This window comes from Trichomycterus rosablanca, chromosome 6 (genome assembly GCF_030014385.1).
Source record: "Trichomycterus rosablanca isolate fTriRos1 chromosome 6, fTriRos1.hap1, whole genome shotgun sequence".
Taxonomy (NCBI): domain Eukaryota; kingdom Metazoa; phylum Chordata; class Actinopteri; order Siluriformes; family Trichomycteridae; genus Trichomycterus; species Trichomycterus rosablanca.
In genome coordinates this window covers 16,156,262-16,261,986 of record NC_085993.1, presented here as the reverse complement: position 1 = coordinate 16,261,986, position 105,725 = coordinate 16,156,262, and the positions used below count along the sequence as shown (strand labels likewise).

Genomic DNA, 105,725 nt, shown 5'->3' with positions numbered 1-105,725 from the left:
TCCACAGTATCTGAGTGAACTTATTAATCACTACAGCCCAGCGCGTCCACTTCGTTCACAAGATGCAGGGTTACTTATAGTTCCTAAAATTAAAAAGATCACGGCTGGTGGAAGAGCGTTTTCCTACAAAGCTCCACAACTCTGGAATAATCTTCCTGCCTCTATTCGGGATTCGGACACAGTCTCAATGTTTAAGTCTAGACTGAAAACATATTTATTTTCTCAGGCTTTTGATTAGTATAGACAAAGGCGCAGAGCTTGGGGGTTCTTGGTCATAGAAACTTGTGGTGATCAGGGATGTTGGGTTGCTGTCGTTCTGCCTCTCTTGTCCGATCACTCAGGTTTGGTGACGGTGGGGAGATGGGCGCTGATGTCCTGTGAAAGCCTTCATGACCTTGTTACCTGCTTGCTCTCCCTTTTAGTTATGCTGTAATAATTAGGGCTGCCGGAGTCTAAAACTCTCTGTAAAACTGTTTGTCAACTAGCATTGTACATTATTAACTACATTCTCTGTTGTTTTACCCCGAGGGCATTCTGATGGAAACCTGTTTACCCGCCGAGGTTAAGGATTGAAGTCGAGACTGCCGGGACAACGATGCTGCTCCTGTCAGATGTGACTGGTCTGGAGTAATTGCAACGACAAGAAATCACTACAGACTTTATTGAAGACTAGAGCGGATAACAACTCTATTATTATTTAATTGTTTATTTATCTATTTATTACCAGTTATGACTTTTAGATCATTTAATTCTGTGTTTGTATGATTTGTGTAAATCGTGTATTTATTTAAAGTATCCTCCAGGCCACCCATGAAGGATGGGCCCTGCTGAGTCTGGTTCCTCTCAAGGTTTCTTCCTGTAATTTTCAGGGAGTTTTTCCTTGCCACAGTTGCCCTCGGCTTGCTCAACAGGGGTTTTTGTATCTGTTGGTCCTGGATTTTGTAAAGTTGCTTTGAGACAATGTCTATTGTAAAAAGCGCTATATAAATAAAGTTGACTTGACTTGACTTGACTTGACTTTTTATAACTATAGTTTAGTCTTTATTCTTTATATTTAAGATTCTTATACATACATGTGTGTGTGTATACATACATAAAAATTTTTTGCTTCTATTCTTACTTATTGTATGTGTAAGCACCGTTGGATTGCTACTCAATTTCGTTGTACACTGTGCAATGACAATAAAGGCATCTTATCTTATTTTATTGTATCTTATTTTATCTTAATTTACTGTAGTGCTGTGTTAAAGTACCTGTACATTTACTGTAGTGCTGTAGTAAAGTACATTTACTGTAGCGGTAAAGTACATTTCTTTAAAAAGAACACTAGATGGCGATGTCTAAAAATCTGCAACACTAGCTTACAAACAACGGCCTTCATTTTTATGCCTTCGTTGGTTGTTTATACAGTACCGAGTGCTGTTGAAGCTGTGGATTAGTTTAACATTATTGTAGATTATATTCTGAATAAAGCAGTGAGAATCTGAGTTGCCAGGATGGGATGTGATGGTGGAACTATACCGAAAAGACACGAACTGGTTAAAGGACCAAAGAAAGTGGAAAAAGTAAGTGTGTAGCATTAGCTAAAGCTACTTAACGTTAGCTTGTTTGTGTATGTATGAAATTCCAGTAGTAATTATAATATTGATAACATAAATAGTAAAAGTGTAGTAATAGTGTTGATAAAACTAACAATAATTTTAATAAAAATAATACATGCATACATTAATACAATTAATAAATATATATATATATTTAGAATTTTTACTCTTATAATGTCTGAATTATTCCAACAGCTGATGTATTCTATGTGTGTGTATATTTTACACTTACATATATTCCTATTTAATTTGGCTCACTGAAAAAGCTTTGTTTAGGCTTGTTTACCAGCCTCTCTTTACTTTACAGACTGTGTCTTTATGATTGTCTATACAAATAATTACCACTGCAAAATAAAGGAGTTATATAGGCCACATTTATTGATACATGTCAGTTTTATGGATTATTGTGATCTTATTGTATCTTGATCACCACCCAGTCATTTACTAGCCAGTAGTGTGGGTTTGTACTGGAGTACAGCCTCTACAGAGGTAGAATTTCAGAAATGCAATTGCTGACTATCTTATCTGACCCTTCAAACAGTCGGTACTAATGTACAAGCCACTCAACAGTTTTTGGTTGCCCTGTCTGACTCTCATCTTTATGATATGCCGTACATTTTACACACTTCTTTACACTGATCAGCTATAACATTAAACCACCTTCTTGTTTCTGCACTCACTGTCCATTTTATCAGCTCCACTTACCATATAGAAGCACTTTGTAGTTCTACAATTACTGACTGTAGTCCATCTGTTTCTCTTCATACTTTTTAACCTTCTTTAACCCTGTTCTTCAATGGTCAGGACCCCCACAGGAAGCTGGTATTATTTGGGTGGTGGATCATTCTCAGCACTGCAGTGACACTGACATGGTGGTGGTGTGTTAGTGTGTGTTGTGCTGGTATGAGTGGATCAGACACAGCAGCACTGCTGGAGTTTTTAAATGCCGTGTCCACTCACTGTCCACTCTATTAGACACTCCTACCTAGTTGGTTTATCTTGTAGATGTAAAGTGAGAGACGACCGCTCATCTATTGCTGCTGTTTGAGTTGGTCATCTTCTAGACTTTCATCAGTGGTCACAGGACGCTGCCCATGGGCCGCCGTTGGCTGGATATTTTTGGTTGGTGGACTATTCTCAGCAGTGTTTAAAAACTCCAGCAGCGCTGCTGTGTCTGATCCACTCATACCAGCACAACACATTCTAACACAACACCACCATGTCAGTGTCACTGCAGTGCTGAGAATGATCCACCACCTAAATAATACCTGCTCTGTGGTGGTCCTGGGAGAGTCCCATTGAAGAACAACATGAAAGAGGGCTAACAAAGCATGCAGAGAAACAGATGACTACAGTCAGTAATTGTAGAACTACAAAGTGCTTCTATATGGTAAGTGGAGTTGATAAAATGAACATTGAGTGTAGAAACAAGGAGGTGGTTTTAATGTTATGGCTGATCGGTGTATGTATGAAGCCATGCAATTGTAGCACATTTGGTATTGTCCTATGGAAATAATTACGGACTTCTCAGGAAAAGAAGCTTTAATGGCTGCATATGTCTCTATAAAATCATAGTATCTGCTTTTGTGTCAATTATAGGTCCACACGTGCAGGTCACAGGTCACATGGGCAAGGATGCACCCCATGCCATTACAAATGTTGACAAATGATTTGCACTTTTTGCTAATAAGTCAGGATGGTCCATTTTCTTTTTGACACAGAGGTTGACATGTTTTTCCTGAAAATAAGCTAAATGTGGACTGTCTGACTGACCACAGCACATGTTTCAATTGTGTTTTGGTTTATCTGAGATGAGCCCAGGTCCTGACAATTTTCCATCTACTGCATAGAATTAATTGACCACATTCTCTATGGCTTCCCAACAAATCTAGCTAGTTATCTAACCTTGCACAGTTGGTATACAGTTTCAGTTTGTGTAAAATCACTGGTGTTTTTCAGGTGGACAGAAATGCTGAGCTGGCTGCCAAGTGGAAATACTGTGCTCTAAGCCAAGAGAAGCTGAGGCGTCCCATTGTGTCTTGTGAACTTGGCAGGTAACAGAACACATTTAATTGGTCTTTTATTTTAATCAGTATGTTTGGTCTGTTATAGACTTTTTACTATAACTTGGCAAAAATGATGGAATCACCATACTTGGGGGATTTTTTTAACAAGCTATGTTACTTTGTAGCAAGTAAACAAATCACAGCTTTGTTTAATTGTTTTATATTATTTAATTCATAGGTAAACTTTCTGGGTTTGTGATATTTACCACACACAAGTTAAACTGAATGATTTTAATAAATGTTAAGAAAAATAAAACACAAATGTAAATCTGTCTGCAGTTAGAAGGAACCTTAATGAGCTGTTTACAACAAGAGTCGTCAGTTAATACAATGAAAATTAGGGCTGGCTCGATACCACTTTTTTATGTCCGATACCGATACTGCAAACTGAGTATCTACCGATACCAATCCGATACCATCATTTCTCCTCTCAAACAACTAAGCAGTAATAATACATGTCTCAATGCACCATGGTTAAACTAGCTATCTAAATAACGATGCTCAGGCTGTGAAACAAATATTCTAAAGTAATAAATACAGAACCTACAACATCACACTTATGCAAAATTGCTGTTTTTATTAATTTATTAACTTTTACACACAGAACATTTAGCAGCATTTTTGGCTTGTTTAGCAAAAGTGTCCACAACTGGAAGATGTGAATGTCAGTCAAACGCAATGGACCAATTAGAACTGACGCAGAGTTGAGATTTTCTGTTAAAGTTGTGTCACTTTTTAATGTAAATTTTTGATTAAAAACCAAAGCGCACTTATTACAAAACCCTGCTGGATTTTGAAGAGGAAAACGGTGTAGTTTGTTTTATTTCATAACACTAATGGATTAATCGTTGTCTCCAAGCTGGGGCAAGATAGGTTCTTTATCTCAGGTGAGCGATATCATTTATAAAGCGATTATTATTGTGTTTAAACAGTGCTTTTAGATGTGGCAGTAAGAGATGATTTTTTCCTTCTGATATCCGATCCAGTGATTTGGGCCAATATCGGACCGATACCAAGTATCAGATCGGTGTCAGCCCTAATGAAAAGGATTATGAAACTCCTTCAAGAAGGAAATCCAGCATGGACTGCGGGAAAAGATGTTGTTCCCATTTAGCTATGTTTAACATTTGGTGCAAGATTAAACAAAATGGGAAGGTTATGGAAGGAAACTTACAGTAAACATTAAAGCGCCAGGACAGAAATCGCAAAGTGTGTGCAAACAATAGTCTTTGTTTGTAACAGAACTGTAAGAGCTAAATGAAAGGGGAGTTATATTTAGAAAAGCCTAAACGGAAAAATTGTCCATGCCTCAAAGAATTCAGGCAGTCAGAAGAGTACTAATTGTGCTTTTATTTGGTTGATGATACCATACATTTCAAGTGAATTTTTTATGATTTAAACCAATAATGTAGTTATTTACTATATATGTTTTAACTAGGTCAGAATGTTTAGCCATTAAACAAAATCAGTTTCTTGTCAAAGAGGGGCGGCATGGTGGCTAACTGGGTAGCACTGTCGCCTCACAGCCAGAAGGTCCTGGGTTCGATCCCCAGGTGGGGTGGTCCGGGTCCTTTCTGTGTGGAGTTTGTATGTTCTCCCCGTCTCTGCGTGGGTTTCCTCCGGGTGCTCCGGTTTCCTCCCACAGTCCGAAGACATGCAAGTGAGGTGAATTGGAGACTCTAAATTGTCCAAGAAAGTGTTTGATACACTATAACCTTGTGAACTGATGAAGCTTGTGTAATGAATAACTACCGTTCCTGTCATGAATGTAACCAAAGTGTGTAAAAACATGATGTTAAAATCCTAACAAACAAAGTATAATATGTTGTAAGCGCCCCCCCCCATGTGTGGTGATTCCACAGTTTTGGCCAGGGGTTGAACTACGCAGATGATTTGAGGTCACTGACTTAAATAGATTTTCTACTTTTGACAGGTTGTATAATAAAGATGCCGTCATCGAGTATTTGCTGGATAAATCAGCAGAAAGACCAAACGCTGACATCGTTGCACACATACGTGGCATCAAGGTAAGAACAAGTACAGAAAGGTCAGCCACTAGGTTGCATGCACACCCTATTCTGCAAAACCGGCTAGCACTGGTTGTGATGTTTTCCTATGTTGCTGCGCTACACTGATTCACTGCTCCGATTTTATAGCTGGTTGCTGCACTCAAATCGCCACCAATCACACAAATTGTTTATATGACTTAGTAAGAAGTGATACACAGACATGACAGGGAAAAACTGATTTTTACAGCATTGCAACTAGTAAGCTGGGAAACAGGGAGACCTGGTTTGCATTTAAATAGCAATCCCATGTTTACGAAGCCTGTAATCACTTGTTGTGGCTTCATAGCTCTTTAAAAAGATTTAATGTGCACTTTGAGAGGTGAAATGATGAAGTTTCATAAAACAAAGTTTGTTTATTTTTTATCATCTCATGTCTCAAAATGACAACGGTTGCCAGAGCAATCTTGTTTCAAACTAAAAATACATACATCGTCACACCGGATCTGTTCTACATCTCGGACTTAGCACAACTTTTACGCCGGATGCCCATCCTGACACAACCCTCCTAGGGCAGTTGTAGCCCAGTGGTTAAGATACTGGACTAACAATTGCCTGTTCAAGCCCCACCACTGCCAGGTTGCCACTGTTGAGCCCTTGAGCAAGGCCCTTAATCCTCAATTGCTTAGACTGTATACTGTCACAGTACTGTAAGTCACTTTGGATAAAAGCGTCTGCTAAATGCCGAAAATGTAATTTTATCCAGGCTTGGTACCGGCAATTGGAGCATCTCACATTGTCTATGCTGTTTAGACCAAACCCCCCCAACCACCATCAATGCATCAATGCCAACTGAAATTAGAACCTTGAATCTCAGCAGTAGTGGGTTAGCGTACTATACCAAGCACATACAAAGCTGCATGTAAATAAACTGCAGCAATACACAGCCAGCTTCACAGTGTCAAAATCATTTAAAACGATACATGTGAAATGCTTATCATGTCAGCTTAGGATGTAGTGAATCATACTGCTTTAAATGTTTGACCTTTTGAATCCTGCAATCTTGCCATGGTTTTACCTCTAATAATGATTTTGAACTGATGCTTTTTTTATTTAAAGGATGTAAAAGAGTTGAATCTGACAGATAACCCAGCCTGGGAAGGTGAGAGGAGGAACACTAAGGGTGACTGCTATGAGGACATACACTGTGCCATGTTTATCTGCCCTGTAGTCGGACTGGAGATGAATGGAAAGCACAAGTGAGAACATTTGTCTTTTCCTGGTATATTATCTAAATACATTGTTGTGTTTTAAGGTTATTATTATTATTAAATGCCGTCAAGTCGATTCAGACCCATGGCGATCGTATAGATGATGATTTTGCAGATCATGCAGTTTTCTGTTTGGGGCTTCAGGCTTCTTTATAGCTTATGCTTGGAAAAGTTAAAGGTAACAAAGAACAATTGTCTTGTTTGGTTGAGATAATACAGAGGACCAGATTCTTAAGGGAAGACGAATGTTGCAGTGTATATATTACTACTGCTACTTGATTATTTGCTACATGTCTGTGCTTAGCTTTTGTCTGTGTCAAATCATTTAAAAACGATTTTGAAAAAGTCACCAGCAAACTGGCTCAAAGTTCAATCTGATTTTTAACTTAAGAAGCAGTTTTGCCACATACTATGGGAATGCAGCCATTGAACGATAACAGAAAATGGTGTTAATTATTAGTTGTTTACAAATTTCAACCAAAAGGAACATATACTATGATTTCCCTTGTGTTTATTGTCTTTGTTGATTCTGACTAGGATTTTGAACAGCCAGTTAATCTGACAACTTATTGGTTTTATTATTTATTGGTATTTATGTAATATTGTGGTCTAAATGAACTCATGAGCATGTTTCCAGTACTTCTGTACAATCAAAAATAAAAATATAAAGTTTATTTGGCCTTTTTCAGCTGCTTTTTCAGCGGCATCCCAGTAAATACCAATACACAGGCATGCTAGACATGATTAAAAAGTGACTTTTCAGTTGTTTTTTGATCTTGAGAGAGAGATTATGTGTGTGTTGCACATTTAATCTTATTTAAGGTTTGATTCTTTTTTTTTTTACAAATACCTCTGAAGCTTGTTGCAATTGGACTGATTACATTTATTTAAATTGATATCAAATGCAACAGGGCGGCACTGTGGCTCGGTGGGTAGCACTGTCGCCTCACAGCGAAAAGATCCTGGGTTCGATTCCCAGGTGGAGCGGTTCGGGTCCTTTCTGTGTGGAGTTTGCATGGTCTCCCCATGTCTGTGTGGGTTTCCTCCGGAAGCTCCGGTTTTCTCCCATGGTCCAAAGACATGCGAGTGAGGTGAATTGCAGATACAAAATTGTCCATGACTGTGTTTAATATTAAAGTCTTGAACTGATGAATCTTGTGTAACATGTAATTACCTGTTGTTAAAGTCCTAATGAATAAATAATTCAAATGTAACTATTTATTTTGTATCAAATGTAATGATGTATGTATGTGTTATTTAACAGGTTTTGCTACCTGCTGACCTGTGGCTGCGTGTTCTCAGAGCGGGCTCTTAGGGAGGTCAAGACAGAGATCTGCCATAAGGTAAAAAGAACTAACAGTGACCTACTAAGCAAAGTGTTAACAAATCTGGAGGCTTCTTGTTGGGCTTCTTGTTGGGTGGCGTGGTGGTGCAGTGGGTGGTGATGTTGCCTCACTACAAGAAGGGCCTGGGTTCGATTTCCCCAGCCAGGCGGCAGGGGTCCTTTCTGTGTTAAGTTTCCCCTGTGAGCTCCAGTTTTCTTCCAAAAGTCCAAAGACATGCATTTAGGCTAATTAGAGCAGCTAGAAATTGTCGTGAGTGTGAGTGTGTGTGAATGACTGGTTGCTACACTTGGCTGTTAGTGAGCTGAAATTCAACTAGAATTGGAGCACACTGGGTCTTTATTTACAGATTACGTATCTGCCTGTTCTGCTCTTGAGTTACCTAGAGGATTTTCTGGGTTACTTTGGTAGAGCCAGTTAACTGTAGTGAAGATTTCCATGCAAAATTTTTTCAAGTATGTAAATAATCATATCCACAGAACAGGATCTTTATCTGATCTTTATCTGAAAGCTTGCAGCCATTGCAGCTTTGTGGATGAGAGAAAATGTCAGTGTTCTGGTTCTTTCTTAACGGTCATGGAACACTCTTCTGGTTGGTACACAAATTATACATGTATTAACTAGCTCACTGAGAAGCTGAATGCTCTAATGTGCTCACCCACTTGCTTGGACACCTAGTTAGGCTAAAAATAGATAGGTTGCCTGTATATTTTATGTGTGTGTGTGTGTCTGTTAGCAAATTAACTGTGCTAATGGACTAGTGTTTACTAGAAATGAATATAAGCTCCCACCAGGGTCACCTATGATTAGGGCCCTACTAAATGTTGCTTTCACTGACCTAATTTTAAAGAAAAGCGCTCCATTTCACGGCGGTCTTCCTCTGTGTCCACAGGATTGGTTGGGATTTTTCTAAAGTAATTCCCAATTAGTGTTTTTAGCTGCTTTACACTTCGACATCTTGGACATTTTGACTAACCGATTGTTAACTGAATTGCCGTAGGATTGATAGCAAATTGCATATTATGCAGTAAAAAGCTCATTTTGTGGTCAGTGACACGATTTCTATGGCCGTAAATTCGGTAAGACCTTAACCATGACAGAACACATTCGGTCAGTAATTGTACTCTCACATTTGGTGCTGTGCAACCACTGATGAACTGTTGTATGAGGTGCGCTATAAAATGATTGGTTTCCTACAGGTACATTTTCAACAGGCGAACAGCCATATAGCTTAGCCAATAGGACGTGCTAGATAAGGTATGCGGACCAGAATGATCTGCTGCATCAAGTTCTAATACTGGATCAGTTGAAAGGAAAAAAAAATTAGCAATGCTTTAAGTTGTAGCCTAGCAGTTAAGATACTGGCCTTGTAATCGCTGGTTCAAGCCCCACTACTGTCAGGTTGCCACTTTTGGGCCTTTGAGCAAGGCCCTTAATCCTCATTTGCTTAGATAATATATTGTACTGTACGCTGCTTTGGATAAAAGCATCTGCTATATGTCGGAAATGCAAATGCTTTCAGGCTGCTTGCATGTATGTATGTATGTACAACCCCAAATCAGAAAAAGTTGTAAAAAAAAACACATAATATTAAAAACACAGAGTTTCTTATATTTACTTTGACTTTTATTTGATTGCAGACAGGATGAACCTGAGATATTTCATGTTTTGTCTGCTCAGCTTCATTTCATTTATTAATAAACCTTTATTCCTGCATTTCAGGCCTGCAACACATTCCAAAAAAAGTTGGGATGGTAAAGCATTTACCACTTTGTAATGTTGCCATTCCTTTTCACCACACTTAAAAGACGTTTTGGCACAGAGGATACCAAGTGATATATGCAAATCCCTTTTAATCTTTCTTTGAGGTTCAATCATTTTCTCACACATTTGTTGATACACTGAAGATTCTCTGATCATCTTTGCTCATCAAAGACTCAGCCTCTCCTGGATGCTGCTTTTGTACCAAACCATGATTACAGTCACCTATTGACAACACCTTTAAAATCCCATTATTATTTAGTTTTTTCACCTCATTACTAGCCCTAAATTGCCTTTATCCCAACTTTTTTTGGAATGTGTTGCAGGCCTGAAATGCAGGAATGGATGTTTATTAATCAATGAAATAAAGTTCTGTACCATACCTAATGTTCTATTGTCCATTTTCAATTGCACAAGGGCGCTTGAGAAACTGTTTGCTGAAGGTGAGACTGCGATGGCATTCTCCACCAGACCCTGGGAGCAAATACAAGACGGCAACTTTTCTAAAGCCCTGTTTAATTTTTTAACGACACCTTTGTTATAAAATCTATTGCAGTTGGCTTTCAGATAGGCTTCTTGTATTGTCTCACTCCAGTGGCGAATCTGTTGCCCTGCATTCTTTCTTGATCTAAGATAATACAGACATAATCATTAAATTCCTTAATAATATGAGACTGAAAACATATATATGATACAAGACCAATAAAACTAGCAAAAAACACAGATTCATGTCATGAATATCATAAATGTGACAACATGGCATTATACAAACAAACAAACTTTCTTGCTCTAGCTTGGTCCGTGATCAAGCAGTCAATAATAATAATCCCAAAACTCTGCAAGCCTTTCCAAATTTCTTCTTGTGCTTTTTAAGTCAAGGATCGTGTGCAACATGGCTTGCTGTAACACTGGGTTTTTGTTTGTGGTCCAGATGAGATTGATAAGAGCTCTGGATGAAATTTTGGGCTTTTTCTCACAGCCCACAGTTTACTGCTGTTCCACAACTTTCAAACTTGTCTCTAGGGTGTCCCAGTGGTGTCTTTAGGAGTTTTCATTGTCTGGGAAATCATCTTATACCCAAATGGTGCAATAAAATGACCCCCTGTCTCAGCTTTTGAGACCTTCCTTAGTTTTCACCATGGTTGCAACACACCTCAAACAGTTAAATCTCTGGGTGGTGTTTATGTAACACACCACAGCTGAAGCAAATTAAGGGTGATTATTAAGTTCCCAATGGTTTAATTACGCTGTAATCTAACTTTAGGTCATACAGACTAGCAGTAGGTGTTAAGGACAGTAATAGCCTAGTGGATAGAGCTATGGTACAATTGCTGCCCCTGCACTCTGCCCCTGGCTGGCTGGGATATATATGTATATATATATATATATATATATATATATATATATATATATATATATATATATATATATATGCTGTATATATAATTATATATATATATATATATATATATATATATATATATATATATATATATATATGCTGTATATATAATTATATATATACAGTGTATATATATATATATATATATATATATATATATATATATATATATATATATATATATATATATATACAGTATATATATATATATATATATATACAGTGGGGCCAAAAAGTATTTAGTCAGCCACTGATTGTGCAGGTTCTCCTACTTAGAAAGATGAGAGAGGTCTGTAATTTTCATCATAGGTACACTTCAACTATGAGAGACAAAATGAGGAAAAAAAATCCAGGAAATCACATTGTAGGATTTTTAAAGAATTTATTTGTAAATTATGGTGGAAAATAAGTATTTGGTCAATAACAAAAGTTCAACTCAATACTTTGTAACATAACCTTTGTTGGCAATGACAGAGGTCAAACGTTTCCTGTAAGTCTTCACCAGGTTTGCACACACTGTAGCTGGTATTTTGGCCCATTCCTCCATGCAGATCTCCTCTGGAGCAGTGATGTTTTGGGGCTGTCGCTGGGCAACACAGACTTTCAACTCCCTCCACATATTGTCTATGGGGTTGAGGTCTGGAGACTGGCTAGGCCACTCCAGGACCTTGAAATGCTTTTTACGGAGCCACTCCTTCATTGCTCGAGCGGTGAGTTTGGGATCATTGTCATGCTGGAAGACCCAGCCACGTTCCATCTTCAATGCTCTCACTGATGGAAGGAGGTTTTGGCTTAAAATCTCACGATACATGACCTCGTTCATTCTTCCCTTAACACAGATCAGTCGCCCTGTCCCCTTTGCAGAAAAACAGCCCCAAAGCATGATGTTTCCACCCCTATGCTTCACAGTAGGTATGGTGTTCTTGGGTTCTTCTTCTTCCTCCAAACACGACGAGTTGAGTTTTTACCAAAAAGTTCCATTTTGGTTTCATCTGACCACATGATATTCTCCCAATCCTCTTCTGGATCATCCATATGCTCTCTGGCAAACTTCAGACGGGCCTGGACATGTACTGGCTTAAGCAGGGGGACACGCCTGGCACTGCAGGATTTGAGTCCCTCTCGGCGTAGTGTGTTACTGATGGTAGCTTTTGTTACTTTGGTCCCAGCTCTCTGCAGGTCATTCATCAGGTCCCTCCATGTAGTTCTGGGATTTTTGCTCATCGTTCTCATGATCATTTTGACCCCACGGGATGAGATCTTGACCCCAAGGGAGATTATCAATGGTCTTGTATGTTTTCCATATACAATATAGAAGCACTTTGTAGCTCTACAATTACTGACTGTAGTTCATCTATTTCTCTGCATGCTTTGTTAGCCCCCTTTCATGCTGCAGTGGTCAGGACCCCCACAGGACCACCACAGAGCAGGTATTATTTAGGTGGTGGATCATTCTCAGCACTGCAGTGACACTGACATGGTGGTGGTGTGTTAGTGTGTGTTGTGCTGGTATGAGTGGATCAGACACAGTAGCACTGATGGACTTTTTAAACACCTCACTGTCCCTGCTGGACTGAGAATAGTCCACCAACCAAAAATATATCCAGCCAACAACGCCCAGTGGGCAGTATCCTGTGATCAGTGTAAAAACAAAAAGGTGGTTTTAATGTTATGGCTGATTAGTGTATATGTGTATATATGACAAATAAAGGCATTTCATTTTTCCTAGATTATTCTGATCCTTAAGATCAACAATATTATGTAGGGTTCATAGGTCTAAAATACTACATTGTTCATTTTCTATTCTCATTTGCTTTATCATTCAACTTATAAGACGTCATTTAAAGCAAAATGTTCAATTTCATTGATTGCGGTTATAAATCTGCTAATGTAGATGAATTTCCTGAAAAGAAATATTAGCATTTGAGGATAAATGGCTTTTATCATAATGTATTGAAAAGTGGGCAAGTAACCAAAAGGACTAATGACTAACCTCCCTTGAAACAGTATTGTGTGTGTGTGTGTGTGTGTGTGTGTGTGTGTGTGTGTGTGTGTGTGTGTGTGTGTGTGTGTGTGTGTGTGTGTGTGTGTGTGTGTGTGTGTGTGTGTGTGCTTCTGTGAGAAGAATGTTTTGTTATAAGAATGCAGACTTCTTGAAATGATTAACATGAAGGTTGACTTGCTCTTGATAGAAAGTACATTAATGAGCAGACATGTTTTGAGATATTACAAACAACAGTCAGTGAACTCAATATTAAAAATAATAAAAACAATACATCGTTTCATATAAAATGTATATTTTATTACTTTGGAATTGTAATATGCAAAAAATAAACTTTTAAAAATATTAAATAAAGATATGTAAGAAACATTTAAACAAAGCTTTCTTGGAAAACATTGTCTGGTAGTTGGTATGCCCTAGGTTCTCAATAAAACACACTCAATAAGTTGCACAATAAAAATAAATAAATAAATAATAATAATAATAAAAACTAGCATTTTAAAAAGAACCTAGTATCTGAGGAACTTTGAAGGACCTTTCCTAGACTCTGCTAACACCTTATTTTAAGTCCTGTCTTCATTGATCAGATCACAATAAATTAATCACACAGTACAAATAAATAGCATAAAAAATCTTAAATAAATGTGGTGATGAGAGACATATTCGGATTTCAATTAATTACAGATTTAAACGGGATCTAATGTGTCTCAGAGGCACAACAGTCTAGCATTCTAGCTCAGTACAGCTGAGCTCTCCAGATCTTTGAGAATCCTTGATGGTGCCATCGACCCGGCCCAGTGCCCACACATAGCACTTTTGCATGTTGGTGCCAAAATCATGAAAGTTTCAAAGTTTTTACACAGCAAAATTGCAGGTTCTCAGCCAGAACAATCAGTGTCATTCTGGGACCATAATCTCACTGATCTGGAACCGGTGGACCTGTGACACAAGCAGATCCTAGCATCACTAAAGTAATGTTGTTTGCCCACTTTTCTGCCATTTACAACTAAAAGCAAGAGGACCACAGCATAAACAGCAGTAACGAATCATCAGTGGTCCACTGATGAAACAAAACGCTTGCGATATGGTCCTCTTGAAAAGAATTATAAATAGAAAAAGATGAACTAAGGAACAGTGCAGCCACATAGCCTGATGTGTAAGACCACATGTTATGAAACAGCCAACGCTGGCACATTGTGGTACATTTTGAATGGTATATTAATTTCTTCTTTTTTAAATCATTAGAAGCTGCCAGGGAGACTTTTTTTTTTTAGCATATTCTCTTCCTCCAAAAGCTGAGGCGCATGGCAGCAGAAGTGCAGAATGTAACGTAACTCGAGCGCTGTGGTAAACGTGCATGATACAGTTGCTAAATTCTGTGCATTTTAAAACAACACTATGACTCTGGTATGTGCAATATTAACTTTTGCTCTCTTCATTTAAACGTCAACTTTTAGCTCTTTGTAATAAATTGAGATAAATTACAGGCTATACTTCGGACCAGGGGTTTTCAACCTGGGCGCGAGTAATTATGAGATTTTTTTTTTGACTTCTAAATCTAAAGCAACTCATTTTTCACCCACGGCAATTAATTTTTCATTAGTTTCGCTGACCACGCACACACACACGTTTAATGTTATCTAGCTCAGTCTGAAAAAAGAACCGTTGGCTAGCCAAACTTAAAAACAGGGCTAACAGTGAAGATAAATCGGTGACAAAAACAATCACTGCTGATATAATACATGGGTGTGTGTGTCTTTAAGAAATTCAGATATGCTATAAGTGATTCAGCAGTCGATTCTTATGAAGCGAACCGTAAATGTCTCTTCTTAGTCATCTCTCCGTTTTTACTGTTATTAATGAATGTTGCGGTTTTAAATAAACACCAGCTACTGGAACATTTTGTGTGTCTCGCTTTTCTGAGAAGAGGCTTAATTAAACTTGCTGTTACCACAGAGCGGTAGCCAAATCAGACTCGTTCTGTCCGTGGAGCTAAAAGTTAGCTCCCCTTTGTTTTCCGTTAGTCAAAGCAGAGCATCCTGAACTAGCAAACTTACTAATTGATGTACTTTTGCCTCTGCTGGGCTCTTTGAAGTAACGTTTTCTGCTGACATTTACATCAAAAGCAAGTATGATTTATGACTAGATTTAACTGAAATTGAACCACAAATTTCTATAATGTGCTCACAGAATAGGTTTAGCCGTCGCATTGAATAAGATCGTGCTGTATTATCTTTTTGAAATAAATATTTCAATCGTATGTAAGATGTGTGCGACGGTAATTGTATTATTTTAGCTTGTCAAGAGCTTTCGCAATGATTTCTGTGCGAAGGTTGATAGGGTGGGGGGGCTTGTGTTGCGGGGGTTTGGGGGGTTAACCACAATTTTAAAGCAGAAAATGAATAATATCCAATGACTAACTCCATTCTGTAGACTCCTGCAGGTCTTTAGAATTGTAATGGAGGGATGGAAAAGCATTTTTGTGAAATATTTTGACTGTTGGGGTTTGGAAGAGTATAGCGGAGAGCGCTTTCAGTCCCAGTTCTTCCAAAGGTCTTGAACTGGTTGAAATATGGTGACTGCGTAGGACAGAACGTGGTTTGCATGTTCTTTGTTGAATCCTTAGGTGAACTTGGAGACTGTGTCAATCCCGATCAGATTAACTTTGTATTGATTTGCGGTGACCCTTTATTCTGAGTGGACCTACTCTATGTTTCCTCCTGTCACTTAGTTATATAGTAAATATGTATAAATATAAAACACTTTCTGTTTGCAATATGCCATGTAAACCATTAAACTAATAGTTTTAATGCAGGCTATTGATATGAAACACATATAAACTTGCATAGTGACCTTTAAATAGCTTCGGAGACACTGCTGATATTGACTTCTGTTGCAAGTTGCCATGATAATTGAATGGGCACTAGTGCTTGCAGTAGAACTTTGTGCCTGTGCCACTGCTCAATGCAGTCCAGAGCCTCAGGGAAAACAGTGCTGTCAAACTTATTAGCAAACATCGAATTCTTCAGGATTATCCAGGGTAAGTCCTCTATTCCGTAAACACAGATGTCCCTGACGTAGCTTCCTGTGAGGATAAGCATAGCGGTCTTGATTAGATCAGGAGCGTAAATGCTGTCTTTGGAATGCAAATCTTTGAGCTGATTGAACTCATGGAATGATTGACCAACGTGTTGTGCTGATTAATGAATTGTAGACATACCGTTACATCCTTGGTGTGATTTTCCGTCTTGATCTTTCCATTTAATGGCCCGTATGTCTCCCTCCCATCCACCATTTACTTTACTGCCTGGTGCGTCTGTGGAGATGTTAAACATGGATTTAGCTTGAAAGCTTAATAATTGATTACATTTTAACGCTTTACATATACTTTCTATTTTTTCACTCTGGTTTTGCCTGTATTAAAATGTTCTGTCTGCTCAGCTCTGCGTTTTCTACCACCTCTGATTTTTTTTGCAAATTCTGTGCATCGAGACCTCGAATGCTTATTTGAATAACCATAATTCACATTTCATAAGTAGCTTTTGCTTACCTTTCATGTGGTTAAGGGTTACCCAGTAGTGCTCGTCAGGGCTGTAGGTATCTTTAGACCATTCGAGCAGGTCTTTGGCCACTGTACTCTTGAGTACGTACTCCACGAATGCTCTTGTCAGAGTGTAGTAGGCTGTACCAAAGTAGAGCTGGAGGTTGTGTGGAGGAGAGCTCTTTTTGTTTCTTTGGCCCCTAGGGGCCACATACTGCCCTTTAACTTCTACATATTGTATTTGTGTCCGGTGTTGCATGTACTCTGGCTGCTTGACCCCTGGAGTCATATTCTTGTCTCTCCATTCTGCTGCTTGCATATACCGGACCAGCTCCAGGTTGCTTTTGATAGGGAAATCCTGGCCACACAGGTTTATCACCTTCCTCCATTTTACTGTTGACCTTACTAGGTCTTTCATGCAGTTGATGTCTGCTTTTAAGCGAGAAAAACCAGCATAGGTCACTGTCTCGCTAATCGAGGCAAGAAAGACATTGGGAAAACACTCAGCCAGGTGTTCAACACTTGCTTTATACTCTTCTGAAGCTTTGAAATCGACGTGAATGCAGTAAATGTTTTGCGGGGCGTACACGGCTCTCAGCAGACGCACAAACGTTTCTAGGTCTTTGTGAATGGTGATGATGAAGGCCAGAGGATAGTCTTCCTCTTCTTTGCTCAGAGGCGTCATGATAAAGTGAAGCTCGGACTGCATTCTGGAGCAGTTCAGTGGACCTTCCAAGAAGCTCACCTCTTGGCATTCTGTTCTTTGCCATCTCGTGTAAGGGAAGCTGGGGGGCAAAGCTTTGCAGTATTGAGGAAATGGGCGACATCTCAGTGCACGCTGCGGCACCTTGAGAGCATAGGATGGCTGGCCTTTGATATAGATGACTGAGCAAATGAAGATGCTGATTCCGAGACACAGGAGAAAACTACACTTGACACTCCCAATATGGAGCATAATCCAGCATCAGGAAGTTCAGACCATGTACAATCACCTGAGAGAAGAAACGACAAAACGTCAGGTCACCCAATTATGAAAATCAGTAATAATCCCTCAATGTACTCAAAGGCTGAATGTACTGTAAAGCCTCTATTATACATTTTCCAATGTTTTCACAGATCAATTTATTGTATTTCGTAAACAGTAGTGAGCTGAGTAGTGAGCTGCCTAAGTACTGTAGAGAGGATTCTAATAAGTCATTGACTTATAAGTCAGGTTATTTGAGCACACTACTTAGACAGCGATAACATCAGGTTTTGCTTGCTAAGCTAACACAGTTCAAACCAATGGAATGAGGTGGCACAACGCACTAGCATGTCAAAATAACATCTCCCTCCATGTACCGAAAACGGTTAAACTGTCCCTGACAAGCCCGAACTTGCAAATAAATACAGTTGTACAATCAATGATAACTTATTTACATTTGAAAATAAGTTCGCCATATTTGTTTTTTGTTTTTTTTGTGAGAAAAGTCGTGCCACACTGAATGCTGGGATTGCCTTCACCGCTAAGGAAGCATTGGATGCTCCCTCGTTCTCCACTCATAATACTGTCTAAATTTTAAGATACCTTACCAGGGAGGATATTAAGGCATCTAGGATTTTGAACAGCCTACTTCTCTGGAGCGTGCGTAGGATGACGTAAAATGCTATCTATGTAGAGAGCTCCCTAGGTTTTCGAACACACCCTTAGAATTTGATGCCTTCACAACACTCCAAAAAAAGGTTGGGACAGAGGCGTGTTTACCCCTGTATTTCATTACCTTTCTTTTTAATGGTTTGGGAACTGAGGACACTAACTGTTGCTGTTTTGCAAGTGGAATTGTTGTCCATTCTTGCTTGATACAAGACGTCAACTGCTTAACATTTCATGGTTGCCATTGACTCTTGATGCTGCACTATATATTTACAATAGAAGACAGATCTGGACTGCAGGAAGGCCTTTCAAGCACATGCACTTTGTGTGTACATAGGCACGCTGTTGTAGCACATACCGAAAGAGGCCTGTCATTGTCCTGCTGAAATAATCATGGACTTCCTGGGAAAAGACGCTGCTCTAATGGCATCACCTGTCTCTTTAAAATCCCAACATATGCATCTGTGTCAGTAGTACCTTCACACGTATGCAAGTCACCCATAGACCCATGCTATGGACACTGATGCACCACCCATATCATGACAGATGTTGGCGTTTGCACCTTTTACTGATAACAGTCTGGATGGCCCTTTTTCTTTTTGGCACAGAGAACTTTCCACTGTCTTTTGGACCAACTGATATGACCTCAGGCCTAGAGAACTTGGAGGTGTTTCTGCATAGAATCCATGTACTGAGTAATGTGCTCTCAGGTTGCATTTCTTGATGTAGCGGCGGACTGTGTTAAGTGACATTATTTTTCTAAAATACTCCTGAGCCCATGTGGCTATATTTATCACAGTAGCAGAACAGTTTCTACTGCAGTGCTGTCTAAGAACTCAAAGGTCACTTACATTTAACAGTGGTTTCTGGCTTTGCCCTAAGCAGACTGAGACCTCTCTAGATTCTCTGAATCTTTTTACAATATTATGAACAGAAGATGGTAAAAGACTAAATCATTTGCAATCTTGCATTGAAAAATGTTCTTTTTGAACTGATTGGTAATTCTCTCATTAGGTTTGGTACAAAGTTGTGAGCCACGACCCATCATTGTTGTACAGACTAATATTTTGGTGGATCCTCTTTTCATAAGCAATCATGATTCCCTCACCTGTTACCAGTTCACGTGCTTTATGTGGAGCACTAAGTTTTACTCTTATTTTGCCTCTTTCCCTACATTTTAGTGTGTTGCAGGCAAGGTACTAAATGTGTTTTAATTACAAAATACAAAGTTGATCAGTGAAATCACTGTAAATCATTTATTTCTGCTTTTATCGGTTAAATAAAGCAATAAAAATGTTTACAAAATTACATTATTTCAATAATAGGTCAGTTATCATTGACCTATAGGTCAATGTAAACATCCCAATCATGGCAAATTCAGATTTGTATCTATAATGTTGTTATTTTTGTCACCAAATGCAGCACATGTACAAATTGGATGCAGTGATTAATTCATTTTGTGCATTAAAGGTGTGAAAATCGATCATTAAATAAAAGGAACTGAAAGGACAGAATGGTTTACAGCTTACACATAATTACAAATGCCGGTGTCCAGTTTTGTTAAGTTGTATTTCCATTTGCATGTATGCTAACCACTTGACCACTGGTGACTTTTTTTGCATGTCAGTGCATTGGCCAGAGCGTATTAGCAGGCTCATAGCACACTGTGCAAGAATACTTTTGAACAACAATTACAATAAAACATGCATAAATATTTGCTTTAAACATTTGGATAATAAATAGTTAAAGTTTAATAAAGATGGGTGGTCAGTTGACACAGATGTCTAATTTGGCAATGCACTACCTGTTGAGTTTAAACTAGGGCTGTCGACGTTAACGCAATAATAACGCATTAACGCGATCTCAATTTAACGCGATTAAAAAAAAATTGTGCCGTTAACGCAAATTCTATTTGGCTCTGCGAGTCATCCGTAGTTCATGTTGAGACTTGACCGTGCACGGCATCTCTCATTAAGACAGCGTCTGACTGGTAGAACCAACGTTTTAACGTCGGACTTGCCACCGTTTGTTTCATTTGCGGTTTGTTAACATAATGTAACCGAGCGTCGTAGTGATGCACTCGCTTAATAAAGAAATAAATACACGCCATATTCACAAGTTGTGGGAGCATTTTACACTTTATTACTTTTTCTGTTACGGTACCGAATAGCGGACAGCTAGTCATCACGTTAGCCAAGCATGCTATTACATGAACTATGGAAGCCCCAAAGGGTCAAAACACACTCACTTTGTGTAGAAACGTCCATCAAACCATTGTCACCATACAACCACAGTAAAGTCTGTTACAATAACTACGCCTTATCCCACCTAAAGCACCGCTGATCTACAATGTTTGCTGATGGAGAAATTTTAACCTACAATCTGACATACAGTGTATCACAAAAGTGAGTACCCCCCTCACATTTCTGCAGATATTTAAGTATATCTTTTCATGGGACAACACTGACAAAATGACACTTTGACACAATGAAAAGTAGTCTGTGTGCAGCTTATATAACAGTGTAAATTTATTCTTCCCTCAAAATAACTCAATATACAGCCATTAATGTCTAAACCACCGGCAACAAAAGTGAGTACACCCCTTAGTGAAAGTTCCTGAAGTGTCAATATTTTGTGTGGCCACCATTATTTCCCAGAACTGCCTTAACTCTCCTGGGCATGGAGTTTACCAGAGCTTCACAGGTTGCCACTGGAATGCTTTTCCACTCCTCCATGACGACATCGCGGAGCTGGCGGATATTCGAGACTTTGCGCTCCTCCACCTTCCGCTTGAGGATGCCCCAAAGATGTTCTATTGGGTTTAGGTCTGGAGACATGCTTGGCCAGTCCATCACCTTTACCCTCAGCCTCTTCAATAAAGCAGTGGTCGTCTTAGAGGTGTGTTTGGGGTCATTATCATGCTGGAACACTGCCCTGCGACCCAGTTTCCGGAGGGAGGGGATCATGCTCTGCTTCAGTATTTCACAGTACATATTGGAGTTCATGTGTCCCTCAATGAAATGTAACTCCCCAACACCTGCTGCACTCATGCAGCCCCAGACCATGGCATTCCCACCACCATGCTTGACTGTAGGCATGACACACTTATCTTTGTACTCCTCACCTGATTGCCACCACACATGCTTGAGACCATCTGAACCAAACAAATTAATCTTGGTCTCATCAGACCATAGGACATGGTTCCAGTAATCCATGTCCTTTGTTGACATGTCTTCAGCAAACTGTTTGCGGGCTTTCTTGTGTAGAGACTTCAGAAGAGGCTTCCTTCTGCGGTGACAGCCATGCAGACCAATTTGATGTAGTGTGCGGCGTATGGTCTGAGCACTGACAGGCTGACCCCCCACCTTTTCAATCTCTGCAGCAATGCTGACAGCACTCCTGTGCCTATCTTTCAAAGACAGCAGTTGGATGTGACGCTGAGCACGTGCACTCAGCTTCTTTGGACGACCAACGCGAGGTCTGTTCTGAGTGGACCCTGCTCTTTTAAAACGCTGGATGATCTTGGCCACTGTGCTGCAGCTCAGTTTCAGGGTGTTGGCAATCTTCTTGTAGATTTGGCCATCTTCATGTAGTGCAACAATTCGTCTTTTAAGATCCTCAGAGAGTTCTTTGCCATGAGGTGCCATGTTGGAACTTTCAGTGACCAGTATGAGAGAGTGTGAGAGCTGTACTACTAAATTGAACACACATGCTCCCTATGCACACCTGAGACCTAGTAACACTAACAAATCACATGACATTTTGGAGGGAAAATGACAAGCAGTGCTCAATTTGGACATTTAGGGGTGTAGTCTCTTAGGGGTGTACTCACTTTTGTTGCCGGTGGTTTAGACATTAATGGCTGTATATTGAGTTATTTTGAGGGAAGAATAAATTTACACTGTTATATAAGCTGCACACAGACTACTTTTCATTGTGTCAAAGTGTCATTTTGTCAGGGTTGTCCCATGAAAAGATATACTTAAATATCTGCAGAAATGTGAGGGGTGTACTCACTTTTGTGATACACTGTATACATGAAGTCAAGGGTCTCTGCTGGATAGTATTACTGCCTAGTATGTGAGTGAATAAAACTCCCTTATAGTTTTCTATTGTCCCAGCAGTTTTTAACATAAGTACATTTAGCATAAAATGTGTTCACCATTTTAATTGTAACATTTCACTTAAAAATCCTTTTTTTTTTTTCTATAACATTTACACAGATTTTTTTTAATACGATTAATCGCGATTAACTATATGAAATTCTGAGATTAATCGCGATTAAAATTTTTAATCGTTTGACAGCCCTAGTTTAAACTGTTATCGAACTGGTCGGGTGGGCAACTGGCCCAATTGTGCTTGAGGGAGGGAGTTTGCCAGTCTTGTAACTGCTGCTGTAAATATAGCACCGGCACAAGAGATGGATGATTCACAGCAGTGTGTGACTTCATATGCGGTACTATTCTCGGTGAGGCTTCACCTCCAGAAGGTGAAAGGAGGTGTTGAGTGATTTCACATTTTGGAGGGAGCTTGTAAACATCCAGGGCAAGTGTGGTAGGATGCTACAATTGAAGAATTGGGTACAACCAGATTGGGAGGCAAAAGTGCAAAAATAGAAAAAAAAAAGGTGCATTTATTACTGCACTCAGTGCCGGTAGGGGTATCGGGTGTAAAAACTGTTACCAATTAGATCGTAATGTAGACCATAATAAGCAGCTGTGGTGACCCATACTACAGAAGCGGGCCGGGCGGCACGGTGGCTCAGTGGGTAGCACTGTCGCCTCACAGCAAGAATGTCCTGGGTTTGATCCCCAGGTGGGGCGGTCCCAGTCCTTTCTGTGTGGAGTTTGCATGTTCTCTCTGTGTCTGAGTGGGTTTCCGCCGGGAGCTCCGGTTTTCTCCCACAGTCCAAAGACATGCAAGTGAGGTGAATTGGAGATACAAAATTGTCCATGACTGTTTTATGTTAAAACTTGTGAACTGATGAACCTTGTGTAACGGATAACTACCGTTTCTGTCATTAATGTAACCAAAGTGTGTAAAACATGACAAAATAAAATCCTAATAAACAAACAAACAAACAAACAGAAGCGGGTCAAAGTGGGGGGAAATAATAATAATACTTGATTAGACTTGCAGCCTTGGTCTTATTTAAACTTGGATTTTTTTCTTTCAGACTCAAGCTTGACATGATGTTGTTTATTTATTTATGATAAAATTGGTATATATTGGTATATATTGGTATATATTACTGAATACAGTAAGACCACTAAGTAATCACCCAGTATGTGATTGTTAGCGTATGGTGTGCGTGACCCCGAGTGATTAGTGATTGATCATGCACTGTTCACTGTGTTTGAATCACAAGCTGACTTTTCACTAGTGATTGTTATATTGTGTGTAGGGAAATTACATGCACATTTTCTATACCAGGACATGTGCTAAAGATGTTTAATATACAGAAGCACTGTTCACTTGACTTCCTTCTAGAATTAGATTTTAAATAAGCAGCCTGAAAAAACACTGCCAGCCTACATCTGTTAACAGGTTTTAATAATTGTATTATTATTTTTTTTTACCTTTGCCGGTTATCAACCCTTTTGGCATCTTGCCTAATAATTCCATGCAAATAACAGACATGTTTTTTTTAGATAATCCGTTCGGCTTTTAAATAATTTTCATCCCTCTCATTTGCAAAAGGCTCATGTTTTATGACGATTGATGAGGTTTGTTTTTCTAACATTATTTGTTTTTACCATAGACAGGCCATTATCATCCATCCATCCATCCTTAGGGAGTTTTACTGCAGAACATTTAGCAAGTCTTAATAAACTCAGTATGTTTAATGTAAACATGCTCTACCCCTCTCATTTACTTATTTAGTTATTTTTTATTCACTGGCTGAAATGCTGAAATGAGATCAGAATGGAACTGTTGAGTAGACAGCATACATGCTACGTATGCTGTGATTTTTTTTTCCCCGCTTCCTTTCTGACAAAAATCTGACACACTTAATCATTTCAGATTTAGTTTACCCATTCATGTGACCTAAAATATGTGCAATTCAGCTGAATCATTTTGATTATGTCTTATAATTTGGGTTATAATTGTGGATGTGTCTGTGTTCAGAATTTACCAATCACATCCAAACTCATGTTAAATAGTAGTCAGTACCCGCCATCAGTTAAAGTGACTCAGTTTAACCCCATATACATTTTAGCTTTTCTAGTGGGATTTTCTGACATTTACTTAATGGCATCTTCCAGCAAAAGCCAGCCATGATCCACAGAAAGTTTACAAAATATCAAAGGGATCTCATGGTTGAAAGGTATCAGTCAGGGTGACCTAAAGAGGGCTGTGTACAGGAGATGCCTTCGCAACCTGACAAATTTGGTCCACAAGTCAAAATGTGTCATGCTGATTGACCCCTACACAAAAAAGAATGAATCCTGTTATGTATTAAAATGTGCTTCAACTAAGTATTTGTTTAGGGGTGTGAATTTTTATGAAACTGTATTAGGGTGTTGTTAATTGCTTTAATAAAATTAATCGAAAACGTAATTTTTTTTAACCAAGTTAAACTCATTTAATCATTTTGTTATTCAGCTTTGCTTGTGCTATTTTGAACATGCGTCGCTGTGATCAATTGGATTGCTTTATTATAGCAACATTGTGTTTATACTGCATGGGCGGCACGGTGGCTAAGTGAGTAGCACTGACGCCTCACAGCAAGAAGGTCCTGGGTTCGATCCCCAGGTGGGGCGGTCCGGGTCCTTTCTGTGTGAAGTTTGCATGTTCTCCTCGTGTTCGCGTGGGTTTCCTCCGGGTGCTCCGGTTTCCTCCCACAGTCCAAAAACATGCAAGTGAGGTAAATTGGAGACACTAAATTGTCCATGACTGTGTTTGATATAACCTTGTGAACTGATGAACCTTGTGTAATGAGTAACTTCCGTAACTGTCATGAATGTAACCAAAGTGTAAAACATGACGTTAAAATCCTAATAAACAAACAACAAACAAATACTGCATAGTAAAAAATGCGGGTCTTTTATCAGTTTGCGATTGTAAAGTATCTGTACCTGCTTCTGATAAATATTGTGAAATGGAAGGCATTTTAAATCATTCAATTTTCAAAAAGCGTAAGTAATCGTCTATAAACCAAAGTTATTTGTGTTCACTGCAAGAAAAAAAAAATACACTGATCAGCCATAACATTAAAACCACCTCCGTGTTTCTAAACTCACTGTCTATTTTATCAGCTCTACTTACCATATAGAAGCACTTTGTAGTTCTACAATTACTGACTGTAGTCCATCTATTTCTCTACATACTTTTGTAGACTGCTTTAACCCTGTTCTTCAGTGGTCAGGACGCCCACAGGACCACCACAGGGCAGGTATTATTTAGGCGGTGGATCATTCTCAGCACTGCAGTGACAATGGCATGGTGTTGGTGTGTTAGTGTGTGTTGTGCTGGTATGAGTGGATCAGACACAGCAGCGCTGCTGGAGTTTTTAAATACCATGTCCACTCACTGTCCACTCTATTAGACACTCCTACCTAGTTGGTCCACCTTGTAGATGTAAAGTCAGAGACGATCGCTCATCTATTGCTGCTGTTCGAGTTGGTCATCTTCTAGACCTTCATCAGTGGTCACAGGATGCTGCCTACAGGGCGCTGTCGGCTGGATATTTTTGGTTGGTGGACTATTCTCAGTCCAGCAGTGGCAGTAAGGTGTCTGATCCACTCATACCAGCACAACACACACTATCACACCACCACCATGTCAGTGTCACTGCAGTGCTGAGAATGATCCACCACCCAAATAATACCTGCTCTGTGGTGGTCCTGGGAGAGTCCTGACCATTGAAGAACAGCATGAAAGGGGGCTAACAAAGCATGCAGAGAAACAGATGGACTACAGTCAGTAATTGTAGAAGTACAAAGTGCTTCTATATGGTAAGTGGAGCTGATAAAATGGACAGTGAGTGTAGAAACAGGGTGGTGGTTTTAATGTTATGGCTGATCGGTGTATATATAATTTACATTTTCGGCATTTAGCAGATGCTTTTATCCAGAGCGACTTACAGTTGTGACCGTATACAGTCTAAGCAATTGAGGGTTAAGGGCCTTGCTCAAGGGCCCAACAGTGGCAACCTGGCAGTGGTGGGGCTTGAACCGGCAACATTCTAATTACTAATCCATTACCTTAACCACTAGATTAAGCTTCCTTCAATATTGCTTTAATATCATCTTCGGTTGAAGCATTTCTTTGTCTTGTTGAGCATTGACACACGCTACAGACTAATTCGTCAAAACATTCCGGACTAAAGTTAACCCGGAAAGCTTTATTTTAGAGGAATTTTCATGGAAAGCCCATGGACTGTAAACAGTGTGAGAAAATTACAATGCTGTTGGTAAACAGATCATGATTTGACTGTAGACCCGTTAACATGTTTAACGATGCGGGTCTTTGTGTAGTTTTGTTATATGTGTTGCATCTGGAAATGGTTCATATAAATTGCCTCCTCAAATGAGTATCACAGAGAACTTTTCAGAGTGCTATGAAACACAACAGGCACATGTTTAGAAATGAGTTGATCAAGCCACGTGAAAGTATTGAGTGGTGATTACTGGTTTTCTTGTGCCAGTGCTAACTATATGGGCATGACAGCGCACAAAATCAACCTGCTGTGGTAACGTGTCACTGGTCGTTGTGTGGCAGTTCATTTCAGACAGGTTGCTATAGCTTTAGTTCAGTTGCTACAGAGTGAAGATGACTACAAAACTTGATGGCTGCAGACAGCCATGACATTCAATCCCAGATTTAAGTAACTGTCAGTTATTTCTCCAGATGAATGACAGCTTGTTTGAGATGCCAGAATAAATGACTGATGGATTTCTTTTATTCTGGTACAGCACAGTCACCTGAACCCAACTGAGCAAAGCTGAACTTGCCTCTGGATTCTGGATGAAATGAAACGCCTGAAGTTGATCTTATCTACAAAGTTAATAAGATACAAGTGTGAGTCTGTCACCTAGCATTCTGCATCAGTGCTTGATTGGTGATTTACTAGCTTCACGTCATACTCGAAACTTCAACATTTAGCCGAACAGTTGTACTATAACCTGCCACTGCAGTAACTTGTGAGCACCTGTTTTACTTGCGGAGTTCAGAGTCGACAAGAAAAGATCCTCACTTTCCTGAACAGACTTGTCAGTTTGAATAATGTGGGGTAAAAAATAAATGACTTGGCAACTTTGTATAGATATTGACTTGCTTTCTAAAGGCTTTTATAAATTTATTATAGAGTGTTATCTAATTTTTAATTTTTATTTTTTCAATACAACTCTATATAGACACTGGCTATATAGGCACTAACTCGCAACAACTCTATATATTAAAAACTATATTAACAACTATATTGACACTGGCTACATTTCTAAAGGAAACTAAGCTTTTATAATTTTATTATATATATTATATAATATTTAATTTTCTAATATTTTTTTCAATACAACATTATATATACACTGGCTAAATAGGCACTGACTAGCAACAACTCTATATATTAATAACATCTCTATATTAACGACTATATCGACACTGCCGAGCTTTCTAAAGATAATTTAGCTTTTATAATTTTATTATAGAGTGTTATTTAATTTCTATTATTTCTTTCAATATAACTCTATATAGACACTGGCTAAATAGGCACCAACTAGCAACAACTCTATATATTAAAAACTCTATATTAACAACTATATTAACAACTGTGTTGACACTGGCTAGCTTTCTAAAGACAATTAAGCTTTTATAATGTTTTATAAAGTGTTATTTCATTTTCTATTATTTCTTTCAATACAACTCTATACAGACACTGGCTAAATAGGCACTAACTAGCAACAACTCTATATATTAACATCTTTATATTAACAACTCTATATTAACGACTATATAGACACAGACTACCTTTCTAAAGGTAACTAAGCTTTTATAATTTTATTATATAGTGTTATTTTCTGTTTTTTTTCAATATAACTCTATATAGACACTGGCTTAATAGGCACTAACTAGCAACAACTCTATATATTAAACTCTATATTAACAACTCTATATTAACGACTATATAGACACAGACTACCTTTCTAAAGGTAACTAAGCTTTTATAATTTTATTATAGTGTTATTTTCTGTTTTTTTTTCAATATAACTATATAGACACTGGCATAATAGGCACTAACTAGCAACAACTCTATATATTAACATCTTTATATTAACAACTCTATATTAACGACTATATAGACACAGACTACCTTTCTAAAGGTAACTAAGCTTTTATAATTTTATTATAGAGTGCTATTTTCTGTTTTTTTTTTAATATAACTCTATATAGACACTGGCTAAATAGGCACTAACTAGCAACAACTCTATATTAACAACTATATAGACACTGGCTACCTTTCTAAAGATAATTAAGCTTTTCTAATTTTATTATATCATGTTATAGAGTGTTATTTAATTTTCTATTATTTCTTTCAATACAACTCTATATAGACACTGGCTAAATAGGCACTAACTAGCAACAACTCTATATATTAACAACTCTATATTAACAACTATATTAACAACTATATAGACACTGGCTAGCTTTCTAAAGGTAATTTAGATTTTATAATTTAATTATTATAAATTATTAATTATTATTAATTATTATTATTATTATTTTTTACAATATGCATGCACTGAACTGTTCAGATTCATTATTTTTTTGCAGTTAGTGATTGATCCTAAATAATTTGGTTATTTAATCACTTCATATATGTGTAGTTAGTAAAAATTGTATAGCTGAGTGAGAACACCTCTTGTACATACACTCTTGTACAAACTCTTGAGGTTGTTGAGGTACCACCAGGGGTACACATTTTGTACCACTAGGTTTTTGTATTCTAATGTGAGAAATAGTATTTAAATAAGCTTAGCATACATAAACATACATCCCCCTTTGGGAACCACAATCACAACAAAAAAAAGCTATATTTTAATACTTCCAAGAGTGTAGCTTCATTTATTTTACTCATGCTGTGTAACAGGTGAGGGGGGGGAAAGTACATTTTGTCCTATCATTGTGATAAACATAAAATGTTGATGTTCTTGGTTTATAATACATCATTCCAAACTCCCACAGTAACTCTAGTCAGCACAATCAATGTTTTACTTAGTTCCCCCCCTCCGTAACGAGCACAAGCAAAAGCTAATACGTTAACCAGACAGTTCTCTTACCTTGCAGTCACAGCCAGTTCCAGTCCTTTTATCAAATAAGGTTAAACATTACGAAATGCTGCAGTCCCAGGAAGTCCACCTCGCTGTGACCTCAGCCAAAGACACACTGCGCCAGACAATGAAGTATCCTGCCTTTTGTGGTTAGGAGGCCGGAATAGTACGGCCTACAGTCACAGTGCTCTCAGATACCTGAGTGTATTACGCTCTTGTCGCTGCCACTGTGTAATCAGTGTGCTGCCTCTTTACAGTGGGGGTGGCTTCTCAGCTAGAGTCCCCATGCGATAGAGTAAAAGAGAGAGCACAAGCATAGAGACAGAGAAGCATTGCCTGCTTAGCAACTACTAGTCTGTCTCTTTCTCTTACTCTCCACCCCCCTTCCCATAAGACTCATTTGGATGCCCTCCCACCTGTTCTAGCTTTTTTTTTCACTGCCTTTTCATAGCTTTCTTTTGCCTTTTTCCTTTTTGTTTCCGGTTGATTCACTATCTGGTTTTGGTTTTATGTTTGCTAAAGTAAAAACTTTGGAGGGGTGGTTATGTTTAGGTGCTGCTCTGAGCCTCAGGGCCAGCCTGTTTGTGAGCTCTTTCTGGTCAGCTCTGGAGATTAATTCCCTTGTGTCGACCAGAATTGTGGATGTGTCACATTCGGACCACTGAGGGAGAGAATAATTACGCCAGATTTGCTGGGGAACGCGTTTGTGTTTTTACCTGACAACTAAGCAAAAAAAGGTCCGCAATGGGCATGTCTATGTCTGAACTGATCTCGTATTTGTTTACATAGTCTGGTATTTGAATAATGCATATATAATTTGGACAGAATGTAATCAAAAGTTTGCATACTCCTGGTCCAATTGAGTTGTTTATTTTATTGGTAAATATTTAGTAATATTAACAATTGTAAGCCAACAAAAATAAACATAGAGTCTGGATTCTACTGCATTTTCAGCCTCAGCCTTGTGCTTGGCATCCATGCTGGCATTTATCCACCACTCCTGCAGCCACTTGTTTCTATAAAGTGCACTGTAAAGGTCAATAGTACCGCTGAGACCAGAGTTTTAGTTATAGATTAATAAATAATGACCTAGCGAAATAGACTGCAGCATCACTCAAGGGCCCAATTAAAAGTAATAACTACTTATCACGGGCGCTCGGGTGGCGCAACGGTTTATTACGTTAGCCCACCACCGCTGGGACCCGGGTTCAGATCTCAAAGGTGCCATCGAACAGTCGGGCACCTACACAAATATGATTGGCTGTGTCTGAGCGGAGGGTGGCTGAAACCCTGCTATTGATTGGCACCCTGTCCAGCGTATTTTTGTCTTGCGCCAAGTGTTTTCAGGTGGAGCTGGGCTCACCACAGCCCTGACCAGATCTATCTATCTATCTATCTATCTATCTATCTATCTATCTATCTATCTATCTATCTATCTATCTATCTATCTATCTATCTATCTATCTATCTATCTATTTACCTATCTACCTACCTACCTACCTACCTACCTACCTACCTACCTACATACATAGATACTGTGCAAAAGTCTTGGGCCACCACTAGCTAGTTTTAGTCACATCCGTATTTATTTGTCAGTCTTATTTTATATGTAATAATAAAACAATTTTCTGAACAAAACGACCAACAGACAGAACTCAGTATTAAGTGAGACCTCTCTTGGCTTTTAAACATCTTGGAGAGACTGTTTAAGTTTTCTGAAGTAATCTGCTGGTATATTATACCAGGGTTCTTTCAGCACTTCTTTCAGTTCTTCTTTAGATTTAGTCTTCTATTTCCTTCTCTGTCCAGGTGATCCTATACTGAAACTACAGTATTCAGGTTCTTTGCTGGACTTTTTCTGCTCTCTTAAAGAAGTAACTCCGTTTTGTCATTGACCTTGCCTGACTCTTTACATTTCTTTATAACAGCTTGAATACAACATCTTGAGTATCCAGTTTGGGGGCCTTGCTGATTTAAAATTATGATTTTATGCCTGCCAGTTTCCTGGGATCTTTGGCATTTTGAATGGAATGATGTGATTGTAATTTGGTCTTAAACATACAGTGGTACCTTGAAACTCAACGTCAGTTGGCTCTGGGAGTGGCGTTGAGTTTAAAAGACTTTGAGTTTCCAGGTATTTTTTCCCGTAAGGATGTATGGAAAACCTGTTAATGCATTCCATGGTCCTGTGGACTTGCATATATTTTATGCTTATGTAAAATAATGGGGTTGTTTTTGACACTTATACACTGAAAGTAACACAAACACTGAAATAAAAAGCTGATTCTTGCAATTTCTTAGAACCTCGAGCTGTAACACAAGTTTAAAAGTGAAACACATAACATGTGGAGCTTTCAGAGTGGATTTGACAGTTATTTCACACAAATGCAGATTTGTCTCGTATGCACACTTTGATGACGTATTACCACACCGCTCAAGCCGAGTGCTGAACAAAGCGAATGTTCATTGTTAATTTGAAATTAAATAAATACATTTTTAATAAACAAACTGAACACGTTGAGTTTAAGGGAACAAATCTCTTGACGAAGGGTGTTGAGTTTCAAAGATTTTGAGTTTAGGGGACATTGAGTTACAAGGTACCACTGTAACAAGCTTAACAAGCTTCCAATGAGTTGAACCTGTACATCGTGTGTATGTAATGCACGTCTTACACAAATCTGGTGCATTAAACCTCTTTTCACTGCAGTTAGATATGAAATGGTAGAACATATACAGGTGTAAGCAATGACATTAAGTAGGTTTCCATTTAATTTAGGTTTAAGGAAGACAGGTTCCTGCTATTGCTCGTGCGTAAGGGGGTCACACTAAATACTTGCTACTTTCACTTAAGAAATATCAACCGCCTACGCCCGTTCCTCAGTGAATCAAGTACTGCCATTTTCGTCCATGCGCTGGTAACATCCCGAATTAACTACTGTAATTCAATCCTATTCGGCTTACTTCATAAATCATTACAAAAACTCCAACTAGTCCAAAACTCCGCTGCACGGATTATCTGTAGGTCACCCTCAACTAAACGCATCACTTCAGTTCTCAGAGAGCTTCATTGGCTCCCTGTAAATTATCGCATACACTTCAAGATCTTATTATTCACATTCAAAGCTCTACATGGTCTAGCACCCTCTTACATCTCCGATTTACTCCAGGTCTACAATCCCACCCGCACTCTTAGGCCTTCATTAGCCTTCCGGCTTTCTATTCCTTCTGTCCGCCTGTCGAATATGGGCGCGAGGGCTTTTAGCCACTCTGCCCCTTCTCTCTGGAACACCCTCCCAATCCATATCCGTACTATTGATTGTTTCTCTACTTTTAAATCCCAACTTAAAACTCACCTCTTCAAGCTAGCCTCCTACTAATCTTTCTAACTTGATTGGTACTACTACCCCCAATATTTGTTCAACAGTGATTACATTTGACTGTTTAGATTTTATTGTATTTATTTTTATTGATTTTTCTATTAGATTTTAATGGTTTATTGATCTGTTACTTTCTTGCTTTTGTAAGGTGTCCTTGAGTGTTTTGAAAGGTGCCATAAATAAAATGGATTATTGTTATTATTATTATTACTTTAGCCTATTACTTTATTAATTTGACCAGGGTTTGTATATCTTTTTTTTCATTTGTCTGTCATGAGAAAATGAATGAGGTCAGGCTTTGTTTGCCTTTTACTTTGTATGTCTTGAGGAAATAAATGAGGTTAGGGTTTGCACAGACAAAGCTCTTCATGTGAAATAAAAGACAGTTAGTGTAAATGTTTGCAAGATATGAATAAGGTCGTCTTGTAATATAGGGCAGCTGTAGCTTGGCGGTTAGGGTGCTGGACTAGTAGACAAAAGGTCGGTGGTTCAAGCCCCACCACTGCCAGGTTGCCACTGTTGGGCCCTTGAGCAAGGCCCTTAACCCTCAATTGCTTAGATTGTATACTGTCACAGTACTGTAAGTCGCTTTGGATAAAAGCGTCTGCTAAATGCTGAAAATGTAAATGTAATTTATTTATAGGAGTTGTAAGCTGCTTTAACAAACGGTGTACAAAAGAAAGAAGCCTCATCACGAAATGCCCCTTGTTTTAGTGCTGATTGAGTCAAATCTTGATTAAGGGGCACTGTGTGACCAACAAAGACTCACTTAAAGTCGCACTATGTAGTTTCAGACTTGCAGAGGTGTGAAATAACAAAACACTTTGTTATTGACCTTGAGAGGTAACTGATAGCTGTAAATGTTTGTGTTTTACTTTATGGTGTGCTGTGTGTCAAATCTGACTTCTGGCCAATGGTAGCTCTGCAGTCAATGTACTCAACTACTAATTAGAAGGTCAATGGTTCCACCTCACCGATGCCAGGTTGCCACTAATGATTCTGCTACGCAAAGCCCTTAATCTTTAATTGCTTGGATTGTATATGGTCAAAAATGTCAGTTGCTTTGGATAATGTCCCCATATTACTGTAAATCTAGGGTGGCACGGTGGCTCATGGGGTAGCAATGTCGCTTAACAGCAAGAAGGTCCTGGGTTTGATCCCCATGTGGGGCGGTCCGGGTCCTTTCTGTGTGGAGTTTGCATGTTCTCCCCGTGTCAAGTCAAGTGAAATTTATTTATATAGCGCTTTTTACAACAGACAAAGCAACTTTATAAAACCCAGGACCAACAGATAAAGAAAAAACCCTGTTGAGCAAGCCGAGGGCGACTGTGGCAAGGAAAAACTCCCTGAAAATTATTGGAAGAAACCTTGAGAGGAGCCCATCCTTCTTGGGTGGTTTGGAGGATACTTTAAATGAACAAGATTACACATCATACAAACACAAAATTAAATTAAACTAAAAGTTATAACTAGCAATAAATAAATAAATAAATAATAATGGAGTTATTATTCAGTCCAGTCTGTAATAAAGTCTGTAGTGAGTTCTTGATATTCTAGGTGCAAACACGACAGGTCCCGTCACATCCAGCAGGAGCAGCATTGTTGGCACGGCAGTCTCGACTTCATTCCTTAACCTCGGGCAGGTAAACAGGTTTCCATCAGAAGGACCTCGGGGTAAAACAACAGACCCGTGTCTGCGTGGGGTTTCCTCCCACAGTCCAAAGACATGCAAGTGAGGTAAATTAGAGATACAAAATTGTCCATGACTGTGTTCGATATAACCTTGACGTTAAACATGACGTTAAAATCCCAATAAACAAACAAACAATTACTGTAAATCTAAATGTAAATGACTTGGATGTAATGTTACTAAACCCAGGCATTGAGAATTCAGTAGTCAAATCTCTCTGTTATTATTAAAAAGGGATTGGCCGTGCCCTTGCAATTTTAAATGGAAATGTATGAACTCTGTTCTCTTTACTAGCTTCCTGTAGCTGCAGGCATTCAATTTAAAACACTGATGCTTGCCTACATAGCCAAAAATAGACCCCAAGTCTAATGAAACCCCGCTCTATAACATGCAACCTCCACCTTACTTGATCCTCCACCCAGAACTCGAGGAAGATGCATCAAAGCTCATCTCTGTACTGGCACCCAAGTAGTGGAACGAGCTTCCCTTATCTGTCCCAACATCTGAGTCTCTGTCACTGTCTTCAAAAGACGATTAAAAATGCATCTCTTTACTAAGCACTTAAGTTGACATGTACCTTCTAATGCTCTTACTTATTTCTTGCAATAAAAAATAAAATAAAACCTTTGGTTCTAACAGGGTTTCAGCAGATTTGTATTCTTGGACTGTTGACTACTTAAACTAGAGTTAGGTAATCTCACGGTTGGACTACTGCAACTCCCTCCTGGCAGGTGCTCCTGTGTCAGCTATTAAACCCTTGCAGCTCATCCGAAATGCAGCTGCTCGCCTGGTTTTTAACCAACCTAAACACTGCCACATCACCCCACTGCTGCGTTCTCTTCACTGGCTTCCTGTAGCTGCACTAATTCAGTTTAAAACTCTGATGCTCGCCTACAAAGCCAAAAACGGACCAGCCCCAAGCTACCTTCGTGGTCTAATCAAACCCCGCTCTGTACCTCACAACCTCCGAGCCACTAGTCTCGCCCTACTTGATCCTCCACCCAGGACTCGAGGAAGACCCACATCAAGGCTTTTCTCTGTACTTGCACCCAAGTGGTGTAACGAGCTTCCCCTGTCTGTTTGAGCATCTGAATCTCTTGCTGTCTTTAAAAAACGATTAAAAACCCACCTCTTTACTAAGCACTTAAGCTGATTTGTACTTACTTACTAATGCTCGTATTCATTTCTTGAAAAACAAACAAACAAAAAAAACTTTGATTCTAACAGTGTTTCAGCAGATTTGTGTTCTTGTACTGTTGTTTACTTAAACTAGAGTAATGAAATGTTTACTATGGAAGCACTTCTGTAAGTCGCTCTGGACAAGGGCATCTGCTAAATGCTGTAAATGTAAATGTAATGTTTACTATGGAAGCACTTTTGTAAGTCACTCTGGATAAGAGCGTCTGCTAAATGCCGAAAATCTACATGTAAGTTTTAAGTATCATTTATTTTCGTGCACTTTAAATTGAGTTTTGTGTCTGTGGAACGAAAGTAGCTACAAATTTAAATGCAATCAGAACAGTGGAAAAATACAAAAAAACAGTGCACAGTTTGCATTGAAATTAAATGCTGAATTCATGTCAGAATTAAACTCAAATCGGCTTAAAACGTGATCAACTCACAGCTGTATCACATTTCACTGTGTGCTGCTTTGAATGAGCATTGTATTTCAATTCCAGGCAGTGAAGTATTCATGCCACAATGACAAGCACTTACTGCCCAATCGTAATCCTCTACTGATTTTGGGGTGTGCTTAATGGGGCTGAACAGGCACAATCGGACACACTACCCCCTCTCACGTAATGCTTTCGCGTACTGTTCAGTATGGAAGTATGCCATTTTGGACGCAGCCAAAGACTTCACATAAGTACTAGGCACATTTTCGGAGCAAAAAGGGCAGTGGACAGGATGGGGAAAAAAATTTGTCGTTGGCCAGTACACGGTAGTGAGTAAAAGTAAAATAAGAAAAATAATATACAACATTTTTTGAAATATGTTTGTATAACAGCTATTACTAGGGATGTAATGATGCACCACAAGGCAGTTAAAAATTGGTGCACATGTGCCACGATTCGGATCGGTAACTCGTGTAAAATTAATTGATATTCACTTTAAACAGCAGAGGGCACTGGCGCTATTCACCTCGCCTGGTTTACGTCACTACACCGAGTTGTATGGGATTTTCCAGCCTAATTTATTTATGTGAGGATACTTTCTTTATTTGTATTATTCATTTATTTATATAATGTGGGGTTTGTTTTAAAATTTCATTTGTTTTTTTTTTTACACAAAAAGGGAAATGTGCAGCATTGTTTTGCATAGTTTGTACCTACCTCAGCAATAAAAGAACATTCATTATTTAGATAAATTGTATTTATTATTAGATTTTATTTTATTTTTAAAGAGAATTAATAAAAGGAAACTTTGTCATAATTTGTTTTCAATTCAATTTTGTTTTAAAAAATCCGGAAATTTTTTTTATCGTGAACCCAGTATCGTGAATCTTATCGCATCATGGGTGTAGAGTGTATCGTTACGTCCCTAGCTATTACATTAAAGAATAGTCTGCAAGTTATGATTCAGTCACTTGAGTGTGAGAGTACTAGTTGTAGTTGTATGTATTATTTGGAGATGTCAGAGTCCAGGAAACAAGACTGTCTCAGTTGTGTGTGTATGCTACAGAATAGCATGTTTATTGATAATGTATGCATCACTGGACAACAATGCAGTATGATGTATAAAAACACAAGAATACAATTAATAGAGATGCCAAGGCAATATGGCTCATCACTATCATGTTTTTACCAGTTAGTTCAGTTGAAAAAGACTCTGAAATGAGCTTATCAACTATTACTCGTTACCCATTTTTACCAAAAGCATTATCAACAACAGAAGTATGTAATAAACTTCTGTGGATATAAAGCAGAAGCTGATTTCAGACACACTTTAGATATTCTAAGCTTCTTTGATGAACAGGAGATAAAGATAGACGGGTGACGGTTTTAGTGTTGATTCTTCTTTCTGTCTAACACCTATATTAAGTGAGCATATTAAAATCAGTTTCAGCTAAACCATCAAACTTTCTGTTCCAGTTTTGTAATTCCCATTTATGAACTTTTTGCTGCCTACACGACTACAATCTGATTAAGGGGGCCTTATCAGACAGAAGTCCAATCTGTGACCTCCTAGCACACCACACAGAGCTGTTATGCATATGGAGAGCCACGCAAGGCTCCATGTGACAGTTTGAACACACTGCAGTGGTGTACTAGTGTGTTAGGCCAGGGTTTTTCAAATCTTGGGTTTCGACCCTTGGGTGGGACACAAACCCAAACATTTTCATTTCACCATGTATATAATGAAGGTTTTGAGTACTATAAAGTTTGCTTGGCCCCACAAAATGACACAATATATGATGGAATCAGTAAGTGTGAAACAGGTGCAATATATACAATGTTTATTATTAATATAATATTTAAGTATTATACAATGACCGTTAGCTCTCCCTTTAACAAATAAAACGACGTTAGCAGTCTCCCAGTCACCACTGATGATGTGCACAGTTATACCGTTATACTGAGGTATGACTCCACTGATTCTACAATTTGATCACAGGTCTGTAGTAGAAAAGTGGACGACTTTGTATATCTATGCATCCAGCTTGCTTCGGTGTGGACTTCTGTGGATATAAAGCAGAAGCTGATTTCAGACACACTGTAGATATTCTAAGCTTCTTTGATGTACAGGAGATAAAGATAGACGGAAGTACGGGTGACGGTTTTAGTGTTGATTCTTCTTTCTGTCTAACACCTATATTAAGTGGAAATAAGTCTATGGACTTTTTGTGTTATCCCTGACTGTTTCAGTTTTTTATAGGAGGTATTGTATCTATTTATAAAATATGAAATGGTTCAATAAAATCAAATCAAATCAAATCAAATCAAGTGAGCATATTAAAATCAGCCTCAGCTAAACCATCAAACTTTCTGTTCCAGTTTTGTAATTCCCATTTATGAACCTTTTGCTGCCTACACGACTACAATCTGATTAAGAAGGCCTAATCTGACATGAGTCCAATCTGTGACCTCCTAGCACACCACACAGAGCTGTTATGCATATGGAGAGCCACGCAAGGCTCCATGTGACTTGCTTCAGTGTTGTTGGTATAACATCAGTATAGAGCCGCTCAGGTGGCGCAGCGGTAAAAGGACACTCTGCAACCAGAGCTGGATTCTGAGTACATCGTATCGAATCCAGCTCTGCTTCACTGGTTCGAGGCTGAGTGGCTGTATGAGCAGCGATTGGCCGGTTGCTCAGTTGGGGGGTGGGACAAAGAACCCGATGTGGGTCTCTCTCTGTCAGAATGCGATTACGATCTCTGCCGGCTGATTAGAGGTGCCTGCAACGCTAGGTGGCGCCACACTCATCAATGTGTGGGTGGCAAAAATGCATCCGGCTGCTGCCCATGTTTCGGAGGGGATATGGGTTAGCTTCGATCTCTTCAGTCGGGGCAGGGTTTGGCATAGGCAGAGAGGAAGCACGATGCAAATTGAACAATTCGATGCGCTAAAGGGGGAGAAAAAGGGGAAAAATAAAAAATAAATAACATCAGTATAGCAATTAAACTGAGGTATTTTCGGCCCGGTAGTAACGTCACTTAACCATTAGCTTTTTTGTAACAATCGTGCCCTGACAAACCGTACAGTATATAGTGTTTTAATGTGTCAGAACAAAAACAACTTCTAAACTGCCGACACGGCTCATTTCTTTGCTGTTTTTGTTTATTTTTTCCCCCCATATCGAGAAAAGCTCTCTCATATGTTAACGCTGTTATGCTAACGGTACCTGGATAACAAGTGAGCTGAATCTAAGCGCTCCATAGTGCTTTTAGCAGCAAACATTATTGTATGATTTGCTGCCTATTGAAGCCTACAGTTGTTGTATTAACTATCCAAAAAATCCATACCGTATGAGGAATCAAAGCCAGTCTACTGAAAGTACCTACATACCACCCAGCGCTAATAATAATTAAATAAACAAATTCCTAACAGGCACATAAATACGAAATGAACTTGTACACGTACAGTGTATCACAAAAGTGAGTACACCCCTCACATTTCTGCAGATATTTAAGTATATCTTTTCATGGGACAACACTGACAAAATGACACTTTGACACAATGAAAAGTAGTCTGTGTGCAGCTTATATAACAGTGTAAATTTATTCTTCCCTCAAAATAACTCAATATACAGCCATTAATGTCTAAACCACCGGCAACAAAAGTGAGTACACCCCTTAGTGAAAGTTCCTGAAGTGTCAATATTTTGTGTGGCCACCATTATTTCCCTGAACTGCCTTAACTCTCCTGGGCATGGAGTTTACCAGAGCTTCACAGGTTGCCACTGGAATGCTTTTCCACTCCTCCATTCATTTTCATTTTCATTTTCAGCATTTAGCAGACGCTTTTATCCAAAGCGACTTACATGATGAGCCGAACACGATGAGCAATTGAGGGTTAAGGGCCTTGCTCAGGGACCCAACAGTGGCAACTTGGTGGTGGCGGGGCTTGAACCGTCAACCTTCTGTTTACTAGTCCAGTACCTTAACCACTGAGCTATCACTGCCCTCCATCACTGAGCTATCACTGCCCGTCATATCCTCCATGACGACATCACGGAGCTGGCGGATATTCGAGACTTTGCGCTCCTCCACCTTCCGCTTGAGGATGCCCCAAAGATGTTCTATTGGGTTTAGGTCTGGAGACATGCTTGGCCAGTCCATCACCTTTACCCTCAGTCTCTTCAATAAAGCAGTGGTCGTCTTAGAGGTGTGTTTGGGGTCATTATCATGCTGGAACACTGCCCTGCGACCCAGTTTCCAGAGGGAGGGGATCATGCTCTGCTTCAGTATTTCACAGTACATATTGGAGTTCATGTGTCCCTCAATGAAATGTAACTCCCCAACACCTGCTGCACTCATGCAACCCCAGACCATGGCATTCCCACCACCATGCTTGACTGTAGGCATGACACACTTATCTTTGTACTCCTCACCTGATTGCCGCCACACATGCTTGAGACCATCTGAACCAAACAAATTAATCTTGGTCTCATCAGACCATAGGACATGGTTCCAGTAATCCATGTCCTTTGTTGACATGTCTTCAGCAAACTGTTTGCAGGCTTTCTTGTGTAGAGACTTCAGAAGAGGCTTCCTTCTGGGGTGACAGCCATGCAGACCAATTTGATGTAGTGTGCGGCGTATGGTCTGAGCACTGACAGGCTGACCCCCCACCTTTTCAATCTCTGCAGCAATGCTGACAGCACTCCTGCGCCTATCTTTCAAAGACAGCAGTTGAATGTAACGCTGAGCATGTGCACTCAGCTTCTTTGGACGACCAACGCGAGGTCTGTTCTGAGTGGACCCTGCTCTTTTAAAACGCTGGATGATCTTGGCCACTGTGCTGCAGCTCAGTTTCAGGGTGTTGGCAATCTTCTTGTAGCCTTGGCCATCTTCATGTAGCGCAACAATTCGTCTTTTAAGATCCTCAGAGAGTTCTTTGCCATGAGGTGCCATGTTGGAACTTTCAGTGACCAGTATGAGAGAGTGTGAGAGCTGTACTACTAAATTGAACACACCTGCTCCCTATGCACACCTGAGACCTAGTAACACTAACAAATCACATGACATTTTGGAGGGAAAATGACAAGCAGTGCTCAATTTGGACATTTAGGGGTGTAGTCTCTTAGGGGTGTACTCACTTTTGTTGCCGGTGGTTTAGACATTAATGGCTGTATATTGAGTTATTTTGAGGGAAGAATAAATTTACACTGTTATATAAGCTGCACACAGACTACTTTTCATTGTGTCAAAGTGTCATTTTGTCAGTGTTGTCCCATGAAAAGATATACTTAAATATCTGCAGAAATGTGAGGGGTGTACTCACTTTTGTGATACACTGTACACCCACTTGTGAATGCTTTATGTTACATCTTGTAAACCACAGTTGGATGAGATTGCCACCATTATGTGTTTTGTTTTGATGCATTGTTTGTGTTGCCTGGGCTGCGGTGAACATCATGGACGAAATGTAGGTTGCTTGAAAAGCCCTGTGTTAGACCACTCTATCTCCCAAACCCCACTCTCAAGCTTTCAACACGTATATAAATATATACCACTAGAGGAGTTAGTAGATAAGGCGAAACAGGCTTGAATACAGTTACATATAGAGTTTTTATTTTGAAAGAATTTGCGAGTGGATGCTGTGGACTGAAAAATTGCTTTGTGTGTGTGCCCTCATCGATGAGCGATTGCTTAGTGTGCACTCCTGTTGTTAACATTTGAGTCATGAAGTGTGCACTAGACATTGTTTTTTGTTGTTGTTCAAAAGCCTGTATTGTGCGTCGGCTTTAGTGTGTCTCTGAGTGGAGCTAAATAGGTTACTGAACCCAGTGTTGCTCCGACAGGGGGTAAAATCTACATTTTGAATGCTAAACTAGGTGGTCATGGGCATGTAACTGTTCTATATTACTGCCATATTGCAACAACAAGCAAGGTAAACTCTGTGATGTATTTAACTTATGGTTCTGGTTAACTTATGATTCTGGTTAAGTCACTTGTGTTTTCATGGTTGGACTACTGCAACTCCCTCCTGGCAGGTGCTCCATTGTCCACTACTAAACCCTTGCAGCTCATTCAAAATGCAGCTGCTCGCCTGGTTTTTAACCAACCTAAACACTGCCACATCACCCCACTGCTGCGTTCTTTTCACTGGCTTCCTGTAGCTGCACTAATTCAGTTTAAAACACTGATGCTCGCCTACAAAGCCAAAAACGGACCAGCCCCAAGCTACCTTCGTGGTCTAATCAAACCCCACTCTGTACCTCACAACCTCCGAGGCACTAGTCTCGCTCTACTTGATCCTCCACCCAGGACTAAAGGAAGACAAGCATCAAGGCTCTTCTCTGTTCTAGCACCCAAATGGTGTAACGAGCTTCCCCTGTCTGTCCGAACATCTGCTGTTGCTGTCTTTAAAAAACGATTAAAAACCCACCTCTATACTAAGCACTTAAGCTCATTTGTACTTACTTACTTACTAACACACTTTTCCATTAAAAAAAAAAAAAAAAACACTTTGGTTCTAACAGGTTTTAGCAGATTTGTGTTCTTGTACTGTTGTTTACTTAAACTAGAGTAATGAAATGTTTACTATGGAAGCACTTCTGTAAGTCGCTCTGGATAAGAGCATCTGCCAAATGCCGAAAATGTAAATGTAACTTTTTTTTATAAGCTTGACAATAGGTGGATGTCTCATAGCACAAAGCACCATTGTTAATATGCTAATTTCACATTGTAACCTCAGTATGCAGTGGTTTCAAACCACACCACACCTGAGCACTTCACCTATCTAATAGTAGACTGTCGGAAGGGTCTGTCCAAAAACCTAGTGAGCTCTCTACATAGACGGCGTTTTACGTCATTCTACGGGCGCTCCCGAGAAGAAGGCTGTCCGAATTGTTAGATACCTTAAATGCTGCCTACTAAGGTGCCTTATTAGACAGACAGACAGACAGACAGACAGACAGACAGATAGATAACTTTGTAAATCCCATAGGGAGCTTTGGGCTATCAACCGGAAGATTGACGGTTCAAATCCAGGCTCTGCTATGCAGCCACTGTTGGGTCCTTGAGCAAGGCCCTTAACCCTGTCTGCTCTAGGGGTGCCGTACGATGGCTGACCCTGCGCTCTGACCCCAACTTCCTAACAAGCTGGGATTTGCGAAGAAAGAATTTCATTGTACTGTACACCTGTATATGTATATATGACAAATAAGGGATATCTTAATTAAATAAATAGAATAAAAATGTAGTATGTAATATAAAAACTTTAAAAGTAACTTGCCAGTAAATATTGTTAGATGAGATATGTAATATGTAATATACTAAACTGTTGTGAAGTGTTCATTGCAGTAAATATTAACAGATGTGTAGTATAGTCTTTATAAACAGAGTGCTAGATCATGCTCCATGAGTCTATCCTGATGGTAACTCATTTACATTTTCAGCATTTAGCAGACGCCTTTATCCAAAGCGACTTACGTTACAATTACAGTATACAGTCTGAGCAATTGAGGTTTAAGGGCCTTGCTCAAGGGCCCAACAGCAGAAACCTGGCAGTAGTGGGGCTTGAACTAGCGACCCTCTGATCACTGGTCCAGTACCTTAACCACTAGGCTACAGCTGGCCCTCAGTGTTCAATGTCGTCTCGAACTAGTGAAGTGTTACACAGCGTGATCACTGCTGGTACAAACGATCTTCTGTACCGTTCCTTGTTACAGCGGCGTTGGTGAGTCTGTTACGTTGGTATTAACTGCCTGAATAACCAGAGAGCATCTGATTCTTTCTCAGCGGTGAAATCAATCTCGGCACAAAAAAATGACAAATCTGGCGGACGAATGCAAATTGAAATCGATGAGAATTTATTTACAATTTAAAAGGTTGCACATTCAGGCTCGTCAGTGACCGTTTAACCGTATTCGGTACTTGGAGGTAGATGTTAGCTTGCATGCTAGCAAGTTGTGTCGCCTCAGCCCATTGATTTGAATAGCCTGAGGCTAACTGTGTTAGCTTAGTATTGAAAACTGCGGTAACGAAATCGCTGTCTAAGTAGTGTGTCAGAATAACCTGCCTAATAAGTTTGATGGGGTGGCATGGTGGCTCGGTGGGTAGCACTGTCACCTCACAGCAAGAAGGTCCTGGGTTTGATCCCCAGGTGGGGCGATCCGGGTCCTTTTTGTGTGGAGTTTGTATGTTCTCCCCGTGTCTGTGTGGGTAAATTGAGGTAAATTGTCCATGACTGTGTTTGACATTAAACTTGTAAACTGATGAATTTTGTGTTACCAGTATCTACCTGTCCTGTCATGAATATAACCAAGGTGTGTAAAACATGATGTTAAAATCCTAATAAATAAACAAATATAAGTCTGATGTCTTATTAGAATCCTCTCTGCCTGGGTAGGCAATAGACAGCAAGGCAGCTCACTAGGTTTTTGAAAAGACCCTAAGACTGCATCTTGCAGGTTGCATGTTTTGACCTGTTCCTAATGTTTTGCAGTGTGGCGATCCCTTCTGCGAAGATGACATAGTGGTGCTGAACGGGAGCAAAGAGGAGCAAGAGAAGTTGCAGAAGGCAATGGAGGAGAGGAGGGCCAAAGCTAAAACAGCAAAGGTCGAGCTCTTCCTGTCGATCTCATACACTTCCATTTCCATGAATACAGGATGTCATGTACACACCTCATATAGTATCGCACCGTCGCTCTGTACCACAGCGGCTTATACAAGTGTAGAATGTGGTTCGGATGATATTTGCTGTTTACATGCTTGAATACAATGTTTGATCTTTTTTCTTTTTTCAGAAGTCAAAGAAAAACAAGTGTGCTGAGACGGTTTCCAAACCAGAAACGAAAGGTACCGTGTACAAAGCGTTCAGTTTTTGGTACCAGCTTTTAAAAATTAACCAGACAGACACTAACAAAACCATGTCGCCAGTGAACTATAGGCAACATTTTCAGTGTTATTGGCTAGTTAAATGTTCTATAGGAACATCACGTATATATGTTAAACAATAAAATGGAATTACAAATACCACTTAGTTTTAAATAACTAGCAATATTATTTAACAAGCCACTCAGGTGGCGCAGTGGTAAATCACACTAGTTAACTGTCTGCAAGTTGGGCATCTACACAGACATAATTGGCCATGTCTGAGGGTGGGATGGCCGGACAGCCTAGCCATTTGAAGATGTGGATAAATATAAGGAGGGTTGCCTCAGAAAGGGCATCCAGCATAAAAACTGGGCCAATTAGGTATGCAGGCCAGATTGATCTGCTGTGCAGACCCCTAAATATCGGAGCAGAGGGAAGGGAAAAAAAATATAATAATAATAATGATATTAATAACAAACTCTTATGTAATTTTACATATTGCAGTTAGTGTTGCATTTTGTCTTGTTAAATTTGCTTATATTATCGGGATTAGCTAATAATGTAATAATTGTGACAGGCTCACTCAGAACCAGTAATGTTTAAAATGATTGTTTTGGACTGTGAATTACTCACTCTCTCACTCACTTTCTTAATCGCTTATCCAATTAGGGTCGTGGGGGGAGGGCGGTGCTGGAGCCTATGCCAGCTTTTAAATGGGCTTAAGGCACACAGTAACACCCTGGACGGGGCGCCAGTCTATCGCAGGGCAGGCACACATACACACACACACACACATACACACACCAATTCACCTATAGGACAATTCAGTATCTCCAGTTAACCTGACTGCATGTTTTTGGACTGTGGGAGGAAACCGGAGCTCCCAGAGGAAACCCACATGCAAACTCCGCATAAAAAGGACCCGGACCGCCCCGCCTGGGGATCGAACCCAGGACCTTCTTGCCGTGAGGCGACAGTGCTACCCACAGCAGTGTTGCCAACTTAGCTATATTTAGCGAGTTTTCAGACCCCTCTAGCTTTTTTTTTTTTTTTTTTTTAAAGCGACTAGCGACAAGTCTAGTGACTTTTTCTGGTGTTATCAGAGACCTTTGGGGACTCGGACATGAAAGCACTTATCGTTTTGCAGTTACTGTCCTCAACGAGCAGCGGGTGCTGGCGTGGGCCCCTCCCCCATCCCAAAGCACTCACAGGCGGTCAGTCTTACAACCCGTGTTTCCACCGGTTTACGCGCATTATTCAACGGTGGGCGTTACTTAAAGAAAGTAAAGAGTAGTGATGTGGAGTAATGCGGAGCGTGTAGATTATGTGTGAGCATTTGTGCTGTTGTTACAGATGTTCATTTTTATGCAAAAAGCATTGAATAACTATTGGTGATAAGAAGACGTAGACGTGTTTATTATAGTTGTTGTTTTCTTTAGTGCATCACGTGAGAATTGTTTTGGTCTTCGCTCTCACCGCGACCCTCGGCTCAAATAACCGATTTGCTCAGCTCTCCGCTTGAGCGATAAAACATCACAAAAGTTCCACGACATGAACATCCATTTATGTGAAATAACCATTAAATCCAGTCCAAAAGCTCCACATACAGTGGTGTTAAAAAAAATAGCAGTGATTTAAAAACAGCGAATAAAGCACAAAATCATTATAATAACTTTTATTTCCATAAATGCAAATGCACTGAAAATACTACACTTTCAATTCTAAATCAAAACATTAACAACATTTAGTCAGTTTGTGTTAATCCTTTACAGAAAGTTAAGAAAAATGAATATTAGGCTGTTCAAAAAAATAGCAGTGCCAGCATTTTTCTTTAAAAACTAAAAAAATTTATCTATAACATGAAAAAATGTTTGAGGTTTCACTTTACTTTAAATTACTGAACTAATATTCAGTGGCATAACAATTGTTTCCGAGATCTGTGTTGCATGGAGTCGACCAACTTCTGGCACCTCTGAACAGGTATTCCAGTCTAGGATGATTAGACGACATTCCACAGTTCTTCTGCAATTTTGGGTTTTGCCTCAAAAAAACGTGTTTCAGACGTCAGCGCACAAGTTCTCTCTGGGATTGAAGTCAGGGGATTGGGCTGGTCACTCTATTACCTCAATCTTGTTTGTCTGTAACCAAGATGTTTTGGGTCATTGTCATGTTGAAACACCCATTTTAAGGACATTTCTTCTTCAACATAGGGCAACATGATCTGCTCAAGTATTCTGATATATTCAAACTGATCCATGATCCCTCGTATGTGATAAATAGGCGTAACACCATGGTATGAAAAACATCCTCATATCATAGTTTTGTACCACCGTGCTTTACTGTCTTCACAGTGAACTTTGGCTTGAATTCAGTGCTCTAGGGTCGTCTGACATACTGTCTACAGCCACTAGACCCAAAAAGAACAATTTTGCTTTCACCAGTCCACAAAATGTTCAGCCATTTCTCTTTGGAGCAGTCAATGTGTTCCTTGGCAAATGTTAACCCATTCAGGACACGTCTTTTTCTTAACAATGGGACTTTGCAAGGAGTTCTTGCTGGTAAATTGGCTTCACTTAATCATCTTCTGTACTTACTGGTAACTTCACATGTTCCTTGATCTTTCTGGTGGTGATCATTGACTGAGTATTTGACCAAAACTGACACCCGTTCTTCTGCAGAATGAATGACTTCACCAATTGAACTCCTCACTGCTATTATTTTGAACAACCCCCTTTCAATCAATGCTTCGATTACTCAGAATGAGTGGGATGCATGTCCTAATTGTTGGGTTTGTTTTGTTGTCAATACTCTACTACACTTTCAAGTCAATTTTTTGCTATGTAGAAATATCACTTCTACTAAAAACAGTGATTTATCAGGTCAATGGTGTTGGACTGCTATTATTTTGAACACTACTGTACATCTGTGTTTAACTGTATTAACTTCTTGTGTGGTGGTTCTGTAGCTCTGGGTTTTGAAAATCAGCTTCTCGGGAGAATTTAAAAAAGCTTTATGTAAAAAAAAAAAAAAAAAAGCGCTTCTTGGAGTACTAAAAGTATCACACAGGGACACTAAATTTCTATCCGTTATTACTGGTTATAAGAGCTCTGTACTGGTTATAAGTGCTCTATTTGACCATTAATAAATTCATTGATCATTGTTTTAGTACAATAAGTCACGTTAAGCTTTATTTTTCATGTTAAGCGTTGTTTGTACTGTCTAGAGCACTTTTACCGCCTCATGTCACACAGTTCATTGCTTTAAAAATATCAAAATTTAATCAGATGAACTTTTAAAATATGAAAGAACAGCGCAAAAGCGGTTTCACAGCCTTTACACTGTGACACGCCCACAGATGACGTCACGGTCCGCGCTTATTGCTTATGCAAATTAGGTGATGACGTCATTTAGCGACTTCTAGCGACTTTTAGGACAGCCAATAGCTACTTTCCTTACTGAGGAGTTGGCAACACTGACCCACAGAGCCACCATGCCGCCCTGACTGTGAATTATTTAATGGTAAATATGATGTATGTATATTTTTTAATTCTTTTTTTTTTCCACCTCTTATAGAGTCTGAGCCTAAACTGCCATCAGCGAATGGAGAGAGCAGCAAAGACTCAGGTATATGCTTCATGTTTACTGTTCATTCATAGACCAGTTTTTTTTTTTATGTACATCAAACTAAACCAACGCACAATTCACACCAAGAATGAATCTTTACAAATGTATCTGGCGATCATGTCAGCATCCAGGTGGCAAGCCGTAGCTTAGTGGTTAAGGTGCTGGACTAGTAATCAGAGGGTCGCTGGTTCAAGCCCCACCACTGCCAGGTTGCTGCTTTTGGGCCCTTGAGCAAGGCTCTTAACCCTCAATGGCTCAGACTGTATACTGTCACTGTAATGTAAGTCGCTTTGGATAAAGGCGTCTGCTAAATGCGGAAAAGGTAAAGGTGAATCATCTGATGACATGTTTGTTTGCTTTGCTAAGTAATTAGTAATTGTGTGGCCTGAAACCTGTGACCCACACATTAATTGTACAACACTCATAGCAGGCCATAACTTGGGATTGATAATAATAATGAGATCTGTATATTTTGGCTCAATATTTCTGATCAATCAACATGGTACCAAAAAAAATTACGTGTGCATTAGAGTGCAAATCGTAATAATAATAATAATAATAATAATAATAATAAAAAAACTTGTTTTCAGAAAAATGTACAGACAAATGTAGAACAAATATTTTAGCTCACAGTGAAAACATTGCTTCAAGAGAGTAAACAAATCACAGATTTGTCTTCTTGTGGCGATTTACAAAAACTCCCAACTTTCCTGAAAATGGGGTTTGTAGAAAACGGTAATATCGACCTCAAACCTGTAGCTGTTTTTAAATTGAAGATGGAAAACCACTTTGGTTTTGTGTCTGTGACATTAAGACACGCGGTAAATTTTTTTCCCTGTAGCAGTGCCTCATTGCGTACACACTCACATGTGACAGGATGTGTCATCTTATCACTTAATTCTCAACAGTATTTTACATAGCGGGGAAATTTAACGACTATTTAGCCACTTGTTTTTAATAAGTTAGCTGGAAAAAAATAGTAATTCAAGCCACTCTGTGATTTCAACTACAACATTTTATCAAACTGATGTCATTTGAGCAGGTTTTAATGAGGTCAAAGAATCAGAAATGCTCATTAAATGAAATACTTGGAATAAAATGTATATTAACTATTTAGATTGACCAGTATGTCTGCATTAATTGTAAAGTTAATAGTTTTGCAGTCATACATCCAAAATTTCTGGTCTACCTAAAAAGTTGTTGTACATTTAATATATTTATACTAGAAATACACCGATCAGCCATAACATTAAAACCACCTCCTTGTTTCTACACTTACTGTCCATTTTATCAGCTGCTCTTACCATATAGAAGCACTTTGCAGTTCTACAATTACTGACTGTAGTCCATCTGTTTCTCTGCATGCTTTGTTAGCCCCCTTTCATGCTGTTTTTCAATGGTCAGGACTCTCCCAGGACAACCACAGAGTAGGTATTATTTAGGTGGTGGATCATTCTTAGCACTGCAGTGACACTGACACCATGTGGTGTGTTAGTGTGTGTTGTGCTGGTATGAGTGGATCAGACACAGCAGTGCTGATGGAGTTTTTAAACACCTTACTGTCACTGCTGGACTGAGGATAGTCCACCGACCAAAAATATATCCAGACAACAGCGCCCCGTGGGTAGCGTCCTGTGACCACTGATGAAGGTCTAGAACAGTGGTCAGCAACCTTTAACACCCAAAGAGCCATTTGGACCCGGTTTCCACGGAAAAGAAAACACTGGGAGCCGCAAATACTTTTTGACATCTAAAATGAAGATAACACTGTATATATTGTTTTTTACCTTTACGCTTTGTATAAACAACTATAGTGTGTTGCTCTTTCAAATGAATTAAAAAGCTGAACTTTAATTATCCATGTAGCAAACAAAAAATGCCGTGAGCCGTCATCCTTATATCGCCTTTGGGCTTTCGGAGCGTGTAGCGGAGCCTTGACCTGAATTAAAAAAATAAATTGGGAAAAAAAACACTATGCCACTAAACAATGAAAAATAAATATTTGCAAAATATCTGCATAAATATTTATTTTACCTGGTTAATGGGACTTCTGCTCCTGAACCTCTGCGCACAGCGTCTGCAAAACGGGGCTGTACGAAGTCACTTTTATCTTTAAATGCAAATAAATGAATCTGCCCAGGCATCATTAAATGTTCTATTTTCTTCAGATATTTTTCTTTTCTTACATTTCTCCATACTTGGCCTGCCTGGGGTTTAAAGTCTCGATAAATGCATGGCGTTTTGGTGGGTATAGCTACCTGAGAGTGTGACGGTTATTTTGAGCGACGAAAAATAATAAAATATAATTTTATTTTAATATTTAAGATCACAATAATCTTCCAATTTAGAACTACAATTTAAAAAAAGAACTAACACAAATAAAATACACTTCAATTAAATACTTATAATTTATTTTCCCAAGCCACGCGGAGCCACAGTATAAGGATTAATTTTTGGTTTATTTTGATCATGCACACTTAACAGCAAAAAATATGGAACAGATTAAAGCTGTGGGTTGTACATATTAAATATGAGTATTTATCTTCACAATTATCACATTTTGGTAATCATTGGGTAAAACAGGTCTTGAACTTTGTGGTTAATTAGCTTAATCCAGACATCCCAAGTCTCCCGGAAGTTCCGGGAGTCTCCCGCATATACATAGCGGCTCCCTGATGCTTACAAGTCAGATAAAATCTCCCGGAATCTAGAACGAGCGGCCAAGAGCGACACACACACGTGCACGCGTATTAAATCCGTTATCTGATATACAACAGTGTTAATTTTGACAGCAAATTTTGATTTAGTTTTAGTCATAGTCTTTTGACTAAAATGTAATTTAGTTTTAGTCATAATTTAGTCATCTGAATTGTTTTAGCTTTAGTCTAGTTTTAGTCGACTAATTATCATAAGAATATAGTCGACTAAATCTACAGTCGATTCAGTCGACTAAAATACATATTTGTTTGTTTATTAGGATTTAAACGTCATGTTTTTACACATTGGTTACATTCATGACAGGAACGGTAGTTACTCATTACACAAGATTATATCGAACACAGTCATGGACAAATTTAGTGTCTTCAATTCACCTCACTTGCACGTCTTTGGACTGTGGGAGGAAACCGGAGCACCCGAAGGAAACTCACACAGACACGGGGAGAACATGCAAACTCCACACAGAAAGGACCCGGACTGCCCCACCTGGGGTTCGAACCCAGGACCTTCTTGCTGTGAGGCGACAGCGCAACCCACTTAGCCACCATGCCACCCTAAAATACATATAAAGGGTGTCAAATGGAAATGCTTTTTTATCACTTCCCTTAAATTATTTGTCATTATATACACTTACACAAAATGAAACATTTTTAACCAGTTATGGAATGTTATTAATGTTTGAATGTGCAATACACACAAAACCAGATTTAACTTATTTCAAACATCTTTATTTACCTGACCTTGCTTATTGAGCATAACAATAACAAAATATTAATGACCAGTAGGCCTGCTCTGCCTGAAAAATATATGCATTGTTCATAACAAATTGCATATTACATTCTTTATAAAACTGGGTACCGTTAAAGCAGCAGTGACGTTATGTTGCCATTATACTGCCAGCGGTGCCAGATTTGTTGTGTTTTTACCCTAGATCGCCCCACATGGTTTACACATCGTCTTGTTTTTCACGATGTCAAATGAGAAATGTGTCCATATATATAGATTGGATGGCTACCCGGCTTGTCCCGCCCCTCTACATACGCTAAAGTAGTTATGATTGGATCTCTTTCTAACTTGTCCCTACCTTCCACAAAACTAAATCAGTTCTGATTGGATGTCGCCCCTGCCAAACATTTTCGTCTCGTTTTTATTCGTTGACGAAAGTGTCGATTCATTTCGTCATAGTTTTTATCTTTTTTTGTAGTTTTTATTTAGTCATCGTCTCGTTTTCGTCATGAAAAAAAGGTTCGTTGACGAAAACTATGACGAAAATCATTCGTCAACGAAATTAACACTGATATACAATCTAGTGCACTACAATTGTCCAATATACTGTCTAGTGCACTATGTAGGGAACATAAATCCGTTATCTGATATACAATTTAGTGCACTATGTAGGGAACATAATTAATTATGTAATACACTATCTAGTGCACTATGTAAGGAACACAAATCATCATCTAGTTATACTTTCTAGTGCACTATGTAGTGAACATGAATGCGTTATCTAATACACTATCTAGTGCACTATGTAGGGAACATAAATCAGTGATCTGATATACAATCTAGTGCACTATGTAGTGAACATGAATGCGTTATCTAATACACTATCTAGTGCACTGTGTAGGGAACATAAACCAATTGTCTAATTCACTATCTAGTGCACTATGTAGGGAACATAAATTCATATCTAAGATACTATCTAGTGCACTATGTAGGAAACATAAATTCATTATCTGATATACTGTACAATTTAGTGCACTATGTAGGAAACCTAAATCCGTTAACTAATATGCTACCTAAAGCATTATGTAAGAAACATAAGTCTATTATCTAGTACACTAACTAGTGCACTAAGTAAGTAACATAAATTATTTTCTAATATACAATCTAGTGCACTATGTATAAATCTATCTTTCACACTATCTAGTGCACTATGTAGTACACGTTAATGTGTTTGTGACATGAACAGTTAGTTTAGTAGCTCAGTTAGCAGCTCCTAAAAGTTCTGATATTACCCATATCCTTTTTTTTTTTTTTTTTTTTGGGTCCGGGGGTACCTCCCTGAAATTAGTTTGTGCAACTTGGGATGTCTGCTTAATCACACAATTAATTGTAATAATAATATTAATAATAATCGAAATTATGAAACAAGCATTGGTATATTACAAGTGAAACCTGCTTTTGCCAACATTAGAATCCCTCATGAGATTGAAGAACACAGAGCTAGAAGTCTAGTAGTTTCCCACAGCAAAGAATCTCTCCAGGTCTTTCAGTCTCAAGCAGGCCTCCAAGGGTTTTCAGCGGGGTTCTGTATCAAGGGACTGGAACATTCATTGCAGAAGCTTGATTCTGTACACATCTTTCCATTTTTGTTTGGGTTTGGATGTATGTTTTAAATCTTTGTCATTTTAAAAGGTCAAATCATGACCCAAATTAAGGTTCTTGGCAGTAGCTGTGAGATTTTCATTTCCAGTCTTTTGGTACTTCATACAGTTCAAGATGAATTCGAAACACGTTCCCAGGGCCTCTGGATCCTCCACTGTACTTGAAGATAAAATAACCTCCACTGTTGTCATGCCTTCTTTAAAGCCAAACCCACAGTTAGTGGGTTTAAAAAAAACAGCTTTATTTTTGTCTGATTTGACCATGGTTCCTGGTTCCACTCAGACTTAGTAGCATTTTCAAACAACAAGGTCTTGCTTCAGTTTTCTGCAAAATTGTGATTCTAGGAATAATCTGGATCTTTAACTGTAATGTGTGTGGGTGCCTTCTCTTGTATATCATTACAACTAGGGTCTCAGTGGGTAGCACTGTCGCCTCACAGCAATAAGGTCCTGGGTTCGATCCCCAGGTCCTTTCTGTGTGGAGTTTGTATGTTCTCTCCGTGTCTGTGTGGGTTTCCTCCGGGAGCTATGATTTCCTCCTACAGTCCAAAGACATGCAAGTGAGGTGAATCAGAGATACAAAATTGTCCATGACTGTGTTTAACATTAAACTTGTAAACTGATGAACCTTGTGTAACGAGTAGCTACCGTTTCTGTCATGAATGTAACCAAAGTGTAAAACGTGATGTTAAAATCCTAATTAATAAATAATAAATACAACAAGGGTTTCTCATGGTGTAGGTATTTTCATAGCCTGATTCAGAAACTGTCTGATTTTGTGTATTTTGTAATTTTCCTCATGTTGATTATTTAATAATCAACCTTAATTATACCTCAGGCAGTAATGCATAAGTTTGTAAGTAGTTTGTTTTATAGGCCACTGTTTTATTAAAATTATAGGGTACTTTAATGAAAGGTTTTGTATGACCATTTTGATCCATCCCTTCTATAACAAAACTGAAGCAATACATATAAATGAACATACATAGACAACAGACATAACTCCTCGAAGTCAAATGAAATAAGTAAATAAGACAGATCACAACCTTTTCTGCCATGAACATGGCCCAAAGGGCAGACATGGCGTTAAAAACTAAACACTAACTAACTAACTAACTAATCCATCCCTACTAAGGTGGCCAATAATTCTACAGCTAAGTTCATTTTAAAATCATGGCTTTTTTTAAACCAGAGGGTGACTTTATCAGGGGAGACTAATAACAGAGTCAGACTCTAAAGGAAAGACAATTTTGTGACAACAAAAAACATCTGGGCACTGAAATTAGTGCTTCTATTATTTTTTCTGCTAGTGGTTGAAGAAAAAAAAAAAAGAGATGTTAAAGGGTGAAACCTCACAGCAAGAAGGGCCTGGGTTCAGTTTCAGTCCTAGTGATCTTTCTGCATGGAGTTTGCACGTTCTTTCTGTGTTCATGGTTTTTTTTTGGGTGCTCTGGGCCAATTAGAGCTAGTAGAAATGGCTGTAAATAAAGTGAAGGTGTGTGTGTGCGCCATGTGATTCATTGGCGACCTGTCTGCGTTTTTCCTGACTCTCGCCCAGTGAATCGGACCCTGACCTGGAAAAAGGGGTGGAAGAACAGACAGTAAATTAATTAATATATGTTTTGTTAAACTTTAAGCAGTTTTACTTTTAAAATGTATTTGCACTGTGCAGCAAAACCAACATCATTATCCTGATCAGTATCATTGCAGGTCCATTCAAAATCCTGGGCTCAATACGCCCTACAGATTGCCAGTTTATCACAGGGCACCACTAATTTTTATTCACTTTTTTATTTATTTATTTATCATTTTTATTTATTTGTGTACATGTAAATGTCTGGCCAGGTTGATGGCTCTGCTGAGTTCAGAACTCGCGAGTTCGAGCACTCCACAGTGATGTGCTAGCACGTTAGACCGCTGCACCACCCAAGTGCCTTCATTTTGACCTTCACTGATGTACAAAATGCTAACACCTTGGAGTCATTTATACGATCTTGTGGACAATTTTAGGGTGAAAATATAAACATCAACCTACATAGATTTTTTTTTTTTGCCTCAGTATTAAAAACAATTGTACTAAAGCTTTTACTTTAATTCCACTTAGTATTTCTGTACTCATGTAGTTCTTTATCTTTTGAATAGCTCCAGGACCATCTGGCTCTTCTAAAACAGTGAAACCCAGTGCTGTGTCTGGGACTAAAAGATCCATCCAGAAAATGGAAGAGAAGTCCGAAGCCTACAAATCTCTCTTCACTTCTCACAGCTCTGCCAAGCGCACCAAAGACCAGATGTCCAACTGGGTCACCCACACCCCCTACCACTTCTGAGATCTACTTTTTTTAGGGTGGAGGAAGCGCCTTCTAGTGGTGAAGAACACTTTCTCTTCATTTTCTTACAGAGCTTTATTTCTTTTAAGCTCATTATTGGTTGCATTTTAAGCTTGTGTGTTAATGAATGTTTAATCTAATTAAGTAATTGGGTTTGTCATAATAATACATCCTTCCTCTAAAAATCTTTTTTGCAAAGCATTTTCCTTTGTTTTATTTCACTAGGTGCGATATTTGTCAGACAAAACCTGTAGCCTTAGTACATGTATCATTGACTTTATTATTTACCTTTTATTATGTTATTGTTACTGTATAATAAAACATCATGAGTGTTTAAATGTGTCAACTGTTCATTAATATTTTTCTGTTTATAGATACCAGTTTGCCTTGTTTAGTGAACTGTTCTATTTGGTTGTAGTTTGGTTTCAAAACTTTAAATTACCCTAAACATCAAGTAATAAAATAAGTATACTTTTTACCTACTTCTAATTGTATAGATTCTCCCATTCATTTATTTTTAATGGGTCAAATTAATAAATCTTCCAAGTGGCATTTTTGAGTTATTAGCATTTACATTGAAGGTAAATAGCAGATTTTGTTTATTATTTTCTCCCCAAATCACATGTGTATTTGGGACTCAACAATGGCAGCTAGGGTGGCACGGTGGCTAAGTGAATAGCACTGTCGCCTCACAGCAAGAAGGTCCTGGGTTCGATTCCCAGCTGGGGTGGTCCGTTTCCTTTCTGTGTGGAGTTTGCATGTTCTCCCTGTGTCTGTGGGTTTCCTCCGGGTGCTCCGATTTCCGTCCAAAGACATGCAATTAAGATAAATTGGAGACACTAAATGTGTCCATGACTGTGTTCGATATAACCTTGTGAACTGATGAATCTTGTGTAATGAGTAACTACCGTTACTGTCATGAATGTAATCAAAGTGTGAAACATGACGTTAAAATCCTAATAAACAAACAAACAGTGGTAGCTAGGCTGTGGTGGGACTGGACCCAGCAACTAGTAGTCCAGGTTCTTAAACTTTAAAAAATGTAAATAGGGCAATAAAGAAACTAATTAGCTTTTTACATGTGAACAACACTATTTCGGCTAATTATTTGTTAGTGTGTGCAAATATAAATTACATCAAATAATTGTTTAAAGTATTTGAAAAACCTTGCTGTTTCGGTCAAATAATACAATGTCATCAGCATTGCTAATGGTCTTTATACCAATCCTGAATAAAGCAGTGGTAAATCACGAAAATAAAATTTCTTTTCTAGTGGTGACCACTGTTCTATTGTTTTTTGTTTTTTTTCAGGCAATAAATTGTACAGATTATCCTGGTTTCCGAATTTTCTCATTGGCTGTCCCATTGTAATGATTGTGGCTCCATCCAGTGGGTGTAATCAGAGCTTACAACGTATCAAAGGAATCTTTGGCACAATAACCCCGAAAATAAGACAGTGTCTTATATAAATTTTTGCTCCCAAAGATGCGCTAGGACTTATTTTCAGGGGATGTCTTATTTTACCATGAAGAAGAATTCACATTTATTGTTGAACAAAAAAAATGAACATTTATTATATACTGTATATACAGTATATACAGGTATACTGTATATATACTATATATACTGAGCCACTTGTACAGCAGGGACGGTATTGCAGCTTCCGACCACCAGGGGGAGCACACTCGTACAGCACAGCAGGGACAGCGTACGGTCCAAACAAAAACTTTGCTAGGTCTTACTTTCGGGGGAGGCCTTATATTTAGCAATTCAGCAAAACCTCTACTAGGTCTTATTTTCAGGGGATGTCTTATTTTCGGGGAAACACGATAGTAATATAACCAAGAACTGGGTGTCCCTGCAAAATGTAAAAAGACATAAAGAAAACCAGTCTGGAAGGCAGCCAAGGGGCCTACAGCAACATTAATAGGGCTGCGGGAATTTCTGATTATTGGTTATGTACTACATTTGACAACAATTTCCCAAATTCTTCATATGTCTGGGCTGTGTGGTAGGATGGCAGGAAAAGAAATCCAAGCCTGGCTACATTTTGCAAAAATTGACATTAAGTCTTCCAAAAGCATGTGAGAAGTGTGTTATCGTCTGATGAGACCAAGACTTTTTGGCCATAATTCCGAAAGGTATGTTTGGAGCAAACACAACACTGCACATCACTAAAAGAACACTAAACCCACAGTGAAGTATGGTGGTGGCAGCATTATGCTTTGAGGATGTTTTTATCTTCAGCTGGAACTGGGGCTTTGGTCAAGGTGGAGAGACTTATATACAGTTCCAAAAATCAGTCAGTTGAGCACAAAACCTTCAGGCTTCTGCTAAAGACAATGACCCCGAGCATACCTCCACACCAACAAAAGAATGGCTTCACCTGAGGAGGATCAAAGTTTTGGAATAGCCCAGCCAGAGCCCAGACCTGAATGACTAATTGCTGTCATAAAATCAAAAGGTGCTTTAACAAAGTGTTAGTTTAAGGGTGTGCATATTTATGCCACCACAGTATTGTATTCATTTTATTACCCCCAATAAAAAAATACAAATAATATGAGTAAATAAATAAATAAATAAGGTTTGATTTTTTATTAAATTGCACAGATTATAGGGTTACATTCAAGATGGAAAAAGTTCTTGGTCTCATTTTTACATCACAATTTATATCCATCTACAATATTTGTATTGTATATCTCATTAACGTATACAAAGACTTTTTACTGACATGGATGTGTTCGAATTCATCAGAAAAAGAACAGATGCAGAAATCATAATTCCACAACTTTATGTCATACATGTCCCTTACAACTGTGCAAAGAACTTTTTGACCCAAGTCTTTTTGGATAGTAGAAGGATTTGGGAGTGTTTCCTATTTGATTATGTTTATACATATTCATGGATACTGATAGTTTAATGAGGATTTACTGTACATGTGACGTGTCTTATGCTATTCTTATGATTTAACATATTACTGTGGTGGCACAGTGGCTCGGGGGGTAGCACTGTCGCCTCACAGCAAGAAGGTCCTGGGTTTGATCCCCCAGGTGGGGCGGTCCGGGTCCTTTCTGTGTGGAGTTTGCATGTTCTCCCTGTGGGTTTCCTCTGGGAGCTCCGGTTTCCTCACACAGTCCAAAAACATGGTCAAGTTAATTGGAGACACTGAATTGCCCTATAGGAGTGTGAATTGACCCATCCAGGGTGTTACTGTGTGCCTTGAGCCCATTGAAAAGCTGGGATAGGAACATTCCCAGGTTAAGTTGACTAGATTTTTTCTTGTGTGTAGTTTGCATGTTCTCCCCGTGTCTGCCTGGGTTTCGTCCGGGAGTTCGGTTTCCTCTCACAGTCAGGTTAACTGGAGCTACTAAAACTGCCCTATAGGTACGAGTGTGTGTGTGTTTGCCCTGTGATGGACTGGTCACGTGTCCTTTCGGCCAGTGAATTGGACCCACCGCGACCTTGACCAGGATAAAGTGGTGGTAAAGCAGACATTAAATGAATAATGTTATAATTATGATTAAGTGTTATCGTGTATTTTGAAGGTTTAAAATGGCCAGTTTACGCAAACCCGTTTGTAACGTCCGAGTCTGTTTTTCTTCTTGCCCAACTGTAAGTAACCAGACGGTGGCAGCACAGTACTGAGTGTTAATAAGCTAGCATTACTGAGTCCTGTAACAGAACACCATCTCAACAACGACTTTAACCACATTTAGTGAATACTAAGTGTTGAAGCTACTATATGCTATCGTTTAACGGGTTTTTTGCCAGAATTTTATCAATTAAATTATCTAATGCTTACATTTTTGTTGTAGGTCTATCTCATGTTGATGTTTATGCTGAAACTACTTAGCTAAAACGTTTGGGCTTAGCTATAAACCTAATATTACAGAATTCATGTTTAACATGGTGAAAAATTAGAGGTTCCTTTTCAACAGTTAAAACTAAAGTAACAGCACAGTAACAAAAGTCTTCGTTAGACCGCAACATTTCCAATATTACTTCACCTGGGGGCTGATTATTGTTATTTTATGTTGTAAGCACCAGGCAATGATGATTAGCTGTTTTACCGTCGTGCAACTCAGTGTTAAGTTTTATTATGAGTCAGAACTTGGTAGAAATTGGTAAATACTTGGTATAAAAACCCTACCTTAATTCATACTTGTATAATTGTATAATCTTTATATATAAGAGTATATTTTGTAGACTTTGTATGTTATACTGTGTAGATGTCTAAATGTAAACTGTGAATACATAGGCTAGTACTCCATATATTTTAAATAGGCTATTTAATTCATTATTGACTCCAACTATTTGAGTTTAAATCTTCACTACAAGAATAAATACTTTAAAACCCACAATGTCACAATATTTGGCTATACATACGACTGTGTATGTCGATGATCAGTACACGTAGAATTTATGGATATTATAAATTATTAGTTAGTTAAAATTAGTTATTTTTATTTTTTATTATTTTTTATTTTCCTTATGTTATTTCTTTATGCTCCAAGCATATTAATGATTGTCGACGTCATCGCATTGATTATTGTTCTGCAACCTTACACAGTGACCGTCCAAAAACTTGATATTTATTATTCATTTTGCGATCTGCAATGTTCTTCTATTAATTAATCAAGTTAAAAACGAAATAAATGTACATTTTTGTCTAACATTACAAGAACATGTAAATAAAAACAGGTACATAGATAAATAGAAGATCGTTTCCTACCTTTAGTCACAAACTCTAGTTAACTAATGTTGAAAAATGTTGTTAAAGTTTGATTTCTTAATAAAGTCATGTGTTATCTATAACATTACATGTTTAAAATCATACTTTTACATTTATTACGTTCACAGATTTTATAGCTTTTTACTTACCTGGGATAAATAAATTCAACAAAATTCAACCAAAATAGCAATCAGAACTAAATATACACTAAATTATAGATAGATATAAATTATAGATAGATACCCATGTATATGGATGTATATATATACAGTATATACTACCGGTCAAAAGTTTTAGAACACCCCAATTTTTCCCGTTTTTATATTGAAACTTAAGCAGTTCAAGTCCAATGAATACCTTGAAATGGTTCAAGGTGAGTGCTGAACTGCCAGAGGTTAAAAAGGTAAGGTTACCCAAAACTGAAAAATAATATACATTTCAGAATTATACATACAGGCCTTTTTCAGGGAACAAGGAATGGGTTAACAACTTAAAGCTGTTCTGCAGCAATGGAGGTTGATCAAGCCTTGAAAGTTGGTGCTACCAATTCCTACAGTTGTTCCAACTTTTCTTGATTACTTACAACCCCCTCTGTCTGCATAAAAGTAGTGTTGGAACACACTGTGGTAACATACCTTTGTGAGGATTATATGAACAGTATTGTACTGCAGAAAGTATTGTGTTGCTATAAAAATGGCAAGAAAAAGGCAATTAACAATAAAAAAGAGACAGACCATCGTAACATTTAGAAATGTAGGTCTTTTGATTGATTCCATGATTTCTTTTTTTTAATTGTTTTTTGTTCTGTGCTTTCATTTCAGAGAACAATAAGACATTAAACTGCTTAATATATATATACATATATGCTTACATATCTGTACATGTATATAGATTTGCATTTGTACATAATAATCACAACTCTCATAGCATTATGTTACACAATATACTGTATGTTATGTTCTGTATTATGTTCAGTTCTTGCACAACTTCTTTTGTCACTTTTGCACATTTGGTTTACTTTAAATTGCTTCTATTTTTTAAATTATATTATAAGTTTTTTTTTTTTTTCAATTTCAATTGTAATTTTTCTACACTTTTTAAATTTTAAAACATTAAAATATTTTGGAATTACTAATGTGGTCGAGCAGTCACAAGCGCATTTCATTGCCAGTTGTACTGTGTACGACTATGTATGTGACAAATAAACTTTGATTTGATAATAAACACACAAATAATAATAATAATAATAATAATAATAATAATAATAATAATAATAATACACAACCTTAACACAACGTTGTGTGCTGGTTTTGTGTTGGAACAGGTGACTTGGAATTGTGTTGCACTCCCTCAAATTTCAGTCATGGTTTGACTCATAGCAAGATCTACTGCCCTGGACATGTCAAATAAAGCACTAGACTGTTTACTAAAAATGTGTTCAGTGGACAAATCAATCAGCAAAACAGCTGCATACAGTTTGAGACCAAGCCATCCATCTGTAGTGTGGTTTTGCTTCATTTTTCTTTAGAATCGGCTATTTGGAATCAGCTGTTTTACTTTTGCTAGAATCTCGAGTTACAATGTGTGTTTAATTCACTGGTCCTGCAGCACTAAGCACATGATCAGTACTGATGATGTAAACCTCCTGAATTCAAACTAAGTCATGTGATTTGAATGTAACAGTTTTTAAAGACTTGGTATTTTTACGGTCAGTGCACTGTGGACACGTGTCTCCTCTGATGTAAATGAGCCACTGCATTCCTCATGTGGACCAATTAGCTCGGTCCGTCGCCTTTGCGCTGTCCGCTCAGGTGGTGCAGGATTCCGCGCATGCGCACCACGGACGCTCGGTGGCCAGGTGTAGTAGTGAGCGATAGCGCGCACTTGTGATCTGAGGCATTCTCTCTTTCTCTCAAAGGACTGTACTACAGCTACCAATGCAGATGTCGTTATTAGACAGGCTGGACTGGCGGGTAAGTTTGTCTTTTGTAATAGATGAAGTTACTCTTGTATTGGTCTGTATATACAGGCCATTCCCAAGCCTAGTTTTTATTTCTGGTACTGATTTTATTGATTATCTAGAGCATCATTTTGCTGATGTGGGTCAGCGCCTACTCGTTCTGATCAGTGAGACTCTTTTACTCACTTTACGACAGTAATAATAATAATAATAATAATAATAATAATATAAAAACATGAGATGCGTATTAAAAATGCGTATATCAAATATGTAATATAAGTACACCAAATATAATGATAAAAGTTAGTAGTTAAATATATTGCTGTAATTATCTGTAATGAGTCAGGATTAAATATGCATTCCCGGATGCAAACGTCCGATTCACCTTAAATTAAATTATCCTTGGATTCAGGCGTTTTGATTAAAATTACATCTATAATTAGGCTGGGATCAAACCCAGAAATAAGAAGGATCAAATCAAGAAATAAAAAGGATGTGATACTGTATAGCTAGGGTAAAGACAGGTAAATTAAGCCTCATTTACTGTGTATTTAAATATTTATGAATGGACATATGATTTAATTTCCAGATCTGCATTAGCAGATTTAGTCATATTAGTCATAAACATAAGCACCTGGAATTGTGTAATTACTGCAAATAATACATACTGTGATTATTATATAGCCAAATACCTAAAAGAAAATAGTATATGCCATGTTAAAGTATAATTAATAATTTTTATTGTTAATAAATTATTATTATTATTATTAATAAAGCGTAGTTAATATTTTGCAAATCTTAAGGTGTGCAAATGTTAATTTTACAAAGTCAACATTTAAATATAAAAACGTCTTTGCTGAGTAAGTAACTGTTTTACTGTTAAATAGTAAAAATTCATCTATTAAAATAAATAACAAAAAGGCACAAAAACAATGACAATTAAAGTAATATAGTAATTATATTAGACTACCAAGCGTTTATTGCTGAAACCTATTGTTAGTTCGTAAAATTGAACTCGTTAGCATCCAAGTGATGTAGCTTCTAAAATATAAACGTAAACACGTAGGATTTAATTCATAATTAATATTTATTTTAAGAAAAAGTCAAAAAGTCTATTCACACAAGTACGCATACCTGAGCTTTGTTTTTGCCAGGTTACTTTTTTTATTTGCTAGCCTGGTTAAAAATAAAACAATAATAATAAATAAATACATTTAATTAAATAAAAAAGCAGCTTTCGATAATGAATCTATAAACCTATAACAATCTCTAAACTAACTGTAAGAGTAAATCTGTAAGTACTACTACGAAATGCATGCATTTAAATTAATGTATTTTTTACAGTGTTTAGAAACAGACGACGACTCTGCTTAAGGTTTAATCCTCGATTAAAGAGTTCATTTAAACACGTTGGTTGTCTGACATTCTGCGGCTTTGTTTACGAAAACAGCCTAATGCAGCTACGTAGGCCGCAGAAGAGCAGCTCCACCAAAAAACTGTAATTAAGATTAGAGAAAGGATCTTTGGCGCTTAGTGGTTAAGCGAATGCAGATCGAGTTTTAAGCTCGGGGTACTCAAACAGAGGTGAAGAAGGTTCAGGGTAAATATTGTAACTATTGGAGTAAATTATTTATTATACTTATTATTATTTGATAAATAATAGTAATAAAATAAAATCACTAGCAACAACAATAGTAACAACAACAATGATAATAATAATAATAATAATATAATTATCTTAACTTAAAAATAGTTGCACAATTTATAATGATGATTAACACAAGTAAGGTTTAAGGAATATATAACTGTGTAAATTATTAAAATGGAACTTATGTATAAACAGCCCTCTGCTCGTGAATAGGCGGACAGTGTGCTGATTGGTTCGTTGTTTCTTTACCAACCAATCGCCTTCAAAGTTCCCGCCCCTCCGCTGTGGCTATGCAAATATAGTAGCGATGCTTGGAGGAGTATCGGCGAGTCGAGCACAGGACAGAGCTTCGTCCGTCAGAGGAAGCTAACTTTCTTAAGCTAACATTACTGAGTTTCTACCTTAAATATAACTAGGTTACATATATACAAATATTATATTTTTTCCCACCGGCAACGTTACGTCTTTGACGGTCCTGTGTTGGGAGTTGCTGGGTGTATTTACACTGTTTATACGGTGCTGTGCCTCCTCACGGCTGGTTAACTAACCCCTGTATCTGGAAACTCGACGGCACGGTGTGCAGAGTTGATGCATTTCTACACCAACACTCAGTGCTGCTGTGTGGATTTAACTGTAAGCGACAAGTGGCTTTTGGAGCAAGTTTTCGCGTTTGAGGTGAAATTTTAGCCAGAGAATGTTGTGGAAGTTAGCAGACAACGTGAAGTACGAGGACGACTGTGAGGTAAGTCAAGTCGAAAAGTTGCTCTCGCGCAGCGTCGCGTGTTCACTCGCAGCTCAGATGAACCTGATAACCTGGCTAACCTGCCTATGTTTAATATCAATTCGTACAAACAGTTTAAAACTTACTCTCGATACGTGTTTCACATTTCATTTTACTTCAGACTTGTGTGTTTCAGTGCTCTTTGAAAGCCGAGCGCTTTGCAGGATCAAGTTCAAATCTGTGTAATATGACAAAATAGCTCAGCATAGAAGTAACCGTGTTTAGTACAGTGCTCCGGGCGCTTTAGTTACTTGAGTCATTGTGTTTCAGCTCTTATTAATAATATCACAATAATTAAAGCAAACAAATCAATACTATTAAAAACTAGTGTTTCTTTTGCTTTTTCACCTATCCGCGCCAGCTTGCTCACATTTAAACATTAAATTGGAGTAGGAAAGAATCCAGGATGGAATGTTCCATGAATGGGATTCCTACATACTCGTATTAAGTTCTGTACACACCACCTGTGTTCCATACAGGACTTTTAGTTTTGACTCTTTGGAAATGCAGATTATACAATACTACCATCAGTGTTGCAGATTTATTTGGACATGCGTTCAATCTCAAACATCTACGAACTTTTATTAGAATTGTAAATGGACTGTAATGCACTGTAAATGGAATATTTGTCATAAGCAGTTCAGCGGCTGTTACATGATTTGCGCCATGCGGTTCTGTTTGATCTGTTTAATCTCTTACACTATGTCTATGATACTATTAAATGTTTATTATCAGTCTTACACAAATAAACCCGTTTACATTTTGTAGTATTTTATATTTATCCAGTCTTAGTCTTGATTATTTTGACTGTTTGCTTTACACTGTATATTTTGTATTGGTGATCTTTCCATAATATACATAGAATAACATTTAAACACTATTATCATTATAATAACATTATTATTATTATTTATTTTTCAAAATATTTATTTATTTAAAATTATTAAAACTTGGCCCCAAATAATGACTGCATATAAAAAAAAAACTTAATATATATTTGATTTATTATTCAACTTTTCCATGTAAACGAGTAATACATTTTCTTTAGAAAATATGCAAAAGCCCTTCATGTGAATGAATAGGTGTTTACATTAGAAACATCTCTCTTACTTTTTTACATATATTATTTGACGCTGTACAGATTTCAGGCCACACATTCTAGTGTTGCACAGTTTTATTATTTACTTAAATCAAAAGAAGTATAGTGTTATTTAAACTTCTAAATAAAATCCTAAATATTTGCACTAAATCCAGTGTAACCCATGTCTAAACCAATACATTTAAGGTACACATTAAAAAGTTTTTTTATGGGCGAAACCCAAGAAGACCCACCTTGTGCAGTTGCTTATTTAAGACTTAAAATAACAGGAAAAGAAATTGCATCTCATTTTAGAAAATTACAAAAGTGATGTTGTTTTAATATGGAATAATATGGAACATTAAAACAACAGCTATATTAAGCTGTAAGCATTCACTCAGCTAGTGCTTAAGAATGTAACTTATTGGAATATATCATACAGAATAGGAAAAAGTCTGCAGCACAACTCAACTTCCGTACAGATTAATATAATGTTGACACCTCAATAAACATTCAAGTTTGTGCTATCACTTGTTAATGATGTATGACACACATGTCTGAAAAACTTGACTCAACCTGATAGTGCAGCCTTTGCATTAATTTTAGGTTGACTCACATCAGCACAGGAACATTATGTCTTAACGTTTTTTCTATCTGTTTACTACAATAATGCTGCTTCTTTCATCCCAGCAGCAAACGTTATGTACTGCAGCTTTAATAATTAACTTACAACTGTGCATTCAACCATTACAGGCTACAAATGTTCCAAACTGGCCTTAAGTACTCAAAATTAAATGTAGCTTTAAGAACTTTAAGATGTTCAAAACTTCAGTGCACACATTTACTATTTATTTGCTAAAAGTTTTTCTGACTGTTGACGTTGACAAAACATGCTCTGTATTTCAGCAGGAGAGGCATGATGGCAGCAGTAATGGAAACCCCCGCTTACCGCACCATCCAGTGGTTAGCCAGCCTCTGTACAGTCCGCCACCTTCTTTGTCACACCCGACCGGCTCTGATTTTCAACCACCGTACTTCCCTCCTCCATACCAACCTCTTCCCTACACCCAGTCGAGTGACCCCTACTCTCACCTCAGCGACCCATTTAACATCAACTCTATCCACCAGTCACCGACATCTAATCAGCAGCAGCCATGGCACAGCCGTCACAACCAAGACGGCATTGGGCCACACGGCCGCAGCGGACTTGCCTCTCAGATTCTGGGCTTGGAGGGTGGATCGTCTAGCTTGAGGAGGGATAGCTTTAGACGGCAGGATTTGCTGCCTTCACATATCCATGGACTTGAGTCAGCAATGGGCGAAAACCTGGGAATGCATGAAATGGGGCAAGGACTAGACGATGTCCAAGTGAGTGTTTTTTTGTTCTTTTAGAAGTGAGCAATAAGACATGTGCATGATTAACTGCTTAGATGCAATTGTATGTATCTATCACCTATCATAGACTCGTCATCATTTTAATGTTATGTATTTTTCCAGCATGTGGATGATCCAAGTATTGGAATAGCAGATCAGACAGTCATCAAAAAAGGTAAGTTTAAGTCTTATTCTTGGTTTAAATGTGATTGTTCCAATAAGTGCGAAATTATTTACTATAGCGAACTGTTGGAGTTTTCCTGCAGATATGGATTAAATTACTAAAATAGCACTGGAGTTTGAATAGAAGTTCTGAAACCATGTTAACATGTTGCAGTCGTCTACAAACTTTTGTATTGGTTCGTAAATTGTAATAAGATTTTACTACTAATAAGATTAATATGACAAAAACTGCACATACAGTAACGTCACATATGCGAAATGCTATACACATAGCTTGGATGTATTGCGCAACAGGAGTGTGAATAAAAGGAGTTAAGGAAGCTCTAATTCAAACTTTAACGCTAATCCTCTTGGCCATGTGCTCCATTTACCTAATCCAGGTTTTATCCTCACTGCATTGTAGTTCTTATTCAGCCTGAATGGAAAGTCAGGAGCAGGAATCCTCCCAAAATGGCACACAGGTTAACAAGTTGAGGAATGCTCTGATGGCTGGAAAAGAAAAAAAAATCTAGGCCATTTTGTTGTCTAAGCTCAATTCTTTTTGCCTTTGTGAACTGACATGAATTGAGGGCTGTCAGAGTTTAGAACCTCATCATACTCACGCAAAATGTGAAAAATGTAAAACGGCTGTTATTGGGGTGGGGCACGTCTGAGATGAACACTGTTTGAACAGTCGTTTGTTGTGAGCTGAACTGTTTTTGAGTGGTAAAGACTGGAGGTCTTGGAGTAAATGAGAGTAAATAATTTAGGATTATGTTTGCTTAAAAGGTAGATGTGAGCAAATCTGTCTTAAAGTTGCAGTGGTTAAGGTTATGGACTAGTGATCAGAAGGTTGGATTGGTTGAACAAGACTCTTAATCCTCGATTGCTTGCATTGTGCTCAGTCACAATTTGAATAAAAGCGTCTGCTAAATGCCATAAATGTAAATGTATGCTAAAATGTGCTAACTTTGTTGTAGGTGATAAAAATATGTACATCGTTTTTCATAAAGCAAACACCACATCAACACAATTTTGTTTTTCAGTTCACTCATTTTTGGCTCTAATGTTGAAATGCACATGTATAAATACAAGTAAATTCAGGGTTGTTTCTTTTAGTGAGGATCTTGATGTGTCTTGTAGTCATTTACATTAGATTAATCCAGATAAGTGCATAGGTGGCCGTTTTATTCAGCTAGCATATTTCACAGGAATTGCCTTTAGAGCTGAGTAAAGATTTGATATTTCTAAATTGTACAGTGGAATTTACAGTTTAACCAGATTTGACAGATCAGCCATATGTTTAAGTCAATAAGTCTTTCATCTCTTGGGACATTTTTGACAGGCATATTTGCAGCAATATTTTTAAAGACTTGATTACAGCAGTGATGACTTTGTGGTAGAGTGTGCTCTTATTATGGTTTACATCAGTAACAGTTTTGATTCACATTTATCATCCAAATAAGTTCTTGCCAAATTTTCAGCTTAGACACAGAATAGACCGGGTTGTGAAAAAAATCCATCATGTTATTATGTCTGTCTTTTCTGACAGTAATAATCTGTGATTAAAATCTAGTGAAAAGACTAAATTGAACAAGTCAGATTCTTTTATAAATACATATCAGATGATGCACAAGCCTAAGCTACAGCATTGTACATGGTATAAAAATTTGATGAGTAGAAAACAGCCTGGTGTGATGATTGACATTTTTTCTGACACTTGTGTAGACATGATATAATATTTACTGTAATTCATATTACTATCAGGTAACTAACTACTAGTTTGGTGCAGGCATAGAACGAGTCAGGCTTACATGCTGCTGAATTGTGACTTAACAGTATAAATGATTGTTACTGGGTACTTAGCTGCTCTGACAGCAAGGCTATGTTGGTTGTTTATTTGAAATACAAATCCCTGACCACTTGCTTTTTTTGCAAATGCAGACCACACCTTTCATCAACATTAGTATAATGAGTGATTGTGGCAGTGAAAGAATAAAGAATGCTCTTCAGTTTTGGTTTACAACAGAATGCTTTACAACAGAAGCCATGACCCCCTGCTGAAATTGACATGGGCGTAGGACTACTCTATAAGGAGTAAAGACAAAACCAGAAGAGGTGGTGGGGCACTTTATTTGAGGACATAGAACAACACATCCGTTTGATTTTACTCAACAAAGCGATACGTAGTACATACCTCAATGTTATGTTTTTGCTTACAGTTTTACTTAATTGTTACAAATTCCTGTTATATTAAAGGCTGAAGTTGATACTGTTAGACAGCATTGCAAAGCAAGTGCCATATAAAGGTATTTAACTTTTTACTTCGTTTCTACGTTCCTGGAGACAAATCAAAGCCTTTTAACTGCATTTTGCACAAACAAACAATAGTGCCAATGATATGAATTAAATATACTGGAGCAATGCTCGGGTGGCGCAACACTAAAGTACGCTAGCCTGAGGCCCCAGAATGGATTGGCGTCTTGTCCTGGGTTTGTTGCTGTATTGCGCCCAGTGATTCCAGAGAAACTAGACCCAGATGACCATGATCAGGATAAAACAGTGATAAAAATTAAAATATATAAATTATTAATGGAACAAATATAATACTATATATGTGTTACCAATAAACATATTACATTATAGTTACATTAACACACTTTAACAGACCAATATACAACTGGCTACCTGTGATTATGCAGTTTTATTTTAATACTGAATCTTCACTGTTTGATTCTTCCAACTGCACCAGGCAAAAATATTTTCTTTCTAGGTTTAAGGGGATTCAGGGCACAACTTAGTTATACAGTTTAACATTCTTAATACTTGTTTACCCTCTTTTCAGGCTTTGTTAGGGAATGTGTAACTATTAGAAAATGTATTGTTATGTAAATAACCCACACTAAGACACTTTGCCATATTGTCTACCTCTGATTTGAACCGAATAGACCATGGAAGTTGAGGCAAAACATTTACATTACGTATAGCTTTTCTAAATTATGCATATTATAAAACCATACGCTTTATCTGCATTACTTAACATAAGCACTAACATTTAATATATTCTAAAGATTTGTCTTGTTTTAGGCATTATTTGTTTTCACTTGTTTTAAATGGTTGGGAGGGCCACCAGTATTGCCTGTTCCTCTGGTGTTTATCTGGAGGACAGAGGAGGCTGTTGTTTTAAGGGTACTGGTTGAACTAGTGTACTTTCACTCCATAGCATTAACATACCTTCTTATTACATGTTATTTGGTGAAGAATGTAAGTTTCTTTATCTATATATGCGCATTGCTAGTGGAGGTGCTTGCTTGTAAGGCTTACTTAAGTGGAGGTGCCTGTAAAGGCTTACTTTTTTACTGCAAGGGTATTGACTGTATTGTCAATAGTAAAATGTGTTTTTTTTTTCTTTATTTACAAAGAAAAGAATTTTTCAACTGCTGGCTTTGTTTAGTTTACAAAAACAGCAAGCGATCAGACCCAGTTCCTGGTCTGAATTAATGAAGAGAAAACAGATGTATGAAGGCAAGCTGCTCAACAGTTTAACATCCATGGTTGACGTACCCTGAATAACCCCAAAAGAATTCTTTTCAAATCCAGATACCAAGGCCATTTTCTGCAAATACTGCATTGTGAAACATTTTGAGTAAACATTGATTGTCTCTTTATCTCTCGTCCAGTGACTCTTCCTAAGGGAAACCTGTTGGGTGTTCCTTTCCAGAAGGAGTCGCTGCTGGGTATGGTGTCTAATCCCACAGAAGTCTTCTGTTCGGTCCCTGGGCGCCTCTCTTTGCTTAGCTCTACTTCCAAATACAAAGTGACTGTAGCCGAGGTCCAGAGACGCCTGTCGCCTCCGGAGTGTCTCAATGCCTCCCTGCTTGGAGGGGTACTACGCAGGTGAGACATTCTTGCATAAACATAAATATGAAATCTACATAGTAAAGCAATTTAATAAAAACTGTTGATGTTTAAAATCAATGGGCTATTGTCAAAAAAATGTGTTTAGGAACCGTCCCCAAAATTACAGTTTACCCATTCTACCACTGAGCCATTGCAAAATCAGATGGTGAAGCTTAATAATGCATGTAAAGTTTTACAAAGTTTAATTTCTGCTTTGTAAACCAGTATATTATTCAATGGGATGCTGGTCTTTCTGAACATAAACATAATCAACATTGATATTAATATGCTTAATTTCATTTCATTGGCTAATGTCACAGTGTATTGACCCTTGTGTGTTAAATCACACACTTGACTTTTAATTTTCTCTTTAGTTGTGCTAAAATTTAAATGTATTAATGTATTCTAATTTAAATCAGCTTTATATTTATCATTCCAGAAGTGTTATTTGGTGTTACTGGTTGTGTTGAATAGTAGTGGTATTATAAAGATCTAAATAGCAGCAAGAATACATGCCTCAAGGCTAAATAATCAAGATAAACAATCAGAATTTCAGTTATAATCACAATAACCATAATTATCACTTTAACCATAACCACATAGTTCATAGAATTGCTATTCAAAGAATGTTTTGTTTGGTTGGTAGGTAGGTAGGTTTGAATTATTCTGTTTCAGTTGCCAGTAATGTGGCCATTTCTTCTTCAGACCTGAAATTAATGGCTGGTTTGCAACCCCCAACAAACTGTACACATTGTAAAAAATAAGTTGATCTGCTTCATAAAGTGACACTTCTCAGATCCTATTTTTGTTCTCCTAGAGCAGAGGCATTTTTGGTATTGGAATAGAATCTGTTTTTGCTACCTATATTGCTACCTATATTTTGACAAGATTGGAGCCCTGTCCAGGGTAATGCTACCTTGTGCCCAGTGTTTTCGGTGGATTAAATTAAATGCAAACAAAGCGGTTTAAATATAATGTTATAAAGTATATATAAAAACATTCTCTGCAGTTCTGAAAAATCTAAGATAAAGAATCAAATTGTTATTATGTCAAATATTCGATGATACTGTAATATTTTGTGACAGTGTGTTTAAAAGAAATATACTAGAAGCGAAATAATGATGCAAGAATTTTTATTAAATACATTTAACTTGTAGCTGGCAGTTGATCTTACACCTTTGAGGGAATAAGGGATGGGAAAGGCCTTACTGAAGCTTCATGCCTAATCAATAGATGTGTGTTACATGCACAAAATCTCACTCAGAGACATTATTAAGTAGGTCATAAAGGGATTGTGTTGAGCAGGGGAGCAGAATTAAGTTACTATTCCTCAATGAAGATCTTTTACTTGCCAGAGCAACACCAAACCTCCAAGTCCAGTCATGCAGAAAACTAATGCAGCTCAATGAAGTGGGGAATGTGAACGTATGTGTGTATTCTCACTGTTATATAGCTCTGTTAAAGTTCTGAAACTGTCTTTCATTATCCCCACACTTGTAGGTTCTTTCTTGTCACTTATTTAGCATATTTAGCACAGTTTATTTTTTTGCTTGACAAACTCTGCTTCAAAAAGCTTGTGGTTAATTCAGTGTGGAGAGCTCATATATGATTTGCTTTATAACACAGGGCTAAGTCAAAGAACGGAGGAAGATCGCTCAGAGAAAAGCTGGACAAGATTGGACTTAACTTGCCGGCAGGTCGCAGAAAGGCAGCTAATGTGACTTTGCTAACAGCTCTAGTAGAAGGTAGTTGAAACCTGCTTTATTACAAAATTCAGGTCTATTCTTTAAAGCACAATGGAAACATGGTCAGATTTTGACTTTAAAACTTTACAAACTAGTGTACATTCGTTCTCTGTGGTCATATTGATGCAAATCTGTCAAAATAATCATACCATCTTTAAATCTTCAATGCAAACACGTTACTTTTAATGGAAAATATAATAAGCACTTATATATAACATTCTTTTAAACATTGTCTGTATTTTATATTGTTCAGCATTTAAACTCAGTCAACATTTGATTTAGCAGAACATTTAAGTTTCAGCAGAAATCAGTTTACTAAAAAACAATGCCTGGAGTGTTTTCATTCTTAAGTATAAGCGTGAAATGCATTGCCCACGGGGACATGACAGATATTAGCCAACATTTTTATTTTAGATGTAGTGTATATGCAGCCTTATTCCAAAGCTGGGAATTTGACTCCTAGTGAAAATGACAAAATTCTAATTTTACTGTGCTATTTTTGTAGATTTGCTGAATGCACTACACACTTTTATTATTTTATGCTTTTTTTCTATTATGTTATTTATGTTGGACTTCCAATATGTGAAGTTTAGCAACTGACTGAAATTTTACAAGAAGAAAACAGTATTTGAGTTTGCTCCTTGTCTTACTTATTTTAATTTACAAATTAACAGAACATGGTCTTTAACCAGAGGTGTCCAAATGCTCTTTTGATCAAATGGGCCCAAATTCCCACAGACATACTTCAAAGTATTGTGAGAAGCCTTCTCAGAGGAGTGGCTGTTGTTATAGCTGAAAAGGTGTCCAAATATATTTGGACGTTCTATAGTGTAGCATTTAAAAAAAAACACAACTTAAGTCAAAATGCCAGTTAATTCTTCACACGATTGCATTTCTAAATTCTGAAAACTTTTATTAAAAAAGCAGTCTAGCTTTTAAGCCTAAAGAAAATGGGGTTGCACCACCTGAAAGAACATTCCAGTTGACATTTTGAAGTTAGCAAGCAGCTGCTTAAAACCTGAAGAGCAAGAAATGACTCATAAAACACAGGCCTATACATTCCACAGGATCTTCAACATTAAAGCTATCTATCATTTCAGACAATGACAAGTACTGGCTTAGCCACCTCAAGTAATTCTCCTCTTGCTTCAATTGCTAACCTGGCATTTTTTCCACTGTTTCACAGTACAAATAAAACTTGAGGGCATGCAGTAACAGAGGCTTTGATTTCATGACATTTTATCTTCAGAATTACCTTTTGGAGCAGTATATTCGAGGGATGAGTCACCGAGATCTTAATACATGGATCATGTGTAACAGTGCCCACAGCTATATGGAATTATTTTTCTTTTCCATAACAGTGCTGTTCTTGCTGCTAATTGGACTGAAGCAGGAACATGACTGGAAGGCTGTGTTATTTAGCAAGCGCGCAGACTGAATCGGGACTTGTTGTCATGTGTTTGCTAGCCGAGAGGAGACACTGACCTTAATCATCAAGACTGCTCTATCAATAAGAACCTCTGTTGGGTCTTTTGTCCGAGACTCTGAGATTGTTTCATGCCTTTAGCTATGTAAATAAGAACATTAAAGGCATACAGTGTGACCATATCTGTCTTAACGTGCACACACACACACACACACAGGCACGCACACACACACAGTCACTCAGACTGTGGGAATGACTCCTTCATGCTATCTGGTTCATCGGTTTATTGGGGAACTCTTAGGTTGCAGTGCGAGTAATATTAGTTTAAACATATGAATCATTTACATTTGACTCACCTGTGTGTGATTCATGTCTACAGGTGAGGCTGTACACCTGGCCCGGGACTTTGGTTATGTCTGTGAGACAGAGTTTCCTGCAAAGGCTGTTGCCGAATATCTAGGACGTCCACATGTCGAACGCAACGAGATCAACTCGCGCAAGAACATGCTCCTAGCTGCCAAGTGAGTTACAGTACTTTACCTTTTAGCATATGACATACTTTAATCGCCTTCATAACTTCAAAATGTTTAGCTTTTTAGCACTGCTGTTTTAGGGTATCGCTTTTGGGCAAAGTCACTCAAACAACTGAAGCATTTATACAAGCCCTTACCTTCTTTTTCACTGCAAATACCACTACCACCCCTGACAATGTTAAAAACACAGTACAACTTTATGAAAATTCTAACAACAAAAGCAGATACTCTGCATGTAGTAATGGAAAAAAAGCCAATGTGATCTGCTCAATCTGATATTCCATTCACAAACCTAATTTATATTTTTAGAAATCTAAAAATAATAATCAAGAAGTATATTAAGATTTTAATATTAAATATAATTTGATATGATATAGTTCTACTATATTTACACTCTTATTCGGGTGCTCAGGTAGCACATACAGTGTATCACGAAAGTGAGTACACCCCTCACATTTCTGCAAATATTTTATTATATCTTTTCATGGGACAACACTATAGACATGAAACTTGGATATAACTTAGAGTAGTCAGTGTACAACTTGTATAGCAGTGTAGATTTACTGTCTTCTGAAAATAACTCAACACACAGCCATTAATGTCTAAATAGCTGGCAACATAAGTGAGTACACCCCACAGTGAACATGTCCAAATTGTGCCTAAAGTGTCAATATTTTGTGTGACCACCATTATTATCACTGCCTTAACTCTCCTGGGCATGGAATTCACCAGAGCTGCACAGGTTGCTACTGGAATCCTCTTCCACTCCTCCGTGATGACATCACGGAGCTGGTGGATGTTAGACACCTTAAACTCCTCCACCTTCCACTTGAGGATGCGCCACAGGTGCTCAATTGGGTTTAGTCCATCACCTTTACCTTCAGCTTCCTCAGCAAGGCAGTTGTCATCTTGGAGGTTGTGTTTGGGGTCGTTATCCTGTTGGAAAACTGCCATGAGGCCCAGTTTTCGAAGGGAGGGGATCATGCTCTGTTTCAGAATGTCACAGTACATGTTGGAATTCATGTTCCCTCAATGAACTGCAGCTCCCCAGTGCCAGCAACACTCATGCAGCCCAAGACCATGATGCTACCACCACCATGCTTGACTGTAGGCAAGATACAGTTGTCTTGGTACTTCTCACCAGGGCGCCGCCACACATGCTGGACACCATCTGAGCCAAACAAGTTTATCTTGGTCTCGTCAGACCACAGGGCATTCCAGTAATCCATGTTCTTGGACTGCTTGTCTTCAGCAAACTGTTTGCTGGCTTTCTTGTGCGTCAGCTTCCTTCTGGGATGACGACCATGCAGACCGAGTTGATGCAGTGTGCGGCGTATGGTCTGAGCACTGACAGGCTGACCTCCCACGTCTTCAACCTCTGCAGCAATGCTGGCAGCACTCATGTGTCTATTTTTTAAAGCCAACCTCTGGATATGACGCCGAACACGTGGACTCAACTTCTTTGGTCGACCCTGGCGAAGCCTGTTCCGAGTGGAACCTGTCCTGGAAAACCGCTGTATGACCTTGGCCACCATGCTGTAGCTCAGTTTCAGGGTGTTATCAATCTTCTTATAGCCCAGGCCATCTTTGTGGAGAGCAACAATTCTATTTCTCACATCCTCAGAGAGTTCTTTGCCATGAGGTGCCATGTTGAATATCCAGTGGCCAGTATGAGAGAATTGTACCCAAAACACCAAATTTAACAGCCCTGCTCCCCATTTACACCTGGGACCTTGACACATGGCACCAGGGAGGGACAACGACACATTTGGGCACAATTTGGACATGTTCACTGTGGGGTGTACTCACTTATGTTGCCAGCTATTTAGACATTAATGGCTGTGTGTTGAGTTATTTTCAGAAGACAGTAAATCTACACTGCTATACAAGCTGTACACTGACTACTCTAAGTTATATCCGAGTTTCATGTCTATAGTGTTGTCCCATGAAAAGATATAATGAAATATTTGCAGAAATGTGAGGGGTGTACTCACTTTCGTGATACACTGTACGTAAAACATGCAAGCCCACTACCTCTGAGATCCGGGGTGCGAATCTCAGTGGTGTTATCAGGCAGTTGGGCAGTTGCAAGGACATGATTGTCTAAGTCTTGGGGGGGATGTACGAATAACCTAGCCATTTGAAGGGGTACTTTAGTGAGCCAGTATGCTGTCAGCGCCTGTACCAAGCCTGGATAAAAATAAGGAGGGTTGCCTCAGGAAGGGCATCACATATTTTAAAACAAATATATATAAACGTTGGTCCTGGGGGGTCTGGGTTTGACCCTTGGCTTTGGTCTTTCACTGTAAGGAGTTTTGCCTGTTCTCCTTGGGCTTTCCTTTGTGTACCTTGGTAACTTGGTGCTTCAAATGCCCGAACACTCATAGAAGGTGGATTGGTTGCTTTAAATTTCTCCCAGTCATAGGTAAAGAAATGGGTTAGTGTGTTTTGCCATAACAGTAGATTGGCACCGTACAAAATGTGCATCTGTTTTGCACCGAACCCACCGCAATCATGATCAGGATGAAGTGGTTTGTAAAAAATTGATGAGTGAATAAATGTAAACGTATTTTGGTGTGTTTGCATGTACGTGCATTCTTGTTATTGCAAATTTGTGTTTAGTTACTTTTCTTAGTTTTACTGTTATCCAATTGTTATAATTACTTCTAATCTGTTTAATAATTTTATCCAAATCAGTTAGTCAGAGAAGATCAGACAGGCGTGTGTGTGCATGTGTGTGTTTTGTGTTGTATTATACGTTTTCTGTAAATACAGTTTTTATACCTATATTTTATTTAGATAAAATGTACTAGAAATGCTGTTTCCACCTATCTCGCCCTGAATGTAAATATGTTCTAATTTATGTTGTAATTTAATGGGATTTGTAAATAATGATACAATTCTGGTGTATGGTTTTCAAACAGATGTCCTGAACTTTCTCTAAATAGGTTAGTTTTTTATTCATTAGTGCTTAGGCTTTGGGGATTGTTTTCTTTTCATATGTTTAAAAGCCTTTCAAAGCTATAGGAAATAAATAAAAAAATAAAAAATACAGTGCTTGTTAACTTCCTTTTAAATTATACCTGTCATTTCCTCACAAAGGCAAATCTGCAAGGAGTTCACAGACCTCTTAACTCAGGACCGTTCTCCACTTGGCAACACACGACCGGTACCCATCCTAGAGCCGGGCATCCAGAACTGCTTGACCCACTTCAGCCTCATCACACATGGTTTTGGCTCGCCGGCCATCTGCGCCGCCATGACCTCGCTGCAGAACTACCTCAACGAGGCTCTCAAGCAGGTGGACAAAATGTACCTGAACGCAGGTGGAGACTCCTCACAGGGTTCCTCAGAGGGAGGCAGCAAAACTATGGACAAAATGGACAAGCACAGGAAGTGAGAAAGAGCCTACTTTAAGACTTTGGAGCCTCCACTGTTCCATGGACAAGATCTCACATCACATTTTTGCCATCGCAGTTATTAATGGCTTGATACTTTTTGATGGACACTGCTCATAGCTCAGTGCCCCTTGCTTCTTATCATGTTCTTCCAGAACACTTCCAGAATGCTCTTCTGAGTGGTTGACACTGATTAATGTCAATTTTTCAGTTAATGTCAACTCCTGTAGGCACAAGCACGAGCCAGAAGCTTTTTTTTTTTTTTTACCAGATACCATTTCAAGAATATATGTGGATATTTTACTTTTTGTTGTTGTTTTTTTTTCTTTGAAGAAGAAGCACTACGTTTTTGGTGATGCTTTCTTGGTGCTGACAATCTAGAGAATATGCAAAAGACAGGTGAGCCACTTCAAGAGAATGTGTAGCTCTTGCTTTACTTATGGACGCAGTGTTATTGTACTTTAGCCTGTGGGAGTATTGTAAGCATGGATTAGTATTTTGGATGTCTTTATTCTTATGCCAAATAAGTACATATAAAAAGGAGCACGGTAGTTGTTTATTTGCCCTCATTATTGCCATTTTAATGGTTTGAACAAATCCATGCAGTTAAATATGATCTGTTACCACAGAATAAAGAAAAACCATTACAGCTGTTTCAAACAGGACGTCCTGCATCAGTTTCTGTAATAATGTGTACGGTTTAGACTAGCCGCAGCGTCAAACATTGCTCTTCATGTGAAATATTTTTCTCCTCTCCAGTATCGTGTGTCTAAATACAGGTTGCGTTTAAAAATGAACGCAGACACTAGTGTTTTTTCACGTATGCTGTAGTAACACAAATGATTTGTTGAATGTTCGGTCAGCTTGAGAGTACTAGCCAATCATAGCACATGGCATGTGGAACTATTGGAATATGGGTGAGAGGAGTTAATGGAAAAAAAGAGAGAAAATACAGTAATACAGCAATAATTAATTAAATAATACAGCGAGGTTAGCATGATTTTGAAAGAATCTAAACCATGACAGCCACACCCTAAAGGCACTGAAGCATTTGCTATTTGACAATTTGGGCTAAATGCAAGGTGTTTTTATTTTGTCTTCTTTCAGCTTGACCTGACATGTCCATCCAATAAGAACAATTTTAATAATTACTTCTAATCTGTTTAATAATTTTATCCAAATCAGTTAGAGACAGAGAAGATCAGACAGGCGTGTGCATGTGTGTGTTTTGTGTTGTATTATACGTTTTCTGTAAATACAGTTTTTATACCTATATTTTATTTAGATAAAATGTACTAGAAATGCTGTTTCCACCTATCTCGCCCTGAATGTAAATATGTTCTAATTTATGTTGTAATTTAATGGGATTTGTAAATAATGATACAATTCTGGTGTATGGTTTTCAAACAGATGTCCTGAACTTTCTCTAAATAGGTTAGTTTTTTATTAAATAGTGCTTAGGCTTTGGGGATTGTTTTCTTTTCATATGTTTAAAAGTCTTTTAAAGCTATAGGATAATAAATAAAAAAATAAAAAAGTACAGTGCTTGTTAACTTCTTATTTATGTGGTTGGCTTGCTGATACACATGCACACACACTTCTGCAATTGAGGCATGCAGACAACTGGCAATTCAGGTCCAGCAATAAAAGAAAAATAGTATTTACAGTAGGATACCCAGGAATTTAAAAAAAACTGTCAGCAATGACTCATTTACATTTACATTTACATTTTCGGCATTTAGCAGACGCTTTTTTCAAAGCGACTTACAGTACTGTGACAGTATATTGTCTAAGCAATTAAAGGTTAAGGGCCCAACAGTGGCAGCCTGGCAGTGGTGGGGCTTGAACCAGTGACCTTTTGATTATTAGTCCAGTACCTTAACCACTAGGCTTACAACTGCCTACAGTTTATTCCTTAATCAACCCCTGGTGTCCCTCTCACCTCTTTATTTTGAAATGTATTAAATTGTATTAAATTGTAAAAAAAAGTATTTGAACACAGCGCACACAAAAGAAATCCTACAAACCCAATAAACAGTAGGACAAATGTAAATAAATACTGTGGTAATTTGCAAATCCTTACTGACCTGTATAGAAATAAAAGCAGTACCCATACAATATATATTAATTCTACATTTGATGGCAACATGTTCCATAAAAGCTGGTACTGGTTCATGTTTACCATTGTGTTACATCACTGTGTGTGTGTGTGTGTACTTTCAAAAACGTTCTGTTATTGTTTGGGAACTGAAGAGGCTGATTGTTGTAGTTGCGAAAGTGGAAGTTCTCCATTGTTGTCGTATATTGCTCTTTATAATGTGCCAAAAGCTTTTAATGGAAGACAGGTCTGGACTGCAGACAGGTCTGGACTGCAGGCAGGCCAGTCTAGCACCTGCACTTTCTTACTAAAAGCCACAGTTGTAATCTATGCAGAATGTGGCTTGGCTTTATCTTCCTGAAACAATCAGAAATGCCCCTGAAAAAGACATGATCTAGATAACAGCATATATTGCTCCAAAGTGTGTATGTATGGGACCTTCACAGATGTGAGAGTTACCCATGCCATTAGCGCTAACCTCCAAACAATGACAGACACTGGCTGTTGTTTGAGCGTTGTGTTAGTAGGAATCATAATGGTCCATTTTCTCTTTGGCTCAGAGGACATGGCGTAAATGGCTGGCAGCATTTTTGGAAATTATTGATGTATGGATTCTGGTTTGCATAATGGAGTCATCATTTGCATTTGTAGATGCAGCATCAAACTGTATTTACTGACATGGCTTTTCCGAAGTATTCCAAAGCTTATATTGTTATGTTCATAGGGCTTTACATACAGAAAGAATTCTTTGAATTCTCTAAATCTTTTACTAACGTAATGGGGGCGGCACGGTGGCTAAGTGGGTAGCACTGTCGCCTCACAGCAAGAAGGTCTTGGGTGGAGTATGGAGTTTGTGTGGAGTTTGCATGTTCTCCCCGTGTCCACGTGGGTTTCCTCCGGGTGCTCCGGGTTCCTCCCACAGTCCAAAGACGTGCAAGTGAGGTGAATTGGAGACACTAAATTGTCCATGACTGTGTTTGATATAACCTTGTAAACTGATGAATCTTGAGTAATGAGTAATTACCGTTTCCTGTCATAAATGTAACCATACATAAGTGTAAAACATGACATTAAAATCCTAATAAACAAACAAACTAATGTAATGGACTGTTGACTGTCAAATAACTCAAAAAGTGGCAAACCTTGACCCATTTTTGCTAGTAAATAACTGAACTTTTGTTAATGTTCCTTTTATAACCAATCATAATAGCATCACCTGTTACCTTTTCACTTGTGTACTGGTGAAACGTTCCAAAACAGGTGTTTTTCATAATTTCAAACTTTCCAGACTTATATTAGCCTTTCTCTGCATTTTTAGAATGTCATCATATTAGTATTTGCCATATATTTATTAAAAAAAAAACAATCAAGTTGATTAGATAAAACAATAAATGTCTCCTTTTTTGCTCTTTTAAATAAATAACCATTATAATAACCATTATCTCTCATTTTTGGGAATTGGGGTTGTATATTTAAAATGTTTAATCTGAAAGTAAAAAGTGAACTATTACACAAGTTAACAATGCTAAATCCCTCTTTAGGCCACTTTATTATTTTAAAGCATTAAAGTTTTCAAAGAGGGGGTGACCAGATTTCCAAGGAATCTTCTCATGATAAAGTAAATCAGAAAAGCAGATGGTAGATACTCAGTATTAATATCTGGCACATCTGCTTTCCCTGGATCTGGACAGTTATTCATGTCCTGTAAACACAGTTCCCTATTTTCACATCTCACCTTTCCCCCTGTAAATGGGTGTGGCAGCACTAGTGATGAGTACAACAGATAAGATCCTGCGTAGCTTTTGTTCATGAGACAAATAAACTGGTGAGCAACATCTGCTCATAAGCAACACGACAGTAATATTTATTATTTAAAAACTTTCTAAACTCTGAAATTAACTTATGGGACATGGAAGAGTACCAGGTGACACTATATATACCAATAGTATATGGACACCTTACCATGAGCTCATTTTATTTTATTATTTATTTGTTAGGATTTTAATGCATGTTTTACACACTTTGGTTACATTCATGACAGGACAGGTAATTACTGGTTACACAAGATTCATCACTTCAGGTCTTTTAATGTCAAACACAGTCATGGACAATTTAGTGTCTCCAATTCACCTCACTTGCATGTTTTTGGACTGTGGGAGGTAACCGGAGCTCCCGGAGGAAACCCACACAGACACGAGGAGAGCATGCAAACTCCACACAGAAAGGACCCGGACCGCTTCACCTGGGAATCGAACCCAGGACCTTCTTGTTGTGAGGCGACAGTGCTACCCTTGAGCTCATTTTAAAAACATGACCATTAATATGGAGCTTCTTTTGTGGCTAAAACAGCCTCCACCAATGTTTTTAGAATTTTATATTTTCTCTGTGGGAATTTGTGCCCATTATGTCGAAGTAGCATTTATGAGGTCAGGCACTGATGTTGAACGAGGAGGTCGTTTTAATTTATAGCAAAGGTATGTGCAGACCACTATTACATGCCACGTGTTTATAAATGTTTGGGCGGCATGGTGGCTCAGTGGGTAGCACTATTGCCTCCCAGCAAGAAGGTCCGGGGTTCGATCCCCAGGTGAAGCGGTCCGGGTCCTTTCTGTGTGGAGTTTGCATGTTTTCCCCATGTCTGTGTGGGTTTCCTCCGGGGGCTCCAATTTCCTCCCATAGTCCAAAGACATGCAAGTGAGGTGAATTGGAGATACAAAATTGTCCATGACTGTGTTTGACATTAAACTTGTGAGATGATGCCGCTCAGGTGGCGCAGCGATAAAAACACACGCTGGAACCAGAGCTGGGATCTTGAATACATCTTATCGAATCTCAGCGCTGAGCGGGCCACATGAACAATGATTGGCCTGTTTTTCAGATATGGGCGGGACTAAGCCGGATGGGGTCTCTCTCCCAAGACTAGTAAAATTACGACGTCTGCTGGCTGATTGATGGCACCTGCACAGAGATGAGAAAAGAGTGCTCTCAGGGTGTGTCCTCTCCGTACACAAGGCTGAGCTGCACTGCACACGTCAAAGTGCAGGTGATAAAATGCGTACGGCATGCTGCCCACGTGTCGTAGGGGGCGTGGGTTAGCTTGGTTCTCCTCAATCAGAGCAGGGATCGGCATTGGTGGAGAGGAAGCATGACGCAACCGGGCAATTGGACTCGCTAAAAAGGGGAGAAAATGCATAAAAAAAGTTTAAAAAAAACAACAACTTGTGAGCTGATGAATCTTGTGTAACGATTGACTACCGTTCCTGTCATGAATGTAACCAAAATGTGTAAAACATGATGGTAAAATCCTAATAAATAAATAAATAAATAAATGTTTGCTTTTTGCAGAGGTACATTTTTGCTGGTATGGGAAGGCAGCCTTCTTTAGACTGTTGTCACATAGTTGGAAGCATGTTGGAAGCAAATTTACTTTATATACAAAACCAATGGGTACAACCGAAACTCCTGAATTAAGGGATCAGTAACTCAGCTCTTTTGATAAAGAGGTCTGAAGGGAAAAAATAATAAACGTATAACTTATACGTCATGTCCTCTGGGCCAAAGAGGAAACAGACCATTATGAATCCTACTAACACAGCATTCAAACAACAGCCAGTGTCTGTAATTGTTTGGCGGTCAATGCTAATTGCATGGGTAATGCTCACATCTATGAGGACCCCATCAATTCTGAGAGGGTACATACACACTTTGAAGCAATATACACCGATTAGCCATAACCGATCAACCACCTCCTTGTTTCTACACACACTGCTCATTTTATCGGCTTCATTTACCACATATAAGCACTTTGTAGTTCTACAATTACTAACTATAGTCCATATGTTTCTTTGCATGCTTCGTTAGTTTCCTTTCATGCTGTTCTTCAATGGTCAGGACTCTCCCAGGACCACAACAGAGCAGGTATTATTTGGGTGGTGGATCATTCTCAGCACTGCAGTGGCACTGACATGGTGGTGGTGTGTTAGTGTGTGTTGTGCTGGTATTAAAGGATCAGACATAGCAATGCTGCTGGAATTTTTAAACACCTCACTGTCACTGCTGGACTGAGAATAGTCCACAACCAAAAATATCCAGCCAACAGCGCCCTGTGGGCAGCGTCCTGTGACCATTGATGAAGGTCTAGAAGATGACCAATTCAGCAGCAATAGATGCGCGATCGTCTCTGACTTTACATCTACAAGGTGGAACAACTAGGTAGGAGTGTCTAATAGAGTGGACAGTGAGTGGACACGGTATTTAAAAACTCCAGCAGCACTGCTGTGTCTGATCTACTCATACCAGCACAACACACACTAACACACCACCACCATGTCAGTGTCACTGCAGTGCTGAGAATCATCCACCACCTGAATAATACCTGCTCTGTGATGGTCTTGTGGGGGTCCTGACCATTGAAGAACAGGGTAAAAGCAGGCTAAAAAGGTATGTAGAGAAATAGATGGACTACAGTCAGTAATTGTAGAACTTCAAAGTGCTTTTATATGATAAGTGGAGCTGATAAAATGGACAGTGAGTGTAGAAACAGGGAGGTGGTTTTAATGTTATTGCTGATCGGTGTATGCTCTTATCTGAACTTGTCTTTTTTAGGGACATTTCTGCTTGTTTCAGGAAGACAATGCAAAGCCGTAGTCTAGAACTCTTTATGTATGACTAATAGCTACTGCTGAGCTAAACTGAAGGGCTGGCAGCCTAAAACAATCTTGCCACCATATTTCCACCATATTGGCACAGTGGCTGCCTTATACCTATAAATCTCCACTTTAAGGTTTTGCTCTGTTTTATTACACTGATTATTATTACACCTTACTCACAATTATAACACTTCTTTATGTTGCCTCGGTATATCTTCCTCTTTTTACACCCTTTTTGTGTGACCGTGTGTTTTTGTGTGAGTGTGTGTTTGTGTGAAATGAGTGACTCATGCAACTAAGCTGACAAGTGTGAGCTTCTCCCTCAGAACCTGACAGACTGGCCGTGTGACTTTTCCTGCCGAGCTGCTGCTGCTGCCTGTAACCGCCTTTAGTTTAAACTCTTTTCCTGTGCAAAGCTGAAAGATAAGACATGCTAACTTTAGGAGCACTGGCTCTGATGACTGACTTCTTATGTTTGTAATATTTATTTCCTGATCTTCATGAAAGGTGTTACTCCATGTGTTGTAAACCATGCAAACTTAAACACACTGAAGCTGCTCTTTCTCTCTTAGGTTTTTCTTTTGCTCTGCCTAAAGATCTGACTTGACCCAGGACAAGATTAAGTGTAAAACTATACATAGGTTTCAAATATTCTGAGCCTCAGTGGATAACTAGTTGGTATTTTGTTGCTAAGTTTACATATTAAGAGCAAGAAGACCCAGTTACTTAACAGTATTGGTACCTCACAGCTCCAACGAACCTTTGCTATTGGTTAATATTTGTGTCCATTTGTGTCTTTCTTCTAACATACACCATTGAGTGCACTGGGAATTCTAAATTACCCTGCATTAACCATTGCACATTTTCACCTTGCTCCCAGTGTTTCCAGGAGAGGTTCCAGTTTCCAGGACCAACCAGAGTAATGCTGGTCTTGAATAAATATAACTGAAAGAATAAACAAATGAATAGGTATTTAAATAGTTTGTTTCTATTGACTGTTTCCACACTTCTGGGAAGGGCTTTCCACTAGATTTGGAACATGACTGGAGGATTCACTTCCATTAAACCATAAGAGCATTAATGAGGTCAGTGATAGTGGGTAATAAGACCTGGCCTACAGTTTACATTTATGGCATTTAGCAGATGCTTTTATCCAAGCAACTTACAGTACTGTGACAGTATATTGTCTTAGCAATTGATGGTTAAGGGCCTTGCTCAAGGGCCCAACAGTGGCAACCTGGCAGAGGTGGGGTCTGAACCAGCGACCTTTCGATTACTAGTCCAGTACCTTAACCGCTAGTCTACAACTGCCCAATTCTAATTGGTATTCTAGTTGCTAGTAGTAGTTGCTTAGTTTATTCTTAAGGTGTTTAGGGTAAAAGCCAGGCCTCTGTGCTGGCCTTTTAAGTTCTTCTGCAGCACATTTAGCAACTTACTTATTTATGGACATTGCTATTTGTGTTGCTTTGTTTCCACTGCTCCAGAGTCCAATAGCAGTGTGTCCACCACTTCAGCTATCGCTTGGCATTCTGCATGTTGAGCGTTTGTCAAACTATGTTTTTGGAAAAGTGGCATGCTGTGGCAGTGACACCACTGATGAGGCTCACAGTTGGTTCAGAACCACCTAAACACTGGCTACAATGGGAATACACTCTGGACAGGTGGGTTACACATTCACTTATACCTAGAGAGTACTAAGATGTTATTAACAGGTCATATCTTGTTAAATACTATAAATTGAGTTGTCCAACATTGCACCCTGGTGCCATCTTTTTCCTGGATAAATGAAACTCACGTGCTCAGCTGTCCACAAAATCTATTATTTGCTGGACCAGGCAACCTTTTGTGGGACAGTGGTAGCTTAGTGGGTAGAGCATTGGGCTATCAACTGAAAGGTTGAGAGTTCGAACTCCAGCTCTGGCATGCAGCCACTGTTGGGCCCTTAAGCAAGGCCCTTAACCCTCTCTGCTCCAGAGGCGCCATACAATGGCTGACCCTGCACTCTGACCCCAGCTTCCAAACAAGCTGGAATATGCAGAAAAGAATTTCATTGTACTGTACATCTGTATATGTACAGTATATATGACAAATAAAGGCATTCTATTCCCTTCTTCCATTGTTTTTGGCATTTGCATTTTTGGGGAGTGGTCATAATGTTTTGGCTCATTGTATACTGTGTTTATTTATTCATTCATTGTCTGTTCTACCACTGCTTTATCTTATCTTATCTTATCTACGATCTACAGGTCGCCAGTCCATCACAGGGTGTGTATATTGTGTTTAGTGTAGGCATGCTTAAAATTTAAACTGGACATATTTTGCCCCTAATGTCTTGCATCCATATTTTACATCACATTTTTTGCACCTCAAATTGTGCTAATGGGAGTAAAACTGATCTGAGTGCATAAGGATGTAGATAAAATATCAGTATATCCCTGCAAGGCACTGTGCATGAATATACAGATGTACCTCTTAACATGTTTATTTTCATTGGCTGCAACCCAGCTGCTGAATTAACTACTGTAAGTCATGATCTAAGCAGACAATATAGAAAACATGTTGATAAACACACATGACCAAATACTACTCAACTCTGTTCTAAAGAAAATGCTTTTAGTGTCTTTATCTTGATGATGTATGAATCATCATTCTTAATAAGACCTGGTGTTGGGCAGTAGTGATGAGTTACAAAACTTTTTGTTTTTGAGCTTAGGCTTGTGTTTGATGAACTGAGCTGAGAATGCACAGCTGTATGCTTGTTTTTTTAACTACACCAATCAGCCATAACATTAAAACCACCTCCTTGTTTCTACACACATTGTCCATGTTATCAGCTCCACTTACCATATAGAAGCACTTTGTAGTTCTACAATTACTGACTGTGGTCCATCTGTTTCTCTGCGTGCTTTGTTAGCCCCCTTTCATGCTGTTCTTTAATGGTCAGGACTCTCCCAGGACCACTACAGAGTAGGTATGATTTGGGTGGTGGGTCATTCTCAGCACTGCAGTGACACTGACATGGTGGTGGAGTGTTAGTGTGTGTTGTGCTGGTATGAGTGGATCAGACACAGCAGCGCTGATGGAGTTTTTAAACACCTCACTGTCACTGCTGGACTGAGAATAGTCCACCAACCAAAAATTTCCAGCCAACAGCACCCCGTAGGCAGTGACCTGTGACCACGGATGAAAGTCTAGAAGATGACCAACTCAAACAGCAGCAAAAGATGAGCGATCGTCTCTGACTTTACATCTACAAGGTGGACCAACTAGACAGTGTCTAATAGAGTGGACAGTTCACGTTATTTAAAAATTCCAGCAGCGCTGCTGTGTCTGATCCACTCATACCAGCACAACACACCACCACCATGTCAGTGTCACTGCAGTGCTGTGAATTATCCACCACCTAAATAATACCTGCTCTGTGGTGGACGTGTGGGGGTTCTGACCATTGAAGAACAGGGTGAAAGCAGGCTAAAAAAGTATGTAGAGAAACAGATGTACTATAGTCAGTAATTGTAGAACTACAAAGTGCTTCTACTTGGTTGAACACTATTTTAATTCATGTACTATACATGGAAATGTCCAGATTAATATAAACAGTAATAGTGTTTGTGGAGGAATGTTTATTGTGAATGTTATGTTCGCCCTCATGTTGTCTAGCAACACTGTTAACGGACTACCTGATTTCGCGGAAGAATGCTTTTTGTAAATGTATTTGTAAATAAAAACATTTATAAATTGAACATTGTTGAATTTTATTATATGTTATGTTGACCGCCGTTTTATAAAAGCAATGAGCCACTCGAGACCGTCCGTTACTGCTATGATTTTATCACGGGGAAAGACGTTTTAGGAACTCCTCTTTGCGTCGTGCCAAAACATCCTTCCCCATGATAAAATCGCAGTAACGCATGGTCTCTCGTGGCTTACTGCTTTATTAAGGGAACCCCAAACTGCAAACAGCAAACAAATCATACAAAAAGATAAGATATTTCACATATACCCATTCCCCCTAAAACTTGCAATCTATTGTACTACAAATAGCGATGTTTGTATTTGTTACCCATCTTACCTATGTGCTTCACTGTATGTCTGTTTTAGCGCCCTTTTAACCTCCTTGGGCGACCTGTTTGGATACATTCCTAATTTTAACTTATCTGAATGTGACCTTTCTCTGAATCCGACTGGTGTAGACTGGGTTGAAACCTCATATTTTTTAGGTTTATTAATAAAACTAATTTTCAATATTCATTAATTCAATATTCATAATGACTCTCACACTTAATTAGACATAACTAATTGTTAACAATGAATACAAACACAAATATGTTCATCTAATTGGTTTTGAAAGAAACAAAAGAATAGTTTACTGTTTCAGTAAATGTTACAGTGAATGTCAAGCTCTGTTTTAGCAGCATTAAATACATATACAGTTTGAAATGTTCACTTTTAATGAATCATTATTGGTGATACAGTGTATAAAGATGCATGTTCATAATCCCGAAGACTAGTTGCTTTGTTTTTATTAATAGTAGTGTAACCCATAAACACTAGGAGTAGGTCAAAAATACACCCTTGCCAAGGCATCAGCTGTCAATCCATTTATAATTAAGACATCAAACGACATCCTGTCTTTTCTTAGGACAGCATTGTACCTGCCATGACATTAACCTGTACATTACAATTTAACACCAAGGAAGTACTGCGAGCTTCTGCATTGTAATTGCATCAACATTCCAGTATAGAACACCTCCCCTGGTGCTATGTAAAGGGTGTAGGATCTGGTTTGAGTGGTTGAGAACACATATTTTAGTTTCTTTCCACATTGTTTTTTTCGTCTTGTTTATGAGGGTTTCTGGGCTAAACCCTGGACCCACTGTGTCCCTAATCGGTACAAAATGGTTACTGAAAAAGAGTAAATGAATTAACATCAAGCCCACTGTTAGTGTCTATTTTAATCTAGCCTGCACATTTCACTTCCTAATATGCATAATTATGCTTCTAATTAGTCTCTAGCTTCATTGAGATGTGCTAAGCCAGCTGTCACGTCCTGTTGGTTTGCATTGACTACATTAATAGAACTCTTGTTTGATGGAACAGCCTCTATATTATTTAGATGGCATGTACTTTAATAGGCATGTTTGCCAGCTTGCTTATGAGTATTTAATCTGTAAAACTGACAGTAGGACAGAATGCTATATTGCATTATTATTAAGCAATTGTGTAACATAAAGTAATGATAGTGGTAGTGTTGGTATGGTTTTGGGGTCTGATTTTGAACATTAGAAGAAGAAGAATGTCTTTATTTGTCATATATACATATACAGGTGTACAGTACAATGAAATTGTCTTCGCATATCCCAGCTTGTTTGGAAGCTGGGGTCAGAGCGTAGGGTCAGTCATTGTGTGCCCCCCTCTGGAGCTGAGAGGGTTAGGGGTCTTGCTTAAGGGTCCAACAGTGGCTGCATGGGATTCAAACTCTCAACCTTTCAATTGAGAGTCCTAAGCTCTACCTACTAGGCTACCACTGTCCCTGAATATATATATATATATATATATATATATATTTATGTGTTTTTCTCCCATTTTCCCCCAATTAAGCATAGTCAATTTGTCTTCCTCCCCTTAAAGGAACCCTGTTCCACCTATGCACTCTGCACAGGCGCTTCTATCCGCCAATCAGGGTCCTTACACAGTAATTGAAGACCCCGCCCACATATTCCAGTCACCCTTCCCTGCAGGCACTGCCAATTATGCCTGCTAGATGGCACCCAGCCGACCGGTGGCAACGCCGAGTTTCAAAACGAGAAGTTCAGAATCTCAGCACAGGTGTGCTAGCGGAATATCCCGCTGCGCCACCTGGGCGCCCAATTCTCCATAGTTTGATTGAGTAAATGCTAAGGGTTTTCTATTCAGGTGTATTCCTGCTGTAAGCCCAGTATTTCTAATTGGTGCTGAAAAAACTAAAATGTATTTATTTATTTATTAGGATTTGAACGTCATGTTTTACACACTTTGGTTACATTCATGACCTAACAGGTAGTTATTCGTTACACAAGATTCATCAGTTCACAAGTTTTAATGTCAAACACAGTCATGGACAATTTTGTATCTCCAATTCACCTCACTTGCATGTCTTTGGACTGTGGGAGTAAACTGGCAGACACGGGGAGAACATGCAAACTCCACACAGAAAGGACCCACACCGCTCCACCTGGGGATCAAACCCAGGACCTTCTTGTTGTAAGGCTACAGTGCTCACTGAGCCACCGTGCCACCCAGAAAACTAAAAAAGTGTGACTGGACTGTCACATGCCCTATACTACAACCCTCCTTATTAAATCCTAATAAAAGTTAGGATAGTCAAAATAAAAACAAAACACAGTGATCACAATGCATTACAGGTATTTAACAAAAAAGAGCAAATATATATATATATATACACCGATCAGGCATAACATTATGACCGCCTCCTTGTTTCTACATTCACTGTCCATTTTATCAGCTCCACTTACCATATAGAAGCACTTTGTAGTTCTACAATTACTGACTGTAGTCCATCTGTTTCTCTGCATACTTTTTAGCCTGCTTCACCCTGTTCTTCAATGGTCAAGACCACTACAGGACCACTACAGAGTAGGTATTATTTAGGTAGTGGATCATTCTCAGCACTGCAGTGACACTGACATGGTGGTGGTGTGTTAGTGTGTGTTGCGCATGTGTGAGTGGATAAAACACAGCAGTGCTGATGGAGTTTTTAAACACCTCACTGTCACTGCTGGACTGAGAATAGTCCACCAACCAAAATATCCCAGTAGGCAACATCCTGTCTGATGAAGGCAACCACTGATGAAGGTCTAGAAGATGACCAACTCAAACAGCAGCAATAGATGAGCGATCGTCTCTGACTTTACATCTACAAGGTGAACCAACTATAGGAGTGTCTAATAGAGTGAACAGTAAGCGGACACTCCAGCAGCGCTGCTGTGTCTGATCCACTCATACCAGCACAACACACACTAACACATCACCACCATGTCAGTGTCACGCAGTGCTGAGAATGATCCACCACCCACGTAATACCTGCTCTGTCGTGGTCCTGGAAGAGTCCTGACCATTGATGAAAGGGGGCTAACAAAGCATGCAGAGAAACAGATAGACTACATTCAGTAATTGTAGAACTACAAAGTGCTTCTTTATGGTAAGTGGAGCTGATAAAATAAACAGTAAGTGTAGAAACAAGGAGGTTGTTTTAATGTTATGGCTGATCAGTGTATATATATGTATTGTTTTACCTTATCAACTTGATTTATAAATATGAAAATATACACTACTTTCTAATTTGTTAGAACAAGGGCAATGTAAGACTGGGAACTTTGTGAAATAATTTGTTAAGGAACTTTTCACAAGTAATGCTATGATGATGGGGTTTAAAAGGAAATTCAGCAAAATCCTTAGTCATACATGAGCATGGGTTGAAGGCTGCTTCCAAGGCTGCTTCCAAAAAAGGATAAAGTTTTTCAATGCATGATTGGAAGGAATTTTATCATTAACAGTGAAAATTATTATTAAAAGATTCACAATTTCTGGAGAAATCTCTGTGCATAGTGGGCAAGACCAAAACCAATACTGACATATTATTGTATTGAAGGACTGAATACTTCTGAAACTGCTTGTATAACTTCTAAAAAGCAGAAGTTATACATCAACTACATTTAAAAACTCGGCTCATCTGATATGGAGTTTGAAACACGTGCAATAGTCTCAGAAATCCACAATTTAAATTGTTGTCTCCAATTGTTTTAACATTAGAGGGCGGCACGGTGGCTAAGTGGGTAGCACTGTCGCCTCACAACGAGAAGGTCCTGAGTTCGATCCCCGGTGGGGCGGTCCAGGTCCTTTCTGTGTGGAGTTTGCATGTTCTGTGGGAGGAACTGTGGGAGGAAACCGGAGCACCCGGAGGAAACCCACGCAGACATTCATCCGGGTGCTCCGGTTTCCTCCCACAGTCCAAAGACATGCCGCTAGGAATTGTCCCATAGTTACCTAGTCGCTGGGATGCACAGACCAGCGCATTGTAGTGCCGGTCCCAAGCCCGGATAAATAGGGAGGGTTGTGTCAGGAAGGGCATCCGGCGTAAAACTGTGCCAAATCCCGCCGGCGACCCCTAACGGGAAGAAGCCAGAAATGCCGACCCCGTAACCAAAAAAACGGGACAAAGGCTGAGGAACAAGAAGAAGAAGAATTGTTTTAACATTAGAGACATCTATAACCTCTCTTTAGCTCCCTTAACAGGAGAGATGTCAAGCCCTGTACACCATTAAAACAAAATACATAAACATTCATCATCCATCTAGATCTAGGCATGCAGTGTTCAGTTTTTCTTAGCCTGGTTTACATTATCAGTCATTTGCAGTAACACTAATGGGAACAGCAACCAAACCACAATAACCACTCAGACTTAACAGGCATTATCGTGTGTCCATCACCACATACAAACTCATGCTGTTTGTACAGTTAAAAGTCAAGCCAGAACCAGTGCTTTGCTCTGACATGCATGTGCTACAAACTGTTGTTTTTCCTGGTTAGAGGTGTGGGGGCTGGGTTGATCATTGAAGAGTTTCTTTCTGACCAGCTAAGCCATGGGGGGTCGGGCAAAATGGTTTGTGGGTACAAAGAATCTGAATAACGAGAGTATTAAACAATGTGGAGGGGGGTTAACATGTAAACCGTGGAGCAAATGTGGAAGGAATTAATCTTAATTACAGACAGTCGAGTGTGATTGTACCCATGTTGGCTGGAGTGTAGCTGGGACTCTGAGCAGGACAAGAGGAGTGAATGCTGGGAAACATGAGGCATGGTATCATAAAGTGACTCCTATTTTTTTTTTTGTCCCTTCTTGAGTCATTCTGTGGGAATGCGGTGGCCTGTTTCCCTCTCTCTCGGGCCAGCCACCCAAACACCACCCTCCCTCTGCCTCCCTTACTGGCAAAATAGTGCCAATTAGGCTGGCAAAGCCGTAGCCTACACGCAGAGGCTTCTCTTCTCCATGGTAGACAGCAGATGTCCATTTCGAGAAGAAACAGTCCTCCTACCATGTACGGTCAGCATACAGACTTGTGTATTTCAGCAAAATCAATAAAGGAATATGTTCCTGGTCTGCTGATGAGAAGTTTCACTGTGGGAGGTGCATGTACTTTGCTACGCTGCTGAATACGAAAACAAATAACAAAATGGTGGATGCATCAGACTTAATTAAAAGCATCTGTCCTTTGAAAGAAGCTTACAAACAGTCACTGTGTCCAGCTACATGACTGAAGTTTTTTTTTTTTTTGCTGACAATGAATACAGTGTGCACTGAACTTAAATACATGATTTCTCACACTTGCAGGAGAGAAAGCAAGCAAGCCATAAACTGATGCTACTTTTGTTTAGCTTGTGATAGTCAGATCTCCTACATATACACTGATCAGCCATAACATTAAAACCACCTCCCTGTTTCTACACTCACTGTCCATTTTATCAGCTCCACCTACCATATAGGATCACTTTAAAGTTCTTCATCTTCTAGACCTTCATCAGTGGTCAGAGGACGCTGCCCATGGGCTGGATGTTGGCTGGATGTTTTTGGTTGGTGGACTATTCTCACTCCAGCAGTGACAGTGAGGTGTTTAAAAACTCCATCAGCGCTGCTGTGTCTTATCCACTCATACATGCACAACACACACTAACACACCACCACCATGTCAGTGTAACTGCAGTGCTGAGAATGATCCAACACCCAAATAATACCTACTCTGTGGTGGTCCTGTGGGCAGCGTCCTGTGACCACTGATGAAGGTCTAGAAGATGACCAACTCAAACAGCAGCAATAGATGAGCAAACGTCTCTGACTTAACATCTACAAGGTGGACCAACTAGGTAGGAGTGTCTAATAGAGTGGACAGTGAGTGGACACGGTATTTAAAAACTGCAGCACAACACACACTAACACACCACCACCATGTCATTATCACTGCAGTGCTGAGAACGATCCATCACCTAAATAATACCTGCTCTGTGGTGGTCCTCACCATTGAAGAACAGGGTGAAAGCAGGTTAAAAAAGTATGTAGAGAACTACATGGACTACAGTCAGTAATTGTAGAACTACAAAGTGCTTCTATATGGTTAGTGGAGCTGATAAAATGGACAGTGAGTGTAAAAATAAGGAGGTGGTTTAGATTTACTGCATATGTGTCCTTTTATTTAAAATACTACTTGATTCTGGACTTAAACTTATTATTAACAATAATGATATTTAATATTATTTAGGCATTTTGTTCTATTATTTAAGTTTTAGTTTAGTCTTATCTTAAATACACTACAAATATAACACTGTATTATTCATACAGCTCATGATGACATGCTTCTTGTCAGTATTCTTGACAATCACAGCTCAAAAGATATCACACCATCGCTAATTACATGGAACGTTGCCTCTGAGTGTGAGGCATTCCCGCAAAATGTAAAGACCTTTACCCTTCTTTGTACTATTATGAATATGTGCAAAATAGACTTTGATAGAAAAAGCAATGCTTTCACATTGTAAGCATGACTTTATCAGCTTTTGCCGAGATACTAAGTATTATTTTGTTTCCAGAGTGACTCTGGATTACACAGTGCTTCGTAGCACATCTTATGCATGGTTGCTCAGTCCCTCCTGTAACACACACTGCAGCTGGAATGGGACTCTCAGTGCTGCATGTCCCTGCACGCATTCATAGCAGATGAGGCGGAAAGCCATCGTTTCGCCTTGACTGTAAATTCTCTACTGCAGCACATTTTAAGAGCAAGCTAATTCTACTTCACGCTCAAGTGGAGGCCTGTGCAACTGCTTTTGTAATGGATTACAGGTATTTACAAGCTGTGATAGAGCCTTTTTTTTTTACTACACAGAGAGCTGGAAGTTTTAGTAGTATAGAACTAGAAGTGGCTGCTGGTCCAGTACTTAAGCTTTTGGTTTAAGTACTAAAAGTTGCAGTTCCAGTGCCCCAGGATAATGTATGAGGGTCTGATGGTACTTGAGGGCAGAGCTGACATCATCATTCATTTCTTCAGTCAACATGCAACACCATACAGACAAAAACAGTGCTTGTTGTCATAAAAGCATCAAATAAGTAAAGCCAGTTTACTTGAATTTATCAAGTGTTTATATGATTGAATTATTTTGTTTTAGAATGAAAGATATTAGACAAAATTGTGTATTTAAGAATATTTACACCAATCAGCCTTAACATTATAACCACCTCCTTGTTCCTACACTCACTGTCCACCAACCAAAAACATCCAGCCAACAGCACCCCGTGGGCAGCATCCTGTGACCAACTCAAACAGCAGCAATAGATGAGCGATCATCTCTGACTTTACATCTACAAGGTGGACCAATTGGGTAGTAGTGTCTAATAGAGTGGACAGTGAGTGGACACGGTATTTAAAAACTCCAGCAGCGCTGCTGTGTCTGATCCACGCATACCAGCACAACACACACTAACACACCACCATCATGTCATTGTCAAAAGTTATGTAGAGAAACAGATGGACTACAGTCAGTAATTGTAGAACTGTAGAACTGTAGAAAGTAATCCTATATGTGGAGCTGATAAAATGTACAGTGAGTGTAGAAACAGGGAGGTGGTTTTAATGTTATGGCTGATCAGTGTATATGTAGGAGATGTGACTATCACAAGCTAAACAAAAGTAGCATCAGTTTATGACTTACTTTCTTTTTCTCCTGCAAGTGTGTACAGCTGCTCTCTGATCTTTTATATTGAAAAGATGTGGTTGCTGCCACACATTTCAGACTAAGCATGTTTGGTAGTTGTTTGTTAGTGGAAGGAGTAATTGCAGCAATAAAGATGTGTATGCATTAAACTGAAAAAACGGTAGTAAAGGTGTAGTGTTTAGTCCAGTACGGGTGCAGTAAATAAAAACTAGAAGGACAGAAAGGAAAAAAACAGACAAATCTGAATTGCCTAAAGGCAATGACCAGGATTTATGGTTCAGCTAAAGGTAAAACTCATTATTTAGTCTTCTCTCACTAACCAGCTGTACTTCATGGCCCAAGGGCTGTTAGGCCATCTAGTAATATCACTGGCTAGGAGAAAAAGTGAGAATGTGACTCAGTGACACCCAGGACAACATTTGTATTCCACATACAGACAAACCAGACCGACATGGGAGCTTTTTGAAGTTTCACTTCAGAGATACATCAGACTTTTCCTATTTCAATGGTGGTTGTAAACAAACATAAGATACCCTTTAGCTATCTGCAGCCTTGCCACATTTATAAAAACCCACTAAAATTAGCAGTTACATGAGATGAAGACCATCTGATTTCAGTCGAAGAAAACAAATAGGGTACACAGCAGCCTAAGATGCCGTCTAGTGTAGTAATCATGTAATGTCTAAAAAAGTTGAATGGTTCTCTCAGACAATAAGTGTTTCCAGTCTATGGTGAATCACGGCCCAACCGCACTCATTTCCTGCACGTGTTTATCTAGAAAAAGAGGGGGAGATGCAAGCTGTCCAGACTTGTTTGTAACATGCAATATGGAGGGAAGAAGGGTGAAGAACTTAGCAACATAAGCGCTGTTTCCTGCTGGGAGATATAAAGTAAGGTGAAAGATACAAATTAGATCAGACTGGTATACTTATCTCAAATCACAACAATAAAAAGTGGCAGTGGGGTTACAGCTTAATGTCTCTGTAGTTGTAGTGGACTAGTAATCAAAAGGTTGCTGGTTCAAGCCCTGCCACTGCCAGGTTGCCACTGTTGGGCCCTTGAGCAAGGCCCTTAACCCACAATTGCTTAGACAATATACTGTCACAGTACTGTAAGCTGCTTTAGATAAGAGCATCTGCTAAATGCTGAAAATGTAAAGGTGTGAGAAGTTTTGTTAACGCAGTGGCATAAAAGATTCATGTTCATTTATTTATAAATCATTTTATCCTGGTTGGGGTCTTGGCAGGTCTGGAGCAGGGCAGGAATACACCCTGGACATGTTATTTAGTTAGTGCATGATGCTTCTAAATGTTTTTGAGAACTGTGAAGATCCCCCAAGGTACCCAATGCATACCCAGAGATACAAATTAAGAACATGCTAAACTCTTCACAACTTATGAATGAATGATAGGATCTAATTCAGGTTCTCAGGAAGGTCCCATGTTGCTGTGCCAATATGCAGTCCAAAGAACCATGCTTGGTTCTCAAAAAAAGGTTTTTGGTGTGATGTTATTAGCTTAATCCTGAAAAGAATAAATAAAAGAACTAACTTAATAAACAAATAAAATACTAATAAAAAATGTTTAATGGTTCAACATTCCTAACATCGTCTTAATTTATTTTATTTAAATATTTTCATATATTTTTTTTTTTTTCTGAATTTATGTATTTATTTTAGTTTCAGTTACGGTGCCTCAAATATTGTCTGTGTTGAATTAATTACAATGTAACAAACTCTCCTCCTGAAGTGCCGGAGCTCTACATAGATTTGTGGTTTCTTTCTGTTAACTGAACAAAATCAGTTCATAAGAAAGCTGTGCTAATTAAATAATGAGTTGTATCAGCTCTGATGAATGAGGTAAACTCTGGAGTACTGAGGCCCTTCAGGACTGGAAGCTGACACAGCTGTGCTTGACTTATTAGTTTGTTATGATGGATAAGGAGTCAGGCATCAATATCTGTGGAAAATAAATGGCTAAATACTGATTAAAAGGCATTCAAAGTAACCGAAGGCAGTTTTTACACTGTATGAGTATGAACTATGTTTCTTTGGGAGTCTGGTATAAATAAATGCTTATTTTCAGAAGCCGGACTTTAAATCAGTCTAAAATTAATCTATTAGCATTAACCCTGCTCTGCTTTTTGCAACCTTGAGTAAAAGCACTGAGAAGCAGTTATGTAGTTACACTACATGGATAAAAAATATTGAGACACCCCTTCTAATAATTGAATTCATACAGTATGTTCTGGGCCGGCGCTAGGGGGGGGGGCTGAGGGGGGCATTGCCCCCCCAAATTGTGTCTTTGCCCCCCCAAGCACAATGCAAGCAACGGCTATTTTTAAAATTATCTCTGAACCAATCACAAAAATGCATTTTGTTTTACAGTGTGAAGATATTTCCTTGCTTATTCCTGATTGGCTCTTTGAGTCATATAAAAATCGGCAGACTGCCCCAAACAGTTCAGTTCGGCAGTATATGTTCTGTTAGTGTGAGCAAGAGGCAGGTATACTGGTAAACACTTTTTTTTTACAGAATTAGTATTCTTTTGTTTTCTTTATATTTTAATTTCCCAATAATATAAATATTCTCACTCATTCCTATTTCCACGTTTGAATATTCTCAGTCTGTGTGTAGGTACATTTGTCAGCTTTAACTTAAATTTGTATTAAAGCCTTTCAAGAAATAGAGTTGTTCTATTAGTAATGGCAATTTAATTAAGGGGGCGTATTAAAATGAAATACAATTAGATAATCTTTTTTCTCCATTTACATAATCAACATGTATTTTTTAATCATTGGGTTTTAAGTTTAAGTTCGAAAACATGCATTTTTATTTCTTTACCTCATACATCACTTTAAGCCAGTAGCAATAGCTTGGCTGTCATCATTCATGCACAAATCAAGCCTTGAATATATTTCTGGCTTCAAAAACATGACTATCAACATGCCCCCTCATTAGGTTTTACTGCCCCCCCAAGCAAAGCAGTCCAGAACCGGGGCTGAGTATGTTTCAGCTACAACAATTGCTAACATGTATAATAAATCAATTATATAAAGGAAATTATATGCTTCCAACATTTTTTGGAAGGCATGTTCCTCCTTCAGCATAACTGTGCCACTGTGCACACAGCAAGGTCTATAAAGACATGAAGAAAAGCTTGATTTAAAGAAACTCCAGTGGCCTTCACAGAGCCCTGACCTCAACCCTATTAAACAGCGTTGGAACATCAATTGAGATTTTCTTGAACAAAATCAGTACCCATGCTTTTTTGTCTGGCGTTTAAAGATTTTTGGACTAATAGTGTATTTGAAAGACAAAACAATGGCAACAATGGCATAAAAATGGTTCATAATGCATGTCTTTCAAAAGACCTGTTAATAAATCGTTTTGCATTGCCACACTTAGGAACTGTTAAAGAATCGCGTCATGGCACCTGTTAGTAGGTGGGATATATTAGGCAGCAAGTGAACTTTTTATCCTCTAAGTTGATGTGTTAGAAGCAGGAAAAATGGACAAGTGTAAGGATTTGAGCGAGTTTGACAAGGGCAAATTGTGATGGCTAGACATCTGGGTCAGAGCATCTCCAAAACTGCAGCTCTTGTGGGGTGTTCCCGATCTGCAGTGGTCAGTATCTATCAAAAGTGGTCCAAGGAAGGAACAGTGGTAAACCGGCGACAGGGTCATGGGTGGCCAAGGCTCATTGATGCACGTGGGGAGCGAAGGCTGTTAATGCTGGTTCTAATAGAAAGGTGTCAGAGTACACAGTGCATCTCAGTTTGTTGTGTATGGGGCAGCAAAAGCGAAACCAACACACTATTAGGAAGGTGGTCATAATGTTATGCCTAATCAGTGTAAATGTATTTTATACACTAAAGTTTTGACAACAATAATTCAAAGCAGCACATTGGAACTGCTGATAAAGTGGGTGGCGCACAGCAAAAAAGCTTGTAAAAATCTAGGTTTAAACCTATGTGTCCTGCATGTTCGTCCAACATCTGTGTTGGTTTCTTTTGTGTTTTCTGGTATTACTCCACTTTCCAAAAACATGCAAGTTAAATTGGTTGCTCTAAACTGGCCCAAAGTTTAAGTGACTCTGGATGGGCTTCCTTCCTTTCCTTTTCCAGTGTTTTGGGGTTGCGCCAAACCTAATGTAACACTAAACAGGATAAAGAAGTTAGTGAAAAGTTTATTTATATGTATACGTATAAATCCTGTTGTGAATATGATTATTAGTTTTTTACTTGTTTACAGCTGTGGGAAAGTTGTGCATGCAGCAAAAAAACAACAAAACATTTGTTTGTAACCAATTAATTCTTGTTACAGTCACAAATAAGCAAAGCTCTCTGCTTATTCAGGTTCATGCTGTGCCATCTTAATTAGAAGCATTCTTTTGCGTGATCTGGAGGAGGGTTCAGGTCAACTATGTACTCCGTTTCTGAAACCATTGCGTTATTGTGCAGAAGGCGTCGCAGTGTTTACAGTAGACGCTGGCCACCTTCCAGGGTAAAGAATGAAACAAAAAGAAGCTGCAGACTGAAGAAATGTGTCAGTGTCACCTTGTCAAAGAGCAATCCTCTTTAAACAAGAAAAAGAAAGGGAGGCAGAGACTGAGAAAAGGATTGCTCCATCACGCCTATCTGAATATGATAGCCTGTACCTGCTGGCTATCTTGAGCGTGATCAGAACCTGGCAGGATTCACGCTGGAGCTGCATTTCAGGATTATAGATCTCATGTGTTTCAGAAAAGTTTGGCCATGGGCACCAAAACAAGGATAAAATAGTATCAAATGTCTAAAATGAGTATACATTTACATTAGCATTATGTGATGGCTTGTCTGAAGCGATTACATTAGCTAGATCATTTTAAAAATACCAGATTTTTAGGAAAGTAACAATTAGAACAAAATTACTCAAGGCATATTTAGTTTGATTAGCCTGAAGTTAAGGTTTTAAATGAATATTACCTTAAAAAGAGGGTTAGATTTTGTTACCATGAGAGTAACCACATTATGCTGATCTGGGTAGCCGTGAGTGCCAGTCAATCATAAGTCATCATACAGTCATTCATTGTCTTTCTTGCTCATACCTATGGGCAATTTACAGTGGATTCAGGGTAATTCAGGCCACCTGAGCTTTTGCACCCATGAGTATTCAAAAGTATTTAAACCCTTTACTATGGCACTACGACTTGTGATCAGGTGCATTCTGTTTGCTTCAATTATCCTTAAGATGGGCCTAGAACTCAACAGGAGTCTATCTGTTGCAATTAGAATTGATTTGATATGGTTTGGAAAAGGATCACTCCATCAAACTCTGCAATCAAACTGAGACAAGGCATAGAACATGGTTAGGATATGAAGCAATATCAAAGGTTTTGAGTGATTGTAAATGTTTAAAAATGTAAAAATGTTTTACTAATAATAATAATAATTATTATTGTTATTATTATCTTTGTTATTATTATTATAGTTATTATTATTATTGTAATTATTATTGTAATTATTATTGTTATTATTATTATTATTGTTATTATTAATATTATTGTTATTATTATTATCATCATTATTGTTATTATTATTATTAATGTTATTATGATTATTATTGTTATTATTAATATTGTTATTATTGTTATTGTTATTATTATTATTAATACTACTATTGTTACTACTATTGCTACTACTACTTTATCTATTATTATTTATTTTTTATTCAAGTATGTGGAAATAATTTCACCCCCTGGTTTATGAGTGTGTGTGTGATATGTTACATCCAGTCACATTAGATGACGTGTTTGACTTGGGGCAAAATGATTTTTTTCTGTCACAGCCTTCAGAAGAGCCAGAAATTTGAGGCATCACATGAATTCAAGTCAAAATATTTTGAAATCTGATTCCACACAAGTGAAAAAAACTAAATAATATGACCTCCTTAAGAAAAGAAATTCACTTATAAAAGCATTGCCTTTTAACACCAGCCAGCCTACTACTTGTTCACAAACAATAATAATGATAATAAAATAGAAGTAGTAGTAGCAGTAGTAGCAGTCATAGAATACCAATATAAACAATGTATCATTCATTTTTAAACCCTACTTTGTCCTGTTCAGGGTCAATGTAGTAACACTGGACACAAAGCAGATATATACCCTGGACAAAGCAACAATTCATTACAACACTTAAACATTTTTAAAACTCTTTTATGGTTAAAGCCCTGTGATGGATTTCTGCCCTGTCCAGAGTACTCTGCCCAGTGTTTCCCAATGGAATAGTACTTTCCCTAACCCTAACCAGAATAAACAAAAATAAAAGAATAAAGTTGGACTGGGCTACTGTCCAGCAGCTGCTAATGTACAGTGTAGGCTGGTGTGGTCTAAAGCATAGCACCACTGGACACATTTGTTGGAGGAGAAATAATGATCAGAATAAATCATGCTGGGCCCATGGGTACAAGGCTGGAATACTCACTAAAAAAGGCACTAGTTTATCACAGGGCCCTACAGTCATCTGTTTACTCACACCTAGGGGCAATTTATGATATTTAGTCCACGTTTCACATGGTCAAGGGATGTAAATTTAGTTCTTTGTATTTTTTATGACATTTCACACATAAACCATGTCCAAATTTACAGTTTGAGGCCACTGGAATTATAAAACGTTAATATGACTTCATGGGCTGATTTGACAGGCACGGATTAAGTCTATTCTTTGTCCCTATTAAAATATTAGCTGTGATTCATCATTCGTCAAGTCTTTTAAGTCTGGAATCAGGATTAATCTTGGCCTGGGAAACCAGCCACATGTGTTTTAGGGATGTCTGATGTTTTGGCTGTTTGTTTCTTTACACATAATGGTGGACTGGCATGCTATGCATGTGTGCAGGCCAGTGCCCACCTGTTTCCGTGGTTTTTAAAAATGTTAATAAAGGTGTCATTAGCATCTTTTTGACTGAGCTGAGAATTTTAAGTAAGTAGGTAAAAAAGCTAGAAATTTACCAAGGCAAAAAGGAAATCGTGTGTTGGCTCTAGATACCGTTTAAGAAGTATGTATTTACTTACTGTGTCTAGGTACTTGGTTTTCCCTTCACTTTCCAAAATATCATGCCCATATATGGACTTTAAATTGTCACTATTTTGTGACTGAGTAAATGTATAAGTGTGTGATGCCCTGCAATGGATTGCACCATGCCAAACCAAAACAACAATAAGATTGATTGCTAAATAACTAGGAAGTAAATTCAATCATCTCAGTTTTCATATACTGTATACTGAAGGGAGTAGGTAATGCTCTCCTCCAAACATGTTTAGCAACTCCTAAAAAGCACTTCTCAGAGGTGTTTATCTTGGCGGTAGATTTTTCTAAAAGGAATACATTAAGTAATCAATCAATCATAAACTGTGTGATTCAAAATATCTAGCTGGTGGTTTACATTGGCAGTACCTATATTCTGAAAAAAAAATCTGTTTATATAAAGATATTCTGACTATATACACATCGATCAGCCATAACATTAAAACCACCTCCTTGTTTCTACACACACTGTCCATGTTATCAGCTCCACTTACCATATAGAAGCACTTTGCAGTTCTACAATTACTAACTGTAGTCCATCTGTTTCTCTGCATGCTTTGTTAGCCCCCTTTCATGCTGTTCTTTAATGGTCACGACTCTCCCAGGACCACCACAGAGCAGGTATTATTTGAGTGGTGAATCATTCTCAGCACTGCAATGACACTGACATGGTGGTGGTGTGTTAATGTGTGTTGTGCTGATATGAGTGGATAAGACACAGCAGCGCTGCTGGAGTTTTAAAACACCTCACTGTCACTGCTGGACTGAGAATAGTCCACCAATTAAAAATATCCAGCCAACAGTGCCCTGTGGGCAGCGTCCTGTGATAGTCCTGTGATCTAGTCCACTGATGAAGGTCTAGAAGATGACCAACTCAAACAACAGCAATAGATGAGCGATCG

General features: G+C 38.5%; 3 protein-coding genes across 9 annotated transcripts; 2 read left to right on the top strand and 1 right to left on the bottom strand.

Annotated features, from left to right (window-relative positions):
* The first annotated feature begins 1,392 nt into the window (after positions 1-1,392).
* Positions 1,393-56,846, top strand: rtf2 (replication termination factor 2). Its single transcript, XM_062996662.1, has 9 exons — positions 1,393-1,565; positions 3,561-3,655; positions 5,601-5,694; positions 6,793-6,932; positions 8,209-8,287; positions 45,082-45,195; positions 45,383-45,434; positions 49,026-49,076; positions 56,324-56,846. Exons 1-9 carry the CDS (start codon positions 1,497-1,499, stop codon positions 56,506-56,508), a joined length of 879 nt encoding a protein of 292 aa, XP_062852732.1. The 5' UTR covers positions 1,393-1,496; the 3' UTR covers positions 56,509-56,846.
* Positions 16,298-29,974, bottom strand: gcnt7 (glucosaminyl (N-acetyl) transferase family member 7). The gene is made up of 4 exons (XM_062996661.1): positions 29,909-29,974; positions 17,003-17,985; positions 16,673-16,768; positions 16,298-16,537 (listed from the first exon to the last, which is right to left on the bottom strand). Exons 2-4 carry the CDS (start codon positions 17,946-17,948, stop codon positions 16,308-16,310), a joined length of 1,272 nt encoding a protein of 423 aa, XP_062852731.1. The 5' UTR covers positions 17,949-17,985; positions 29,909-29,974; the 3' UTR covers positions 16,298-16,307.
* Positions 56,847-63,183: 6,337 nt separating the features above from the next.
* Positions 63,184-79,247, top strand: tfap2c (transcription factor AP-2 gamma (activating enhancer binding protein 2 gamma)). Of its 7 annotated transcripts, XM_062996654.1 has the most exons (9): positions 65,543-65,590; positions 67,617-68,075; positions 68,205-68,256; positions 68,983-68,990; positions 71,408-71,420; positions 71,891-72,140; positions 73,770-73,888; positions 75,694-75,835; positions 78,950-79,247. In XM_062996654.1, exons 1-9 carry the CDS (start codon positions 65,543-65,545, stop codon positions 79,245-79,247), a joined length of 1,389 nt encoding a protein of 462 aa, XP_062852724.1. The 7 variants fall into 7 exon arrangements, with proteins under 7 accessions (XP_062852730.1, XP_062852724.1, XP_062852728.1 ...); XM_062996658.1 differs by lacking the exons at positions 68,983-68,990; positions 71,408-71,420 and adding an exon at positions 71,722-71,733 and having other exon boundaries at positions 67,620-68,075; positions 71,924-72,140; XM_062996657.1 differs by lacking the exons at positions 68,983-68,990; positions 71,408-71,420 and adding an exon at positions 69,881-69,896 and having other exon boundaries at positions 68,205-68,266; positions 71,938-72,140.
* Positions 79,248-105,725: the final 26,478 nt, after the last annotated feature.

What these genes read in the sequence shown, in the direction of transcription:
- rtf2 (XM_062996662.1), top strand. Translation starts at nt 1,497, where the DNA reads ATGGGATGTGATGGTGGAACTATACCGAAAAGACACGAACTGGTTAAA. An exon ending in GAGATGAATGGAAAGCACAA is followed by an intron (nt 6,933 to 8,208) that starts GTGAGAACATTT and finishes GTTATTTAACAG; the next exon opens with GTTTTGCTACCTGCTGACCT. An exon ending in CCAAAGCTAAAACAGCAAAG is followed by an intron (nt 45,196 to 45,382) that starts GTCGAGCTCTTC and finishes TTCTTTTTTCAG; the next exon opens with AAGTCAAAGAAAAACAAGTG.
- gcnt7 (XM_062996661.1), bottom strand. Translation starts at nt 17,948, where the DNA reads ATGCTCCATATTGGGAGTGTCAAGTGTAGTTTTCTCCTGTGTCTCGGA. An exon ending in AACCCTTAACCACATGAAAG is followed by an intron (nt 16,769 to 17,002) that starts GTAAGCAAAAGC and finishes ACATCTCCACAG; the next exon opens with ACGCACCAGGCAGTAAAGTA. An exon ending in ATCACACCAAGGATGTAACG is followed by an intron (nt 16,538 to 16,672) that starts GTATGTCTACAA and finishes TTATCCTCACAG; the next exon opens with GAAGCTACGTCAGGGACATC.
- tfap2c (XM_062996654.1), top strand. Translation starts at nt 65,543, where the DNA reads ATGTTGTGGAAGTTAGCAGACAACGTGAAGTACGAGGACGACTGTGAG. An exon ending in AAGGACTAGACGATGTCCAA is followed by an intron (nt 68,076 to 68,204) that starts GTGAGTGTTTTT and finishes GTATTTTTCCAG; the next exon opens with CATGTGGATGATCCAAGTAT. An exon ending in AACATGCTCCTAGCTGCCAA is followed by an intron (nt 75,836 to 78,949) that starts GTGAGTTACAGT and finishes TTCCTCACAAAG; the next exon opens with GCAAATCTGCAAGGAGTTCA.